This window comes from Nelumbo lutea, chromosome 4, assembly GCF_056320005.1.
Source record: "Nelumbo lutea isolate HS-2025 chromosome 4, American lotus-T2T, whole genome shotgun sequence".
Classification (NCBI taxonomy): Eukaryota; Viridiplantae; Streptophyta; class Magnoliopsida; order Proteales; family Nelumbonaceae; genus Nelumbo; species Nelumbo lutea.
In genome coordinates, this window is record NC_142687.1 from 96,605,537 (window position 1) to 96,735,791 (window position 130,255).

The window sequence follows — 130,255 nt, forward strand, 5'->3', positions numbered from 1 at the left end:
GTTGACTGCTAGCGCGAAGTACGTGGTCGTCAGGATTTTTTTGGGTTTCTCAAGCACCGAAAAGATGGGAAAACATGCCAATCTGTCCATAAATGCTGATAGACGTAACAACGCACGTTTATTTCAAAAATTCAAAAAGCACGCTGCTGGACGTGACGGCGGGCATCTTTTCAAATTCAAAAAACGCGTCGCTACCGCCTTTAATGCGAAGAGACGTACGCTGACGCCCTTTTCAGTTTCGAATGACGTGCGGCCAGTCACGTCTCGGTCTGAGGAGATGTGCGGTCAGCGTGACTACGGGCCGTTGGATTGGCCTTGATCAGAGCCGTTGATTCTTGGCTACTGTGGGTATAAATAGTGGGGGACCCCAGTCGTCGTCATTATCCCGCATTTTGCTTCTTGAGCTCGCATCCAAGTTTTAGTTCGCGTTCAAGCCTTCATCTCGCGTTCATGTTCCCGTAGTCCGTTTGCTTTTTTTTGGGTGAGTACTTTCCTGGGATCCTTCTCCTTTTGATGCCTAGTTCGGATAGCTCAGATAGTTCAAGGGGGTCAGATGCAGGTTCTACGAACCGAGTTGCATCCCCCGACAGTCCTAGTGAACCAGAGGTAGAACTCGAGGAAAAGTTTGAACCAATAGGTTGAGTCGCCTCGGGTGATTTGGCGTCCTCCTCCCGTCAAGGTCGGACGTTGGACAACTTTGGGCCTTCGACCATGACGCCTGAGGGGCTCTACTCCCTCATTACCCAGTTCAACTTGCCTGGGGAGTATACCTATTTTATACCTTCGGGCAGTTTTCCTTGGGAATACGGTCCTGATGAGATCATGATATTCCGGGAGCAGCTCACTATCAATTTGCGCCTACCTTTCCACGCCCTTATAATCGAGGTCATGAACCACTTCGGCGTTACTGTTAGCCAGCTTCACCTGAATTCTATTCGTAACTTGGTGGGGACAATCTCCTTATTTTGCGAACAGATCTTGCCCTTAGACTTAGAGATTTTTTCTTCCATTCTGATGCTTAAGAAGCAAGCGGGTCCCTTCCCCGAGCGTAGGCGAGCGTATTACCTGTCTCCTCGCCCGGGTTTTAAACTTTTACATGATCTTCCCAAAAAGGTCCCGTCGTGGAAATGAGACTACTTCGGGGTGCGAAATGCATTGGGGTGGCTGTTCCAAACCGGGTGAGGGTGGCTGCCCCTGATGCCGGTGTTATGCTTGACAAAGAGACAGAGAAGGGCCTTCGACAATGGGCACAACTTGGGCTAAAATGCCATCAGTATCCGACGGAGGTCAAGCTCATCGTGACCGGTTTGAGTTCGGGTAGGTTCCTTAGAGGCTGTCTTTTGTTTTTGCTCTATTCTTTCGTTTCCCGTGATGCCGAGCTCTTTTGCAGGTGTGATGGACTTAGAGAAGACTCGTGGTGGGAACCTGTTTCATGCCATGAAGAGGAGGAAGCGAGTCGCCAAACGAACTCGTGCCGATCTACCCTGAGATGCGAAGCCCGAGGCACCAGACTACCCGTCAGTGGATCCACCCATGGAGCCCGAGATGGCCCCTCCAATGCAAGAAGCGATAGGGGCCCCTTATGCCGAGGCTACTTACACGGGGGCTCCCACTTACTCTGGGTATGCTTATACGCGAGCTAGGCCCTCAAGATCGGGAACCCAAAGTGAGTTCAGAAGCGTGTTGTCACCGAACCACGCTCTTCAGAAGAGTAGGGAGGCCATTTATCCTAAGGAAGTAGCGGCATGGGCCGAGCTTCCTTTGAACCAGGTGGCTTGTCGTGCTACCACTCACGCCATGGTGGTAAGTCAGCGATTTCCTGTCGAGCTCTTTGTTTTTCTTTCTTGCTATCGTTCTTTTGATCATTTGTTATTTTTCCTTTTGGTAGGTGAATTCTTCTATCCACGCCTTTGCGGCCCAAGTGGAAAAGGAGCTCAAGGTAGGCGCGAGTTGCCGAGGAGGCTTCCCGTGCTGCCGAGGCGGCTACCCGAGCTGCTGAGGTAGCTTCTCGCGCTACACAGGCCAGGCTGGCAAGGTCTCGGAGAGATACCGAGGCCATGGGAGTTGTGGTGAAGCACATGGCGGACCTGAGGCTCGATGCTGACCATATGCCGATTCACCTATCAGTTCACCGTTGGCACTTTGCTTGGTGCTCATGCCGAGGTCCTTGTTAGCCCGGCATCCTAGCCCTTAGGCTCTGGTATCGACTTGGTCCACTTCGCTTGGTGATCTATAGGAAGTATCGTCTCAAGTTAACGACATTCCAAGCTCGGAGTACTTGTTTGCCCTCTAAGGTTTCGAGCTCGTATGCCCCCCTGAGCACACTCTTTACTCGGTAGGGCCCTTCCCAATTTGGTTCAAGTTTGCCCACACCGGGCTCGGGTGCCATGATCTTACGGAGGACCAGGTTGCCGACGCAGAACTTCTGCTTTTTTACTCTAGCATTGTAGTACCGAGCTACTCTTTGCTGGTAAGTTGCGGTCCGGATGTATGCGAGGTCTCTTTCCTCGTCCAATAGATCGAGGTTGGTACGCAACTCATCTCCGTTTGACTAATCGTGGTATGCTTCTAGTCGTAGTGTAGGTATTTCGATTTCCGCCGGGATTACCGCTTCGGTGTCGTAGGTGAGGTTAAAGGGGGTTTATCCCATGGTGGTTTTTTTCGTAGTTCGATGAGCCCATAGAACACTTGGTAGGTCACCCGCCCACAACCCTTTAGCTCGATCTAGTCGCGCTTTCAGTCCACGGAGGATAGCTCTGTTCATTACTTCTATCTGACCGTTTGCCTGCGTGTGTGCGACCGATGTAAAGTTCTGTCGAATTCCCATCCCTTGGCACCATTCCTAAAACTTGATATCCTCGAACTGCTTGCCATTGTCTGAGATCAGTACCCGAGGTAACCCGAAGCAACATACTATGTTCTTCCAAAAGAAATTCTGTACGTTTCGGGCTGTAGCTGTTGCTAGAGGTTCGACTTCTATCCATTTTGTAAAGTAATCTACCGCCACCACCTGTTGCTGGCGGGAATGGCCCCAGGAGGTTGATGCCCCATTGTGCAAAGGGCCATGGACTGGTGAGGTACTTGAGGTCGACGGCAGGCTGATGGTGGATATTGGCATGCTTCTGACACTTACCACATTTTCTGACGAGCTCGACGGCTTCTGCCTTCATTGTTGGCCAGTAGTACCCTTGTCTAAGTGCCTTTTGGGCAAGGGCCCTGCCTCCCAAGTGTCCGCTGCACAGACCTTCATGAGTGTCGCGGAGTACGAGCTCGGCTTCGATAGGTCGCAAGCAGCGTGTAGGACCGTCGGTACAGTCGTTTGTCTATTATGACGTATTTTGCTGCCTAGCGCTGCACGCTCCTGGCTGCATTGCGGTCCAGAGGGAGGGTTCCATCTAGCAAGAAGCCCGCAAGTGGGTCGATCCAGCTCGGCTCTGTTTCAAGGACAGGAGCGACCTCCTCTACCCCACCGAGAATGTTAGGCTGAGGCAAGTCCTCTATGTACACGATTCTCATGGTGTTGTGACTCGTGTTGGCTAACTGGGACAGGGCATCGGCCTCAGTGTTCTCTAACCTCGGGATTTGCCTGATGAAATGTGACTGGAAGTTGAGCAGAGCCTCTTTTACTTTTGCCAAATGGCGATCATAGTCAACTCGCGTGCTTCGTATTCGCCCGTGACCTGGTTGACCACAAGCTGGGAATCGCTGCAGATAACTATGTGTTTTGCTCTTACCTTTTGCGCTAGATTCAGCCCGGCTATCAATGCCTCATACTCCGCCTCGTTGTTGGATGCTGTGAATTCAAAGCGTAGTGCGTATTCCAATTTCGTACCGCCCGGGCCTCGCAGCACTATTCCAGCCCCGCTGCCCTGCTGGTTCATAGAGCCATCTACGTGAAGGATCCAGGGCTCCTCATCGTAGTTTGCGTTTGTCCTAACCAAGAGAGATGCCACACTGGCTGTTACTTCACAGGGTTCCGACTCTATTGGCTTGGGAGCTCCGGGCTCACCTGAATTGGGGATCTCGGGCTCAACTGGCCTAGGGACTTCGAGGCTGAATGTGCACTCGGCGATAAAATCTGCCAAGGCTTGGGCATTAATAGCAGTTCGTGGCTTATACTAGAGGTCGTACTCGCTAAGCTCTATGGCCCACTTCGTCAGCCGACCGGAAACGTCAGGATTGAGTAAAACTTGCCTCAGAGGTTTGTCAGTCAAGACGATGACAGTGTGAGCCTGGAAATATGGGCGGAGTTTCTGAGCTGCAATTACCAGTGCATACGCTAGCTTTTCTATCTACGGGTATCTCGTCTCTGCTCCCTGCAGAATTTTACTAACATAATAGATGGGCCGCTGGACCCGATCTACTTCTTTTATTAGTACCGAACTGATCACATCGTCACTCACCAAGAGATATAGTTCTAAGACCTCGCCCTCCTCGGGCCTGGCTAAGATCGGCACACTAGCGAGGTAGCTTTTTAGCTCGTCGAACACGAGCAGGCAATCTCGGGTCCATTCAAACCCTTTGCCTTTGATCGCCTTGAAGAAAGGTAGACAGCGGTCTGCCGATTTGGACATGAAGCGGCTCAGAGCAGCTATGCGGCCGTTTAGCCTCTGAACCTCTTTTACTTTTCGGGGTGGTCTCATATCTAGGATGGCTTTTATCTTGTCTGGGTTGGCCTCAATGCCGCGCCGGTTGACGATGTACCCTAGGAACTTACCCAAGGTGACACCGAAGACACATTTGTTTGGGTTCAGTTTCATGCTAAATCGATGCAGATTTTGGAAGACAGAATCTAAGTCTTGTATTAATTCCTATGAAAATTGTGTCTTGACGACCATGTCATCTACATAACATTCTACTTTCGTGCCAATTAACGACCGAAATAGCTTATTCACAAGCCTTTGGAAGGTTGCCCCAATTTTCTTCAGCCCGAAGGGCATGACCTTGTAGCAATACAGGCTGAACTCGGTTATGAAGCTGGTTTTTTCCTCATCAGACTGGTCCATCCTGATTTGGTTGTAGCTTGAGTAGGCATCCAAGAAGCTTAGCAACTCATGTCCCGAGGTCATGTCCACTAGGCGGTCAATTCTAGGGAGGGGGAAGCAATCTTTCGAGCAGGCTCGGTTCAGTTCAGTGTAGTCGACACACATGCGCCACTTGCCGTTTGCCTTTTTCACCAGCACTGGCTTGGCTACCCAACTCGGGTAATGAACTTCCCTTATGAAATCCATTGCGAGGAGCTTCTCGACCTCCTCGTCGACCGCCCTCCAGCGCTCCGAGGCTAGGTTGCGTTTCTTCTGTCTAATGGGTCTGACTATAGGGTCAGTATTAAGCTTGTGAGTTATAAGGCTAGGGTCAATACCGAGCATATCGGCCACGGACCATGCAAAAATGTTTAAATTTTGAAGTAAGAAACTCACCAGTTTGATTCGTAGAGGCTCTTTAACGGAAGCACTGATCTATAGTGTCCGGACCGGGTCCATAGCCGAAGTTGGGATTACGACCGTTTCCTCCATGGCCGAAGCTCGTTCCTCACCCTGCTTCGTAGGCCGCTCCAGTTCAAGGTCATTGGCCGCCTTGGTTTTTCCCTTCAGGGCGGCAACATAACACTTGCAGGACTCAAGCTGGTCGCCCTGCGCTACCCCCACACCGAAGTCTGTAGGGAACTTCATTGCCAATTAGTAGGTGGAGACCACTGCTCGTAGGACATGCGTGATTGGCCGCCCTATTATGGCATTGTATGGGGAAGGGGTTGCGACCACCAAGAAATCGTGGTTGAGTCTAACCGCACAAGGCCATGTGTCGACTTCCACAGGTACTGTTATTTTCCCAAGGGGCCTAACTTCCTCTCCGCTGAAGCCCACTAGAGGAGTGTTCACGGGCTTCAACTCGCTCCTCTACAACTGAAGCTGGTCAAATGCCGACTTGAAGAGGATGTCTGTCGAACTACCTGAATCCACAAGCACGCGCCTGACTTCAAAGTCGCTGATCTAGTTTTATGACAAGCGCGTCATCGTGGGGATAGTGGACACCTCGCGCATCGTCTTCCGTGAAGAAGATCGGTTCTTCCGCCTTCGGCCTCTTTGGAGGGTTCTGCTCTTCTCAGGCCGCTTTGTGAATTGATGTCCAGGCCACTGCCAAAGTACAACCTACTACCACCGAACCTCCCACTATTACGTGGATGGTTTCCCGAACTGGCCTCTCTTCTAGAGGTTGTCTTTGCGATGGTTCGATTGGCCTGTTGCTGGATTCGGGGGCATCTCTCCCATGCTCCCCTTGCTGACCTGTCTTATCATTATTATTATTATTATTATCATTATTATTATTATTATGTACAAAATTTCTCAAGTACCCGCGACGGATGAGTCCCTCTATCTCGTCCCGAAGATTATTACACTGTTCGGTACTATGATTGTGATCTCTATGGAAACTGCAATACAAATTTTTATTTCTCTCGTTTGGGTTCCCTTTTAGGCGAGGTGGCCATTTTACGTAGGGGCATCTTTGATCGTCATCAAGATCTTAGTCCGCCTCGTGTTTAAGGGTGTGTAGTCCGTCCAAGCTGCTAAGGGAGCTCGGGACGGCTGGATTGGCTTCGCCTCCCAGGCCGGGTTTTTTCTTCTGTCATTTGGGTTGGAGGGCTCACCTTCTCTTTTCCTTTTCTCGACCCCGCCTTCGGTCCTTTGGCCAATCTCTTCCTCTGTTCTCATGAACTTATCCGTGAGCTTGAGGAACTCAGCCACGGTCGCGGGCTAGCTGGCTACCATGTGCCATTTGAACTCCTTGTGTGTTACTCCTCTCTTGGCCACGGCGAGCTGTACCGTGGGGTCCAGTCGCGGTATCTGTAAGCACATGTCATTGAACCGCTTGATGTTGCCCCAGATGGACTCACATTCCCTCTGGACTACTTCGAAGATGCTTTCCTCGGTTCTGGGGCACCGCTTGTTGGGTCCAGCTTCTTATTGACCCGGGTGCCAGGTTCCTGTACCAGGTGGTGGTGAAGGCCACGCATATGCACGACTCATTGGCCCTTGCCAGGTGTATTTGGGATTGGAAGGCATCGACATGGTCGTTGGGGTCGAAGGACCCATCATACTTGTCTAGAGGGGGGGAGTTTGAAGTCTTTGGGCAGGGGGACTGCAAGGAGTTCTGATGAGAGGGGGGAAGGAACTGAGAGAATAGGGGCAGCTTTTACCTCATCCGAGCTTGTCTCTTCTTTGCCTCTGAGCTCGGGTAGAACACGGGTGGCAGTTCGGCGACTTCGCCGGCGCCTTCATTGCTGAGTGGTCCTGGTACTAGCGCTGCTGGCTTGTGTTGCCGAGCTCGATGGGCCCGGAGTGTTGGTAATCCGTTGCTAGGATGCTGAATCGATTCTCCGTGAGCGGGAGTTCAGGCTTGGAGCACCGAGGTGCTGACTTTGTGGGCGAGGTTCCCGACCCGCTTGCGAACTGAGAGGCAAGGGTGGTTTTTCTTTCCCTTCGGCCCGAGGAGGAGGCCTAGCTTTAGGGGAGTTCTGAAGTTGGGAGGCTTCTCCTCGGTGATGGCGTCCACCTTGAGGAAAAGCCTTAATCGGCTTTGGAGCATGGTGCCAGGGTGGAAGCTACGGTTGGTTCATAGGCAATTGGGGGAACTGCTGCTGATAGTGATATTGAGAGAGGTGGTGAAGTACTTGGTGTTGCTGGAGCTGATGTTGCTGAAACTGCTGCATTTGGGCTTGCATTGCTCGCATGCACTGCATCAGGTCGTCAAACTGGCACTGACTAGTTTCCAGGGGGACAACAGTTGGTTCAATAAAGGTTGTCTCGATAGGGAGAGGAAGGGGGGCATTCACGACGGGTAGGTTCACCGGCGCCACTGTTCGTGGCGCATTAAGGCTGGGGATCCCATCCACCGGAAGAGGGATGGTGAACTGTCCAATGCACACCACGGGGGCTTGAAGTTGTTTCCCGGGGGCATTCATCTCCGTGCTACGTCCGGCGTTGCTTGAAGAAGCTATGAGTGTTGAGGTTTCTTGGAAAAAAAAAAGAGGTTATGAGAGTTTTAGAGGGAGGCTTTTAGAAGCATTTTCCCATAGACGGTGCCAATTGATGGTGCGCAATCCGGCTGGTCCTATCTGTCAATGAGCTTGCCTCTAGCTGGAACCGAAGGTGCCTGAAACGGGGAAGAAAGCGAGTATCTCCAGGGAGGGACTCGGTGAGAATGCTCCAAAGCTCAATTTAGTATCCTCAAAGGCAAGATGATAAACCAGATGGCGCAAAGTTCACATACCTCGCTCTTGGGGGTAGAGAGCCTTTTATAACCACTTCGCGCACTCACTCCTAAGCTTCTGTCAGGTCGGGTATGATTACCTGCACCTCTACCAGTTCGGGTGTCCTCACCCCTATTGGGGCAGAACTACCACTGCTCTCTGTCGGAGCTGTCTCTGTGACTAGAGATGGCGGTGGCAGGTGGCAGTGGTAGGTGGCCGTTGGAATGCGACTGTCAAGCGTCAGGTCTCAAGTCAATCAAGTGCACCACCTCGAGATACGGACTCCTTCGATGTTAGGTACGGTGCAGTTGTCCAGTTTGACATTCCAGAGGCGAAGTGCTAGAGTGGTGTGCGAGGTGAAGTCTTGAGTTCGGGTAGAGATGTGGTCCGAACTGCCATGGGGCAGGCTAGTTCGGATTGTTGCCTGTTGTAAGGCACGGGGTCCAAGGGAGAGCTCACGCTCCTCGTGGGCAGTTCGGACCGCGCATTCCTCTTTTCGGAATTCATGCCTTGGGCATATTGTTGTGCCGAGCTGTTGCCTTTCCATGTATCGAGTGGTTACGAGGTCGAGCCCAATCTTCCTTCATCACAAACCAATAAGAACCGGGGCAATGTATCAAAAACCGGAACTGACCGATGGGTTCCATTCTTGGAGCAGGACCAACACAATCGGTTCGGGTCCATTTATTCATCGGGTCCAACCCGACCCATTGTCAACCCCGCCGATTAGTAGGGTTATTCAATTTTCACCGGTGGTAGAAACTAGAAACTAAAAAGCAGTAGAGACCCCAGGAAGCACAAGGACGTGGTGGCATAGTGTTTTTGGTTTTCTGTCTGTTTGCACATTCAAAGCAACTTCCGTGGTGGCCAAGCCTGGCCCGTCCCTCGGAGGCTGGGTGGGACACGATCCAACAACTCACGATTGTGGTTGCCGATAGCCCAAATATTCTTTGTTTTTTTTTTTTTTTTTTAAATGCGAGTAGCAGAGCACTAACCGGGTTAAGTGGGCATACTAATACAACTGCTAAGGATCCATCCACCAGAAAGATTGAAGCCACATCCCATAAAGCACAAACTGATGAAACGATGATCGCTACATCTGGACATCCTTCTGATCATCCAAAGGAAATCAAATTGTTGTAGCAATAACACCCAACACTCGTAACTGAAGAGCTGCGTCTGTCTTGCTTGCTATCTGCATTTATGATCCAGCAACAAATAGCTTTCTCAGTGTGTCGGTATCCCCATTGAATAAAGGCCACAGACTTTTACAAATAACAGAATACAAACAAATTTATACATAATTACATAGAACTAAAAAGTTTACCCACTCTCTGAAGACTGCACACTCATAAGCCATTAGGGAGCCAAGGAGACGTTACGACTTACGACATGGGCAATTAATAAGCCGTGAAGTGCTAGATGCAACAGTTACGCAAGCTGCTCTCTATTTTGTTACTCTCTACTGGTCTCTTCCGTTACACTTCACAAAATGATCCTTATCCGTAGTATACTCAATGGATCAATCAAAACTTTTTCATGACAAAATAATAGAACCCAACCTATAGTATTTATTTAGGATTTAGGAGGCGTTTGACAAGTCTTGTCACGTGATCTTTCGAGCTTTTTAAAGTTTGGAAGACGAAATTTTGGTCTCTCTGTTTGACAATAAAAGCAGAAAGTTAAAACTAAAAATCTCATAAAATACATAAAATCTTTCATTTAACAGCTTTATAGATCATGGTAGATTAAAATACTTACCAAATAATCTAAATCTTTAAAAGACAAGACCAAAGAAACTCATTACATCTTTTTGGCTATCTAGGCTGTTGAAAGATTTTCTTAAGAAGACTAACCAAGTGGCATCTTATTTATTGCATAAAATTGCTGGTTCATACTTCATACTCAAACCCGTTTATGATCTTGTTAACTTAGGTCCTAACATTGATCTATGCCTAAATTATATAGTATTTTTTTTAAGACAATTTGATCCATAATCAAGTGCATGGCATGGGACCTGCTGCGAATAAAAGTGTGTGAACCTGGACCATGAGTACAGAACACTGGCATGTTCGCTCACAATGGATTAATCACGTAGCCAGGTTTGCACACTTGTGTTCTCACCAGAACCGGGCAGTATCAAAAAAGTGGTAACCGATCAGTTTGTTTGTATTCATCAAAATTCAAAGCTCTTCCAGATACCGGCATCATAGATTTAGACATGCTTGCTCCACCGTTGACATTTAAGAACGGAAGGAGGAGCTCCGCTTATGTAAGACTGGCAACATTCTGAGTTAAGGCTGCTTGTGGTTGAGTGATTGCAATGAGTGCTAAGGCAGGATACAACTGGGAAACAAGGAGAGAGGAAGTGATTTTACATTCACCACAGAAATGAATTTTACTACAAGTTCAGAGGCATGATAAAAGTTCACCAAAAAACTTGCCGAAGTCATAATAAGAACTCCTGATAATAAGAAAAAGCTTTTGCTGTGTACTAAGAAGTGGTAGGAGTAGGAAAACAGGTGGCCTCAATATGGGTGTTAAGGTCTGATGGTGCACGATTTGGTCGCTCTTAGCTGGATGGTGACTCAGACGTCGGTTGCCTAACTAGCGGGTCGAACTGCAAGATAGGAAGGATTAGAGAACTTGGGGTGGCTAACTCGGCGTGGTCACTTCGATGCTTAAGTCAGTAACTGGCTGTATGTGAGCTGACAGCTTGTAAGTATGAGAGTTAGTGAGCAAATAATCACGCGTCTTACTTCTTTTCTTGTCAGGTTGGAGGTTAGGCCTTTCTATAGGCGTTGCTTGGCGTGGGCTTCACGCATCGCATCCGATTTCTCCGGGAGGTCGCGGCCAACCAGTTCGAAGTCCATGAAGGTAGCCATACACGTAGACCAGTCTTTGCAACTTGCTCGGTTTCCTTCAGAACATTCAGTATGGGGGCCAACTTCCGAGAGACCCAGTAGTGATGAGTCATGTATGCAGAATTGGTCAGTGAGCACGTCTCGCAAGTCGCTACTTGGACATCAATCAAGTTGGTAACCCCTTGAGGGAGGTCGCTCTTCGCGTCAAGGTCACTTTGGCTGATGATGAGATGCTACAGGTCAGCCCTGGACGAGGTGCTTCTAGCCGACCTAAGTTGTGGTCTAGGTCGCCAGGTCAGGGTGAAGACGAACCGCGATCTGAGACTCCTAATCATTGCCTAGGTGGTGTCTATGTATCATCTAACTACTCCAAAATGCCATGTGGCATGATGTCATTGGAGGACAAATCTGCCCTCATCAATTACCCCCCACTCCCGATCTGAGAGTAACTCGGCGAAGGGGGTAGATTGTTCCTTTTGGCCTGAAATGACTGATTCGATAGGCTCATAGTCGTAACTCGTAAGCATCGATCCAATTTGCTCATCAGTTCGAAAGAGTCCAAGTGTTTGCAGCCTTACGCAAGACCTCGTCGTCTTGATTTTTGGGGCATGAGAGCGAATTCATCTGCTCGAGAGGTGGAGTAGGTACCCCAAGGACAAATACCTTATTAGGGATGCAACCATCAAGGGACTCAACAATCCGACTAAGTACCTCAAGAGCGAAGCTCATCATGCCGTCCTCAAGAGGGAGTTATGTGATTGCCTCATTAGGTCGCTCCACTTAGGTAGACTTTGACACAATGTCCTTTGAGCCTATTCCTCAACAAAGTAGCCAACGAGGTTGATGCGGAGCCTGAAATCAAGGTAGAGGTTGGCAATGAAGAGATCGGCGATTCTGCAATGGTGCTAAAAGAGAACTAGTCTTCCCTTCATTTTTTTGGTGGCTAATGTCCTTTTAGATCAATTCAAATGTGCTTTCAAGCTATATAAACGGGTGGGCCCACTTTTTGAGGTCGGCCTTCCTGTTGTCATCGAGGTGGATAGTCATTCTATTGTGACTTTAAAGATGAGAACTTAGCTTTTTGTTGCAATTCCCACAAATGACACCAATTGATGATGCACGATCTGGTCACTCGTAGTTGGATGGTGGCTCGAATGTCAGTTGCCTAACTAGCAGGTCAAAACTACAAGACAAGAAGGATCAGAGAACCCGGGGTGACTAACCCTTTGTGGTCACTTCGATGCTTAATTGTATAACAAGAAAAGTAAGGAAGAAGAAGAGAGAAGGAACTGTTCAGGAGAAAGAAGAAGAAATTGGAAGAAAAGAGGAAGAGAAAAGAGTAGAAATTATCCCTTTCACTCCCTTAATCCCTTTATATATGTGCTGGAATAAATAAAAGAGAAATTACATGGGTGCCCCTGGTTAGGCAGCTGACCCAAAAAAACATAAGAAATAATGGTTTTAAGGAAACATAGAGACAGCCCATTATATCAGAAGTAAAAACAGTAAATAACAGAACCAAACTAAGGCCCATTCGGTCCAATCTCTCTACAACATCAGGCGATTCAGGCGGCAGTTCCTTAATCAAGCCAATTGAAGGTTTACCTAAAGTGAGAACCTTCTTAGAGCTGTATACTCTTTTTCACCAAAGAAGATGAATACTCTCATAATCCTCCATATTTTTCTGCAAGAAATATCTTTCATCTTTCACCACAAAGAATCAGAAAGGAAGAAAATCAGATTCCATATTGTGCTTAAACAATACACAGCCTCCAAATTTGAGGTGAGTAGGTTGCATACCCACCTTACAACCACTGACCTACAAAGAGCATTTTTTTCCACTTCTCTCCGTGACAAAAACTTCAATTTTCTATAACGTAACCACATGCCTAAGACTTCTTCAAAACAAATAAGCATGCAACTCAATAAACATAACAGAAAATGGAATAGATTTCAGGAAGAAGATTGATTTGCAAACTGTAACAAAGATTCAAACCATTCTTAATCACAAACCTCAATGCCATTCAAAACACCCCCTTTACTACTCTTCGTCACTCTCCCTCGAGTCACTGTTAAACAATCATACCATTCCCCACAATAATCATCAGTTCATAATTTTGAGATAAGGAGGGAAGGGCAGAGCATAGGAAGGGCGCAACCATCCCAAGAAAAAATACACAGGGCCAAATAGATACCATTCCCCACAATAATCATCAGTTCATAATTATGAGATAAGGAGGGAAGGGCAGAGCACAGGAATTGGGAAGGGCGCAACCATCCCAAGAAAAAATACACAGGGCCAAATAGATACCATTCCCCACAATAATCATCAGTTCATAATTATGAGATAAGGAGGGAAGGGCAAAGCACAGGAATTGGGAAGGGCGCAACCATCCCAAGAAAAAATACACAGGGCCAAATAGATACCATTCCCCACAATAATCATCAGTTCATAATTATGAGATAAGGAGGGAAGGGCAAAGCACAGGAATTGGGAAGGGCGCAACCATCCCAAGAAAAAATACACAGGGCCAAATAGATACCATTCCCCACAATAATCATCAGTTCATAATTATGAGATAAGGAGGGAAGGGCAAAGCACAGGAATTGGGAAGCGCGCAACCATCCCAAGAAAAAATACACAGGGCCAAATAGATTGATCCTTTTTCCCTCTTCAAGTTCCAGCCAAGATAAAAACAAAACTGTAGAGAGTGAATGATAAGGCATGCCATGTTCAGTGGAGACATCATTGACATCTCTAACTAAATAATCTTCGTACCACAGCATTACATGTACTGGCGGCAGAGCCAGTGTCTGACATCTAACTGACTCAGGAGTCCTGGCACCAAGAGAAGAGGTCTAGATAACAATGTCAGGAGCATGGAACAATCTGTCCCTTGCAATATAGGTTTAAAGTCATACAGTGGCTGGAATCTGTTCTTCAACATTTAAGTTGAGGTTTCCCAACCATTTTCTTGCCTTTGGAAAACCTCAACAGGATCAATACCAGTATGCGGTCTTTCTCTTTCAATTAAATTGCGGGCCATTAGAAAAGCGTATTTCCAGAACGGAAACACAAAGTTGAACACAAGCAGCACTAGGAAGAATATATAGAATAAAACTCTGACTAGCTCGCTTCCAAACCAATTGAATATAATTCAATCTAAAAATCAACTCATCTTCCATTTCTGCCTAACTGAACCTAATGGATATAAACTATGCCCGGAATGAGAAATAAGAAATTGTTAGCAGCAACTAGAAAATTCAAAACATTAAAAAGAAATCTCTTGCAACTTTAACCGTAAAAGTAAGCCAACCTACCGGAACGCAATAACTCTAGAAGCAAATTATGCTGTAAAATACGTTCTATGAATTAGCTCTAGCGAAGCTGCAAGTGCGCAAGAAATTCAACATCAATGAGTTAATTGGCGCTATACTTACAGAGAATAATGCCGGAGAGAAAGAAATAAACCATCGCAATCAAGATATTGACGTTGAACCGGTGGACGTCGGATTTGAAATGCTAACGTTAGTTCTGAAGGGAATCGAATTCGGCTTCCAAGTATTACAATGCAAGATTCTTGAGGTCCTGAACCAGATTTAAAATGCGAACGCTGCTCATATCTCGTGCGGCGGATCAAATGAAGAACTTCCGAAGTGAAGTTGTTTGAACGAAGAGAAGAAATTGGGTGGAACGTCCGACACTAGAACGCCAACTCATACCGCTGCTTGATCGTTGGATTTTAGTCTGTTACCACCGCGTTACGAAAATTCTCAGAAATAAGGAGGGAAAAAAGGGTTCTTAAAACGAAAGAAACATTGGACAGCATGGGCTGTCAACAGGGGCCTTATTACAACACGTACCAGATACTTCAGCCGTGCATCGGGAATATCTTTTCCCACGATTGACAACGGAGATGATGTTCCTTATGCATGGCTATAGATAGTGACATTTTATTTGATAAATTAGCGGGGCCCATACAATGCACGGCATTTGTGAAGAAAAAAATGAGGCAGAATCAACTGAATAAGGTTATGTTGCCATTCTTGCAGGGAAGTAAGTCATCTTCCATTCTTCCTCTCCTTCAGCAACCTATTGATCAAAAGCAGAGACAGATTTGGGTCAGGCACCACATTTTCAAAGATAAAATTGTTTCTAGATTTCCAAATCACCCAAATAATTATTCCCCAGATGCTGAGCACTGCATCTTTCCTGGATTGAGAGACAGAGCAAGTTTTCACCCAGAATTTGAACCATTTTGCAAAACTTGTTAGATTCCTCAAGATTTAAAGAGCTACAAAACCAAACAACACTCGCATGTTCACAAAACAAAAAAGCATGCATTATTGGTTCATAGAAAATTTTTTATTTTTGAGTCTATCTTAATTTTCCAGGGATCCCTCCACATTTTTTCCTTCTAATTAGGGTTATATTTTTAGCTACAAAATACGTTGACCTGACCAATAGAAAGCACCATTCTCTCTGTCTTGGTCCACACTAGTTTATCTCTCCAATTTCCTACAGCTAGGGGGATTTTTAGGATATTCTCTGCTATGGGTTCCACAAAACTGTTTCTCACTGAGGTCTCATTCCATTTTCTGGTGGGACCCACTATTTAGGTCCTTGACTTAATATTAAATCTGACTGGAGGGGTCTGGGTGCTATGATTTTGAAATCCTGGATCATTGGCAGCCAGCGGTCATCCCAAATTTTCACATCATCCCCCGTATTTACTGCTCCTTGCTTTAAAACTTCCCTTCCAGCCACAAGACCCTCTTTTTGGGAGGGCAAAGCTTAGACCTTCCCCTTAGGTATTCGCCCCTTATTACATTACCAGCTAGAAGGCATAGGCATAGCCTCCAAGGCTTGCTTTGCTAGTAAGCCTAGACTGAAGCACAAGGGGTCCCTAAAGCCTAGTCTCCCATTCCCTTTGTTTTTACTAATCTTTTACCAACTTACCCAATGTGTGCCCTTTCAGAATTTTCTTTGAATTTTAAAAGGAGTGTGGGAGTAGAGTAGGAAGCAAGACATGGTATAAGCAGGAATAGCCGAAACCACAGATTTTAGTAATACTTTTTACCTGCTTGTGAAAGTAGTTTTTGCCACCCAATTGTTCTCTTCTCTGCCCTCTCAATGAGATGGTTAAACAGACTTCTCTTGTTTCTTCCTATTTCAGGGGGCAACCCAAGATAAACCGAAGGATATTCCATTCTTTTCATTCCTATGGAGGAAGCCAGTAATTTTTGGAGTTTATGGTGCAAGTTTCTACTAAAATAAATTTCAGATTTTTCCAGATTTACCTCTTGACCTGAGGCTTTCTCCTGTTTTTTGATCGAGTCCAACAAGATTTGACCCTCGTTTGGAGCTGCCCTCGTGAATAGATAACTGACATCTAAAAAAAACAAATGTGAGACAATAAGACAAATGTGACCCCAGAGATTTGTTGAAAGAGGATCCCTTGCCTAATTCCTTTTTCTGGGTAGAGAGGTTTATTTGGGGAGCCATTTAGTAGCACTCTATAGAAAACAGTGATTACCCACTCCATTACCCAGGTCACCCATTTGTTTCTAAAACCTAATCTTGCATCACCTTTTTAAGGAATTCCCATTCAACGCTATCCTAAGCCTTATTCATATCAAGTTTTAAAGTCATTCAAGCTTTCTTCCCTTTTGTTTTTTTCATAAAGTTAATAACTTGGCAATTAGGATATTATCCTGGATTAATCTTCCCGGGGTAAATGCACTTTGGTTCTCGTTGATGATTTTGTTTAGGAGGGGCTTGAGTCTATTGATCAGTGTTGCAAAGACTAATTGGCCTATAATGACCAGGCTCCTCTGGGTTTTTAATCTTTGGGATTAGGTTGAAGCTTGTGAGGGATGCTTCACACCGTTAGTTAAGCAAATCCCATACCCTCCTCTCCTCTCCTCTCCTCTCGAGTGCCACAGAGTGACTCGTTCTCTTCTCCCTCTCTCTCCCCCATCCACCAAGCAGCGACTTAACATCCATTACCGCCATCAACAAACAACCATCATCGGCAGATGGATCAACATCAGGTATTGTCTTCTTTGCATCTCTTTTTCTTCCATGAAAACTAACCCTAATCGTTTAGGATGGCAAACATGACTGACTCAACTCCTCAACAAACGTCGATCTCTGACACCTTGTGAATGGCTTGCCAAAGGGAGCAAGCTTCACCATCATCTCAAACTCCTACCACAACGGTAGCCTCATTAACAAGAAGAAAGAGCAAAGAGGGCTTTTTTTTGCCAACGGTGCACCGCCAGCCCATCACCCCAAGGCCCATCCCTCTGGACTCTATCCTACAGCACCTGACCTCACTCACCGGCATCGACTCACTAGACATTGGCACCCACCTATGCCAAGTCTTTGGCGGCGACGCAAGCATCAAGTTCCGCCTGCAAAAGCTTCAGAGCCGTCTGGTGGGGTCTCTACACCCACATGCAACCATTCTTCTCAGCGGCTACCAGGCAAACGAGTCATCTGCGGACATGAATCCGACTAACGATGGAGACAAGGCATATGGGGCATTTAGTAACGCTGCTCAGATGGTGTTGAAGGAGCATGAGACCAGACTTAGTAATAGAGAGTTGGTGACCATGGCGAGAGCTGTTTTGAGGGAACAAGGCTTCAAGCAGCAACCTCTCCCTGAGGTTGATCCGTCCGCCGGTGATGCTTGTTTGTTAAGTTGCCGGTGGTAATGGATGTTAAGTCGCCGCCAAATAGATGGGGGGAGAGAAAAGAGAACGAGTACTCGAAAAATATGGGTTTTGCTTAACTAACGACGTGAAGCATCCCTCGTATGCTTCAACTGTTTACACAAATTGGAGGACGAATTGCGCGATCAGTGCCTGACTAAAGCCGAACTCGAAAAGATATTGGTCTCCGCCTTCATTTTCTAACTAATGTCCAATCCAAGTCTAATTCGCGTTGTCCCTCCCTTGTACCATTCTACCAACTCCACTCTGCTCATCATGCAGGGCTCCTTCTCGACGGCGAGTGATCTCCTGAGAGAGGGTCACCGGAAATTCCTCATCACTGGTGAAAATATTTCTGATTTCATGCCTTGAGTTTTCACTATCCTAGAACAGACTTCTCCTCTCTACTGCTTTAACTCCACCGCAATAGTCTCTTCGAGTAACCGGTTCAGGTGAAACCATTAACTCAACCTCCATAGTGGCATTATAGGGTTCTAGTGGGGGGAGCGTCTTCTCCTCACGATGCGCGCTTCTCTCTATATCGTTATTCTTTTCTTTTTGGATAAATTTCTTAAATACGGTTTAACTAATTGACTAAGTGTACCTACTGTTTGAAAATTGACTGTCCCATCCTAATAACTTCAAATGTGCCATCACGTGACTTTTATAATTTTGAAAAATCCCAAAGTTACCCTTTTATATTCAAAAGCGCCTTTTCAAAAATCCCACCATGTAACCCTTCAAGTTTGCCTTAAAATACCCTCATAGGGTTGAGCCACTCACTGGTGTCGGCTCGAGGGGGAGAAGGGGAGTCTCCGGCACTGGCATCGCTGTTTGAGTTTAAAGACTTCGCATGGCGACTATATGCACATCTAAATTTGTATTAGCACGAGGCAAGCACGAGAACTGCCACGTGGGAAGTACGAGAGGTAGTACTCAAATTTGAACACTCTCGTATGGCGACTGTTTCCCCTGCCTGGCTGCCTTGCTCTCTCTTTCCTTCAACTGCTCCCCCACTCGCCCTCGCCCTCTCGTCTCGTCTGTACAGAAATCGAAGACAACCCAGTCAATGGCGCCATTCTTCCATTCTTCCACTCCCCCTCTCCCTCTCGTCCCTTCTGTACAGAAATCAAAGACAACCTAGTAAATGGCGCCATTCTTACATTCTTCCACTCCCCCTCTCCCTCTCCTCTCGCCTGTACAGAATCAAAGACAACCCAGTAAATGGCGCCATTCTTCCATTCTTCCACTCCTCCTCTCTCTCTCCCTCTCGTCGCGTCTACATGGTGCCATTCTTCCACTGTTCACCTTACTGGGCTGCCTGCCGACTGTTCACCTTACTGTGCTGCTGTTGCTGGTACGGGGAAGCCATTAAATGGCGGCCATAGGGAAGTCAAATCCGTGTTAAGTACACTATACACACCATTAGACCAAAGAGAGCAAGCGACTTTAGCAGACTGTGTAGAGCTGATGGACTTGTCCATCGATTTCTTCCAAACGGCTGCTCCGACAAGTGCAGAGAGAACTTACATCCCACTTTATGGTTTGGGAAAGGGCGATGGAGGTGGAGACGAGACAGAGATCGTTGGGTTTTGATGAACCAACGTTTCTTTCCCCTTTTCCTTGTTTTATTTTAAAAGTTTGAAGAAGAATAGAGTAAAATAGTCTTTTTGTTTTTCTGTTAGCGGACGTTAACGGTGAGGAAAGTCAATAAGCTAAATTATAAGAGTAATTTAAGAAATTTACCCTTTCTTTTTTTGTTTATAACCTTAAATTCATCGCATCACTCTAAGATGGGACGCATATGATCCTCTCCGCCCCCTTCTTGTTCGACTGATTGGCTTTCCATTCTTCTTGCTAGCTCTTCCATCACCTGGCTATCCGTCATGCTTTTGCAGTTTCCTTCTTCATGTCCAATTAGACCACATCGCATGCAAAATGTTGGTAGCTTTTCATACCGGAAAGCATACCATACCTTTGTTCCGTCTTCTTCAGTGTCGTAGTTGCCGATAGCCGGAGGTTTGTTCACATCCATCCTTATTACCCTGATTCGAAAAATTCTATTCCACATCGGTTCCTTCTCATCTCCTCTGAGTCATCATCCCTTATCCTTTTCTTCTTTGATCGGGGTACCCACCACTTTCACCAAGTTTGCTTTCCGACCTTGAGGATTCTAACCTTTAAACATAAGGCTCCGAAATCCATCGTTCTAGTGCCCGCTTTCGGATACCATCGACGCAGCAGCAAGGGGAAACCCTTTACTAGCCACGGTTCCTGTGATAGAAATTCTTCCAGAAACTTTTCCTTTCTGAAAGAGATCCAGAGAGATCTTCGATAGAAATTCTTCCCGTATCTAATCTAGATTTGCTTCGCCTTTACTATATTACCGGCACTGAGAATAAGAGAGAAAAATCCTGTTTCGTTTGAGAGGTCTTCCAGCTATAAGCAGGAGCAGCTACAGGTAGCTAGCAGAGCTAAAATGGTAGTGCAAATGATATAAATGCAAATTCTGATTTATTTTTGTTTTAAATTTTGCCTTATTTCTAGTGCCATACAAATGAAGTAAAATGGAACCTGAAACCAAATGGAATAAAACATAAAACAAAATTAAATCAGAATTTGCATTCTATTCATTTTCACTCTCGTGCATTTATAACAGTGCAAATAAAATTGCACTGCAACCAAATACAGCCTAAGAAGAGATATCTTAAACTATCCCTAAATTTTAGGGAATGGACTAGAACTTCCTTACTGTTTGTAAAACCCCTTAAAACTACCTGTAAGTTCTATCATGGAGTGTGATGAATCATCAATCGTTTTGTAGCTAGCACAATGGCCTATCTGCTCTCTCTATTTGTATAAAGGTCCCTTTAAATGAAAGGGAAAATGGAAGCCTTTTCCCATCTTTTTCATGGAAAAATATGGAACTCCTCGGTCTCCTCAATTCTTCAAATGGGGTTGTCGTTCAGCTTCTTTCACTAATTTCTGTTTCTTCCATCTAGCCTTAAACGTCCCACCTGCAAACCCAATTCCAATGGCAACACCATCAACCTCGAATATCTATGGAAGATGAAACCACTAGGGTTTATTGCTCTCACAGTTGAATCAAACTAAACGTTCAAATTGGTCATTAGGAGTAGTTTTTTTTTCCTTTTTTTAATGCAATCTTATTTTAATTGCTGCAAAAGCATAAAACCACAATTTAATGATCAATTGAATATTTCTACCAAAGAAAATAAAAGAGTTGAATGAAAACTCCAATATATTTTTGCTTTGAATTTTATTTGTTTTGTTTGTTTGCAAATTGCAGTATGAAGGAGTAAAATAAAATCAAAAACAAAGCAAAGGTGAACCAGAATTTAAACTTCTTTGATTTGTACTTCCATGTATATTTGTATAGTACAAATAAAATTGACGATTATTGAACTAATATTTTGATAATGCTATTAGACAAGACTGGGTAGCACCTAGCATGCCCCCAACAGTCGGAAAAGCAGACATGAAGTTGAAGGATGGAACTTGTACAAATAGGCAATGATTCTAAAATTAGGGCCGTTTACGGGTTGGGTCAGTTTAGTAGTGTTTTTTCAACTGACCCGATCTGATCGGATTATCTATTGATCAAACCAAAACCGATCCTCTATTAAGAGTCTCAAATTCTTGCCTCTTCTATTTAAGAAAATTAGGGTTACCAGAATACCCACTCAAATATGATCCCAACTTTCTTGAATAGAAAAGGCAAAGATTTAGAAAAGTCCTCCCGTTTTATTAAAAAAGAATTGTAAAGTTTTTTTTTTTTTTTTCTCTCTACCTCTTTACCAATTTAAGTTTTGAACCTTTGACATGTCTAGAGACACTCTTCACCAAAGAGGCTAAAACAAAACTTGATAAAAGGGGAAAATCTAATCAACATTCCACTTCTTTGTTCGGTGAATACCGGTTATCTAGGATAACCGGTTTCAAAAATATTCATTTAAATTGTATTTCATAAAGGAAATTCACTTCAAGATAAGAAAGATGTTAGTCTTCACCGTTAAACGTCACCCAGAAGCTGTTCCGGCGGATGGGGGTGCACGATGGCTGGGAAAGCTCACTTCCGATGGTGAAGAACGGCTGCTTTGGAGGGCTAGTACAGGGCGCCTCTGACAATCAAAGACAGTCGGGAGGTAAGGAGCCGTATGAGATCTCTCTCTTCAATGCTTGTTCGAGTTTTCAGGAGTTTTTTTGTTTTCGCGTCGTCTAACGGTAACTAAACAGAGAATAGAAGAAGGATGCCTGGTACTGAGCAGGAGGTGCGCATTAACGACCACTCTTCCCCTTCTTTTATTGCTTTCCAAGCAAAACAAAACAGCATGACCAAGAAGCTCCCCTCTGACTCCGTTATTAACCTTGACTAGTAATTAAGCTTCCAATTTGAAGCCTGTGCGTTATTTGCTTCCATCATTTTCAATTACAGTTTGAAGTTGGTTTTTTGATATGTAGATCGTCCCAAGATACAGTAATTTCATATTCTCGGACTAACGCCTAATGGTATTTTTTATTTGACTTTTAACGGTGGTGATCCAAAAATGTTCGAGCCATATTGGCAGAAGATGGGGGACAAGTACACAGTGGTGATCTCCGTCTGGCAATCGCCAAGCTACTTCTTCGACATTACAAACTTGTGCTGGTTTCTGGAGCCGGAATTAGCGGAAGAGATCAGACGCTTGCATCACTTGGTGGCCAACACTGAAACAGAAGGTTGTTACATCGTGGTTGGTACCGGTTCAACACAACTCTTTCAGGCAGCACTCTATGCTTTATCATCTCCCGATTCAGCAGAGCCGATCAACGTCGTTTCAGCCGTTCCATACTATTCGGTGAGTTTTCTCACAATCTCACTCTATACATTAGCTGTGAATTCACGACGCGTATCATTTGTTTCTAGATAACTAGCAGACTTTGTTTGCACGAGAATGACCCATCTGATGATATTGTTGTTGAGATTTGAATTAAGCCATCAGAATTCTTCAAACTTACTTAAAATTCTTCAACTTCAGCATTGTTTATCTTGGGACCTCATTACACGTTGGTGACCGTGTCTCATTAGGAATGGCAACGGGGCGGGTTCGGGGTGGGGATTGCATTTCCCATCCCTGACCCCGACCTCCAAATCACCCTCCATCCCCGTCCCCGATCCCCGGCGGATAAAGGAATCCTTCCTCCATCCCCGACCCGGACAGGGATGAATCCCCATCAGAGACCTAAATCCCCGACGAACTGAGAGGTTACAGAGAGATTGAGACTAAGAGAGAGAGAGAGGAGAGGACCGTTGAGAGAGTTAAGGTATAGACAAAGGTTAGAAGGACTGACAACTGAAAACTCTTCTTTGAGTATTTCTTCTATATCACTCAAGAAGGCACGAACCTAGGTGAATTGGCGACGAAGAATCAAAGACATAGTTTGTTCAATGCTTCCACAATATTTTCACATCTACGTATCGTTTGGCATGAAATCTGGTAAGGGAGCTTTAATTTGGTCGACCAAGTAGCATTTGATAAAGGGCATAAGAGTGACCTATCCTCAGTCAGACAGGAAGCCTTCCCCCTCACCAATCGCCCATCATCGACATCTTCATTGACAGTGATGCCAAGTCAAAGTATAAATAAATAAATAAATAAATAAATAACAAATAGGCCTGGCTGCTTTTTGATAAGTTTCTTGTTATTCATGTTTTTTATTTTTAATATAAAATACAAATATCTCTCTTAAAGTTTCTGAAAATTATAAAAACCACCATTTTAATTTCATTTTAATAAAAATTCAACAGAAAACTCTCTTCTGTCACTGATTAAACAGAAAATATATAAAATTATAAAACTATCCCTAATTAATCGTCAGGACATCCTACCTACGAAAAGAATTCAAGAAAAAGGAATGGCGTTCTTTTGTCGATGATACACTTCTAAACCCAGAAAGGAGAAAGAAGAACAAGAGCCAATAAATATCAACAACCATAGTCCATTAAACAAGGAAAAAAGTAGGAAATTAAAGAAAACTGATGCAATATATGCCAGTATTAAACTGATGGAATCACACCTCATCCAATCTTTGTCTTCAAATGAGAAATTGTAATCAATAACCCAAAGCTTGAAGTAGATGGCGATCCCCATAAACAGCAGAAGCAACACCAAGCCAATAAAGATGGGGCCTTTCACATACACAGCCATTGGGATTTTTGGGCATTTTCACGACATAGACAGACCTAAAACCGCCCTTATCAATTTTGGATAAAAAAAAAAAACAATATTTTGTGGTATCAAAACATGAGCCACATGTTCGTGTACATTAGTCATTATATATACCAAAAAAATCTTACATATACAATAAACTGGTATTATAAAAGTCGTAACCAATTAAGGTGGTTTTCATTTCATGAGGGGTTTTAAGCAATTGGGGTGGTTTTTTCTAAATTCACGAGGTGTTTTTATAAAGATGGTAACCAACCAATTAAGGTGGTTTTCATTTCACGAGTGGTTTTAACCATGTCTTTAAAAAATGACCCAGAAATGGAACCGTTCTAGTCACCAGTTTTTGAGTCGACAGTCGAATAGATGGCCCGTTTTGATAATAAAAATTAAAAAAATAAAATAAAAATAACCAAAAAACATTGAATGGGTTGATGGCTCAACGGTTCGACCGTCTAGGTCAACGGATTATTGACTAATTCAACAGTTTTGACCAGAGATCAAATTTAGGGTAAAATGGAACCAATTGCCTAGACGGTTCCCGGGCCAAATAGTCTGATTGTTCGGGTCAAGGATGACTCAAAAACCATGGGTTTTACCCAATTAGGGTGGGTTTTTTATTTTCTAAGTTCACGAAGAATTTTGATTGATCAATGGTTTTTCTGGTATCATATCCTTCTAGCATGATAAATTTAATACTAAATTTTCCATTCAAAAATCAATGAATGTAGAATAAAAAACTGCCAAAATGTTGAAAATTCCGTTGCTAAAGCACATTATCTCTTTTGAATTAAGGTGTGCGTGTGCCTAGGGGTGTCCACGGTTCGGTTAACCGAACCATGACACTTTTTTTGTAAATCAAATCGATGCTATCGGTTTTTCCAATTCTCCAAATGAAACTGAATTGATACTACCGGTTAACTGGTTCATTGATTTCGGTTTTTAACTAACTTGGTTCTTCGGTTTTTTATATTTATAATATATTATACAAATGTATGTACAATATTATATTATAAATAAATAAATCATTATAAATATAATATAAGTATATATTTATATATATAATAAATATATATTTATATATAATGCATAAAAAATGTGACATATATTAAAAATATATATAAAATATACATAAAAATATATATTGATCGATTCAATTGACCATCGATTTTTTTGTAAAGTACCCAAAAATCAAACCTGTCCTAAGGTTTTTCAAAAATCCCAAATCGAAATCGAACCGACCGGTTGGGTTAACTACATTTTACGTTTCGTTTTTCTCGGTCTAGTTCAATCTTTTGGTTTTTCATGTACACCCCCAAACCCTCGACACAAATTCAATAAATTCTGTTTCTTCATCGGCAAGGGTTTGGAAACATAGCAGGTTATAGCAGAGCTCGGCCTAAAAAGTGAGTCATGCAGTGCTTCATGACCACCATTTTGATCATTCTGATAAGCTATTACTTTAAAGGCAAAGTGCTAAAATCCAAAAGAATGATTACTTTAACGTGGAACGTGAACAATTTGTTGGATTTTCACGTAAAATGGGCAATGACCATGAAAAAAGTATTCCGAATTCTCCCCAGACCCCAAAACTCATTTTCAGATACCAGAATTCAGAATCATTCTCAAGAGTCGAGACTTCTCCGCTTTTCAGAGAGGTCAGGATTCAAAGATTTCTGAATCCTGGATGAAATTTTTGTGCCGGAGAAGGAGAGGACAAAGAACCATTAATTCCTAATAGTTATGTCATGCCAGATGGCATACTTCAAAAGATTTTTCCATTTTATTTTCGTGAACTTTCTTTTAATAATAATAATAATTTCCAGCCCATAATAATAATAATTTCCAGCCCATGCTAGGCTGTTTCCAAATTCTGGTCCCAAGTAGAACGAATGATGAAGTAATTTGCCATTTCTGTAGACTGTATCACTTTTAGCCAACCCCGATTCCTCGTATGGAATAATGAGAAAAACCCTCGATCATCCAATACACACTACTTCGGGTCGGATCCACTGAATTTGAAATCGGACTTGGATCTAGTATAGAAAGTTTACAGTGATCTACAGATCATATTTACCAGTAGGCTAGCAGACAAAAACCGAAAAAAGAGAAGCAGAGAGCCCCACATCATCCAACCAGCTCAAACATATTCACAGAGCTCGGAAAAGGTTTACAGTTTCCACCCTTCCATGAATGAAATTGAAAGGCGAGAACCCATTAAAAATTTAGAATGAATGGAGAAGGATGATATGAGCGAGCATAAGAGGAAAAGTAGAAGCATATATAAGATCTGAACAAACATGTAGGATCAGCTAAAAACATGATATTTCCCTTTAAACCTAAAAAGTTAACCAATGGTGGAACCCATCAGTTCTTTTCTCCCCCTCCACCAAACAAAACCAGCAATAACTGTCTCTCCCATTTGAAGCAAGGAGTTTTGATTGAATCCTTCAACAAACTGCACCCTAAAACCCTAAAACAAGAAGGAGGGAGAAGGGTCCCCCTGTTCACAATGAGGAGTCAGTTTTGCAGGTGCCACTTTGAAGGACACTCTTGGGAGAAAAACCCAAGCTTGGAGAAACATTAATACCAGCATTGCTGTTGCTGATGTTATTGCTGGTGTTGCTTCCACTGACATCGTTGTTGTTGTTGGTGTTGGTGGTGGTAGTGGTGGTGGTGGTCATGAGTTCAAGATTTGCTGGGATTGAGATGGATAGATTGGTGTTTGAGTTCAGAGAATCGTTGTTTGTTTTGCTGGTTGTGGCGTTGGCAGAAGTAGCAGCAGCAGCAGTACAAGGGAGAGTAGCACCACCTTGAGAGGCTTCCACATGCTTTCTTGAACATTTACGGCCTCTGTGCATGTGCCTCTCACAGTATTTTTGATCTGGAACAACATCCTTGGTGCAACGCCATTTCTTCCCATCTGTTCTTCTGCACCTCCCTGGTTCAGGTTCCATGCTGTTTCTGTAATCAAGGCACAGACTTGTGCAACCTAAGACTGCAAAGAGAGAAACAAAACAAAACCCACATCAGATCACTAGCTAGTTTCTTTGCATCCTTGACACAGAGAAAGAAAGTGACATCAGACAAAGAGGGACCTTCAAAAGGGAAACCCCCCTCAACCTCTCAAGGTAAAAAGCTTTAAATCAACCTAAAACCCATTTATTAGAAAACAAAAGTATGGAGAAACCAGTAAGAGGATAGCTTAAAAAACCAGAAACCCAGGTCAAAGGAAACGCATATTTGGGGACTTACAGCTTGGGTAGTGTTGATAGATCCCACCATTAACACCACCGTATGAGCTTACAACGCTCTTCCAGATAGGAAGGACGAGATGAACAGGCACAGGCACGCCTGCAACCATGTATTTAAAGATAAGAGCTTGGTGTTCTAGCTCCTGCAACTGAAGAAAGGTGAACCCAGACTTTCCATGGCTAAGCCCAGGCCCGAGCCCAAGTCCGAGCCCAAGCCCAACCGAAGGTGACCCTGCTCCCATCGACCCAATTCCTTCAAAAAATAAAAGAAAAAACCAAAAGAAAAAGAAGAGAAAAACTTCAGACTTGAGAGAGAGAGAGAGAGAGAGAGAGAGAGAGAGAGGGGGGGGGGAAGAGAGGAAGAGGGAAGGAGAGAGAGAGAGAGTACCATTTTCAGCAACACGAGCAATCTTACAAGGTGGGCTTTGGGCTTCCATGCTTATACATGGGCTGGCTCCTCACTTAACCAGAGGAAAAGAAAACCAAAAGAGACCCAGTAGGAGTTAGGTATAACTATACTCTGAAACTGCAATAACAACAGATCTGCTGCAACTGAGAGAAAGGAAGGGAGGCTCTGGTGTCTGTGACTGGGTCTGGGAGGGGGAGAGAGAGAGAGAGAAAGATAAGAGCGGATGTTTTAAAAAGGAGTGTAAAAGCCAAAACCGCTTTGGAAGGCAAGAAAGCGGGGAGGAAATACCAGATACCACTCTTTTTGGGTCCAGAGTGAGAGAGAGGCGTACGGGGATGGGTCGATGGCATTAAAGTAGTGAAAGTCTTCTGACATGTCTTTCAGCTTTTTGCCGTTGCAGGGAAAAACAGGGAAATAATTGTGTGTATTTCTGCAGCCTAATACACATCTCTATTTTCCGTTGCGATGTGGGCCTCGTCACGTATGGGTCCCATCTTGACATAAGCCCAACGAGCCAACTAACGGCTTCTCTCTTCCTCTCTCTTTCTCTTCTTTCTTTATCGTCTCCGTTGTCGTGGTGATTAGTGACGATCGACCAGAGGAGTATGGAAAGTAGGATGTACGGGACACGTGTCAATCAGGTAGAGGCTTGACAACGCTAAAGGCGACCACGTAAAAATCAACGGCCGAGGGCTTGACAACGGACGCCCCATGTACGGCCCCACAAGATATTACCTTACCGCTCAGTTTGGCTTAACTCAATGCCAAGGACCAAGGAGACACAATGGTCTAAACCCCTGGACCGCCAGACTGAAAAGAAAGAAGGAAATTTACGGAATAGCCCACAACAATGTTATAGTTACGATAAAACCCTTATAAAGTATAAATTGTAAAATGAAATAGGATCATTTACTAGAACATCTTTATGGTTTCACGAGCTTATTTAAACCAATCGTATAGTTTTTTTATTTTACTAAAACACTCTTTATACTTTTCAAATTTCAATCTAATTACTCAATTGACCTTAAAATATCCTTAATAGAAAAATAAATTTAACCAAATAAAATGGTTATTTGTCTCTAATGTAATTTTTATTTTTTTTTAATTAAATTTACTCGAATGTCAGTTCTTTACTTTAATCTAATAAAAAGTCGATTAAATAAATCAATTGCAAGTTATAGAAGGTGTTTTAATAAAATGCAAACGAAAAGGTAAGTTTTAATAAATTTAAAAAATTAGAGGGGTATTCTAATAAATGACCCAATAGAATAGAGGGGACCATTTTTGAATTATAAATATTGATTTTTGAATGGCAAAGCAAAGGGGAGTTGCAGTACAGAGGTTTCACCTTTACCCACCACATGACTGGCACACTGTTTGACGTGTGAAGAGATCAACAGTTTAAAGAGTTCCAGTGTTCAACCGTTCAACCTCTCTCTCTCTCTCTCTCCCTCTCTCTCTCTCTCTCTAGGCTGTAGCACGGAGCACTGTAGACTGTTGTCTCTCTTTAGTCTTGACCTCCTGCCCATCTGACCCTGCTGTTTGACTAATAAGTAAATGACTCGTGACTGTTGTTGGGTTTGGGTTTGGGTCCAGATCCAGAGCGGGAGTCTGATCTCATGACTGATGCGAAGGACGAAACTTCAGTGAGTCCTACCTATAGTAAAGTAACTCAACTCACTATCTATCAAGATTCAAGAATCTAGGACCGAAAACATACCTATAGTAAAGTAACTCAGCATGGTTGGCAATGGCGATAAGCTTCTTTTTCTTTCTCTTTTTTGAGTTTTATTAAGAAGGGAGCACGTGCAGTGAATTGCAGTGCCCACGTCACCTCCACCAATTTCTGATTGATGAGGTATCAAAAATCTTCAAATTTTTTACTGGTTTAGTTGTGTTTGCCTGTTTGGTTTGAAGGAAAAGATCGGGGAAAAAAGGGAAGGGTAAGGATAAACCAAACGCAGCATAACTTGGAAGTAGACGTTACAATTGGATTGGGTCGGGGAAGTGATAGACCCTAACTCTAAACATTTCGGTTTGGATCAATTTTTTGGTCTAATTAGAAGTGATTGGATCTGTTCCTCACAAATGGGCACCTCACACGTACATCCACCGTGCATTGGGAACATCTCCCGTGAATAATGACTAATAACTATGGGAGTTGTTCCCAATGCATGGTAGGATGTGCGTGTAAGGAGCAGAGTTTTGGTTAGTGTTTACCCACACCCATAATCCCCCAACCTTGGTGGCAATGGGATTTGATCCCAAGTCTCTGCAATAACAAACCACAAACCCTACAAACAAAGAAACTTTAGCTTGGGCTTTCTAGGAGCTTCCTCCTATGAAAGACTATCTTCACTCAATCCTTTGCTTGTAGCCTTGTACTAAAAGAATTTTGGTTGCAAGTACTCTTTTACCCTTTGCCTATGGTAGCATGCCATGTTTAAGAAGCTCATTCCTACAAACAAATTAAGCCATGTTTGGTTTTCTTCTATGGGCCTTATTCTTCTTATTCTTATTTATTCAAGGCAAGAATAAGATAACATGAGACCATTTGGTTACACTGTTATTATCTTAGGCTTTATTCTTTTTAGAATGAAAAATGAGCTTATGGCACAAAAATCAAGGTAGCTTGCAGCATGAAAAAATAATTATGTCCCATGCATCACGGAAAAATTAGGGTAACTTGCAACATAAAATGTTTGTCAATGCCTTGACAAACATTGACTGCCTGCCATCTATTGGTAAAATTCTATGTTGGTGATTTGGAGACCTTATGATCATCCATGTAAAGCTTCTTTGAAGAATGAAAAAGCTTTTGGTTCCTAGTAACATTTTCTCATTCTACACATTTTGTTAGTTGTAGAATTTCATTATTGAAGAGAATGAATAAGAATGAGGGTTGAACCAAACATGGCCTAAGGCTCCATCTCGTTTCTTACTTTACAAGTAGTTTTTTCTATGTCAAATTAAGGTTGTTTGTTGTATAATAACACTTTATATAAACAAACAATTTATTGCAGCCAAGCTTTTAGTGTCTTGAACTCCCCACACCCATGTAATGAAAAGCCATGTCAACTCACTATTTTGAAAACTTGACTAGATTGGACAGTCAAACCATTTGGCCCAGTAATTGGTTAGGTCACTGGTCCTATTTTGGCCTTGAACCGTTATTTTGCAAAGAATTGTTGAAATGGTTAAGAGAAATGCTGACCCAAATGATTGAACCACTAAACCATTCGACCCATGCAGTGGTACACAGTTTAATAAAATACTTAATTTTTTATTTCAAAGATCATTAATAGAGAAAAAAAGTGATGTAGAGATGGGGGAGGGACTGAAATGAGATCTTAGATATGAGATCACTAAGATGAGAGAGAGAGAGAGAGAGAGCAGAAAGGGTCAAGGTAGAAATGTTGCCTCTGCTATTTGTCACAACCACTGTTGTCGTTGTCGCATTTATCATCACCAGTGAGCATCTCCTCCTCCTCCTCTTTCTTCTTCCTTCATTCCTTCCTTTCTTTCTCTTTCTTTCCTTTCTTTTTTTTCTTTCCTTTCTGAGTCGACAATAACCACCTATCTCTCTCTTTTGTCACAAAAGAATATATATATATATATATATCATCAGTTTTATCCTAATATTCCAATTTAAGGTTAAACATATCAAACCACTTGAAATGTTCAACCATTCAGGTCGAACCACTGACCCGGTAACCAGTGGTCAAAGCGATTCCACTTATGAGTCGATTTTTAAAACCTGTGTAAGCTTAAGTAAAAATATGGAGATTGATATTTAAATTTTAAGGTTGTGATTGTGTTGTAATTATATGTGTCTTTTCTGTTTTAAATCCAAAATGTTAATCTATTTGTTTTATTACTTTCTAATTTAATTTATTTTATGCTACAATTAAAAGTATGGTTGCTTATTAAAAATTTAAGTGCGTTGTTGGCTTACATTCTAATTACTTCGCTGCTCATATAGTCAGGTTTAAATATATTTTTAACTTTATTTTCCCTTAAGGCTCTGTTTGGTTTGTGGGATGGGGGATGAGAAAAAGGGAATATTCTAAAAATATTCATTTTTCTCTCATTTGTTTCAAGGGAAATAGGGGGATGGGATGAGAAAAAAGTGGGATGCGAGATTCCAAAATTGTGCAATCGGAACGGATCGTTGTTGTTAGACTTAGAAGAGCACGACCATGCTGAAGGCAGTAGTGACGACGACGTCAACATCGCTAATCGCGACCATTCAAAAGTTTAGGTAATAACTTTCAGGAAGATCATTTAAGACGAACAATGGAAGAAAACGTTCAACAACAGGAAGATCATTTGAAAGTTTAGGTGGAAAAAATGCTTCGGAGCAAGTTTGAAACTGAAACCCAAGAGTTCGAGTAGAATAGAAGGAAACATTGAGCTCTTTGGTTTCCGCATAACAGTTTTTTGGAGTAAACTATCAAAGAATAAAATCATCAACCATCGGTTCAGGAATTTAATGGAATTAAATTTAATTAAAATAATAATAAAAAAGAATATGTCTCAAAATGAAGGCCTCAAGGCCGTACAAGTTACAATGGCAATCGGGAATAAACAAAGAGGTTGAAACGAGAAGAAGAAGAAGAAGAAGAAGAAGAGAGGAGAAAGAGAGTGGGAGATGAAGGGGGTAGCCGTTGCCTCTGTTCATCTCGAATGAAGGAGGAAGATGAACAATGCTATTTCGGTCCCCCTTCTATTGACCCCATACTCGACTCACGGGAAGATCATTTTACACTTTCCCATACCATCCCATATAAAACCAAACAATGGAAAGTTAAATTTTTACACTTTCCCATCCTACCCAAATCTTCTCACAAACTAAATGAAAACAAGATCTCTCTCTCTCCCTTAGCTAATTCATTATAAGCATGTATCTTCCCCCCTTTTCTCATATTTATAATTATATCTTCATTTATCAACATCATCACCCGAACCTTATCTCAATTAAACTAGTTCAGGGGCCAGGTTGGGCTAGGTTTGGGATAGGATTTGGCTCTTTGTTAATAGAAAATATTTAGGCCTGAACCTGAGCCTAGCCTGACCATCGGGCCTAGATCTTAAGCCCAATTTTGACTCTTGTATAAAACCCAAAGCCTGACCCTGAGCTTGAAGTCCAGTCTAAACATAAAAAGTCCTATCTATAGTGTAATTTAATAAATTAATTCCTATTTCCTAAATCGTAAGTTGTTGTATGATAATCATTTAATAGGTGATTCTCATCCTCATAATCCATCCAGAAAAAAAATTGGTTCTAGGTTTTCTTGATTCTAAGAATCTATATATGTGGGTGTTTGGCATAGAATGTTGATTCTTGATTCTAAAAATTAGAATGGTGTTTGGCATAACCCTATTTCTTCAGATCAGTTCTCTAATTTAGATCTAATATCCACCTAAATTCATCATTAAATTTCCATTCTAGCTCTAAACAAATTAACAAAAACTGAGATAGCCATGTAATACCAATTCACAGAGTTCTACTGTATGGTATGAATTTTAGATAGAAGTGGGAAAGCTTGGTACAATTGTAAATTTTGAAATTGGGAAAATTGGGTTTTGGTTTATGGAGTTATACAGTATTCTCGTGTTAGCCAGATAATAATGTCCAAAACTCCAAACAATAATAATAATAATATTAAGACAAATCCACTGATAAACATACATTGATGTGGAGCAAATAACAAGTTTTGCTTATCTCCTGTGAAACTTAACCTTCCAAACATGGTGAGACCTATAAACAGACTAACTAGTAAGACAAATTGCCTTATTAGCATTTGTCTTTTCTAGCATTATCACCAAGAGATTCACATTAAAAGAAGCCAAATCCAAACTAACAAGCAATAATCACAATAGAGCTAGAGCCAAATCCAAATGAGCTTCACATTGATCCATTGGTCCTTTCGATTTCTTTAGTTTTGATTAAGAGGGATTAATATTCAACTATAACAAAGAATATTAGTTACATTACTTTTAAATTTGGGTATTGAATCACTCTCCTTTGCCCTTATATAAGTAGTATTTCAATTTTTCTTTGGTATAGTACAATACATTTTTTAACAATATTAATAACTCTTCTCAAAGTTGATGAGAATTGAAAACGGGACTCAATTTCATTTTTTTAACTAAATGTGTGTATAATTTAGTTTGAAGCTTACTATTTAGTTATCAAAAATTAAATTAAAAAAATTAATATGGGTCTTGCATCATTGTAATTGACAATCTATTCTGACCTATTTTATTTGAAACCCACTAATTTATGTTATTTTTAATTTGATTTAAGATATCAAATGAGATCTTATTGGTAAATGACAACTCACTTTATTTGGTATTTATTATTTATCTAATAAATATAATTTGAGTTATTTATTTTTAAAAGTTAAATTAGGTTGCTTCCTAAAAGTTAAATCAAGTTTCTAGTTAAAAAAGTATTTTCTTTTTGAAAAAAAAATCATTAAAAAATGAACATGGGTTTATGGTAATCTTTTAATGGGTCCCACCATTTATATTTAATAGACTATGGATAAACATGTGTTAAGTTAATAAATGTCTATTGAGAATGTTTAGAAGTGAAACTACCCACTTTTTGAATCATATTTCTTGAATTAATAGGATGTCACATGTCTGAATGGTGGTAATGGGCTATGAGCTTTAGCAGCAACTCCTCAGAAAATGCCACATGCCTATCTTTACAGAAAAATGAGAAAGCCACATGTTTGAATGGTGGGGGGTTGTAGCCTGGTAGTGAGTTGTAGGCTTTAGTAGGAATTTCTCAAAATTGCCACATGTCTATTTTTCTAGAAAATGAGAATGCCACGTCTAAATAGTGAGGGCTGAAACCTGAACTCAAATCTAATATATATATAAGGTTCAAAGTATCGATATGATACGCCCCATATCGAGCGTATCGTATCATATAGGCGTATCGAGACCCTTATTTATTTCAGTAAAAAACCAATAAAAACATCTTTAAAAAACAAATTTTAAAAACAAAAAACAAAAAAAAAAACATTGAGCAGGTATTTTTTAGTACCGTTACGCCCCTGCCGATACACAGGGGTGTATCGATACTTTGAACCTATATATATATATATATATATATATATATATATGAATGTTATTAGATAATACACATACGTATCATACTTAATTTTATAAAAGAAAAAGATAAACCTATTCATATAGAACGACTTAGACCCTCTGTGAGGTTAAGTCATTTTACCTAGAATCATAACACATTCCAACACAATCTGACACCACACATCTCATACATGGCGGGGGGAGACTGGATCTGCTCCTAACACAGGGCACCTCACACCTACCTCACACGCACATCCTACCATGCATTGTGAACATCTCCTGTACTTATTAGTTATTATTCATGGGAGATGTTCTTAATGCACGATGGATGTGCCTGTGAGGTGCCCATTTGTGAGAAGCAAATCTCGTTCCTGATAGGGGGTGTTGGAGATGAATCATGCAGGCAGTGGAACGGGATCTGCTCCTCACACATGGGCATCTCATAGGCACATCCGTCGTGCATTGGGAACATCTCCCGTGAATAATAACTTATAAGTACAAGAGATGTTTCCAATGCATGGTAGAATGTGCATGTTAGGTCAGTGTGAGGCGCCCTGTGTGAGGAGCAGATCCGGTGGCGCATGCATAGTTATGAACTAAATGGAAGCAAATATGGCATTAAAGTAAACATTGTTCATAATTTTGGACAAAGTTCTTGTTAGTTATTACATGCAATCAATGATAGCCTTGAAACCATCTTTGCTTGTGGTGTTACATTCTCCAATATTTTGCCAAAATGGGCTTACTTCTTGCAAGTTGCATAACATGGTCCCTCAAAATCCAACTGTCATCTCGGACCAACCCATCAAAGGGACAGGTAGACAGCTCTTTCATGCGTCCCAGAAATGGTGCTGAATTGCTGATTAGATTTACCGTGAACGGCCACGGTAGATGGGTCTCAGTTTTGGTTATCACTCCTCTTAAACTACTACTACGATCACATGGGTACCCCAAGTGGTGAGACTGTGAGAGAGAGGGTGAGGCACCAACCTCCAAGGATTGAATTAGTCACATAATTACATATCAGCTATTTTCACAAAGTACTTATCTGAGAAGGCAAAAACTGTAGAGTGCCCTCATGTATCAGTCTGAGTCTATCTACTATTTTCCTCTTTTGTAATTCATTACTATTTTACCTTCTATTACCAACAAGGTATAAATGTAGAAGTTCGACCATTAATAGACCTGTCTGACTGCCTTATCATCTGACATGCCAGACAGTCTGAGCAAACAATGCTTTCATGAAGCCACCAAAGTCTCCCCATCTGTTAAGTTCACAAGTATTCTGTGCTATGTCACGAGTCACTAGAGTTGGACCCGATCTCTTTCAACATTAAACCGCCAACGAGTACAACCAGATATTTCATCCTGAGAGCCCACACTAGGTAACGGTGAGCAGCACGAAGTTTCAAGCATCAGAACTCTATTGTAATACCCAAAAAAAAAAAAAAAAATCCAACCCTCTAGGTGGGACCAAGCAACTCATGACCAATTCGGCAATGCCAATGAAATGGCCCAGCTTCCTTACGTCTATGTATTGGAAAAATGCAAGACAACCTATCATCAGGAGTCGAGAGAGAGAGAGAGAGAGGGACAATTATTTATCATTTTTTTGTTCTATATGCTCGCTAGGACAAAAGTGAAAAGACAATTATTTCTCAGTTCTCACATCACGTTTGTATGTATAGTGTGGGTCATTCCCAGGGTCACTGACGAAATTCCTCAACAGTTAAACGATCAACTAATCGTTTGTTATTATTTTTATATTTACAACATCAGGGAAAAAGAATATGCGATACAGTGAAATTTTACAAGGAACTTCTAATAATCCGAGCTCCGCTGTGCAATTAAATCTTCTGAATTATCATTTAAGACGTCCAATCTGGGTCCCGGCGCAAGCCCTCAAGCTTAGAAGTCAGATGTATTTTTACATGTTATACTCGTTGCTTTAGGTGCAAGCACACACATCAGCATTACGTGGAAAATTATAGTAGTCTGTTATGTGCTTCAATCAGGTTAGCTCTCTCCTGCAAATACAGAGGGAATTCTCAGGATGTTTCAGTAACCAAAGTACAAATGGCATAATAACAGGGCTATGGAAATGGTCATCTGTGTGTGTGTGCGCATGCCTATAAAAAACAGCAGTGAGATAACAATTAAATTAAATTACTTATGATTGATTGATGGTCGATGCACATGCCACCACAGTTTATGACTATTTTGCATTGTAGGCAGGGGTAGAGTGTGGGAAGGGTGGAGCCCATGGCTCCCCACCAACAGAAGTTTTGAAAGAATGGTAAGACAGGAACCTCCCCCCACTCGTAAGATGATGGATTCATGCTCTACCTCTGCTTAAGATTGCCACAGAATGCAGTATTTGGACAGAGCTTCAACAGCAGGTAAGGATATTTTGTCAAGAAATAATGGCAACAGATGTTATTCTATGACAATGGGATGAACCATGAAACAAATTCTTGCTGTGTTCAAGACAACTGTAAAAATAATGAGGATACTGCTAGGATGTTTCAGTAACCAAACTACAAATTACATTTCTTGTTATGCCACGATTACACGATATCTTAATGATTTTTGAAATGTGGATAGCTAATTATTTGTATAAAAATATTAATTATTAGACAACAAGGGCATATTAAATTATTCAATCATCGAATTAATTGAGATTCACGTAATCAATTGGGTGAAGACAAAGCAGGAATTTTTTGTTTTCTCTATGAATGATTCATTAGAAGATGGTCAGTGGTGACTGCCACCCCAATACAAAGAAACAGATTGGATACACCTAGGATTCGCCCTCCTCAAAATAAAACTAAAATGAATTTTGGTGGTTGCAGCACCAGAAATCCAGCGGAGTTAGAAATTGGGGGTGTGTTTCATGATCATGGACTTTTGGCTATGTCAGGACCAATGGAAGTAGGTAATTCATCGAATTCGGATTAGCTGAACGCTTTAGCTGTTCAGCAGGCTGTGGAACCAATGGTGAGGTTCCATGCCAGTATTAAATTTATGGGCCCCACTGTAAAAGATGCGGGCCCCAAGTATTCAATACTGGTGTGGAACCTTATCATTGCTTAAGCTAAATCGTTCAGCTAAACCTTGCTCAATTCAATCAGGGCAGAACTACTTGTAATACTTCAAGCGTTGAAGTTAGAAAATTCATCAAACTTCACGGACCTGATTGTTAGAGATTCCAAGATCATAGTGATTGGACCATGGAGTCTCAGACGCCAGATTATGAGAAGCTAGATACCCAGTGTTGCATGGACACAGACACAAGAATTAGAATCCAACACATGCTCAACAGTCTGACTTGGCAAGGCAAAAAAAAAAAGGGACTTGTGGACCTATGGACAAGTATAACTATAAACTATTAAAATACTCCATATTTTATTGAATTTTAATTGAACAAGTTTTAAAAGCTTACCTTTGTTGCTTCACAACATTTTTGTAAGAAAAATGGCATTCAATGTGTAAATTAACCATTCATTTACATGAAATAAGCAATGAGAGATGGAAAGAATGTTAGAAGTGTTGTTCAAGAATCCATGGAGTGCTGCTGCCTAATATTTGTCCTAATGGACAATTAATCCATTTAGTAGAGACAATTCGACATATGGATAGCTGGCTCAGTGTTTATACTACATGGATCTCTTATCCTGCTAACTCCCTTGTGGACTCTTAAACCCAATCGGGGTAGGTTTTTTTACCATTGATCGGGGTTTGGGGTGGGTTTTGGGGAAATCTGAAACTCTTGGGATTGGGGACAAAGAAGGGATAGTATTTGCCCACCCCACCCTGACCTTGGCCCTAAATCCACCCCGACCATATTATATTACACAATATATGTAAAACTGTTAATATATATTATATTTAATTATAATATATTATAATATAATATAGTTCTAGGTAGGTTTCAAAAAAAATAAAAAGATAAATTTGCAAGTACTATTATTGTTTTAGTAATATTTTATTAATAGTTTATTAATAACTTATTATTTTATTATTATGTTCTTATGAGTTTATTAATTTATTATTACTTTAATGATATTTTATTATAGTACTATTATTTTATTACATTTTAACAAATATTTAATTAGTTTTTTCATTATTACAATATTATTATTATTATTACCTTATTAATATTTTATTATTGTACTAACATTTTATTAATGTTATGGTTTGGGGGTTTTTTGTCAGGAGTTCTTTACTTTTTGAGAAGCCTTGGAATGGGAATCCCATTCTCAAGGGGCGGTGGGCTAGAATTGCCATTCAAATATATGGGGGAATCTCATTCCAACCAAATAAATTGGCTGGAATCATAATGGACCTTTTTTATTGCGATTCTAGGCACCTAATCCAGGGAACCAAATGGCCCCTAAAAATAAAAGAATAATCACTATCATATGAAAACATATCCTGCACTTAACCGATGACAATGAAAATTTTAAATACAAATAAACTTTTGCCAAACGAATAAAACTCCTTTCCTTAGATGAAGTAACACAATTTTTGTGTGTAGTGAAACATCTACAAGGATAGCACATGTAAAGAAAGTGACTTACACTAGGAGAGGATGATAGGTGCATCTTAAGATTTTCCTCTTCCCCTTCCCCTTTGTCTCTCATCAAAACAATGTGCCTTCTGGATAACTTGTCCTAAAGATATTGTCGTACTCTTAAGAATCATTTCAGTTCTCCCCCCTTTTAAATACAACTAAACTTTGACCAAACGAATCAAGCTCCTTTCCTAAGATGAAGTAACACATTTTTTATGTGTAGTGAAACATCTACAATTATAGCCTCTATGTACAGCAAGTGACTATACACTAGAAAAGGATGATAGATGCAATGCTCCATAGGCTGCTGCTTCTTTCATTCAGGTCCTTCAACTTTCTACATAACCAGTAACTACAACACTCTCCTCAGACTATAACAATTGAAATTTACCATCTCAAAGAAAAAATGCAAATACTGCCAAGCTGAATTGGCAATGAATAAATAGGTGATATGCTATTTCCCATTCTTCATTACAGAAAACATATGCTGTTGATGGGATGTCCAGACTCCATACCTTTAGTGATCAGCTTGTCTCTTGTGAGACACCTGCCTAGTACAGATGTCCACACCGTGAGTTAGACTAGATCAAAGAAGGTACAGGAGCATTCCAGATGGACTTATGGGGGAAAGTCCCCCTTAGTCAAGCATTGTGAAAGTTTCAGATATGTCCCATTTTCATATACGACTATCTTCATGATTTAGTGTGGGCTGGATTGAATGTAGCAGATATAGTAGATTAGCCAGCTTCTCTACCTCCCAATACTTAAAATTTTCTGCAGGGATACCAGATTATAGTGTCTCCACTGGTTCTCTAACCACACCACAGATCAGTCCATAGATGGATTCTATTTCCTTGATACCCTTCTCAAAACATCATGTGATCTGTTCGTGATGCCTGGATCCCATTAGTGCTATAATAACCATTATCAAGTGTTCCAAACCCAGACCTCCTTCCTCTTTAGGCTTGCATACCTTATCCTAGTCTATAAGTGGTACTTCTCTTTTTTCCTTCCCCTCTTCATAGACAATTCAAACTTTTAGTCTGGATAACTATAGACGATATGTAAATGACCCTCACTAGAAGCAATATAAGAATATATAAATTTTAAAAAAATCCAGTTTTGACTTGTTTGCTCTTGCACCAGCTGGTGTCTTGTTTACTCCTTGGCATTATCAGATCTAAGATTTTTTATTCTGATGCCAAAATGGGTCAAAATTATTTGGTGGAACGCACAGGTTAGAGTAGGTTCCTCATCTCGAGAACGCATAAGGTAAACCCATGAAAATTGAAGGTAATCATCAACAATGAATAGGAAAAATCTGTACCCCCCCCATTGTAGTAATGTGATATGGCCCCCAAATATCGGTATGAATAATTTCAAAAAGAACACTGCTTCTTTTATTACTCAAAGAATAGGTAGATCTACAATACTTTGCAAGTTCACAACACTCACAACTCAAACTAGACACTTGGACTGACTCAAAAAAAGTAGGAAAAGACTCTTCAAAGACCCAAAAGATAAATGACCCAACCAGAAGACTCACAAATTGAGAAACAAAAGACCTCCCAACTTCTTTATTTCTCCCAAGTGATGCTCTAGCAAGTAGACTCCATTTGTCTCACAGCTAGTCCTAATCACCTTCTTTGTCACCAAACCGTGAAAGACACATCGATGAGGAAAAAAGGTAAACTAGGACTGAGGACAAAGACATGGCATCAGACACTCTGATATCTCCCTTGCTAGAAATAGGTACAAGGGATCCATCAGCAATAGAAACTTTATCTCTACCAGAGGATAAGGACTAAGAGGTAAACTAGTCATATGGTCTGAAGCACTTTGATCCAACAAACCAAAAAAAGACTAGTGTTACTTGTGGCTGAAGCATGATAGGCAGTAGCCCTGGTACTTGAGTGAGCAAAAGCCGAGGTGGGAGTAGCAGTGGATGTAGTGGCTGATGGATGAGATGATCATGAAGCTCCAACCTCACTCTCTAACTGAGTTAAGGCATCTAGGGATGTGGATTTCACGGTAGAAGATGCACAATCAATAGTGACAGCTGCATTAGCATTCCCCTTCTTGTTCTTGAGTCTTGCTGGAAAAAGACGAGGATACAGCTTCTAACAAGTATCCCTAGTGTGCTTTGGCTTCTTACAATGGTCACAAATTATCCCCTTCTTGTTCTTGAATCTTGCTGGAAAAAGACGAGGATACAGCTTCTAACAAGTATCCCTAGTGTGCTTTGGCTTCTTACAATGGTCACAAATTATCTCCTTCTTGTCTTCCCTTTTTTATATCCCTTTCCTTATCACCTATAGGCTTTGATTTCACTACTGCCAATGCTAATTCCATGGGTGGGTTCATAATCTAAATTCAGCCCAGCAAGAAATTCAAACACTCTATTTGTCTCAACCAACTTCCTGTATAATGTTGCACCCTTATGGCTTTCCTATTCAATGGTTTCCAAGTGATAAATTTCATGCCACAGGGATTTTAAGGTAGAGAAATAAACAGATATAGATTTCTCCCCCTGTTTAAGATTGTTCACTTCACTTTTCAGCTCATAGGCCCTAACAACATTCAAGGGTTATGAGTAAGTTTCCTTCATATTCTCCCAAATTTCCTTAGCAGTTTTCACCCACAAGTAATTTCTATTGGTATGAGGCTGCATAGAGTTGCACAGCCAAGTCATAACTAGATAATTTTCTTGAACGCATTTAGCATAAGTTGGGTCTTCCTTTGCTGGTTGCTTTGTATCTTCAGTTATATATCCAAGCTTCCCCCTTCCTCCAATAGCCATCATGGCTGATTTGGCCCATTCCAGGTAATTTGTGCCTTCAAACTTAACAGTGGTAATCTGAAAAGAATTGCCTGACATATTTCCAGGCCTCATAGATCCTTCCTCAAATGTCTTTGCTTCCTTTCCAACTGTCTCCATGATAATCACTCCACAAAACTCACGAGTATCTAAGGAAGAGGCTGAAAAAGGTTTCTGTACAGCAACCCAGTGACAGTTACAGCCCTGAAATAATCTTTCAGCAACCTAGTATCAATACCAATACCAGAAAAATAAGCATGATAGGCTTGAACCTTTAAATTGATCTGTTTTCAGAGAAAAACCCTAGAACCAGCCTTAGAGAAAACCAGAAAATCCAGCCGCTCCTACCAGAAGAATCCAATCACTTTCTACAAGCTGTAGATCTCTGAAATAATGTATTTTCTACCCAGAAAAACCTGAGCACCACTCCCAATCAAGGTTAAAACCCTTATACTTCTATCCGATCCCAAGTCTCTGATTCTTCCTGGGTGTTGGTGATCTCCAAGATTTCACAGGTCTTGGGCAGCAACAGACTTCTCCAAAAACTTCCAAGAATCACGCATACCAAGCTGAAAACTCCAGCTTTAATTTATCCTCATGTAGTCAGCTGGGAGAACCCTACATGAGAACCCTAACAGTCCCTAAACTTGGCTCTGATACAAGTTGTCTGATCTGTTCACAGTCGGCCTGTGTTCTGATGTAGTTTCAGCTAGAAAGAAAAGAAAGAAAAGAAAGAAAAAAAATGAATAGAATAAAGCAGGGGAGAAGAGAGAGAAGAAGAATAGAAGAAGAAAGGCACAGCTAATGGGCCTGCTGTCCACTCTCTCAATTAGTATTTATATGTTTCTAATATAAAAAACAGTACAAAGGCATAAATACCCCTGTCACCCAAGTAACACTAACAGCAACTAAAAACATAATAAAAACTAACAGCAACTACAGTAACTAAATTACTGCACTATTTCTCCACATCATTCTTCAGCTGCATTTCAAAGTAGGTAGATGCTTATGAAAGGCATTTCATCTGAATTTCTATTTGAAGTTACTGTTTAAGTTTCAAGATGGGAATCTTTTATTTGGGTTTCTATAAGTAGGTACTATTACATTTTAGAGAGAGAGAGAGAGAGAGAGAGAGATTTTAAGTGGACTAACCTCATTTTGTGTGCTGCTCTCTGAAGGAAACCAGTGCAAGAGAACACCCAGGTGCATCACAGCAGGCATCAATTTGAACATAACAGGAGTTGTTACCTGTAGCATGTTTTACCATGAAAAACTTCAAAACAAAAATACAAACCCATCTGTAATCCCAAATAAAAGAAACTTACCAGACTGAGAGCTGTTGTTCCTAGAAGAAGAAGATACATTTTCCCCTGAATAAGACAAGATTTGAGTTAATAGTACTCTATATAAGAATAACCATAATAATGGTAATAACAAAAATGACCAAAAGAGCGAAATAAAATAAGGCTAGGCAATTAGTGGCTATGGCTATGCTGGTACACCCAACCTGACCAAGATTTAGCACACGTGAGATAGACAATAAAACAAAAAGAAATGGATTCTTTCACCCCATTTGTGCATCCTATTGTTAGACAGTTTTGTATGCCCTTAGCTTCAATCAAAATTGATGTACTTTATGAGTTTATTGTAAATGAATAAAAGTGCATATTTGATTCATGCTCCCATGGTATGTTTCTGTGTAATACCCTTAAACTAGACACTTAATGAGACTCGTGTTAGTTTAGAATGTTCACAGCCAGTGGGTCGGTCTGGGGAGACCTATCCTGACAAGGCTGACACTGTGGTGCCACCAAGTCGGTTGGGGTGGCTTGTCTCAACTACCGGGGTGAAACAGGCACATACAGTGTGGGATTAATTGAATCTTTGAACTGGACCAGATTTCCATTATTGCCCTGGACCTTGGAGATTGATGGGCAAAACTGAAAAATTACACCCGACCCCTAAACTCGATTATGATACTGCACTAGGTGTCGGATTGGGTTGTCTTTGATATACCAATCAATGAGATCCTTAGCGGGGGTCAAAACCTGGGAATGTTGGGACAGTCTGAGAATTCATCTGAGTGGGTGATCATAATGACAGGATCAGCCCCTTTGTCGGACAAAGGTAATGATCGGGGATGCACTCTCACTGATGGAAACCAAGACTGCCGGCAACTGATTTCAATCGTTGAGATTTGTTTTGCAAAATATATTTTATATGAGATATAAAAAGTATATATATATTATGGTTTTGAAATGTTTGCAAAAGGTTTTAATTCCCGGGATCCATACTTGAGAAAGTGCAACACTATTCCTTGTATCCGAGGGAGAGGTCCTCTCTTGTCGGGCAGTGTATGATCATTATGGGCTGAGAGGTTAAGTGTAAGGCCATTGAGGATAATACTTGATGGGCTAATCTTGCATCTGCCCACAGTCCCTGGGTGTTACAAGGTGGCTTGGCCCAGGGACCACTTAGGGTAAGTGTTGGGCCCATAGAGCCCATCTGATGGGTTTCAGGGGGTGCACTGTCCATAACAGTGTATTCGGCCAGGACTTGTAACAAAGGCTGGGCTGAACCCATGTGGCTGATGTGTAGATCAATGTTTGGGTCCCACGCCATACAAGGAAGCCCAACTGGGCAGCAGTTTGGAAGGCTTAATGAATACATAACCCTTAATGAGCCTTAAGCCCATTTCGAACTGGGCTAATTTGATTAGTCTTTAAAGGGCGAATTCTGAGATAAGATCAACTGATAGGATTGGGCCCACACCCTATCCACTCAGAGAGTCCAAGATCTAAATGAGATTTAGATTTGGAAACTTCCTAATTAGATTAGGAGCTGGCTGATCTAATCTGCAGATAAGATAAGGATTATCCCTTATCTTAAAGGGACTTCTAATCCAGATATGATTTGGGTTAGCAACTCCTAATGGGATTAGGAGCTGATCCCTTTAAGTCTATAAAAGGAAGAGGGGGCGGCAGCCTTTAGACATCTAGACACACAATCACCAGCAACAATCTTGTCTTGAGAGCTAAGATCACAGAGGAAAGAATTCTGCACCCTGCAAATTCTCTCTAGCCGCCTCCTTCCTGCAGCCGCCGCCTATAGCAGTTCGATCTCCATTGCTTGGGAGAAATCAAGATCAGATCTTGATTCCAATCTTTTGGAGAAAAGATTGGTAGGAGTTGTATTCACTAGCCGCCCAGGTGATTCTTGGGAAGAATCAAGTTCTTAAGAAGGACACTGCTGATTCTGCTCCACCCTGCACTGCGCCATCTTCAGTGGGAGCAGATTTTGGTTTCTACCTTGGGCGTGAACACCTCCGTTGAGAGATATTATTTCTTTGTATCAGGTATTATCTCTCTCTCCTCCTTTTGGTTCAGATCTGGTTCAGTTTATGGTTCAAGAATGATTCTTGAAAATATGATTTTCTAAATAGGGAATTCGATTCCCAGTTGATAGGAAAGAAAAATTTTTGAAATTCGCCCCCCCTTTATTCCGCAATCTTGGGCATCCATTGGATGGTTTCCTATCCCTTCAGTGGTATCAGAGCCATGGTTCAAATCTTGAACCATTCTGTTTCAGATCTAAACCTGCGCAATTAGGGAGAAGGCGTTCTACCGAATTTGCGCAGATATGGGTTTTGGGAAATTTGTTCCCAAAACAGATGGGCAAATAATCTGAAATTAATTTTAAATAAATCTGATTATTATTTAGAATAGTTCTTTATAATTTTCTGGATTTATGGGTTGTTCGTACAAGAGGAGATCGAAATCTTGATTTGCGTAGGGAGAACTGCAAGATTTGCAGTTTTTGAATTGAATTTATTACATTTGGTCTGTAAATAATTTTTTTTTTATTTTTAGACTCAATGTATAGGCATTCGATCTGATGTAATAATTAATAGAAATAGGAGTTCTATTTATTTTTAATTTTGGATCGAAGATGGCGGCGCAGAGAAGGAGATTTCGCGGATGGGAGATTCAATATCTGCGATTTGTAGTTTGAGAAACTGCAATCTGTGATCTAACCTCTGTTTTGCAGGATGGAGTGTGTGAATAGCCCTGATTAACTACTTTTGTTTTTCTTTTATCAGTTATTTAATTTCAGATTATTTTCTTGAATTAAGGATTTAATTAAAAATCAAACCCTAGACCCATTCGAACCAAGATTGGTTCAAACTGTTTGGATAAAATTCTAGGGTTTAATCAAGCCTGAAAGTCAGCCCTAATTTTTCCACTAATGAGCCTAAGGATTGATATTTAATTAAATGGTTAATTCGGCCCAGCCTGTAAAGGCCCAGTTTTAAATAGTTAAAACTGCAAAAGCCCATTTTAAAGGATAAAGCTATATGGGCCGAATTGGGTAACCCTAATTCAGCCCATATACCTAGATAATATTAATGGTTAATATTATGGAATTTTAACGGGCTTCCAACGGGCCTTAGAGATAATTATTTATTGGATCAATTTATCCCTGCATGAGATGTATGGATGTGTGATGTGCTGCGTACATGGGCTATAAGTACTTGGCCCATGCTCATTCGACAGTGGCTCTTGCGCACACCATGGCTGAATGCACATCATTGCCATGGTGTCCCTTTTGGTCATTGGATGACTTCCCTCAGTGGTGGGCCCCACACCTCATCAAGAGGTCATGTGCGGAACCCTAGCCGATTTAAGACCCACCGAAATCTGGCTTTATGAAAGTCAATGGGAGCCACTTTGGTTTGACCTAAATCAAACTAGGGCGTAATTTTGTTCCCTCCAGCTAATATGAGTGCATGTGATAGGGAGATTCATATGATGAACTCTCTAAAGGCCTTCCATCATTAGCATGAGGATGGGTCCTTCAGTAATGAGGAAACGCACCAGAAAACGGATCTTTTGCAAAGCTTCTTGATGACAACAAGCTTAAGGGCCCAAACTACGCCGACTGGTACAGGAACCTTATGCTGGTCCTAGCTTCAGAAAAGCTGGACAAAGTGGCAAAGAATCCTGCCCCGGAGCGTCCGGGAGACAAGGCTTCTGAGGCCCGAAGGAGAGACTATCAGGAATGGGAGGAGAAAAACTCCCTAGCCCGGTGTTACATCATCGCCTCCTTGGACAACCCAATACAGAGGCAGTTCGATCAGATCAAACTTGCCAATGACATATTGGACAGCCTGAGGATGATGTATGAAGAGCATAATCGTTCTACTCGGCAAAAGGTCTTGAAGCAGTTCATGACCACTCAAATGTCCAAGGGCCAACAAGTTCACGACCATTGTCTTCGGATGATGGGTTACATCAACGAACTGGAGGCTCTTGGATCCGGGTTAGACCTCGCAACCCAGATAGACGCTATCCTTAATTCTTTGCCTCCTTCCTTTAATCCGTTCATCATGAACTATAACATGAACAAGCTGAATGTCAGCTTGCAAGAGCTCAGCAATATGTTGCAAAGAGCTGAAGAACTGATTAAAAAGGATGAGCCTGTAGCTATGCTTGTTGAAGCTAGCAAAACGGGCAAGAGAAAGAGGAAGGCAAAGAAGCCTCAGAAGAAATCCACCAAGGGCAAAAGGCAGAAGAAAGACAAAGCATTAGATGCATGTCACTTCTGCAAGAAGACCGGCCACTGGAAACGTAATTGTACTGCCTACCTGGAATCCAAGAAAGGTAATTTCGAAACTTGTGTTATAGAAACCAATTTATTGGTAGCTTCTGCGTCCTGGTGTAATGACTCCGGGGCTTCAACTCATGCGTGTAACTCACTGCAGGGGTTCAAGGTAAGTAGAAGGCTGAGTGAAGGAGAAGTCACTCTCTACTTGGGGACTACTGCAACTGTTGCAGCCGCGGCAATAGGAACCGTGGAGTTAATTTTTAGAGAAGGAAAAATTGTACTCAAAGATTGTCTTTATGTACAAAACTTAAGAAGAAATTTGATTTCTGTTTCAAAACTGTGTGCAGATGGTTATTCTGTCTTCTTTAGTAATGCGATTACTATTAAAAGAAATAACAGATTCATCGCATACGGGGAACTGGAGAACGGTCTCTATGTTCTACATCCTTCTCTAGAAACTAACATAACCGAAACTACGTCGGCTGAAATCCCCAAGAAGAGAGCCCGTGATTTAGTTAATCCCACGTGTCTGTGGCACCACCGACTTGGCCACATCGGTGTTGACCGAATCACAAGGTTGGTAAAGGATGGTCATTTGGATTTTCTAACTGTAGAAGATCTTCCCACCTGTGAGCCTTGCCTACAAGGCAAGATGACAAAACGGCCAGTTGACAGTAAGCCTGAAAGATGTACAGGCACACTTGACCTAATACATACTGATATATTTGGTCCCCTAAGTGTTAGGACACGGAATCAACACATGCATTTCATCACCTTCACAGATGATTTCTCACGATATGGTTACGTGTACCTAATGAGACACAAGTCTGAATCCTTTGAAAAGTTCAAAGAGTTTAGACAAGAGGTCGAGAAACAGTTGGGGAGAGAAATTAAAGCCCTTCGATCTGATCGAGGTGGCGAGTATCTCTCTGACGAGTTCAGGGACTACTTAAAGGACAATGGGATAGTATCACAATTAGCTCCTCCTGCTACACCACAACTTAACGGTGTTTCAGAGAGGAGGAATAGGACCTTATTGGATATGGTCCGGTCACTTCTCATACACTCAGAGTTACCCACATCCTTTTGGGGCTACGCATTAGAGACTGCGATCTACGTGCTGAATCGGGTTCCAACCAAATCGGTTCCAAACACTCCATATGAACTTTGGTCCGGAAAAAAACCAAGTGTCAGACACTTGAAGATTTTGGGTTGTCCAGCACACGTTAAAAGAACGAGTGCGGACAAGTTGGAATCCAAGACTAGCCATTGCCTATTTGTAGGCTACCCAAAAGGCTCTGTAGGTTACCTTTTCTATGACCCAAGTGAGCAGAAAGTGTTCTGCAGTCGAAATGCCCAGTTCTTGGAGACCGATTATATCCTGGACACCCATCGTCAGGAAATTGTTCTTGATGAGGAGAGCTCAGGAGCAGTGGGAGATGTCCCACAAGTACCAGGTAGTGACCAACCTAGAAGATCCACTCGGGTATCCAGGCCACCAGTCCGTTATGGTTATGACCAGGATAGTTACCTGGTAGAAACCTTGACTAGTAAGGAGGATCCCATGACTTACGCGGAAGCTATGTTGGACATAGATTCCCAGAAGTGGGTGGAGGCCATGAGAGCAGAGATGGACTCAATGGAGACCAATGGAGTCTGGACTCTAGTAGATCCGCCCTCCGGGGTAAAAGCAATTGGTTGCAAATGGATTTACAAGAGGAAGAAGGGCCCCGATGGTAGGGTTGAGACCTTCAAAGCTCGTCTGGTGGCGAAAGGGTACACTCAGAAAGAGGGCATCAATTATGAGGAAACCTTTTCGCCTGTGGCCATGCTTAAATCCATTAGGATCCTGCTAGCTGTAGCAGCAAACCATGATTATGAGATTTGGCAAATGGATGTCAAAACTGCATTCCTGAATGGAGATCTTACTGAAGATATCTATATGCAGCAGCCGCAAGGCTTCATAGCTGCGGGTCAAGAAAACATGGTATGTAAACTTAATAGATCCATTTATGGACTTAAGCAAGCTTCTAGAAGTTGGAACATCCGTTTTGACTCTGTCGTCAAATCGTTTGACTTCGAGCAAAATCCGGATGAACCCTGTGTTTACAGGAAGTACAGTGGAGATAAGGTTACCTTCTTGGTTCTGTATGTAGATGACATTCTACTCATTGGGAATGATGTAGGAATGTTGACTACGGTAAAAGTATGGCTTTCACAGCAATTCTCCATGAAAGATCTTGGAGAGGCCTCCTATATACTAGGTCTTCGACTCTATAGAGATAGATCGAAGCGAATAATAGGATTATCCCAATCTGCCTACATTGACAAAATAGTCAAAAGATACAACATGGAAAACTCCAAGAAAGGAAATGTTCCATTCAGGCACGGAGTCACTCTCTCCAAGAAGATCTCCCAAGACTTTTGAGGAGATAGATGGCATGAAGGACGTTCCCTATGCCTCTGCCGTAGGGAGCATCATGTATGTCATGCTGTGCACTCGCCCTGACATTGCTCAGGCAGTGAGTGTAGTAAGCAGAATTCAGGCCAACCCAGGGCAGGAGCACTGGACTGCTGTGAAAAACATACTTAAGTACATTCGAAAGGCAAAAGAGTTTTGTCTAGTATTCGATGGTAATTCACTACAGATCCAAGGGTATACAGATGCCGATTTCCAGTCGGATCCAGAAGATAGAAAGTCTACATCTTGATATATTTTCACGATAGGATCGTGTGTTGTTTCCTGAGTGTCAACGAACAAGGGTCCTAAGTTGCAAATTAATAGTCCACAAGCCAAGCCGAGCGCATTGCCGTAAGTGAGGCTGCCTTATGAATGAAGGTGTTCATTCCTGAATTTGGAATTCAGCACATCACCCATTCCATTGTTGTATGACAACACTGGACCTACGGGAGGATGATAGTAAGAGGTAGCATCAGCGGAGAATGTGGTAGACCCATTGACAAAGCCACTGACACAGAAAGTGTTTATGAAACACGTGGAAAGTATGGGACTCCGGCTAGTACCTGATTGGACCTAAGTGCAAGTGGGAGCTGTTAGACAGTTTTGTATGCCCTTAGCTTCAATCAAAATTGATGTACTTTATGAGTTTATTGTAAATGAATAAAAGTGCATATTTGATTCATGCTCCCTTGGTATGTTTCTGTGTAATACCCTTAAACTAGATACTTAATGAGACTCGTGTTAGTTTAGAATGTTAGCCAGTGGGTCGGTCTGGGGAGACCTATCCTGACAAGGCTGACACTGTGGTGCCACCAAGTCGGTTGGGGTGGCTTGTCTCAACTACCGGGGTGAAACAGGCACATACAGTGTGGGATTAATTGAATCTTTGAACTGGACCAGATTTCCATTATTGCCCTGGACCTTGGAGATTGATGGGCAAAACTGAAAAATTACACCCGACCCCTAAACTCGATTATGATACTGCACTAGGTGTCGGATTGGGCTGTCTTTGATATACCAATCAATGAGATCCTTAGCGGGGGTCAAAACCTGGGAATGTTGGGACAGTCTGAGAATTCATCTGAGTGGGTGATCATAATGACAGGATCAGCCCCTTTGCCGGACAAAGGTAATGATCGGTGATGCACTCTCACTGATGGAAACCAAGACTGCCGGCAACTGATTTCAATCGTTGAGATTTGTTTTGCAAAATATATTTTATATGAGATATAAAAAGTATATATATATTATGGTTTTGAAATGTTTGCAAAAGGTTTTAATTCCTGGGATCCATACTTGAGAGAGTGCAACACTGTTCCTTGTAGCCGAGGGAGAGGTCCTCTCTTGTCGGGCAGTGTATGATCATTATGGGCTGAGAGGTTAAGTGTAAGGCCATTGAGGATAATACTTGATGGGCTAATCTTGCATCTGCCCACAGTCCCTGGGTGTTACAAGGTGGCTTGGCCCAGGGACCACTTAGGGTAAGTGTTGGGCCCATAGAGCCCATCTGATGGGTTTCAGGGGGTGCACTGTCCATAACAATGTATTCGGCCAGGACTTGTAACAAAGGCTGGGCTGAACCCATGTGGCTGATGTGTAGATCAATGTTTGGGTCCCACGTCATACAAGGAAGCCCAACTGGGCAGCAGTTTGGAAGGCTTAATGAATACATAACCCTTAATGGGCCTTAAGCCCATTTCGAACTGGGCTAATTTGATTAGTCTTTAAAGGGCGAATTCTGAGATAAGATCAACTGATAGGATTGGGCCCACACCCTATCCACTCAGAGAGTCCAAGATCTAAATGAGATTTAGATTTGGAAACTTCCTAATTAGATTAGGAGCTGGCTGATCTAATCTGCAGATAAGATAAGGATTATCCCTTATCTTAAAGGGACTTCTAATCCAGATATGATTTGGGTTAGCAACTCCTAATGGGATTAGGAGCTGATCCCTTTAAGTCTATAAAAGGAAGAGGGGGCGGCAGCCTTTAGACATCTAGACACACAATCACCAGCAACAATCTTGTCTTGAGAGCTAAGATCACAGAGGAAAGAATTCTGCACCCTGCAAATTCTCTCTAGCCGCCTCCTTCCTGCAGCCGCCGCCTATAGCAGTTCGATCTCCATTGCTTGGGAGAAATCAAGATCAGATCTTGATTCCAATCTTTTGGAGAAAAGATTGGTAGGAGTTGTATTCACTAGCCGCCCAGGTGATTCTTGGGAAGAATCAAGTTCTTAGGAAGGACACTGCTGATTCTGCTCCACCCTGCACTGTGCCATCTTCAGTGGGAGCAGATTTTGGTTTCTACCTTGGGCGTGAACACCTCCGTTGAGAGATATTATTTCTTTGTATCAGGTATTATCTCTCTCTCCTCCTTTTGGTTCAGATCTGGTTCAGCTTATGGTTCAAGAATGATCCTTGAAAATATGATTTTCTAAATAGGGAATTCGATTCCCAGTTGATAGGAAAGAAAAATTTTTAAATTCGCCCCCCCCTTTATTCCGCAATCTTGGGCGTCCATATGATGGTTTCCTATCCCTTCACCTATGCAAGAGGAATTATGAGGATACTATCTCTTCTTTATCTTTTCCCTTCACTTTGTAAGTATGGAAATATTTCATCCTCTATTTCTCCCCATTCCTCACCACAAAAGAAAAGAGAGATGTTATGGGCATGCAACCGAGGAACGGCCTTGGCGCAATGGTTTGGTTGCTCCATTGTCACTTGGCTGACCACAGTTCAAATCTTGGAAACAGTCTCTCTGTATGTGCAGGGGTAAGGCAGCGTATATTGGTGGGAGCTTCATGCACTGGGCTTCCCTTTTATGGGCATGCACCAGGGAAGTATGGAAATATTCTCTTCCTCGTTTTAGGACCAACAAAACCCTATCATGTGGACGTTATCTCCCCATTGCCCACCACAATAGAAAAAAAAAAAAAAGTTGCTATGGGCATGCACCTGGGAAGCAATGCTATGGAAACTTTGGGAATTGGGAAAAGTGAAATGCAAGTTTAATCAAAATAAGTGAGATCATCAAGCAGTAATTGAAATTGTTACAATAAGCATGACACATTAGGTTAACACCTGAGAATTTGAAGGTACCACGGAATCCATCACCGTTGGCCAAGTATAGTTAGTTGGGACACAGTGTATATGATGATAAATCATAGTATCCATCAGATTCAGGGGGAGTGCTGAGAGTGTAAGGGCATTTTTATCCTTTTATATGTTTTTGGTATTAGGGTGCCTAGTTATGGGCATTTTTGTAATTTCTTCATTATGTTCAAATACCAAGTTTCTAGGTGTGAAGAAAAATAACACCTAATTCTCTCGACAAACTCTTCTTCTCTTCTCTTCTTTTCTTTTCTTTTCTTTTTCCTTCCTTTCCTTATCACACAATATTTTATAACTAGATTAGTTCTACTATACATATACATATAAATAGAGAGATCAACAATCACCTCAATAAGATGGAGATTGGAGGCACGGCTTAATAGAACAAATGCAAACTCTCCAATTTGAGCAAGTAGAACACCGACCTTTGAAAAACATTGAAAAAAATAAATAAACAACCAAAAGTTAGAGATTGGATGAAGTAAACAAATTTTTCATTAAGAACATTATGTAACTTACAAGGAATGATGTCCTGAGACTATATCCAAAGACCTTGGTCACCATGCCAACTACAGCTGTCTTAACAACAACAACTAGAATGACAGATGCAAGCAGTATATCCACATGGCTCCATAAGAATTGTACATGTATGAGCATTCCAATACTAGAAAGAAACAGAGCTGCAAAAAGGTTACGGATTGGTTCCACCTGCAACATATAAAGCAAAGTGTTGGAATCTTACAACCTTTATGGTTTACATGAAACATAATAAAAGCACACAAGAGACTCTAGAAACCACCTCCTAACTTTGGTAAATGAAGGAAGCAATCATAAAGAGTTATGTACAACATTTATAAAATAAATAAAATTATTTTTATATCATCCTTGTGGCCTCCACATTCTACTTGCTGGAAAGAACACATCTGATACCCCAATAACTACCAACAGAAGTAGCGTGTTAGCAACATGCATGAGAAGAAACAAGTGCCTTTTCATGTAAGTTCATTACTTCATTCCTCTCTTTTCCTTTTGTTTATTCTAGCATCTCCTAGGAACAAGAACAGATTTCAAATACTCTCATTCGTTAACATTTTGTCTTGTCAACCTAGACATAAGTAAAAAGAGAAGAATGAATGAGAAATGTGTCCTTGCAGATATATAGAGAAAACAGATCTGTTGGTATTAATATAGAAAGAAAAACAGTTGATAATAAAAATCATAGGTAAGTTAACTGGACCTTAATCCAAAACAAAAGTAAAGGCAATCTGATGTCCTTAGTTGTAGTCTAAGGTTGGTAAAAATGAAGTTTGATGTCTAAAAAGTCAAAAAGCTACTTTTCAGGTCTGAAGTCTAAAAAGTGGCAGATATGTTATTCTGCTTTTTAGAGACTTCAAAAATATATTTGTGTTGGGGTGTTCTTCCGATGAGATCTGCTCACTGCAGGACAGCAGAAGTCCTCTTCAAGGGACACTCTGCCTCCTGAAATCAGAAAGAGAAGAAGAGGAAATATAGAGAGAAAAAAAATGAGAGGCAAAACTCTTCAATCCACTTCATTCATCTCGAGGGTTATTTATACGTTTCCTCATTAAGATCCACCTAGTAGTGGGCTTACTTACATGGTGCTCTTGTATAAACGTATTGGCGGGCCTTAAGCACAACCTTGTCCTCAAGGTTGATGTGACTGTAACACTGCTGAAGGGATTGATAATCTTCCCAAGTAGTATCTTATGCAGGTAAACCCTTCCACACCACTAAGGCATGCTGGAAAACTCAGTGGTTATTCCCAAGTAGCAAAACCTTGTCCTCAAGGTTGCCTAATTTTTTTGTGGGAAGGGACAGGAAGGGCCAAGAAATTCCATCTGGTGAGGTGGGATAGTGTATAGACCTAAGGAAAGGAGAGGTTTGGGGAATGGGGATAATACGAATCAGGACTTTTAATAAGGCTCTATTAGGAAAATGGCTGTGGAGGTTTGGGCAGGAAAGAGAGAAGGAAGCACTGTGGAGGGTGGTGGTTGAGAAATATGGAGTGGGAGCCGAGAGACGTTTCAAGGACTTATGGGGTTAGTGTGTGGAAGGGTATTATGAGATTCAACCAGGACTTCAGGAATCTGACTGTAGAGAGACTGGGTTGAATGGGCCCTGGTGATTTATTTATTTTTAGTACTGATCTCTTATATTGTTTAGTTGTTGAAGGGCCTAATTCTGATGGGCTTGTTAACTTTTTTTTTATTTCTTTTAAGTGATGAGCTGGTCGCCCACTTAAGGGCAGATCTGTAATTAGACTTGATTAAACAAGTTTAATAAAATATTAGAGAGCTAGGACAGAGGGATCGAAGTTTCTCCTTCTCCTCCCTTTCTTCTCCATCTTCTTCTTCTTCTCTCTACTGCTTTCTTCTCTTTTATCTTTCCTTTTCTTGCTGCAAGTTGAGAATTATTTACAGATTTGTTGATCTGAATCACATCTTGGTATCAGAGCACCTCTTCCTTTCTTCGTCTTTTTTTTTCCATACACCCTTCAATTAGAAGAGTGTATGGAGAGATGAGTTGCTGAGTGTTCAGAGAACTTTTGTGCCTAGTTAGTAGAGGGTTTGGAGAGATAGAATCTGGCTGTAGACCACCAAGAAAGTGAGGTTGCTAATTTTTTTGCCCAAAATCCTAGCCGACTAGAGAGTTTACAGTTACAGGGTAAGAAGACTGTTTGGGTGCTCAGTGCTTGGGGAGTTCCTTTTGATCTCTAGAAGAGGGTGGTTAAAGTTGGAAAGAGTTTGAGAAGCTCTGGTAGGAGCAGTTGACTCTTCTCCCTGTTCTCCCACGAAGTCGGGTATAGTGAAACCCTAATTTTGGGACTTGTAGATAATGGACTGACCTCAGTTAGGTCCATATAGACTAAAATTCTTGTTTTTGGATTTTCATTTGGTCAGTGGAGCAATCTAGAAGTGAGTGGAAGCTGATTCCGATGTCCAAGGTTGGTCCAGTAGATTCCTTTTTGACTGGAATGACCACAAATAAACTAGATGGAACAAATCACTTGGCTTGGGCACAATCTATAAGGATTTATGTTTGTAGTAGAGGTAAACTGGTGCATCTCACAGGTAGAAAGAAGTAACCGAAAGAGACAGATCCCACATATGAAATATGGATGCAAAAGAACTGTACAGTAATTGGGTGGTTAGTCAACTCTATGCAGCCTCACATAAATCAGCATTACCTTTGGATGACTTCATCTAAGGAGATTTTGGATAGTGCTTTAGAGACATATTCTCAGAAATTGAATGCTGCAAAAGCTTATAAGTTAAAGAATTATGTGAACAATTTAAAATAAGGAAGAAGAGTGTAGTTGTTTACTACTCTATGTTGAAATCATTGTGGTAGGAAATTGATGTAATGGAGACATTTAGGAAGCTAATAGAAAGAAATAGGGTGATTGAGTTTCTCACAGGACTCAACCCTGAGTTTGATGTTACAGGATAGAACTTTCTGGCCAGATATGAAGTAACACTTGCTCAGGCATACTCTATGGTGAACAGTGAAGAGAGTAGGCAGCAAGTAAAGTTACATGGACCACCTCCAAAACATTATGCACATGCTGGAATAAAGCTAAAGGGGCCAACTAAAAAAAAAGAGGTGATATGCGAATATTGCAAGAAGCCGAAACATACCAAGGACACCTGTTAGAAGTTACATCTAGATCTTCTTCCAGAGAAGTTTCGAAACAACAACAATTCTAAGAAGAATGGTCAGACTAGGAAACCTAAGAATGCAAATGTTGCTACGGTACCTGAAGGTGGGAATAGGGAAAGTGAGGAGAAGTCTACTATAGAGCAGTTGGTAGTAGTGAAGGCAGAATTTGAGAGGTATGGAAGACTAATTAACCACTTGGAGACTATTGTTGCAGGCTTGCAACATCCAACTCCTCAAGCAACACCTCTTCATCTGCATTTGCTCACTCAGGTATCCATGCTTCTGCAAACCATGCTACTATTTCAGGTAATCGTAAAATCCCTCGGATTATTGATTCTAGTGCATCAAACCATATGACCAACATGTCTAATCTTTTTTGTTCATGTTAGCTCCGTTTTAGCCGAGAAAAGATATCCCTTGCTGATGAGTCTCTTGCTCCCACCTCTAGCAAAGGGGATATCAAAGCCTCTGACTCCCTTATTTTATCCTCTGCTCTTCATGTTCCCAAAATTAACACCAATCTTTTATTTGTTAGTAGTTTGATTAAATCCATAAACTGCAATATAACATTCTTTCCTACTTGTGTTTTTTAGGACCTAAAATCTCAAAGGACGATTGGGAGTGGCCTGATAGATGTCTTGGACTACCTAGTGGAGTAGCTTTGGAGTCTATTTCATCAAGTCTATTAAAAGAGTCATTTTTTGGTCATTTGCCTTTTTTCTGCTTTGAGTCATTTGTTTCTGGAAATGTTTAAAGGAATATCTTTGTCAAGTCTTCATTGTGAGTCATGTGAACTTGCAAAACATTGTAGACTTTCTTATTCAATGAGTAGTAAAAGATCAATTTCTCCTTTCCATATTATGCACTCTGATGTGTGAGGGCCATACATTTAACTTCTATGGGGGGTTACAAGTATTTTATCATTTTCATTGATGATTTCTCTCGCTATACTTGGATTTACCTTATGAGATCCCAAGATGAAGTACCAAGTATTGTACATAAGTTTCACGAACTTATTCTTACCCAATTTAACACTCGGATCAAAATATTTCGATTTGATAATGCTAAGGACTATTTTGAGAAGAATCTTTCATCCTACTTTGATTCCTTTGGGGTCATTCACTAGAGCTCTTGTTCCTACACTCCACAACAGAATGGAGTGGCAGAAAGGAAGAACTGGCATGTAGTTGAGGTGGCAAGAAGTCTCCTCTTTGCATCTCATGTTCCTATTAAGTTTGGGGGGGATGTTGTCCTTACAGCTACATATTTGATAAACCATATGCCATCTCAAGTTCTGGGTTTCAAAACACCCTTTAGCCTCTTCATTCCTGATGAGGAGCTCTTTTCTCTTCCCCTTCGAGTTTTTGAGAGCACTTGCTATGTCCATGTTCATAGTCACCAAAGACATAAATTTGAGCATAAAGCACGCAAGTGTGTTTTCTTAGGGTATGTCTCCACACAAGAGGGATATTGTTGTTTTGATCCAGTCTGTGGCACACTCTTTGTCTCTAGGGATGTCACATTTGCAGAGTCAATTCCTTTTTTTGGTGCTTCTGACCATATGACTAGTGCTTCCACTTTATTCACTACTTACTAACTTCTATACTTCATATACCTAAACTTAATACTAACCTGCTTTCAATTAGTAATTTGACTAAATCTCTGAACTACAACATAACATTATTTCCTTCTATTTGTGTTTTTCATGTCATGAAATCTAATAAGGTGATTGGGTGTGACCATGAGGCAAATGGGATATATCTATTAGACGTGCCTGAGTAGAGCTAAGTACTACCTCAAAAATCAGCTTTTGAAGTTTTTGTTTCCTACATTGTTTGAAGGAGTTAATCTATCGAGTATACATTGTGAGTCCTGCAAGTTTTCATAACATTGTAGAAACTCTTATCCAACAAGTAATAAAAAATCCATTTTTCCTTTTAATATTGTTTACTCTGATGTGTGGGGGCCTTACAATTTACATTGCATGGGAGGCTATAAATATTTTATTCTATTCATTGATGACTCTTCTTGCTACACTTCGTGGTATCTTACGCATTCACGTGCTGAAGTGCCCAAACTTGCTTAACAATTTCATGAATTTGTGCTTACCCAGTTTGACACTTGGATCAAAATATTCTAATCAGACAATGCTAAGGAATACTTTGAGAAGGATCTTATCTCTTATTTTGAGAAGTTTAGAGTTGCTAAAAGCATTCTTTTTGCTTCCCATGTCCTTGTAAGGTTTTGGGGTGATGTAGTGATGGCAACTACTTATCTTATTAACCATATGCCTTCCAGGGTTTTGGGGTTCAAGTCTCCCTTTAGTGTTCTTTTTCCAAACCTTGAAGTTTTCTCCATTCCTTTGCGAGTCTTTGGGTGCACTTTCTATGTTCATTTTCCTAGTTCCCATAGTCATAAGTTTGAACCCAAACCCAAAAGGGTCATTGTTGCTTTGATCCCAGTAGTGGCACCCGTTTTGTTTCTATGGATGTCACATTTGCAAAGTCAACCCCTTTTTATAGTCATTCTTCTAAGGGGGAGCCCTCTGGTGAGTTGTTTGCTTCTCCCCTACCTTTACCAACTCCTATTGACTCTTATGATAGTCCTCCTTCAGCTCCTTTGGCTACTGTAGTTCTGGTGAGTTGTTTGCTTCTCCCCTACCTTTACCAACTCCTATTGACTCTTATGGTAGTCCTCCTTCAGTTCCTTTGGCTCCTGTAGTTGAATCTTCTAGCTCCTTCATTCCTGCTCCTCCTCTACTTCCTCCTAGTCCTCTTGTGTTCACTACACCTCCTATTCTTCAGAGGTGGTACCAATGGCAAAAACTAAGGTGGCAGCTTGTTCCCCCATCTCCAAGTGAGCCTCTAGTACTTCCAATCACTAAAGAGAGGATAGGTCGTATAGAACAACAATCAGTACCTTCATTCCCAAACCTTAACCTACTCATTTTTGTAAGTAAAGGTAAAAGGAAATGTACTGCTCACATCATTTCCAAACACCTCTCTTACAGTTTGTTGTCCCCTTCCTATTACTCCTTCTTAGCCTCCATTTCAGCCCAACATGTCCCTAAGAATGTATCAAAATCCTTATCTAAGCCGGAATGGAGGGAAGAAGATTGTTGGTTGTGAATGGGCTTTCACCATAAAATACCATGCCAATGAGTAGATTGATAGGTATAACACCTGCCTTGTTGCCAAGGGGTATACTCAGTAGCTAAGATGGCATTTGTGAAAGTTCTCTTGTCTTTGGCAGAAAATTAAGATTGGCCTCTTTACCAGTTTGATGTCAAAAATGCCTTCTTGAATGATGACTAAGTAGAAGAGGCGTATATTCCCTTCCCCCTAGAATGTATGGTAAGGAGATGCAAGGTAAGGTATGTAAACTAAAGAAATCTCTCTACGGACTTAAACAATCTCCTCATGTTGGGTTTGATAGAATCAGGACTGCACTTATTCAGTTTGGTCAGACATATAGTTAGACCACACTATTTGTGATGAGGAAAGCTTCTCATGTCATGTTTCCTTCCTCATTGTTTATGTGGACGGCATTGTTGTCACATGTAGTGATGCATAGGAAATTCGCGATCTCAAATACTTCCTTAAATCTAAATTTGAGATTAAAGATTTGGGGGAGTTGCGGTACTTCTCGGGCATTGAGGGTGCTAGGTGTAAAGAGAGGCTTTTCATCTCCTAGAGAAAGTATGTGTTGGACCTTCTCGTTGAGACTGGGAAACTTGGTGCTAAGCCTACTTCCACTCCTATTGAAGGGGAGCTCTTGACTGATAGGGGAGTGTTTCAAAGACTGTTAGGGAAGCTTCTATATCTGTGCATGACACAACCAAACATTTCCTATGTTGTAAGTTAGATTAGCCAATTTATAAATACTCCTAGAGACACACATACAGCCACTCTAGAAAGGGTGTTATGTTATCTTAAGGGGACTCCTGGGAAAGGTTATTGTGCCATGGTGATTGGAAACATTGTCTCCTAGAGGAGTTAGAAGCAATATGTTGTTGCTCGATCTTCAACTGAGGTAAAGTATAGGGCTATGGCTCACGGGATGTTAGACTCATATCGTTCCTAGAAGACATGGGAATTCATTATGATAGGTTGTTGATGTTGTATTGTGAAAATCAATCAAGCCCAGTGTTTTAAAAGTGCAAGGGCCAATTTGCACCTGAGGCGCAAGGCGCACAGGGCGCAAGGCGAGGCGTGCACCTTTTTATGAAAAGCGCAAATTTCCAAAAAAAAAAAAAAGCTAAAAAAAAGTTTAAATTTTCCAAAAAAAAATGCCAATTTTTTTTCAAAAAACGCAAAATTTAAAAAAAATTTACAACATAATGTTAATAAAAATATACATAAATTTTAAAATAAATGATTTAAAAAACCTATTATCTAAAATTACAATACAAAAACATAACATGTAAAGTGTATTCAAATGAAAATTTAAAAATAAAAGCAAACATATAAAACATTTTCAAGCATGTAAAACCCACAATCTCTTTTTTCCTTAATTGCATTGTTTCATGTAGTTAATGTGATGTAAAACATATTGCATTCTTGATTCTATGAGTCGGCTTTGTAGCATGCCCCTCAAGGCAAGCCCGAACAAGTCTTCGGTCGCTCACCGAAGCTCCGAGAACCCCCTATTTGCTTATGTTGTTCATTCATTCATTGCACTAAAATATCTTCTTAAAAGGCAATGAAAGTTATAAAATCATTATTTTTTATGTGAGAAAATAAGAATTTCAGTCCCTAACATAGACTTGTTTGGGCTTGCCTCGAGGAGCGTGGTTGGGGGTCCGAGGATCGAGCACCCAGCCCAGCCGTTAGACTCAAAAGAAGGTGCACACCTGGGCTGAGGCACAAGGTGCATCATGTGCACGCATAGGCGTACCAAGTGCGCACCTTTTGAAAGAGTGCACCTAGGACCTGGGCGAGGCGCATACCCCAAAATGCGCCTCGCCTGTGCACCTAGGTGCACCTCAGGCACGCCTTTTAAATCACTAATCAAGCCACAATTAACGTAGCTCATAACCTTGTTCAGCACGACAAAACCAAATACATCGAGATAGACAGACACTTCATATGAAAGAGAGTGGCCTTAGGAGAAGTGTGCCTCCCTTTCATCTCTTTAGAGGAACAACGAGCAAACATCTTGACCAAGGGAGTAGTACCTTAGAAGAAGCTTCAACACTATACAACTAAATTGGGCATGATTGACATCTATGCTCAACTCGAGGGGGAGTGTAGAGAGATTGGGCCAAAAGGGCCTTAGTTTAGTTCAGTTGTCTATTGTTTTTATTTCTGCTGTGATGGGTTATGGGCCCTTAACACATTTAGTTTTTTTTTTTGGTCAGCCGCCTAACCAGGGGCACCCATGCAGTTTCTCCTTTAATTAGTCCAGCACATATCTAAAGAGATTAAGGCAGTTAAAGAGGGACAATTTTTTCTACTCTCTTCCCTTCCTCTTTTCTTCCAACTTCTTCTTTCTCTTGAATAGAACTTCCTCTCTTCTTCCTTCTTATTTCCTTTGTTATGAAAGTAGGAAATTGTTGGACTGGTTTCCTTCGTGACTTCATCCCATACTTGTTTAGGAAGAGGAATGGGCTGTAACAAACCGACCGGGGATTGAATATCAAATTTATTCCTCTAGCAAACTGTACACAGGGCCTCATAATCTCGTACTTTTTTTATACCCACTCAACAAAAATGAGAAGCCAACCTTTGATATGTACAAAATATACCTGAATGCCCCCCAAGAGCCAATGCATGGAACAGCTTCAGTGAGGCTTCTATGTGGGCAGATTTTTGTGGAATCACCATTCGACCCTTGAACATAAGAGAACCATGACTGATAGTGTAGCCTAGTTGATAGGCCAAACCGGCCATAATCTGGGATTTAAGCTGAACAAGAGTGTCATCTTGTACGGCTTCTACCCTCAGCTGCACTGTAAGAGGATAAGACGGCCTTGAAGTTGTGAGTTGGGCCAACTCATGTTGTCTTGACAAGGCATCAGCCACAATATTTGAAGGCCCACCCTTGTACTCGATAGTATAGTCAAAACCTATCAACTTACATAGACACTTTTGTTGAATTTCATTGAGCACAAGTTGCTCCACCAAGTATCTCAGATTCTTGTGATTAGAACGAATAGTTAAATGGCGGCCCTATAGAGATACTTGACGTAATGTTGTTCTATGATCCCTGTTGTAATTATTCTTTTTTATCTTTAGCCCTTCAAGGGCCTCTTTGTAAATACATATAACTAATAAGATATATAGGCTCTTTGGGAGTGGGGGTCGACCATTCAGTTTGACACCCCTGAAACTCTTGCTGTTCTATCAACCTAGAAGATTGACAGGCCCAACAAGTAACCAAGCCATTTCTAAATGGCCAGCACAATGGCCATGAGTTTTTTTCATAGGTAGAGTACTTTTGGTCCTGAGAAGGAATAGCTTTGCAGAATAGGGAGATTGAATTCATTGCAGAATGCTTAAGTTGCAATATTTCTTCTTGGCCTTTGACAGACTTAGGGCTACCCTTAGGAGCCAACCCTAAAGAAGGTAGTTTCTAGGCCTTTGACATACTTAGGGATACCCTTGGTGGCTTGGAAAAAGAATTACATTTCAATAGGGGGTAAGCTGACTTTAATTAAGGCTACACTTGCCAACCTTCCAACCTACTTCCTTTCTGTGTTCAAGATTCCTCCAAGGGAGGCTAAGAAACTGGAGAAGAGAATGAGAGACTTTCTATGGGAACCAGGAGAGGTGAAAATGGATCACTTGATCAGATGAGAGATAGTTAACAAACCAAAAGAAGAAGGGGGTTTAGGGATAGGGAACATAGTGCTAAAGAATGTAGCCCTTCTTGGGAAGTGGCTATGGAGATGGCCCCGAGAGAGAGAGAGAGAGATTATGGCATGAGGTGGTGGCAAGATTCATGGTTGTGCAGGAAATGGTTGGGATTCCGGGATATCTCGCAGAGCTACCCTTACTACACCTTAGAAGGCTATACATGGTATTCTCCCTCGCTTCCTCAGATTCATCAGGTATGATGCTTGTTCTGGTAATGTTATTCTGTTCTGGGAGGATATTTGGGTAGGTACTCAACCTCTCAAAGATTGTTTCCCCTCGCTCTAATCCATTTCCCTTCACAAACATGAGCCAATTGCAACTTTTCTCCCGAGCCCGTTAAACCCCTTATCTTTAAATTGTGACTTTGGATTTCGTAGAGGGTTAAGGGATGGTGAGTCAAATTGTGTTATTGAGCTAATTCATTTACAGAATCCATTTGCTTGGACCCTACTTCTTCTGATCAAAGGGTTTGGACTCCTCTTCCAAAAGGTACTTTTACTTGCTCTTCTTTTCTAAAATCCCTCAGTTCTAACCCCTTTTCCCAAGGATTCCCTGTCAAAGTCTGGGCGCGACCTATTCCCCCAAAAATTGTTGTATTCTGCTAGGAAGTCTTCTATGGGAAGATCAATACTTTGGAAAACTTACAGAAAAAGAGACCCTCGCTTTGTCTTTCCCCAAATTGGTGTTCCTTGTGTAAGGCCGAGAATGAGGATTGTGTCCATTTTCTTATCTCTTGTTCCTTTGCTACAGCTATATGGAGGTGGAGCTTTGTTTATTTGGAGGTAGGTGGTCTTTGCCTTCTGATTTAAGCTTGTTATTCAACCCATCTGTCTTTGTTTGGCACACTAGAAGAGGTAAGGTCATGTGGAAATGTGTCAGGGCAGCCACTCTGTGGACTCTTTGGGAGGAAAGGAATGCAAAAATTTTCTTAGAGAAGGAAAGAGGGTTAGATGAAATGAAGGATTGTATCCTAACAAGAGCAATCCATTGGCTGAAAACTGTGGATATCTTTGATGATTTGTGGAGAAATTGGCCAGTAATAGCTAACACTTCAACAAAGAATGATAGAATTCTGTCAGAATGGATTCCGCCTTTGGAAGGTGTCATCAAGCTGAACTTTGATGGAAGTAGCCAAGGCAACCCTGGGCCTTTAGGTATAGGGGGTATCCTGAGAAATAAGGACAGCAACATAATTTCCCTATTCTTAGGACCTGTGGGAGTGGGGGATTCCACAAGGGCAGAAATCCTTGTTGCAGTACAAGGAATTCAGATCGCCAACCAGCTTGGGGTGGAGCATCTCCTAATTGAAGGGGACTCTCAGGTGGTAACCAGGTGGCTCCTAAACTTGGATACCACCATTTGGGGCTACAAAGATCTCATCAAAAAAGTAAAATGGTTAACCAGTAATATGAGAGTTGAGGTAAAATGGGTTAGTAGGTCTGCTAATTCTTTGGTTGATGCTTTAGCAAAACAGGGGGTTTCTAGGGAAGATCTTTTTTGTGCTTCTATGTAAGTTGTTATTAATTTGGAAATCTATACTTAACTAGCCCGGAGAGGTTGCAACTCGTACCTTTCCTTGAGGTCTTTATACTATTGTCTATTGCTGTTTTATAAAATCATTTCAATTATCAAAAAAAAAAAAAAAAAACAGGAATAGCTTTGCTAAAATAGGCCACAGGTCTGCCTTCCTATAGCAGAACAGCCCCAAGTCTTGTACCAAAGGTTTTCCATTGGCCAACTCTGATTCTTTGGCTTGGTTTATGGAGTTCACCATAGTTGACTTTCCATTAGCCAATTGTGTTTTGGCAATTCTGTTGGCATATTTAATTATCTAGTTGTTTGACATGGTTGGTTCCTCAGTCCAGTCGTCATGTTCGGCCTTTTGATGGCTAACTTCGATTCTTTAGCATGGTGTGTGTTGGCTTTCTATTGGCCAACTTCAACATGATCATTCAGGTTTCTAACATTCAACTTTGGTTTCTAAGCGGCCCCTTCAACATCTCAATTTTCATGGTTGTTGCTTCAATAGTACACTTGTTTTCATGGAGGTTGCTTCAACATCCTTACTTGCAAATTCAAACCGGTTTCCCCACCTTGAGTTTGAGAGAGGGTGTAGAGAAATATATTGGATTTGGTTGTATTTGGGTTTTTGGAGGTTATAGGGGTATATTTGTAATGTTGATAAAATTTGGGGACTTGTATGTATTATGGGAGGAAAAGGGGCATGTGTGAAATTATGATATAATGTGGCTTGTTACTTATTTAAACCATTGGTTGTGTGGGATTAGGGTTGAGTGAGAGAGGATATTCTATTGTGAGTAGGAAGAGGGATCTGTGTGAAACTCTGATATAATATTGTTGGTTGTGTGGGATTAGGGTTGAGTGAGAGTGGATATTTTGTTGTGAGTCTGTAGAGAGGTTAGCATGCATCTCTTGTTCTCATAGTAGTACTTTTCCCTCTCTTCCTGTGGATGTAGGCTACCAAGCCGAACCACATTAAATGTTGGTGTTTTCTTTATTTCTTCTTCTTATTTTGTTCTTGATTTCCTATTCTATTTTATGTTAGTTGACAGAAGATTATTCTTAAGAACATGGGAATGTAGTTCAAAGAACCATTAAGAATTGTATTGTCTCAATTAAGTAGCAACCAATATAGCACATAATCTCATTTGGCATAATAGGACAAAATACATTGAGGTAGATCAACACTTTATTAGAAAAAAAAAAATCTTGGAAAGAGAAGTTTGTTCACCTTTTGTAAGGTTAAAGGCCCAACTAGTTGATGTATTTACAAAAGAAGATTCACAAGCCTAGCTTATAAGTCAATTGAGCAAGAAGTTAGGCATAATCAGTATACATGTTCAACTTGAGGACGAGTGATAGAATTTGTACCACACCATCATAGGGGTGTTTTTGCAATTTTACTTCTTAGTTAAATATAAAAGGACTCCTTAGGTTGGCTAATTGAGTTAGGTCAACACTAATATTTTTCTTCTCTTCTTTCTCTTCTCCCTTCCTCTCCTCTTCTTCCTAATTCTTCATTTTGATTTTAGATCTTAGTATATGCCAAGTCAATCAAAGATGCACAATTGACCTTAACTCCAATCAAAGGAGAGGCATAAAAAGGATAAGAAAGGAATTAAGGCAGTAAGGCCAAAAAGTATGAAGAGTCAAAAATGGGTCTACGGCCATCAATAGGAGAGAAAGGGGGAGAGAGGGGGGAAGGGAGGGAAAGAACTACTTTCAAGTAAAGCCATAAAAAAGAAACAACATTTATGACCACATTGACATGGACAAATTTGGAAGAAATGCATGTGTATCTCAAACTTTTAAAGTTAAATGTGTTTTTTCTAGATTTATTGTAACTGGTTAAACATTAATGACATAAATCAGATATTAGTGACACTGCTATACCTGATCTAATGTATGCTGTGCAAAGTCAGTTGTAGATATCATAACTCCAGCAACAAATGATCCCAATTCAAGACTTAGGCCAAGCTTATCACTGCACTGAAGAAAATCATATGACACAAGAGTATTAGATTACTGAAGAAAATTTCATAAAAGACCAAACGTTTATGCAGAGAATCTTCAATATGTGGCATCTATCACCTAAATATTTGGTTGATTAGGATAGACAAAGAAATATTTTTTTCATGTTATTTTTTGTGCTAGTTCCTGACCCAATAAATTAAAAGATAAAAGGAAAGTTATCTCCTGTGAACTGTGGTGCATTTCCATACAACACAAATCTACAAATTTCCATCTCCATGAGTAGATATTTAACATAAATATGATGGTGTGTAATTGGCAGGAGCCTTGTGCACTGGGCTGCCCTTTATGATGGTGTGTAATTCTTCCATTTTTTTATCAATAACATTGTAATTCCTCTGCTCCTCCTTTTGACTATATTCAATACTTTTATACATTTTTTTTGATAAGTGAATTTAGACTTTATTAATTCTGAAATATATAATCATTACAAGCATCCCTCAAAGAGGCACGAGTGCTACCTCTCTATAAACAAAACAGAAAAATTACAAGTGAGCCCAAAACAAAGATTGTCTATTCACCCCTTTCTTGGCTAGAGTAACAGCTAATCTGTTTGCCGATCTCCTCACCCATTGTATCCTCAGATTCTTATTCTTGGTGATCCATAAAAACCTTCTAATTCATCCCTGTAGCACCATATCACAGATTCTGGATCCTTTAACCACCCCACCACCAATTTTGAGTCCCCTTCAATCACCAAATTGGTTATGTTCACTTCTTTTGCAATTTGTGCTCCTTGTAAGGCTACAAGCAATTCTGCCTTGAGAGGATCCCCATATCCCAGTGGACCAGAAAACAAGGCTATTAATTTGCCTTCCATGTCTCTCACAACCCCCCCCCCAATACCAGCAAGTCCTGGATTCCCCCTGCTACTCCCATTAAAATTCAGTTTTACGTAGTCCTGAGGTGGGGGTGCCATGCAACATTTATTCTTTCCTTTCTAGAAGAGGTTCTTGCAACACCTTCCCAATTCCTCCATAAGTCGTGAGGAGAAATTTGAGAAAACAGGTCCAAAGATTTGATCCAATGGATCACTCTAACCATCACACAATCCTTTATCTCTTCCTTGCTTCTATCCTTATCAAAGAAGAGTCCAGCATTCCTCTCTTCCCAAATGGTCCAAACTAAGGCTGCTCTAACTCACCTCCACATTACTCTTCCCTTCTTTTATGGTCGAGTAAACATAGAGGGATCAAACAGCAAGTTAACCTCCTCTGGTAAGGACCACCTGCACCCAAACAAAGAAAAAAACCAATTTCATATATCTGCAACAAAAGAGCAAAAAATCAGTAAGTGATAGCAACTCTCATTATCAGATCTGCACAAAACACACCAGTTTGGAGAGAGACATAAATTGGGTCTCGTCTTTTGTAGCACTCCCAAAGTATTAATTTTCCCATTTGTTCCCAACTCTTGAAAGATATATGTTTTATTTTGCTCATTTCAGCCCATTCTTCTCAACTGTTCTCTTTTACATTCTTGACCACTATTAACAGAAGTAAAGATAATAAATAAGGAAGAAGAAAAGAGAAGAGAGAGAGAGAGAGAGAGAGAGAGAGAGAAGAGAGCAAAGAGAAGAGAAGAGAAAGGTTTGGAGGTTCTAATCCGTCTGGCGGTGCCAGCTTATGTTATTATATATAGGGCAACCATAAATAAAAGGGAAAAGACCCTTATGCCCCTGTTGTAGTTAAAGTACATAAATAAAGGAAAAAATACTATTTTAACCAGACCAAACAGGCCCTAACTAAGCAAAATCAATCATAAATATAAAGAAAAACATTCCAACACTCTCACTCAAATTGGGACATAAATGTCAATCATGCCTAACTTGTCACACAAATTACTATGTGCACATGATGAAGGCCCTTGGTTAAGATGCTCGCAAGTTGTTCTTCTGAACTGACGTATGGAGTGCACACTTCTCCACTCACAAGTTTTTCTCTAATAAAATGCTTGTCCACTTCAATATGTTTTATTCTATCATGGAGGACTAGATTAGCAGCAATGTCAATAGCAGCTTTATTGTCACAATAAAGTGACATAGGTTTGTTAACTACAAAACCCAATTCACCTAACAAGTTTTTAACCACATGATTTCAACAACTCCATGAGACATAGCTTTGTATTCCACTTCAGCACTAGATCTACCTATGACACTTGGTTTCTTACTTCTCTAGGTGACTGAGTTTCCTCCCACAAAGGTACAATACCCACTAGGGGTGCAAGTTAGGCAGGTTGGGCCGGGTTTATGGTCAACCCAGGCCCAACCCTAAAATTTGGGCATAAAGCCTGAGCCTGAGGTCAAGCCCGATTTTCCCAAACCGAGCCCAGCTCGCCCTATAATTTGATGCACTCAAGTTGGGCTCGGCCCAACTTGAACCCACTCTAAAATTATACATATATAAATGTATTTCTACAAATATATATAGATATATTTATGTATGTATGTATGTAAATGTGTATGCAAAATATCTATACAAATGTTATATATACAATATGTATGTATATAATATAATATATATATATGTAAATATGCAAGCAGCACTTACATATATACACATATATAAGTATAAATGTATATAATTGGACCAAGCTCGGACTGGGTTCAGGCTACCTAAAGGCTAGGCCCGAGCCCGGCCCAAAAAATAAAAAAAACTAACTTCTTGAGCCCGAGCCCAGCCTGAGGACCAAAAATCCAAGCCCAACCCATGTAAAATTCCGGGTTGGGCTGGTTTGGGTTCGGGTTGGGCCCACCCAAGTTGCACCCCTAATACCTACTAGTAGACTTTCTATCATCAACTGCCCCTGTCCAATCAACATCTATATACACTTCAACCTTCAAATGCCCATGTTTCTGGAATAGAAAATCAGCTCCTCGGAACTTCTTGAGGTATCTAAGGATCCTTTCTGCAGCTTCAAAGTGAGTTGTCCTAGGATTATGCATATGAACTGACTAAGGACACCCACTGCATAGGCAATATCAGGCTTGATCATAGACAAGTATAAGAGTCTCCTTACAAGTCTCTAGAACTTCTTCACATCTTTCAAAAACTCCCCTGACTGTCTCCCAACTGATGTTTAGGCTCAATGGTTGAATCAATTGGCTTCACCCCCAACTTGTTTGCATCCTCTAATAGATCTAGTACATATTTCCTTTGGGAAATAAAGATGCCCTTCTGAGAGCGGGCAACTTCAATCCCAAGGAAATAATGTAAGGGGCCTAGATCTTTCACCTCGAATTGAGTGGCTAAGAATTTCTTTAGCTTTTGTATTTTAGTCTTCCAGTTTCCTATAATCACTATGTCATCAACATACACAATTAAAGCTGCAATTTTTCCTTCACCTTTCTTCACAAACAGAGTATGATCTAATTGGCATTGTTTGAACCCCACCTACTGTACAACTAAGTGAAACTTACTAAACTAGGTCCGAGGAGATATGTTCCCAATTCACAGGGGGTAGTGTGTTGTGGGTAGACGTGGGCAGGGTTCTCGTGTGCAGGAGATCCGAACTTGATTGTTTCAACCCATGTAATGATTTTTTTAACCTGCACACCTTCTGCTCACTACATTTGGCACAAAAACCTAGAAGTTGAGTCATGTACACAGTACAACTCCTCCTCTAGGTCACCATTCAAGAATGCATTTTTAACATCCAATTGGAGAAGTTCCCAATCAACATTGGATAGTAGTGAAAGGAGGATTATGATAGAATTCACCTTGGCTACTAGAGCAAAGGTCTCTGCATAGTCTACTCCATATACTTGTGTAAACCCATTGGCCACCAATCTGGCTTTGTACCTTTCTATTGTACCATCATCCCTATGCTTCACTGTGAACACCCACTTGCATCCCATTGGTTCCTTTCCTTCAGGAAGATCCACCAATTCCCAAGTGCCATTTTTGTGTAAGGCATTAGTTTCTTCCTTCATTGCATCTGTCTATTCAGGTTTGGATAAAGCTTCTACCACATTTTTAGGAACAAAAACACTGTCAACGAAGGAAAGGAACATGTGATATGAAGGAGAAATATGATCATAGGACACAAAGTGAGAGAAAAGATGATTAGTAGTACAAGATCGAACACCCTTTCTCTCAGTGTACCTAGCTGATGAGGAGGATCTGCCTTTGGAGAGTCTGATGATATTGATTGCATAGTTTCGGGTTCCACGGCTCTTAAGCTCTATTGGCTCTTATGGTGGTGAAGGAAGACATGAAATGGAGGAGGATCAGGAAGAAGAGGTAATTGAGTCTAAGTCTGGGTGTGTTTCTCCTCCTCAACCCTACTCTCACCTTGAAGAGAAACCGAGAAAAAATGTTGACTCTCAAAGAAGGATACATCCACGAAGACAGTTCTTGCATGAGGAAGGGTCATAACAACAATAACCCTTTTGAGATAAAGGGTAACCAGGAAAAACACAAGAAATGGCACGAAGATTGAGCTTACCACAAGAAGGAGACAAGTCATGAACAAAGCAATGACACCCAAAGACACACATTGGAATAGAGAATAAAGGAGCCGTAGGAAACAAAAGTTGATGTGGAACCTTATATCCTAGTAACTGAGATGGCATACGGTTGATGAGATATGTAATATACATAACAACATCCATCCAAAAGTGTTTCGGAACATTCATATGGAATAATAAACCACGAGCTACTTCGAGAAGATGACGATTTTTCCTTTCAGTAACATCGTTTTGCTGGAGTGTCCTAGCACAAGAGCTCTAATGAAGAGATCCACATGAAGCAAAGAACTCCGTAAGATCACTATGGAAGTACTCCTTTGCGTTGTTCGGCTAGAAAATATGAATCTCAGTTTGGAATTAAGTAAAAATCATGTGTTAAAAATCTTTCACAATCTTTGGCACTTCATCTCTAGATCACATAGGATAAACCCATGCATATCTAGAGTAGTCATCAATCAAAGTAACGAAATACTTATATCCAGTCTTAGGACTTGAAACAAGAAGAATTGTTTACTGTATTACGGGTTTGAAGAAAAGAAAAGAGAGAGACAGAGAGAGAGAGACAGAGACAGAGAGAGAGGAGTGAAGAGAGGAGAAAAGAAAGAAGGGGTTCGGTGGTGAATAATCTATCGCCCCCATACACTCCTTTATTTACAGATTTTAGGATCTTTACAAGAATAGGAAATAAACAAAAATTAGAAACAATAAGGCCAGCTGGCCCAACTTAATAGAAATTAGAAACTACTAACAAAACGAATTAGAAACAACTAGGTGTAGGTATGAAACCATACACACTAGATCCTGAGTATGGGTATGGAACCCCACACTCGTGGCTAACCAACTATTTCTTCACTCCCCCTCAAGTTGGGAGTAGATATTTGTCATACCCAACTTGCGTAGATCTGTCTCCAATTTGCCTTTTTGTGACTGCTTTAGTGAAGAGATCAGCTAACTACATGTCTGAGGCAATGTAAGGAAAGCATACTTCTTGAGATCGACTCGTTCTCGAATAAAATGTCTGTCAACCTCGATATGCTCAGTCTTGTCATGCTATATTGGGTTGTGGGCAATATTAATTGCAGCTTGATTATCACAATACATTTTTGACAACCTCGATATGCTCAGTCCTCTCAACTCCATGCATTTTTGACAACCTTCTTCGCAACACCCCCCCAGTAACCGGGATAGGTAAAGGAACTCTTGGAGCTAAAACTGAAATCCCTTCCTCACTATTCTCCCCCTGAGGAGAAGCCTTATGATAGTAGGGCATATCCTCAAAGAAGGTGACATCCATGGACACAAAGCACTTCCCTGAAACTAGCTCATAACAGCAATATCCCTTTTGATTTTGTGCATACCCAACGAAAATACACTTAGAGGCTTTGGGATCAAACTTGGAGCAATGAGGTCCAAGGGTTTGAACAAAACAAGTACACCCAAAAGTTTTGAGGGGAATGGTGAATAGGTCCTTATCTGGATATAGAAAATTGAACGGGGTTTGCATGTTTAGGACCCATGAAGGAACCCTATTAATGAGGTATATGGTTGTATGGATTGCATCTCCCCAGAAGCGTATGGGAACATTGGAGTTGAGCATGATGCCTCTGGCTACCTCTAAAATATGTGTGTTTTTTCTCTCAGCAACCCCGTTTTGCAGAGGTGTGTGAGAACAGGTGCTCTGATGAATAACCCCATAATCAAAGAGATAAGATGCCAAGGGTTTTGCAAAGTATTCCTTGGCATTATCAGAACTAAAAATCTTGATCTTGGTTTCAAATTGAGTTAGGATCATCTAATGGAAAGTTTGGGTCAGAGAGGGGACCTCATCTCGAGAATGCATAAGATAGACCCATGAAAAACGGGTATAGTCATCAACAAACAATAAGAAATATTTGTAACCCCCATGGTGGAAGTATGGAAGGGCCCCCAAACATTGATATGCACAATCTCAAAAGGAAGGTTGCTTCTTTTATTACTTAAAGGATAAGATGATCTACTATGTTTTGCAAGTTCACAATTTTCATGTTTTAACCCAGACACTTCTACAAACTCAAACAAGTTTGGAAAAAGACTCTTTAAAGACCCAAAAGATAAATGACCTAAGCGGTTGTGCCAAAGCATAATCTTACTACAAGACTGAGAAACAAACAATTGCCCTACTTCACTCTGCTCCCCCTGTGAATGTTCCAGCAGATAAACTCCATTCATCTCACGATCGATCCCAATCACCTTTGCTTCCAGATCCTGAAAAACACACCGATCAGGGAAAAAAGTTACCGAACAGTTTTGGTTTTTAGTAATACTACTAATTGAACGTAAGTTAGCACTAAGCATGGGAACATGCAAAGCAGAGGATAGGGTGATGGTATCTGATAATCTAATGTCTCCCATGCCAGAATTGGTACAAGAGAGCCATCAACAATAGAAACGGTCTCTCCCAAAGAATAAACAATAGGTGCTAAATAGAGTAGATATGTTGGTCATATGATTTGAAGCACCTGAACCTATTGCCCAGGAAGGTCTAGTATTACCTGGGACAGAAGCATGACAAGCAGTAGCTCTTGTACCTATATGAGCAAGGGCTGAAGTAGGCTGAGCTGAATTACTAAATTCATTTTCTAACTAAGTCAGAGCAGCTCAGACTGTAGCTAGATTATCTAGAGGAATGTCTCTTGTGCTTGATGAAGTTGTACTATCAGTGTTGATAGCCATATTAGCATTCCCTTTCTTATTTCTGAGCTTTGTTGGAACTAGATGAGGGTGCAACTTCCAACAGGTGCCCTTAGTATGTTTAGGTTTTTAGCAGTGTTCACATACTAAGTCCTTCTTAGCTTCCTTCTTCACTATGCACTAGGGAATAGGCTTGTGATAAAGTTACACTATCTCTTGTCAACAACTATTGTCTCACAATGTCATTTCAGAGTTCAGACCAGCTAAGAACTCAAAAACACTGTTAGTTTCAACCTGCTTTCTATATGTTTGTGCATCTTTCTGACTCTACCACTCAATTGTTTCAAGATGGTCAATTTCATGCCACAAGGATTTTAAGGTTGAAAAATAAACAGAGACCTGCTTCTCTCCTTGCCTCAGATTTTTAACCTAACATTTTAGCTCATAAGCCCTAGCAACATTAAGAGGCTGAGAATAGGTTTCCTTCATAACATCCCATATTTCCTTAGCTATTTTGGCCCACAAGTAGTTTTGGCTGATGTGTGGCTGCATAGAGTTGCACAGCCATGCCATCACCAAAAAATTCTCTTGGACCCACCTAGCATAAGTAGGGTCCTCCTTGGAGGGTTCCTTCACATCCCCTAGCAAGAAGTTCAATTTTCCTCTACCCCCAATAGCCACCATGGCTTATTGGGCCCATTCCAAGTAGTTTGATCCATCAAACTTAACAGTTGTAATCTGAAAGGTGTTTTCAGTCATGTTACCTGAACCACCAGTCCCAAAAGCACCTTCCCCTTGGTTCTTGTACTCCATTCTAAGATAAGAACAGGCTTTAAACTACTGTGACAAGAAAAAACTGTATTTCAAGGCTGATAACAGCCGACCTAGGACAATGATTTTGCAATTAGATAACAGTCAACTACTGTCCTAGGATTGATATCAGTCCTGATATTTTCTATCCGTACCTCTCTAAATAAATAACAAAGTCCTTTTGAGTATCAATCTCAAGAAAAGGTACTTTATGAAGAAAAAAGCCCAAAAAACTGATTGCTACCTTCAGTATTCAAACTTGATCAATTGATTACTGTTTTTTTTTATGAATAATAATAAATTTATTGATTCAAAAGCAAATTTAGAGTGAGTTCATACATCATCCCAGCGAGAGGCGCAAGCTGCAGCCCCTCCTTGAATCTTACAAATAAACTAGGAAAGAAAAACAAGAGTCACAACTGAGCCCAAAATAATTCTTCCCTATTTACCCCTTGCTTAGCGAACATATCTGACAAAGTATTTGTTGATCTCCCCACCCACTGTACAGTGACCAACTTATTCCTTGTCAACCAACTAAATTTCTTCATTTCATTCTTGTATCGCCACATAGCCTCTTCAGAATTTTTCAACTAACCCACCACCACTTTGGAATCCCCCTCGATTATTAGGTGTTGTACCCCCAGGTGGTTTGCAAAATGCACCCCTTGTACAACAGTTAAAAGTTTTGCCCTGATGGAGTTCCCAAAACCCAAGGAACCTGAGTAAAGCAACAAAATCTCTCCCTTCGCATTTCTCAAAGCACCCCCCCATTTCGGATAAACCTGGATTACCCATGCTACTTCCATCAAAGTTCAACTTTAGTGAGCCTTCGGATGGAGGAGACCAGCTTGTAATTGATTTGTCCTTTAGAGATGAACACCTCGCTACTACTGACCAATTTCTCCAAAGGTCATTAAAGGAGAATTGATGAAAGATTTCCAAGGTCTTCAGCCAATGTATTGCCCTATTTAACACACAGTCTTTCAAATCCTGGCTGCTCCTTTCCTTTTCTTGAAAGATTCTAAGATTTCTTTCTTCCCAAAGAGTCCAAATCAAGGCAGCACGAGCACATCTCCACATAATTCTCCCTACTTTTGTAGGCCAATAAAAGGTAGAAAGGTTGAAGAGCATGTGAACTTCTACTGGTAGACTCCAACTACCCCCAAACAACGAAAGTAGCCAAGCCCAAAGGTCTGCAGAAAAGGGACAAGATATTAATAGATGGTAACAATCCTCACCGTGAGCACTACAGAGGATACACCAATTAGGAGAAATACAGAGGAAATGTCTTCTCTTTTGTAGGTTATCTAAAGTGTTTACTTTCCCATGGAATACTTCCCAACAAAATGCCATAATTTTTTGGAGAACTGACCTACTCCAAATTTCTTTTGACGGAAAGGGTTGGTGAGTAGAAAGTTGAGAGATGGACTTGAAGAAAGAAGCACAAGTGAAGGTTCCATTGGGTCTAGGAGTCCAAACCCTCTTATCTGGCTTGGAGGGATCCAAACAAATTTGATTAAGACAACCAAGCAAAAGCAAAAAGAGAATCAATTTCATCATCCTAAGTCCTCTACAAAACCCAAAATCCCAAGTAGGATCTAAGGGTGTTCCCAAAGGTGAGACAAATTTTGAGACCACCTCTTTTTTGTACAAAGAAATAGAAAATAGCAAAGGGAACAAATCCTTTAACGGTGTGTCTCCTACCCAAATATCCTCCCAAAAATGGATAGAGTTGCCAGAACAAACTTCATACCTGATAAAATTGAGGAATTGAGGAAGGGTGTTGTGAATAGCCTTCCAAGGTGCTGCTAGGTTAGCTTGCCTCGATACACTAGCATCCCATCCATTCTCTGACCACCCATGAATGCTTCCCACCACCTCATGCCACAATCTCTCTCTTTCCAAAGGCCATCGCCACAACCATTTCCCTAACAGAGTTTGATTTTTTCTAGTTACCCTCCCAAGTCCCAAGCCCCCCTCTTCTTTACTTCTGCACACAATTTCTCAATTAACCAAGTGATCTTTTTTTTTCTTGTCCCGGCTCCCATAAGAAATCTCTCATCAACTTCTCTAGTTTCCTAGTTTCCCTAACTGGTATCTTAAAAACAGACAAATAATAGGTAGGTAAGTTAGCCAAGGTAGCTTTTATTAGGGTAATTATCCCTTCCTAAAGAGATACAATTCCTCTTCCATGAGGCTAATCTCTTCTCAAACTTTTCTATCACTGGGGTCCAAAATCTACTCTCCCTAGGATTTGCCCCTGAAGGAAGCCCTAAATATGACATAGGCCAAGCAGAGGTGGAACACTCAAGACACTCCGCAATAGCCTCGACCTCCCCTACCTCCAAATTTATACCCGCTATGCATCTCTTTTCCAGATTTATTCTCAAATTAGAGATACTTTCAAAACCTTTTATTAGCTCCTATAGGTTTGCTACCTTTTCGCTAAGACCTCCTTCACAAAAGATCATTAGGTCATCTACAAACTGAAGGTGGGTGACGGGGACTTGGTGTCTCCCTATTCTCCAACCCCTAATGACATCTTCGTTGTCAGCCTTAGTAATGATCCTACTAATCACATCAGCTAGTAAGGTAAAAAGGAAGGGTGAGAGTGGATCCCCTTGCCTGACACCCCTGCAAGCTGGAAAAAAGTCCCTCACCATACCATTTACCAGAATAGAGTAGTGACAAGTACTGATACACCCAAAGATCCAATTACACCACTTGTCCCCAAACCCACAGTTTTGCATAACCTCTAATAGAAACTTCCAGTCCACCAAATCATAGGCCTTTTCAAGATCCAATTTACATATGAATCCTCTCTTACTAGACCTTTTCATTTCCTCCACACACTCATTCGCAATTAAGATCTGATATGTTATTTGTCGCCCTTGAATGAAAGCCCCCTATGTTTCACTAATGATAGAAGGGAGGACTGTTTTGATCTTCAATGAGAGCACTTTAGCCAGGGCTTAGGTATCAAGGCCAAAAAGGTGGCATTAATTCCAGGGCTTATAGTGTGATTGTTTGCAAATTCCTTAAAGACTTCAACTAAATCCTCTTTCACCACCTCCCAATAGTCTTGATAAAAGCCCATTGTAAAGCCATCTAGACCCGGAGCCTTGGATCTATCCATTAGAAAGACAGCTTTCTTAATCTCTTCTTCCTCGAAATCCCTTTCCAGCCACCTTGCCACTCCGTCATCAATTCTTGGCCAATCCACCCTTTCCATGACTGCTCTCTCATGCAAAGGTCTTCTATAAATCAATTTGAAGTGGTCCACAAATTTTCTGGCTATGTCATCCTGGTTGGTAATTACCTCCTCTCCTATCTCTAGCTTGGTCACAAGATTCTTTCTTCGTCTCCCATTTGCCAAATCATGGAAGAATCTAGTGTTCCCATCGCCTTCCTTAATCCACTTGTGTCTAGATTTTTGTCTCCAACTGATTTCTTCCCTCAATAACACCTCTTCCAAATCCTTTTTCAATTGTCTCCTTAACACTCTGTCCTCCTCGGTCAGCCCATTTTGAGATTCCTTTACTACCAAGTTCTCTATGCAAGAAATTAGGCACAGTTTTTGCTCCTCAATTCTACCAAACGAATCTCTATTCCACTCTTTTATTTTGGCTCTCAGCCTTTTTAAATTCTTATGGAACTTGATTTTTTACAAAACCTGGATGGGTAAGCCACATATTTTCAAATCTAAAAGGTTTGGGTCCTATAGAAAATGACTCAATACCTATTTGGATAGGACAGTGACTAGAGGTGACCCTGGGTAACGCTCTAGCAACCAAGTTTTCCAAACTATTCTCCCAGGCAAGGTTAAATAAGAATCTATCCAGCTTCGAACACAAAGGGGTTTCCTGAAGGTTGGACCAAGTGTAACTGGCTTGCAGCAGAGGTATTTCCTTCAATTCACATTCTTCAATAAAACCATTACATTTCCTCATGCTTGTCGAAATTACCTGTTGGGGAATACTGGTTTCATCAGAGAATCTAATGACATTAAAATCCCCGCCCAGGCACCAAGGACCATCCCATAGCCCCTTGATTGCATATAGTTCCTCCCACATTTCATTCCTCTCTCTATAGGAATTAGGGCCATAAACATTGGTTAAGACCCATACACACCCATTCTCTACATTCTTACACTTAATGGAAACTGAGAATCTACCTATCAATTCTTCCACTACTTCCACCACATCCTCCCTCTACAGTGTTAGGATCCCCCCCCCGAGGCTCCCCAAGAAGGAGACAAGCTCCAACCTAAACCTCTAGATCTCCAAAAACTCCTCACCCATCTCCCATCTAATTCCATCATTTTGGATTCTTGTAACAACACAATATCGGGTTTTTCCATTCGGAGTAGGTCTTTGATCACCCTTCTCTTTCTTGCACTCCCTAACCCTATTACATTCCAGCTAATAATTTTCATCGAGACAAAATAGCAAAACACCCATGAAAAGGCCATAGTGTCCTCATTTTAGGCCCATCCTCCTATCCCCTCTACCACTGAATTCTAAATCCCCCTCAGTGTCTGAAATTAGCCTTTCCACTTCAAATCTTTGTTTCTTATTTGTTCCTTTTTCCCCCCCTTCCTAATACAACAATCATCCTTTTTCTTTTCTCCATCCTTTCTAGCCAATGTCTAAGGAAGAAATTTACCCTACTCACACTTATTTTGGCTACAACATCTTTCTAAGAGTCCTTCCTTTTTTTTTCCTCCATCATTGTACAAATCAGCTCCCAAATTCGGTCTGCCTCCCCCTTACTACTTCCTTCCAACATCCTCTCTCCTTCTTCCACTATCACCCTCTCTCTTGCATCAGAACCTCCTGGATGGGAAGCCGGGATACCTGTTACAGGCATAGCAAACAAGTCAGTACCTATAAAAGAATTGACACCCATACCTGGTAGAACGGGGGTAGGACTAGAATCACTGGAATTGAAGTGCTGACAGGCGGCAAATGATTTTATGGCCTTTTCCCTTTTTGGACAAGGTTGTGAAGTAGACATAGTGAAAGAATCACTTCCTGACGACCTACCCACTTGGAAAACCTTTCTCTTTGTTTCGAACACTAGAATACCCACATCCATCCTCATGGCCGATTCTTGTCCCTCTCCACCAACATCCTGTAATTCATTAAACTCAGGGTTAGCTCCCTCGACGATGGGAGGAGTTTTCATAACTTTAGAACCATTTTCTTCACCATTTCTAATCTTCCTGCCACCTATCTCTTCAATCTCTTCCTCTAAAAACAACAGCTCTGTATGCAAACTTTCTATTTCAAGTAACTCATTGTTGCTTTTCGGAGACAGACTTCCAAAACTTAACGTTTCGTCTCTATCAGAATCGTCACTGTTGTTTTGTTCACACAACCAAACTTCAAACCCTATTCTGTTCAAATCACTAGGCTTCAGGTATCTCGGGTTGCGCCTATCTGGTGAAAGACGGTTCGCCAGGTTGGATGGAACCCACTGTAGAGAGCCTCGAGACTGAGAGTCTTGAGATTTTGTGCCTGATCTATTCGAACGAAAGGAGGGATTCGGGGTAGAAGAAGATAGACGCTTAGTCTCGTCTATCAGCTCATCCCTCCTCCCAGTCACGTGCTTACTTAAAGTGTCCCTCGGCCCATCTGTCTTGTAATGGGCCTTGGGCTCAAGACTATAGGAACCCAACTTTAAAACCTTTACTTGAGATGCCTTCTCCGGCCCACCACAAAAGGGATCCACTCGATTGGGCCCATTTTCTAAGTCTTTTCGTCCCACGTGACCTCTTAAAATGTCACGCCCCCTGTTTTAATGGTCGAGCCAACAACCTTCCCTGTCTGAGATTGCTGGTTCAGCCCTCTCCCTATCGCCACTGGTAAGTTTTTGCCTATTTCCCCTGACATCACCTACGCAAAGGATCTGCCATTTGCCATATCCTTATCTTTCTTTCTCCAAGTTTGACCTTCCAACTGCCCCAAAGCTTTTTGGCTTCCCAGAACTTGTTGGCCCTTTTTAGTGAAACATTCCTTCCCATTTGAATTAACCAATCTCTTAGGTCCATGTAATGCTTCTTCTTCCTCCTTCTCCCCTTGTACCATACGAGCCTCTTTCCACAGCCCTGCTTCAATGGAGAAAGCTAACCACACAGAGACAAAGCTTCCCTCTGTTCGTACCTCTATCATTCGTGGAATGTCTTCTGGCTTCACACCACTTAGCAGTATTGCTACTGAGTAAAGATCACCCCAGAGAGCTCCTTTCAAGATTCCTCCACACAATACAGCTATAGACTCTGCTATTTCTTGTTTCCATAGATGAAATGGCAAGCCTATTACACGCACCACCACACCATCTTCGACAAACGAATCCTTCGAGTTGGATGTTGGATTCCATTTAAAGACTGTGAATGATCCGAAATCAGCCTGAGCATTGATAGCTGATATTTCCAAATCATTCTCTATTGGATCTAGATGGCTTTACAGCTATTGAAGGGGGTTACTATGAAGACGCTCTTCAGCTTCAACCTGGTTGCCAGTAAGTCAGCTACCCTCCAATCATTAACCTTTTCCTTGGCTTGTATCACAAACTTACTATCCCACTCCTCTCTCTCTCTAGACCTCCCACCATTCTGCATTGGCCTTTTGTTTTTGCCATGACCATTGGCCCTTGTTCTACCCTGCTGTTGCTGAGATATGCCTTCTCCTCCCTTATGGAGGCTTTTTTATCATTTGTTACTCTTTGGACTAAGAACTCTTTGAGCAACCAATCAACTTCCCCCCAACCTTGGTTCTGTTTTCCTACTGGTAGACACACCAGTTGCCTTCGTCCCTTACGAAAAAATTCAGCCAAAGCTATGAAGAAACCTTTTCTATTCCTCTTACATTCAACAACATATCTTCTCCCTTCTAATGTACTAAAATCCTGTCAGTTTATCTGCTTACCTTTTGAACAGGCTACAGCTATGAACTCTCTTAGCCACTCGATCACTTCTAATCCTTCCAGCAATATGGTACCCTTTTTCGCTTCCCTTACCTTCAGGCTTACTTTCCCCTTGATTCTCATCTCTTCGAACATGAGATTTTTTGCTTCTATCTTCAAGGATCTCCTCCACTGACTTGCCTGCACAAACTCCATGGATCTCCCTTCTCCTAAGAATCACTACCTTTTAATGAGTTGGCTAAAATGAATCATAAAGAGATTAGTTCAGCAAACTAGCAGATCGGCACCAAATCATTGGCTAAAACGGAAATCCAAGATAACAACTTGTTTATAACAAACATAATCTTTTGAGGAGCCACATGATCGAAAATCATTAGAGACAAGATCTAATTCGACCTTCATTACTCTCATCCCAAAGGAACGGCAATGATTAATGATGTTAGATCAATCAATTACTGTTAGCACCTTGAATCTTGATCAAAGGTCCAAGAAAAAACTGATCTACACCTCCAATCTTGATCAAGAATCGATCTTGATCAGTCAATTCCTGCCTGATTCTTCCTGATTACAAGATGCTCTTTCCAATCTTAAGGCAGCTGCTAAAGCCTCCTTGCAACCTCCAAGAATCAGCCGAAATAAGGATCTTTCTGAACTTTCAGCCCTAAACAATTCTCATGTGGTCGGCTGAATCAAATCCACATGAGAAACCCTAGATCTAAGGCTTTGATACCAACTTGAAAGAAGAAGAATTGTTTATTGTATTACAAGTTTGAAGAAAAGAGAGAGAGAGAGAGAGAGAAAAGACTGGAGAGGAGAAAAGAACGAAAGGGTTCGGTGGTGAATAATCTGCTGCCCCATACACTCCATTATTTATAGCTTTTAGGATCCTCATAAAAATAGGAAATAAACAAAAATTATAAACAATAAGGCCAGCTGGCCCAACTTAACAGAAATTAGAAACTTCTAATAATAGAAATTAGAAACTCAAGAAATTAAAAACTACCAAAAAGAAATTAGAAACTACTAATAAAACAAATTAGAAGCAACTATGTGTGGGTATGAAACCACACACACTAGAGTCTGAGTGTGGGTATGGAACCCCACACTCGTGGCTAACCAACTATTTCTTTAGAAGGTAGAGTAACATAGCCCTAAACATCAGAATAGATGGTATGAAATAGAAATTCAGATATTATATTTCTTAAAGGAAATGAATTTCTACAATGTTTGCTCAACTGACATGTTTGACATTGTAACTCACTAACTGACAAAGAGTTAAATAACTCGGGAAACATAATTTTCAAATACTCAAATGAAAGATGACCAAAACGATTATGCCATAAGTATGACTCTCACTAGATGAACTTAAGGACTTTGTAGCCACAAGACCGGCTTTATTCTCCAACACGTAGAGACCATCCACCATGCTTCATCTACCAATCATCTTCCCCAAGGCCAAATCCTGAAACACACACGAAGGAAAGGTCACTGAATAATTCAAGGAGTGAGTAATACTGCTAATGGAAAGTAAATTAATAGGTAATTTAGGAACATGCAACACATTAGAGAGGGTAAGACCAAAAAGAAGGGAGATGGTTCCTTGACCGGCTATAGTGGAGAATGATCCATCAGCTAGTCTCACCTTATCTATCCCAGAGATGAGGTTATATGCATGAAATAAAGTTGACTTACCAGTCATGTGGTTTAAGGCTCCAGAGTCAATTATCCAAGGGGAATCAAATGTATGACATAACACATGGAAAGCATTGGCAATATTACCTGATGTAGACGCAAAGGAGGTAGGAGTAGGGCCAAAATCCATCTGGAGAAGTGTCCTACCATATAATTCCAAGTGGTCACGAAAGGAGTTGATAATTTCTTCCTTGGGGTCAAAACCAGAGTGTCACTCCTAGGGTACCATGGGACTAGTCTCTTGAGATGCCACATTTGTTGAGTTATATTTCTTCTGACTCTACTAGATTGGCTTCTTACTCTGACCAAATGTTGATTTCTTACTCAATTCTTGAGCCCATTTAGGCTTGCCATGTGTAGAGAAGATGGCCCAAATGGCCCGTAGACTACTTTCTTATTTCTCTTCTTTATGTTCTTTGCTGTAATGGGCCTCAACATGGGCCTTTCTTATGTCTTTTTTAATTATTCACCCAGTTAAGGGCCTCTCTGTAAATTAATGAAAAAGAATTAGGGGTGTAAGAGGAGATTAGATTCGAAAATCTCTCCCTGAACCCTTATTGCCACCACCTTCTTCTTCCTCTTCTCTCTTCTCGATTCTTTATTTTTGTTGTTCTCTATCACTTTTCTGCACCTTTTTAAATAGTTTGTTTATTTTAGAAGGTTGTTTTTCTTCTTGGTATCAGAGCAAGATCTTCTTTTCTCTCTTTTCTCCTCTTTCTTACCATACACACTGTGCATGGAGAACTGAATCGAATGAATAGTTAAAGAAAATTTTTCCAGCCCAACTGTTAGTGGTTTTTTGGAGAGGAGGCTATCCTTGTCGTCACTTTGACAGTATCAAGTGTATTGCCTGAAACCCTAATTAACTGGAGAAATCCACTTTTAGGCCTCACAGGGAGTTTGACCTTGGCGCTCAATGATTGAAAGACTTCATGTTCTTCATCTTGAAGATCGATTCAAGTTGCTCGATGTTCTTTGAAGTCTACAAGGTGCGGCTAGGTTTTTTCTGTTTCTCCTGGGTTTCGGGTGTGACGCAGTTAACAGGTACGGCTACATAGCGGTTGATTCACAACACATATTTTTTCCTATCTTCATTGATTATTATTTGAAGTTATTAGAAGTTATTTTTTGAGTGTTTTAAAAAGATGAATCCTTCGGAAGTTGAGAACAAGCATCTTGTTGAATCTGGACAAGTTCTGGGGGCTCCTGTTGACTATCTACTAGTTGTGATAACAGTTAAGCTAGATGGAACCAACTATCCGGCATGGTCACAATTAGTAAAGATTCATGTTTGCAACAGAGGCAAGTGGGGGTATATCTCCGGGAGCAAGAAAGCTCCTGCGGAAGATGATCCATCCTATGAAAAATTGATGCAAGAAAATTATATTGTCATTGGATGGTTAGTAAATTCTATGCAACCTCAAATTAGTCAACACTATTTGTGGATGAATTCAGCAAAGGAAATATGGGACAGTGTTGTTGAAACCTATTCTTAGAAACTGAATGTAGCTAGGGCATATAAGCTAAGGAGTGATGTGAAAAATTCTTTCGTTGTTTATTTCTCAATTCTGGAATCCCTTTGGCAAGAAATTGACTTGATGGAAACTATAGCCTAGGAAAGTAGTAATGATGTTGAAACCTATAGAAAACTAGCTGAGAAAAACAGGGTGTTTGAATTTTTGACGGGGTTGAATCTCAAGTATGACATCACAAAACAGAACTCACCCAAGGATAGTGTTTCATTGTCTCACGCATATGCCTTGGCAAGTAGTGAAGAAAGCAGGAGACTAGTCTAAGTTCAAGGGGCTGGTCTAAAAGACCACTTTGCTAACATGGGGCTGAAACCTAAGGGAACTATAGGAAGTCCAAGGTGGTTCAGGTAAGAAGGAAGTTATTTGTGAGTATTGTAAGAAGCCAAAGCATACAAAAGACAAGTGTTGGAAACTGCACCCGGAGCTTCTTCCCCTTCATTTCCAAAAGAAGTTTGATAATATGAAGACAAAAAGTGCCAATATTGCTGCTGGTCCAAATAATGATAGATGCCTAACCGAAGAGAAGATAGCTAGTGAACAGTTAACAGTTATGAAGGTAGAGTATGAGAAGTATGGAAGGATGATCAGTCACCTAGAAAGTGTTGCCTCTTCTTCCAACCCTTCATGAAATTCAACCTCTTCTGCATTTGCCCATTCAGGTATATGGGCTTCTGTTAATCATGCAACTATCTCAGGTAATCGTAGGATCCCTTGGATTATTGATTCTGGTGCATTTGACCATATGACCAGCCTTTCCACCTTTATTTCTTATTATTTGCTTCCTGGCCGTGATAAAATCACCCTAGCCAATGGCTCTCTTGCTCCTATCTCTGTAAAGGGAACCATCAAGGCTACAGACTCTCTATTACTTCCTTCTGCTCTTCATGTACCCAAACTAAATACAAATTTGTTATCTGTAAGCAACCTAACTAAGTCTTTGAAATGTAGTGTAACATTTTTTCCTCCCTACTCTGTTTTTTAGGATCTAGAATCTTAGAAAGTGATTGGAAGTGGCCATGAGGCGAATGGAAAATATCTACTAGATACTCTTGAACAGAGCCAAGGACAACCTGGGAAAGTTGCCTTTGGATCTACATCTTCAGAGTCTGTCAGTCGTGTCATGTTATGTCATTTTCGTTTGGGTCATCTTTCTTTTACTACATTGAGTCATTTATTCCCAAAACTATTTAAGGGAATGAATTTGCCCAGTCTTCATTGTGGGTCTTGTGAGTTGTCAAAACATTGTAGAAGCAGTTAGCCTTTGAATAATAAAAGATCTTCTTCTCCATTCCATATTATGCAATCTGATGTGTGAGGGCCTTACCACTTACCCTCTATGGGTGGCTACAAATATTTTATCTTGTTCATTGATGATTTTTCATGATATACTTGGATATTTTTTATGAAATCCCGTGATGAAGTTCCCATACTTGTGAGGCAATTCCATGAATTTGTTCTAACCCAATTTGATACTATAATCAAAATTTTCAGATCCGACAATGAAAATTAATATTTTGAGAAAAATCTAACCTAATATCTCATAGATTTGGGGGTTATTCACCAAAGTTCTTGTGTTAGGACTCCAGAACATAATGGAGTTGCTGAAAGAAAAAACCAGCATATTGTTGAAGTTGTAAGAAGTATCCTATTTGCCTTAGATGTCCTTACAAGATTTTGGGGAGATGTTGTCCTCACTGCAACCTACACACACCAAGTACCCAGAGACATAAATTTGAATCAAAGGCCCACAAGTGCATTTTCCTTGGTTATGCCTCCACACAAAAGGGTTATTGTTGTTTTGATGAGTCTTCTTCTTTCTATGATCCTTCTTCTTAGGAGAGACGTTGTCCAAAGGGGGAGAATTTGTCACAGTTGTTTGCTCTCGCCCTTCCTGTCCCAGATGAGTCTTCTTTTGAGCCTCTTTCTACTTCAAATGAGTCAAGGGAGGAACAGTCATCTTATTCTCATTCCAATATTCCTATTCCTCCTCCGTTACCTCCTCGTCCTCTTTCTAATCCCAGGCTGTACCAACGGCAGAGAACTAGAAGTGGGCAGATTGTTTCCTCTACATTATATGAGCCCCTTACGCTTTCAATCACAAAAGAGGCAACAGGTACCGATACAGTCCCTTTGGAGCCATCCTTCCTAGACCTTGATGTCCCTATTCTTATTAGGAAAGGTAAAAGGAAGTGTATTGCACATTGCATTTCCAAACACCTTTCTTATAGTTTACTCTCTCCTTCATATTTTGTCTATCTTTCTTCTGTTGCTTCTAACCCAATACCCAAGTCAGTGTCAGAAGGTCTTATTATTCCAGAATGGAGGGATGTTATGAGAACAAAAATTAATACCCTGCATAAGAATGACACTTGGGAAGTGGTTTATTTGCCTAAAGGGAAGGAACCAGTGGGTTGTAGGTGGGTTTTCACCATCAAATAGCATGTTGATAGCACCATTATTGAAAGGTAAAGCTAGGCTGGTTGCAAAAGGTTATACACAGACATATGGGATTGACTATCTAGAGACCTTTGCTCCTGTTGCAAAGATGACCTCCGTGAGGGTTCTGCAATCTCTAGTTGCTCATTCAAATTGGCCACTTTACCAGCTGGATGTGAAAAATGCATTCTTGAATGGAGAGTTACATGAGGAGGTCTATATGTCTCTTCCTCCGGGGATGTATGATACAGATATGGAGGGAAAAGTATGCAAGTTGAAGAAATCTCTTTATGGACTTAAACAGTCACCTAGGGCATGGTTTGAAAGCTTTAAGGCTGCCCTTGTTAACTTTGGCTATATACAGACTCAGTCTAATCATACCCTCTTTGTGAAAAGGAGAGGTGATAGGGATCGATGTATGCATTATAAGGCCTATTCTCGTAAGAAGAAGGCCAACAAACAGGTTCTGATTTGGCATGGAGAAGACTCTTGGGACTTGGACTGATCTGGTCAAGGGTATTTTCGTCATTTTGACCAGCTCAATTGGGCTATAGCATTTTGTTCCTATAGCTTAGTAGTACTTGTCTTTCAATTTTCAGTTTATTTTCATTAGTAGATAGAAAGTTATTGTGTTTCTTGTTGCAAGACAAATATGGCACTTTTTGTAATTATGGTGAACAGTGTTCCGGGCCACACAAGTCACTCTATAAATAGATGCATTCTCTTCCTTCTGAGGCTAATGAATGAATGAAGGTTTCTTAAGAGCTCTCTTGCTGTATGGAGTGATTCCTACAAACCCTAGAGCGATTCTAGGACTCCTTGGAGTGATTCCTTGTGTTAGTTTGTTCCAGCCCTACTGCATCAAGAGGCTCTTTGGCAGTATATCTTATTGTTTATGTTGATGATATAGTTGTGACTGATAATGATGTCACGGGGATTAATGATCTTAAATCTTTCCTTTATACAGAGTTTGAGATCAAATATCTAGGGGAATTGAGATATTTTCTTGGCATAGAAGTTGTTCGATCTAAGGATGGGATCCTTATCTCTCAACGAAGGTATGTGCTTGACTTGCTCACTGAAACAAGGAAGATGGGTGCTAGACCAGTTGCTACTCCTATTGATATGAGTCATAAACTCTCAGCCTCAGATGGAGTATTGTTGAAAGATAAGGGAGTCTTCTAGAGGTTACTTGGGAAGCTGCTCTATTTGTGCATGACTCGGCCAGACATTGCATATGCTGTCAGCTGCATTAGTCAGTTCATGCATGCTCCCAGGGACACTCGCATGGCAGTAGGAGAACGAATTCTATGTTATTTGAAGAGTTCTCCTAGAAAGGGAATTTTATTTGCTAAGCATGGTCATACGAAACTAGAGGCTTGCACAGATGCTAATTGGGCTGGAAACATTGATGATAGAAGATCAACTTCTGGGTACCGTAGCTTGGTGGCAGGTAATACTATTTCTTGGAGAAGCAAGAAACAATCAATTGTTGCCAGATCTTAAGCCGACGCTAAATATAGAGCCGTGGATCATGGAGTTTCTGAGATACTGTGGCTTCGATCCTTGATGGAGGAATTGGGTATTGAGTATGATAAGCCATTAATGTTATATTGTGATAATCAGGTTGCCATCAGCATTGCTCACAATCCAGTGCAACATGAAAGAACCAAACATATTGAATTTGACAGACATTTTATTTGAGAAATAGTGGCTTCTGGAGAAGTTTATCCACCTTTTATCTCTTCTGAAGGACAGTTAACTGATTTCCTTACCAAGGGCATCCCCAAGGTTAAACTTCAGCATGATACTAGCAAGCTTGGCATGATTGACATCTATGCTTAGCTTGAGGGGGAGTGTAGAGAAGATGGGCTAAATGGCCCATAGACTGTTTTCCTATTTCTTTTCTTTATGTTCTTTGTTGTAATGGACCTCAACTTGGGCCTTTCTTATGTTACGTCTTTTTTAATTATTTGCTCAGTTAAGGGCCTCTGTAAATTATTGAAATTAAGTTAATGAAAAGGAATTATGAGTGTAAGAGGAGATCAGATTCGAAAATCTCTCTGAACCCTTATTGTCGCCACCTTCTTCTTCCTCTTCTCTCTTCATTCTTTTTTTCTGTTTTTCTCTATCACTTTTCTGCACCTTTTTTAACAATCCGTTTATTTCAGAAGGTTGTTTTTCATCTCCCTGGAATTCCCAACATGTGTCTCTAGTGTGCTTGGACTTCTAACAGTGGATGCACCAAAGCTTGTCTTTGTCATCCACTCTCTTTTATGAATCACCCTTCTTAAAAGGGCCTTCGACAATTGAAATTGTACCTCCTCGGACTGCTAGTGCAATTGACTCCTCCTCTGTACAAATCATCACACTTCTACTCACTTCAGACTGAACTAAGGCACAAATTTCCTGAACTGAAGGTAAGTTCTTACTTCCTAAGATTTGTACCCTCATGGACTCATATGTAGGATTCAGCCCCAAAAGAAAAGCAAATACTCGTTGTTGGAGAGACAAGTGACTTGTAGGCATTTGCATCTTCATACACTTCCAATTCACATTTTGATAAAGAATCAGTTCCTTCCAGATTGATGTCAGATCTGAGTAGTACACCGAGAGACTCCTCTCCCCCTATTTGCAGGTGCCTTTGCTCTGAATAGGTAGATTTTGCTTGTTCCCATATTTCATAAGTTGTTTCAACCTACATAAATGTCTTCCTTACTTGTGACAACATGGAAACCAAGAACGATGACATCACCATACTATTTTCTTGGTCCCACCTGTCATGTTCAGCACTTCCAGACTTTGGTTCCTTCACTTTACCATTGATATACCCTATTTTCCACCTAACAGTAATGTAAAGTGTCGGCAAATTAAGAAAGACTGGATTTGCGACAAATTAAGAAAGATAAGATTTGAGATTTGAATAAATTTAGGAAAGATTAGATTTGAATAAATTTAGGAAAGTCAGATCCTAGGATTAAGGGAAAGATTTAGTCAATCCCTGATTGAGAGAAATTCTAGGAGTTTGCCTCTCCTATCTTTTCTTATTTAAGGTGTATGCTCAATATGTGTTGTATCATCAATAAAGAAAATCTTCTTTTCTCCCTCTATATTTCACAACATGGTATCAGAGCCATAGGGTTCGATCATGAATTTTAAGGCCGCCATGGTTGGCTCAAGTTCAGCATTTTTGAATGCTACTAGTGGTGTGATGGTACCTTTGCTACTGTTGCTAGGAAAGGAACTGTACCTATTTCTCCTCTAAACCTCAAAGATGTTTTGCATGTTCCTAACCTATCTTACAATCTCTTATCAGTCAGCAAACTTACCCTTGATCATAATTGTCGAGTTAATTTTTGGTCTTCTTGTTGTGAATTTCAGGATTTAACCTCGGGGAAGATAATTTGGGGTGCTAAACAGGATGGTGGTCTCTACCTCTTTAATAAAGGATCTACCTTTGGAAGGCAAGACCGACAAACTTGTTTCAGCTCTCTCTCTATTTCTAGTGACAATGAAGTTTTGTTATGGCATTATCGATTAGGTCATCCTAGCTTTCAATATTTAAAGCATCTATTTCCCAAGTTATTCATGAATAAAAATCATTCAGTTTTCAAGTGTGAATCTTCTGAATTAACAAAACATCATCGTGCTGTTTTTCAGTCTCAACCATATAAAAAATCAAAAACATTTACCATGATTCACAATGATGTTTGGGGGGGGCCTTATAGAATAACAACTCTTTCTGGAAAATGTTGGTTCATTACTTTTATTGATGATCATACTAGGGTAACTTGGGTTTTCCTTTTAAAAGAGAAATTTGATGCTGAAATTGTGTTCAAAATTTTCTATAACATGGTTCAAACACAATTTCAGACTCCGATTAAAATTTTTCGAAGTGATAATGGAAAGGAATTTTCTAACAATGTGTTAGGGAATTCTTTTGCTGAGAAAGGAATTGTACACCAAAGTTCGTATAATAATACACCTCAACAAAATGGGGAGGCTGAAAGGAAAAACAAACATCTCCTTGAAGTTGTTAGAGCCCTAAGTTTTCAAACTAAGTTTCCTAAGTATCTTTGGGGAGAAGCCGTTTTAACAACCACTTATTTGATTACCAGAATGTTTACACGAATTTTGGATTTTAAAACACCCATACAGGTTTTCATTGACTGTTTTCCAAACTCTCAGCTAGTGACAAACATTCCCCTAAAAATTTTTGGAAGTGTGGCCTTTGTTCATAACCATGATCCAAAACGTTCAAAACTTGATCCAAAAGCACATAAATGTATTTTTGTAGGTTATCCCACTAATCAGAGAGGGTACAAATGCTTGATCCAGTTTTGAAAATGATGTTTGTGACAATGGATGTCACATTCTTTGAAGGAACCTCATACTATAGCAGCTCCCATCTTCAGGGGAAGAGCAACACTAGTGAAGATGGTTTTTTAGATGGTTCTGATTTAATGTTTGAATTTGTCCAAAATGATGTTCCTCACAACCAGTCACCGAAAGAAAGCGAGGCAGAAAATACAAAATTAGTAGAAACAAATGAATTAAATATTGAAAATGAACAACCTTGGGTGATGCCATCTCAAAATGAAAAAGCTGAAACAACAGAGATGCGTACGAAACAGTATAAAGGCCTTGTATATTCAAGGGAATATCTAGCACAGAAAAGGAGAGGCACTATTGCGCAGCATCAACAAGAATCTGATCTAAGGTTGGATCATGAAACTCATGATAATTCTCCAAAAATCCCTGAAAATATTCCTCCAAGTAATTCCAATTCTTCCAGTCAGCTTGATCTTCCCATTGCTCTTAGGAAGGGTGTTAATTCTTTGTACAAAACATCATCTGTCAAATTTTGTATCTTACAAAAATATTTTACCTTCATATTGTACCTTTATTTCACAAGTGTCTAGTGTATCCATTCCTAACTGTATCCAGGAGGCTCTAAATGTTCCTGAGTGGAAAGAAGCAATTTTTTAGGAGATGAGAACTTTGGAAAAGAATGCTACTTCGGAGAAAGTGAACCTACCGGATGGAAAGATAGTTGTCGGTTGTAAATGGGTGTTCACTTTGAAGTACAACTCATATGGATCCTTCGAGAGATACAAGGCTCGCCTAGTAGCAAAAAGCTTTACTCAGACATATGGAGTAGACTACTCCGAGACCTTTTCTCCAGTGGCAAAGCTAAATACAGTTCGAGTACTCTTATCTATTGCAGCTAATATTGATTGGCCACTGAATCAACTGGATGTGAAGAATGCCTTTTTGAATGGAGACTTGGAAGAAGTATATATGGAGCCTCCACCTGGTTTCACTAAGAAGTTTGGAACTAAGGTATGCAAGCTAAAAAAGTCTCTATATGGACTTAAACAGTCTCCCAGAGCCTGGTTTGAAAAATTCACAAGGTTCATCAAAAGTCAAGGACAATTTGATCAAACTCTTTTCACAAAAAGATTTTCAGTTCTGATTGTCTATGTTGATGACATAATCTTGACTGGAGATGTTATTGAAGAGATGAGCAAACTAAAGCAGAGCCTAGCCAAGGAATTCGTGATTAAAGACTTAGGCCAGCTAAGGTACTTTGTTGGAATGGAAGTGGCAAGATCAAAGAAGGGCATTGTGGTTTCGCAACGAAAATATATTTTAGATCTCTTGAAAGAAACTATAATGAGTGGATGCAAACCTTCAGACACTCCGATAGAAGTTAATACTAAACTTGGAGAAGTTAAAGATGGGGTTCCAGTAGATACAGGAAGATACCAAAGACTGGTAGGAAGACTGATTTACTTGTCAAATACACGTCCTAATATTGCCTTCGCCATGAGCATGGTGAGTCAATTTATGCACTCCCCGTACGAAGAACATCTTGAAGTTGTGTATCGAATTCTTAAGTACCTAAAAGGCACACCAGGAAAAGGACTCTTCTTCAAGAAAAATGAGAAGAGAGGGTATGAGGTGTATACAGATGCGGACTGGGCAGGCTCGACCAGTGATAGAAGGTCAACTTCGGGGTACTGCACATTTCTTTGGGGCAATTTAGTTACTTGGAGAAGCAAGAAGCAAAGTATAGTTGCTAGGAGTAGTGTTGAGGCTGAATTCAGATCAATGGCTCAAGGAGTGTGTGAGGTTCTTTGGCTAAAGAGGGTGTTGGCAGATCTCAAGATACCAATGAGCTTTCCTATGAAACTATATTGTGATAACAAGGCAGCTATCAGCATTGCTCATAATCCGGATCTACATGACAGAACTAAACACGTTGAGATTGACAGACACTTTATAAAGGAGAAGCCTAAAAAGGGAATAATCTGCACTCCGTTTGTACCAACCACACAGCAAGTTGCAGATATTTTAACTAAGGGCTTGTTGAGACAGCCATTTGAACTTCAAGTTAGCAAGTTGGGCATGATAGATATCTTTGCACCAACTTGAGGGGGAGTGTCGACAAATTAAGAAAGACAGGATTTGCGGCAAATTAAGAAAGATATTATTTGAGATTTGAATAAATTTAGGAAAGTCATATCCTAGGAATAAGGGAAAGATTTAGTCAATCCCTGATTGAGAGAAATTCTAGGAGTTTGTCTCTCCTATCTTTTCTTATTTAAGTTGTATGCTCAATATGTTTTGTATGATCAATAAAGAAAATCTTCTTCTTTTCTCCCTCTATATTTCGCAACATAAAGTTTAATTCCCCAAGACTATTCAAGGTAGTTAAGTCCATCAAAGGGAATTACGGCCATGGGGAACTCATCCATCCCCCCCCCCTCATTCCATTTTGACCTCCTGAAATCCCAGAAGTTGCAGAATTCTCGAAGGACATGATTCAAGAACACTTTTCAATTTCAATACTGTTGGAAGATTTCGGTAATTATGTATTGTATTATGTGCTATTTTAGGTAGTTGAGAGATATGTGAGCGGTACAAATATTTTTAGAAATCAGTTTTATTTTTTCCTTTACTTAGGGAGATTTGTTACCTAGTTTGTATCCTAAAGAGAGCTATAAATTTTGATGTACAGAAGCATAAAAAATCATCCCATTCTTATTATCTTTCTGTCTCTTCATTATGGTATCAGAGCAGAAAAGACCTAGGGTTTGTTTCTATGTTTCTGTCCCTAAAAAATGTCCGAAGTCACGTCCAGTTCTTAGCCGCCTCAGCCTTCTCAGCCTGAGCCCCAAATTGTCCGAAATCTACCTGAAAATCACCCTATTCAGATCACTACAATCCGACTAATTGGTGACAACTTTCTCCGGTGGTCACAATCTGTTAGCATGTATCTCAGAGGGAGAGGGAAATTTGGCTATATCACAGGAGACACGAAGAAGCCTGATGTGAAGGATCCAGCCTATGCTGTTTGGGATGCTGAAAATTCCATGGTGATGACGTGGTTGGTTAAGGGCAAATTATCTCTGCTATTCTATAGCCAAGGAATTATGGGACAATGTCTCACAGATGTACTCTGATTTAGGGAATCAATCCCAAGTGTACGAGTTAACTCTACAACTCGGAGATATTCGCCAAGGTGAGAACTCTGTGACTAAGTATTTTAATTCTCTTAAGAGAATTTGGCAGGACCTGGACTTATTCAACGATTACGAGTGGAAGTCACCCAATGACTGCAATTATTAAAAGAACATGGTGAACGTTGGCCGAGTCTTCAAGTTTCTTGCAAGTTTAAACGTTGAATTCGTTGAGATTCATGACCGAATTATTGGAAGAAACCCTCTACCCCCAATCGGTGAGGTATTTGCAAAAGTACATAGAGAAGAAAGTCAGAGACAAGTGATGTTTGGAAAGAAGGTTGCAGGTACAACCGGACCTGTGGAAGGGTCGGCCCTGATTATTTCTGAGGCCCAAGTCAGTCGAAGGTCATCCCAAAATCAGCGGGTTGGAGACAACAATAACCTACGCTGTGATTACTGTGGGAAACCTCGCCATACCCGAGAGAATTGCTACAAACTGCACGGCAGACCATCCAATGGTAGGGCGAACAAACCTGGTAAACAGAATATACCTACAGCAAACGAGGTTGAATCATCTCCATTCAGTAAAGAGCAAATAGATCACCTTCTTAAACTACTAAAATCCTATTCGTCACCTAATACTCCTGTCGGGTCTATGGCACAAACAGGTAGCAATTCTTTGGCACTCTCAATTCTAGGAAAATTTGGTCCTTGGATCATAGATTCAGGGGCCTCCGATCATATGACAAGCTGCTCTAATTTATTTAGTTCCTATTATTCTTGTTCTGGTATTGAAAAAGTGAGAATAGCTTATGGTAGTCTTTCATCTATTGTAGGCAAAGGAAACATTAAAATTTCAGAAAAAATTACTCTGAAATTTGTTTTACATGTTCCAAAACTTGCCTACAATCTTCTTTCTGTCAGCAGATTGTCTAAAGATACTAACTGCTCCATTCTTTTTCTTCCTTCCACTTGTGTTTTTCAGGACCAGAACTCGGGGAAGACGATTGGAACTGCTAGAGAGATAAATGGACTCTACTACTTTGATGAAACCGCTATTGGTAATAAAAAAGTTCATGGTTTAAGTAGTACGAGTTCAATCTCTGTCTGTGATCAAGTTATATTATGACATAGAAGATTAGGGCATCCTAGTTTTCCATATCTCAAACATTTGTTTCCTAAATTATTTAAAGGAATTGATTGGTCAAAACTTCATTGTGAGGCTTGTCATTTGGCTAAAGATCATCGTGCTTTATTTCCAATAAAACCTTATTTTGCTTCAAAACCATTTTATTTGTTACATAGTGATGTTTGGGGCCCATCTAAGGTTAATACACTTTCTGAAAAAAAAAATGGTTTGTGACTTTTATTGATGACCATACAAGGGTATGTTGGGTTTACTTGTTGGAAAGGAAATCAAAGGTTGAACAAAGATTTAAAGAATTTTTCCTAATGATTGAAAATCAATTTCAAACCAAAATTTGTATTCTAAGATCAGATAATGAGATTGAATACTTTAACAAATACTTAGGAGCATTTCTGACCGAAAAAGGTATTATCCATCAATCAACTTGTCATGACACACCACAACAGAATGGGATTGCTGAAAGAAAAAATAGGCAGCTTCTTGAGGTAGCTAGAGCCATCATGTTTTCTATGAATGTACCTAAATATCTCTAGGGAAATGCTCTCCTAATTACATGTTACCTGATAAATAGGATGCCATCTTGAGTTTTAAAATATGAAACTCCTTTACAAAATCTGAAAAATTGTTTTCCCACATCTCGAATAACCACGGATCTTCCTTTAAAAGTGTTTGGTTGTGTCTGTTATGTGCATATACCAAATGTTTTTCGATCAAAACTGGATCCAAAAGCTGAAAAATGTGTGTTTCTTGGTTATGCATCTAATAAAAAAGGGTACAAATGCTTTAATCCAGTTACAAAGAAATTTTTTGAGAGTATGGATGTACACTTTGTTGAGGACCAACTTTTCTTTCAAAAAAATTCTCTTCAGGGGGAGAACATAAGGAAGATAATTTTTGGGAAACTTTACCTATTCTAGAAGAATTTATACCTTTGATTAATTCTGATAAGCAAGTTTCGGAAACAATTGTTGAAAGAATGGAACCTAGTGATAATACTCTTAATCTAAATTTGTCAGATACTACGTTATCAGAGACAGGGAAGAAGTACTTCAAACGGATCACAATCTTCATCCTGAGCTTCAGTTTTATACCAGGAAAAGGTTTCACAAAAGTACTACTGTTCCAGTTGTTCCTACAACAGAAGTCCAATCCAATTTACCGAGTGAAGGTCCTACAACTCAGAGTAATCCTTCTTCTACTCCTATTCCGTCTTTGCCTAATCTATCCTCTTCAAATCTTGACATTCCAATTGCATTAAGAAAAGGTACCCGAGCTTGCACAAAACATCCTATTGCAAAATACTTGTCATATGAGAAATTATCACATACTCATAAAGCATTTGTGTCTAGGATTTCTAATTTGTATGTGCCAAGAACTGTTCAGGAAGCATTAGATGATCTGATGTGGAGGTTAGTTGTGATGGAAGAGATGAATGCTCTTAGGAAAAGTAATATGTGGAGTATTACTGATCTACCCCATGACAAGAAGACAGTCGGGTGCAAATGGGTGTTTACAGTGAAGTGCAAGGCTGACGGAAGTGTGGAGAGATACAAAGCAAGACTCGTAGAAAAAGGATTTACCCAAACTCATGGTATAGACTACCGAGAGACTTTTGCTCAAATTGCTAAAATTAACTCTATCAGAATACTTCTTTCTCTTGCAGTTAATTTTAATTGGCCACTTTGTCAGTTCGATGTCAAGAATGCCTTCTTAATTGGAGACCTAAAGGAAGAAGTATATATGGACCTACCACCAGGATTTGAAGAAAGTCTTGGAAGAGGCAAAGTTTGCAGGTTAGAAAATCCCTATATGGGCTAAAGCAATCACCAAGAGCTTGGTTTGAACGATTTAGGGATGTAGTAAGGCGGCACGGCTTCTCACAAAGTCAAGCTGATCATACTTTATTTTTCAAGCACTCCACTCCACCGAAGGTAAAATAGCTATTTTGATAGTGTATGTAGACGATAATATCATGACTGGAGATGATTTATTTGAAATCAACAAGTTGAAGAATAAGCTTGAGGCTGAATTTGACATTAAAGACCTGGGAAAACTTAAATATTTTCTCGGAATGGAGTTTTCAAGGTCCAAGGAGGGAATCTTTATCAACCAACGCAAATACATTCTTGATTTGCTCAAGGAGACAGAGATGACAGGTTGTAAAGCCGCAAAAACTCCAATGGACCCAAATATGAAGTTAAAAGCAGCAACAGCAAATGAGGTGGTTGATCGAGAACGTTATCAAAGATTAGTTGGAAGACTAATCTATTTATTGCACACAAGACCTGACATAGCCTCTGAAGTAAGTGTAGTAAGTCAGTTTATGCATTCACATGGACCTACTCACTTTGAAGTTGTGTTCAGGATTTTGAGATACCTTAAAGGAACTCCGGGGAAAGGACTCTTGTTCAAAAATAGGGGTCATCTCCAAGTCGAAGCCTACACAGATGCAGAATGGGCAGGTAATATAAATGATAGAAGATCTACTTCAGGTTACTGCACTTTGGTATGAGGGAATTTGGTCACCTGGAGGAGCAAAAAACAGAGTGTTGTAGCAAGGAGTAGTGCAGAGGCAGAATTCCGCTCTGTTGCACATGGTTTTTGTGAAGTGTTATGGATCAAAAGGCTCCTAGATGAGTTGAAGGTTCCTACACCAACACCTATTAAAGTCTATTGTGATAACAAGGCAGCTATTTCCATAGCTCATAATCCAGTTCTACATGACAGAACAAAGGATGTAGAAGTGGATAAACATTTCATCAAGGAGAAGATAGACAGTGATGTGATATGCATGTCATACATACCCACCGCGAGCCAAATAGCAGACATTCTCACCAAATGGATAATTAATCCATTTGTTACCTAGTTTGTATCCTAGAGAGAGCTATAAATTTTGATGTACAGAAGCATAAAAAATCATCCCATTCTTATTATCTTTCTGTCTCTTCTTTAAATACACACCTTAAGATCTCTCCTATTACCCATAAAGGTCCAAAAAACACACTAGAGATGCAGTCCACATGCACACACTCTGGTCTGGATACAATCTGAACACAGACCAGCTCCAATTCTCTTTAAAAAAATATCAGGTTGATTTCAGCACTGCACAAGTTTAACAGTCCCAATCCACCAAGTTTCCAAATCACCTAAACACAACAACTACTAGGAGAGATCACAAAGCAATGAAGTCACACCAAAATTTGGTAAAAACAGGTCATTCATGACCTACAAGTAACCCATCACACGATCCACAGAAAAGAGGTCTGAACCTCACAATTCCTCTTACTGCATTCAGCAGCCTTGTTTCATAGGGTTTTTCTTGGTACACGACCAAGTGAAAGGAAAAAAAAAGGTAAAGCAAACTTGTACCAGTCATAGGTCAACTTCTCTGATCTCAGTTGAAGAAGACAGCAAGGTAAAGAAGAAAGAAATAGTTCGATCTGCTCTCAGACCCAGTAGAACCGCTCTGGTACCATATTAGCAGAAGAAAAGAGAAGAAATAAGGAAGAAGAGAAGTGAGAGAGAAGATAAAGGTTTGGAGAGTTTTAATCTGTCTGGCAGCACCAGCTTATGTTATTATACATAGGGCGACCATAAATAAAAGGGAAAAGACCCTTATGCCCCTGCTGTAGTCAAAGTACATAAACAAAAGAAAAAAGGCTATTTTAACCAGACCAAACAGGCCCAAACTAAGCAGAATACGTTCATAAATATAAAGAAAAACATTCCAACAACCACAAAACAAGAATAAAATCCTGTACCCCTGCAATTTGTTTTTGCAAAATTAAAATAAGTGATTCTTACTCAACTAATCCATTGCTTTCTCTAAGGTTTTCACTCACTCAAACACTAGTTCATTATCTTTCAAGCAATTAATATTTCGGGAATTGCTTTCAAGTTGTGAAAAGTGGCACAACAGAGCTGCAATGGAGTTTGAACCAGAAAAGAAAGAAAGGAGGAGAGAAGAGAGGATAAGAGAGAAAAGTGTCGATCTGTTTTAGAGAAGGATTAGACTTCATAATCCTCTCTTAGCAGTCGGCCCACCTTTTATATTAATAATAAGAGATGCCAAATTACAAATATGCCCCTGTTTATGAAAAATAGTGGAAAGGAGTGTCCAAAACATAAAATAAAAAAGACATCTCTGTCCTGCCGCACAATACACCCAGAAAGAATATTCTTTTAACACAAGTATTCAGACAATTAATACATAATATTAAGATGCAACCTCTATGTTACTTAGATCAGTGTTTTAAAAGGCGTGAGAGGCATACTCCTGGAGGCGCAACTATAGGCGAGGCGCTCCCAAAACACCCTGAGGCGTATGCCAGAGGCGCTGGCACCTCTGAGGCGTACACCTCATACACCTCATGCACCTCATGCACATCATATATAAAAAGATAGAAAAAAAAAAAGAAAGGAAAGGAAAGGAACAGAAAGGGAAGGGAAAGAAAAAGAAAGAGAAAAAAAAAGGAAAGGAAAGGGAAGGGAAGAAAAGATAAGGGAAAGAAAGTGGTTTGCCCCCCTTTCAACTAATGTTATGCATCTTTATTCTTCTTAGTATAAAAGATTTTTATTAAAAATAAAGAAAAAATGAGATCCCCCCTTCCTCTTCATCCTCCTCCCTCCCCTTCCTCCTTCCTCCTAACCCCCCTCCTCTTAAGGAGGCGCCTTCTTGTGTTCGGGAGGCTTATGCCTCTTGTGTTCTGAACTACGCCTCACACCTCTAGGTAGTGGAACGCCTCACGTCAATCCTCCGCATTTTAAAACATTGACTTAGATATGGCAAGGATGTAGCTAGACATGGTATCAGATCAGTAAATTAAACTAAAAGGTGAAGTATTCAACATGATATAGCACCCTTGTACAGTGTTTTAAAAACTGACTTGGAGGCTGACCTGTTTTTTTCCTCTGGGTGGTGGGTCAGTAGTTCAACCATCCAGGTCAAATAGGTCAACCTTTGACGTCATAAATAAATAATAAAAAATAGTAAAATATAAGATATATATAAATTATACATGCAGAAAATACTACATTCATGGATGTCCCATAAACATGGACATAGGTGTTATTAAAATTTATTAAACTCATATATTGTAACCTGCCACTTGCAACCCGGGTCATCCATGTCGATAGTTCAACCGTCTAGGTCACCAGGCCTCTGAGCAAGTCTATGGGTTTTTTACTAAAGGTGGTTAGAGGATAACCCGATCCAATATCATGACCGGGTAGAGGGTCAAAGGTTATAGCTGGCCAGGTCAATGACAAGTTGAAAACAGTGCCCTTGTATAAGCATCCAAGTATAGGGATGGCAACTTTCCCCATCCCCGACAGGTACCCAACTTCCCTGACCTGATGGGGTCGGGGATGGGGATTGCTTTGGCGGGGCGAGGACGGGGACGGGGACGGGGATTAATAGGGATCCCCGATCGAGGTTGGGGTTGGGGATGGAGAATGAGGTCCCTACCCCGCCCCGATCCTGATTATATATTAAATATTCATATTAAATATATTATATATGATATTATTTATATTATTTATATATCAAAAAATATTTAAAATATTATTTATATGTTAAAATTTTTATTTATTAAGTAAATTTATTTTTCAAAAAATATTGTGAACTACAAAATTTTGGGGATTCAAGTCCCTGTGGGGAACCCGTCCCCATCAAGGATTGGTGATGGAGGACAACTTTTATACCCGACAGGGATCGGGGCCGGGAACAAGGATTTATTCCAAAATCAAGGTCGAGGACGGGGAATATGATACCCACCCCGTTGCCATTCTTATCCAGGTATCATATGTAGTTTTTCAACATCTCAATGTTAGCATGATCTTCCCAAGATTGTTGCATAAGACCTTGATTAGTTGGTATGCTAGAGGTATATAGAAAAGATTTGCCTAGAAGTTCATCCCTTTATCGGTTATTTCATTGGCGTGGAAGGAACTAAGATGATTCTTTATAAAATAATTGCTCAAGATCATGAAACCCAAAGGAGGGCAATTGCTAGGGTGTATTCTTGTCTATCAGCGCAGAATCTCTTCACGGATGTTCCTCGGTCCTCTTTCTGTTCTGTGTATATATTTGTACTCAAATATGATCTTTTATTTATGGTTGATACTTTTATACAGTCACTCACTATATATGTGTTGATCAATTACCTTTTGTATACCTCTTTAGTGCACTTGATGTTTTATTTGAATGAAATACCTTACCTTTCTTCAAAAAAAGAAGACTAGTTTTTCAGCAGCATTTTAACATTTTATAATGAAAATGAAAAGAAAATACAAGCTATGGTAACCAAGCATATATAAAGTGAACCATGTATTAAGCGGTACTCAATTTTTGTGATCGTTAACTGATTAAAGTTTTACTGATAATAAAAACCATACAGTATATATTTGCAGATGGTACAATCTTTCTTATGCTTCACAGACAAAAATGGAGCTATCTCACTCTTGCTCCCACACAGTTCCTAATAGAGCCCCAAGGCAGTAGCTGATTCAGATTTGAGAATGACTACAAAACTGGCCCCAAATAAACGATTGTCTACTAACTCCCTCACAGGCTACAGAATTGGCAAACAGCAATAGAATTAGCAGACTGAGCATTCCATGAGAGTTCTGCTTCTAGAATGAGCCAAGTGCCTTGCTCTGGTCTGATGTCTTAGTTGCCAAGGTCCTACCATTTCTCCTTTCAGCCAGGAGATGATGATTTATGAGTCCCCCTCAATAAGCAAATTATGAAAATCCGATATCACTACCAGTCGCAGCTCCTCAAGCATAGCTCTTAATCAAATACACTAATAGCATTTCCCCTGCAAGATTTCTAAAAACATCACTAATACATGAATCACTTGGATTCCAAGGTTGCATCAATCAACATTCATCTTTACTCTGTCTTGTGGGGCAGGAGTCCCAAGGTATATTGCTTCTATTTCTACCAGTAGAAGTCATTGGCTCATTGACACCACTGCCCACCCTCCAAGGATGTCATCTGTAGAAAAACATGAGAACTCTTCCTTTGTCTGCACCCAGTGAGTAACTCTGGTTTTAATCAAGCCTATTATAGATTCTCAAGACTGATATATGTTTTAAATGAACTTTTGAATTCAGTTATTCCCAGGTTGTCCATAATTATGGCAGCTCATGAACAAATTCTTAACATTTTGCCTCTTTTCCTTCTTATTAAGTAGTATTCAATTCAAAACTATGGTTGCAGTAAGGGACCAAGTGGCCAACCTTCAGCAGCATATTAACATTTTATGATCAAAATGAAAATAAAACACAAGCTATAGTAATGCAAGCATATATTGAGCAAATGATGTATTAAGTAGCATTAAAACTAAATTTGCTGTAAGATTTCAAGTTTTCAACCTTCTTGACCTCAATAAATAGAACAAAGTAGTTTGGTACTTACCCAAGCAGATAATAAACAGAATGCCACAGCAGCAAGCTGATAAAGTTCATTTGTCTGCAGTTCACATAAGAATATCAACTTAAAGAAATACTTGCAGAACTAGTCATGGCTTGCAAAATCCAGAAATAGGAAACTACTTGTACATAAAATTGAGCAACATTTGTACTTGTATGTTACTTTTCAGAGCTTTTATTATCCTATTAAATAAAACCAACTTTGTGAAAGATAACAGGGAAGGAATATGGCAACACCGACATATATTGAGGGGCAAAATACCTAGCAAGGAAACTGCTTATCAATTACAGATGGGTGCATAGATCAGCAAACAGCTTTGCTGACTCCTTAGCAAAGAATGGTAAACGGGGAAGAATTGTTTTGGGGGACAACCATATAATGGTACTGTAAAAGCATGCAAAGGGGTTAAGGTGGTAGCTACCAGCCTAACTCAAAGGATTGTCTTTATTGTACATAACATTCTTTATTTCCACCATTAATAAAGGTTACAAGTTACCTACCTGTCTATCTATCTATCTATCTATCTATGTATCCACTCTCTCTCTCTCTCTCTCTCTCTCTCTCTCTCTCTCTCTCTCTCTCTATATATATATATATATACAGCTTCATGGAAAGGATCCTACTTTTATTACTTTCTTGAATATATCATAAAAGAAACCAAAGAAGTCCACACTCAATCACCGTTGAGAACTCACTTGAGAAGACAAGCGTATCATCAGTTTCAAGAAGCGTGGAACAAATGACCAAGACAAAACAGTTGCAGCAGTAAGGAATATTGACAGAACCAGCAATCTGCATATTGTGATCATGAAAATAAAAACAAAGAATTAACAATTCCAGGAAAGAGAATCAACAAGAACATCCATATAAGGTCATTTGCTAACAAAAACACAAAACCCATGGTATCACCACAGAAAAAGAAAGTATTTTGCATGATAATTTGTCATAATTTATAGAAATTTTAAATTTAGTGTCAATTTATATAGGCATAAAAATTACTGATCATGAAAAAATGTCAACAGGCATATAAAATAAATGGCATTAACACATTGAAGAAGCATAATTATTAGGGCAGTAATACATCCAATACGTAATGCCAAGCATGTAATACATGTAAATGAACTCACAGTTTTGACATTGAAATTATTCCTTGTAGAAGACCACCATTTCCACCCAAAACTGGCAGCAGAGCAAATAATAAGCCAACAGCACAGTCCTGGAACAACCCACAGTTAAACAAATGTAGATATAACTTGATCAAATACAAATATATAGAGTGCAAAACCTTGTATTTTGTATTATCTTGTATGTATTTGTAATTTACATATTTGTATTTGTACTCTTTCCAAACTGAGCCTAAAGTAAGCTTCTTATGGGTTTCACATAATTTAGCTCTACAAAGGCTGTAGGGAGAAGCAGAAATAGGCTGGCTTTTATGCAAAGAAGTGAATACAAAGTATAGTTACCATACAGGAATATACTTTGTAAATTCTCTCAGGATATCAATAAAGCCATTGTTAATCACTCATCACAGAAATACAGTAAAAGAAATTACTCTCTGGAGGAAAAATTCAAGGTACTACCTGAAAAATAAGTGTCCCAATTGTGACTTGACCATGAAGAGCACTACTACTATTTCTTTCCACTAAAAACTTTACAACCTAGTCACAAGAAAAGATGTAGCATTAAATTGATAAAAGTCCAAAAAAGTGAGAAAAAGAGTTTTAATAAACAGGTAGAGAAGAATTACCACTGCAGTTGATGACATTGATAAAAAGGAACCAACAAATATGCCTTCTGACCACTTTGCACCACATAACTTCACCAGATTTAGAGATAAATGTCAAATTAAGCATATACTGAAATACATCAAGAAATCAGACAAACAATGCATCCTATTAAAATAAAATATGCATTCTAAGAATCATACCACAGCAGTTATGCCACATAAACACATAAGGATAATAATTTGAAGCACCCCTCCAAGAATAGCAACAGGCCCAACAACTTTTAACTGAAATGCAAACTTGAGTAAGATAACTTCTTTGGAGAAAGAAGATAGGTAGGAAGTATAATGAATATAAAAGGAAAAAAAAAAGAACAAACTTCAGTCATTCATTACATTTCTTTAGCTAGACATAGCATACCTTTGCCAAAGAAAACTCAAGGCCCAAAGCAAAAAGAAGAAAGACAACACCAAACTGTGCAAAAGTCTCAACCTGAAAAAAGAATCATATTAAGATATTGAAAAATAACCGCACATCAAATAACAAATCATTTCTTAATAGCCATCTAATAACAAACTAGCAGCAGTACCAATTAGGAATGATCAATGTTCTACATACAACAAAATAAAGAACATGCCTACAAAACTAGCAACACAAAGAGGTTCCAGAGGTATCAAAGGCTTTGAAGTATAGATAAATAAGGCACAAATAAATGGCCCCAACTTTCTCAAATCACATCAGATTTACAAGATCTTGGTCTAGGTTACTCAAGACCCATTAGAACAACACTAAAATAGCCTAAAATCAAACAAAATGGACAAGTTTTGACTTCTAAAATAGCCTAATGTCACTGCACATTCAACTTTTCCAATTTTAAAAAACTCTACAAAAAAAGGTCTTTAACTATTACAGCTCTTTATGATGACTAAGCCTAATAAATTAAAAAACATTTTGAAAAAAACAAAAAGAAAAAAAAAATACAAAATACAAAGCACCCAAAAGTGCAACATTACCATTTGTGCAAGAATATGAAGAAACCTGATTTCTTCTTTAATGATTTCTTACCTTACCTTCAAGTCATGAAACCATGTACTGATCTCTTAATTAAAGAATGGTGTATATCTTTACATCCCTCATAGGACTAGAATCTGCTACCTCACCCCTAAATGTTGTTTTTGATTTTCTATTAACTTCCCCTTGGGAAATCACCCCCAATAAAATTGATTTCTGATCATTCCTTGCCTTGCCAACATACCATATTGTTGGCTCGTCTCTATATCCGTTAAAAAGCCATTCCTACTTCCCTACTATTTGTGATGTAATTGGGGCTACACTAGTAATATATATACAGCTGTACCAGGATTGTTGGGAAATTTTAAAAGAAGACTTAATGGCTGTCTTTGAGCAATTCCATCAAAAGGGGAAATTTTCACTAGAGGCAAATGCCACCTTCATGGTCCTAGTTCCAAAGAAGAAAGAGCCTAAAACTCCTAGGGACTATAAACCTATAAGCCTTGTGGGAAGCCTTTACAATATCATTGAAAAAGTCCTGGCAAATAGGCTAAAGTCAATTCTACCCTTGGTGATATCCCAAATTCAAGGAGCTTTTGCAGAAGGGAGGAAAATAGTAGACCACATCTTTGTGGCAAATGAGTGTGTAGCAGTAAAGAAAAGGCAAGGAGGGAAAGGTCTAACCTGCAAGTTGGATTTGGAAAAGCCTAAGATATGGTTGATTGGTCCTTCCTCTTATGCTTATTGGAGAAAATTGGGCTCAGAGCGAGGTGGAGGAAGTGGATTTTTGGTTGTGTGAAATCAGCACACTTCTCAATTCTGCTAAACGGAGTGGCTAAAGACTTCTTTCTCCCGCTAAAAGAGGATCAAGGCAAGGAGGCCCTCTCTCCCCTTTCTTGTTTACCTTGGTGGCAAAGGTCCTGAGTCGACAAATCTTTAAGGCTGATAAAGAATGTCTGTTTAGAGGTTGGAGAATTGGTCAGGATAACGTTGTAGTGACTCACTTGCAGTTTGCAGATGACATAATTATCTTTTAAGAAGATTGTGAAGAACCCACATTGAGGAACTTGAAAACTTTAGTAGATGAATTCCAACAGGTCTCAATTGGAGTAAGAGTTGTGTGGTAGGAATCAACTTGGAAAAGTAGGTTGTCCAGTCCTCAATAGATATTTTGGGTTGTGAGGTGAACTCTTGGCCCCTAGAATATCTTGGTATGCCATTGGGAGGAAATCCGAAGTCTGAGAACTTTTGGAAACCAATTGTAGAAAGATTCACCAAGAAACTAATCATGTGGAAGAGAAGTTGCATTTCAATGAGGGGTAGAATCACTTTGATTAGGTCCGCCCTAGTAAACTTGCCAACCTACTTACTATCCACCTTTAGGATCCCAACAAAAGTAGCTAGGAAGCCGGAGAAGTTAATGAGTGCTTTTTGTGGGAACCAAAAAAGGGAAAAAAAAAGGACCATATGGTAAAATGGGAACAGGTTTGTAAACCCAAGGAGCAAAGTGGGTTAGGCTTTGGAAATGTGTTGAAAAGAAATACAGCTCTTCTAGGCCAATGGTTGTGCAGGTTTCCTCAAGAGGAAGAAAGACTTTGGCACAGGGTCATTGTAAGCATTCATGGTGTAGCAAATAATGGTTGGGATGCAAACTAGCTTCAAATACCAATTCAAGCTCCCCCTAGAACAATCATTGAGGTATTGCCCACGTTCCTTAATTTCATTCGTCTAGATGTTGGGAATGGGAATAAAGTAGACCTGGCAAAAAGTTGACCCAAGCCGCAAACCCGACCCAACCCAACCCAAAAAAAATAGGGTTAATGTCTCTTATTTAGCTACCTGAATTTGAGAGTGACCGGACCCGACCCAACCTCGAAAAAACTGGGTTGGGTCATGTGTCAACCCGATGACCCGATTGCCAGGTCTAATTGGGACAATTTATGCATTGTTAGAAGTGTCCACTCTTTAATTTTTACTATTTAGTCTTTACTCTTTATTGTTTACTCTTTGAATTGTTAAAATGTTCAAGTTTTTTATTTTATATTTGGAATTTTAAGGTTAATTCCTTTAATTTTGGCATTTTTCATGTATTTTTTCTTTTTTTTTTTCAATTATTTTTGGGATGACCCCAATTGACCCATGGGTCAACCCTAACCCGAACATTTAGGGTTAGGGTCTAGCATTTGACAACCTAACCCGAAATTCAACCCGACCTAAAATCGACCAGAAGTGTCTTGACCCAACCCAAACCTAACCCACCCAACCCAATTACTAGGTCTAGAATAAAGTGTTATTTTGGGAAGAACTTTGGCTTGGGGATCAGCCCCTTTGCTTTTCTCGAACCTCTACGCCATGTCAAACCTTAAGGTTGAACTTGTTGCCACGTTTGACTTGTCCTTAGAAAGTGGGGAAAATTGGGATCTTGGATTCAGGAGAGGTGTGAGAGACTCTGAGTACAATTCCATCCTTCATCTACTTTCATTTTTCGAAAAGATCTACTTGGATCAACTTGCCCCAAATAAAAGAAACTAGTTTCCAACCCTTGATGGTCTGTTTACTTGTGCTTCATTTTTTAACCAACTTACCTGTTCTGACTCCGAGGGAGTGACTTTTCATGTGAAAGAAATTGGGTGCAAACCAATCCCTCCTAAAGTTCAAGCTCTTTGTTGGGAAGTGTTTTTGGGGAACACCTGTGATGTGCTATAGAAAAGAAGGCTAAATAAGTGCCTCTCTCCTCATGTGTGCATCCTATGTAAGGCTTGTGGTGAAACCCTTCCTCACTTACTCGTATCCTGCTCCTTTGTTTATTATATTTGGGAATACTTCTGCTCTCTCTTTGGTTGCAAATAGGCTCCACCATAGGACGTAGTGAACTTGTTCAGCTCAAATTTCCTAAGGCAGCAAAAAAAGAGGGGAAGATGTATGTGGAAGGTGGTCAGGGGAGCTGTGGTATGGTCCATATGCAAAGAAAGAAACCAAAGGATATTCAATGAGAAATTCAAGTCAAGGGAGGAAGTGATTGATATCATAAAGACCAAAACAGCACATTGGGTTAAAACATTAGACCTCTTCAGAAATATATCTATAGACAATATACTAAGGAATTGGAGGGAAGTGGCACAATCAGAAATGCATAGAGAAAGGGTAAGAATGAGTTGGAAACCACCGGGACCAAACAAGCTAAAACTAAACTTTGATGGCAGCTCCTTTGGCAATCCAGCGAGGGTTGGGATAGGGGGAGCTATTCGGAATCATCAAGGAGAAGTTGTGGCAGTCTTCTATGGACCAATTGGCTTTGAAGACTCAATTCAGACTGAAACTCAGGCTCTCCTACAAGGTCTGAAACTGGCTGAGCAACTGGGAGTAAAAGAGCTGGACATTGAAGGGGATTCACTATTAGTTATTTAGTTATAAACTGGGCTAAACAAATTAACTTAGCACCTTGGAATCTTAGGTTCATCTTCAGAAAAATTGGCTCATTATTAAGAAAATTCAATTCCAGTTTCGAGTGGGTCAAAAGGGAAGCAAATAGTATGGCAGATGCTTTATCAAAACAGGGAGATGATAGACCCAATTTAGTTTGGGAGTGTTTGTAATATGTTGTAACTGGATCACGAAAAGCTAACTTGCATTGTATTCTAAAAGTCACTTTAATTAATAAAAGGTTTCTGTTTTACTACAGCAGGGGTAGTATGGTTATTTTATTCTATATCCTCAGTTTTTTCCTCTTCTCTCTAATCTTTAACTGTTAAACTCTAATCACCACTCCTACCAATCTTTTCATCTCCCATATCACACTCCTATAAACCCAATTACCCATATTATTTTCCTTGAACCAGACTACTACAATCCTCAAGTCTCCTTCAGCTCTTATATTACTGATCAGCAACTTTCAGTTTTATGTTTTTGTAGTTTAGATATTTCTCAAATCTTAGACCATGGCAATACACAGAAGGAAAATGAGTTGCGGGTAGAAAAACTTGAAATTGAGGGAGAATCGAAGACTGTAGTTAGTTGGTTGTTGAAGCATGAGAAGGCTCTATGGACTTACAAAAATTAGATCAAAAAAAAGTTCAAGTGTAGTACAAAAGAAATGCAGTTGAAGATTAATTGGGTTCAAAGGTCAGCTAACAGTTTGGTGGATAACTAGCAAAGCAAGGAGTAGAAAAATCTTCTCTGTGCTTGGCTACATTGTAAAATGGGGGATATTGTGAACCATGTACTGTGCTGTATAGCTTCTGTTCCTGTTATATATTCCTAATTCTTGATCTTTAATGAAATCATTATGTTATCAACAAAAAAAAAAAAAATCTGCCTTAACGGAGCTGGCATGCATTCTTTAGATGGAGTTCCATTCCCAAAATCTTGGGATAAAGGAACTCAGCTAAGATGTTTCTGATTAGTTTGTATTTCTTTTTCTGTAAATATGAATGCAATATCTTTCTTTCTTAGATAAATGACTTTAAATTTTATTAAGGCTTCAAAGTATAAACATTACAAGCATCCCTTAGAGTGGCACGAGATGCTACCTCTCTGTAAAAAACAAAAACATTACAAATGAGCCCAAAACAAACAAGACCTAACCACCCCTTTCTTGGCCAGAGTATCCACTAAGCCATTTTCTGATCTCCTCACCTATTGTATCCTCAAGTTCATGTTCTTGGTGATCCATTTGAATTTTTTCATCTCACCCCTGTAGCACCATAAAAGACCCTGGATCTTTTAGCCAACGCACCACCAATTTTGAGTCCCCTTCAATCATCACATTAGCTATATTCAATTCATTAGCAATCTGTACTCCTTGTAAAGCCGCAAGCAGTTCTGCTTTAAGAGAATCCCCCAACCCCACAGGGGAAGAAAACAAGGCTATAAGTTTACCTTCCATATCTCGCAAAACCCCTCCTATACCATCAAGTCTTGGATTACCCCTCCTCCCATCAAAACTCAACTTCACATAGCCTTCAGGTGGAGGTACCCATTCAACACTTGCTCTTTCCTTTCTTGAAGAACTTCTTGCAACTACTCCCCAGTTCCTCCAAATATGAATGCAATCTCTATTAATAGGAGAAACCATAGTTTGTATTAATAAGAGAAACTCCTGTAGAAAGATAATTTTAGCACCACAATACTTCCCCCATCCCCTTTTGGTTGCATTGCATCAAGAAACTTTGAATGTCTGATCATATGTAAGAAAATCCTGTGGCACCAAATTCATAAGTTTGGATTCTAATATAATCTTCAAGAGCTCAATAAAAGCTTGCAGTAGGGGTGGTTTCTATTGATTTTCCTCTTGTTTCAATGTATTTATTCCTTGGTCATTCTTAAAATTGCATTGAGGTGCAAACAGAAAGAAAGATAAACCACCAAAGCTTTTTCTTTCCATTATTGTAGAATTTGAAAGGGAAATACCATGCAGTTGTCAGTATGCTTTATAAGCCTATACAACTTCTCCCCTCCCTATTTATTCTAGGAAAATTTTGTACACTTACAATTCAATAACTCTATTTAAATTAAGTCTCTGTGATTATTGTCAACATACTATCATCAAAATGAATAAAAGTCTGTTGTAGTTGCTCCTACATCTATAGCATAGTTCTTGACAAAGAAACTCTTACAAAAGTAAATAACCAACATGCTCACTAAATGACAAACAACTGTTATCTGCCAAGGTATGTTTGCATTACTGACAACCAAAACGGCATATACAAAGAGGATTCTGGTTGGCCAGACTCTGGTTTTCATTTTCCCCTTCTAGCCTAGGTGGCATGTCATGCTTCATGGTGCATGCTTTGTTCCCCTCCGTGCTTATGTTTTATTAAACAGATTCTCCTGTAATGAAAATCTGATCTTTACAAAAATAACAAGGACCATGAAAAATTTGACTCTATTTTTAGGCTACTGATTTTACAAAATAAAAATTGGAAAAAAGCTTTTCTGTTCAGTAACTGATCAATTTATTAATTAATAAATGAAAGAATGAAATGCACACATAAGTAGTGCCTAACACCCCTGCAAATGAGCTAGACAATCAGAAATAACTTCTAAATAATACATATAGAAAAAAACCTTCTAAACAGCTATAACTAACAGAAAAATAGCAGCATACCTGTACCATTTCACTGATGAAACGCAAACCACCTGGTCCAATAATAGAACCAGCAAGAAGATAGCCAACAATAACCTATCATTCATAGTCACAAAGAAATACAGAACCCCGCAATCAGAAGATTTAATAAGGGTGTGACCCAAGCTGAAATGACCTTTCAGAACAGGTTAAAAATTAGGAGGATTTTATCCATTAATCAGTCTTAGGTATACACACCGGTTGGCCCAAACAGGAAAAGGTAATCCCACCAATTGTAGAAGAAACAATTACAACCACCAAATCCGATATTAATCTGCAGTAAACCAGTGCAATAAAACAGAAGCATGGATCACAATTGAAAGAATAATGAAAAGTAAGTTCACAAATTGTGGCAGAAATAGTCATAACCAGCATTCAAATAAAAATCAAAGTATGATTCACAAGAAAAAGATTAAATCAAAAGATCAACAAACTTATTACTGAAAAAAAAAAATAAGATCAACAACCTCGCTAACAAATCTCAAAAAAAAAACTACTATTTAGTGCATAAAGCTACACAGAAAGATACTAAAATGATAAGCAGTGGCTAAGGCAGTGGCTAAGGTAGTCAATTGAAACATTGACCTGGATATTTTCCAAAAACCTGGAAAACATCTTGAACATGCAAACCCAATGGACTAGGATCTAGGTCAAACACATTGGTTCTAATGCATTTTTCTTACCCCACCTATCTCACTCTAGGCCCTCTTTCCCAGGACGGTTTTCACTTCAGGCTTAATAGATAAACTAGTATTACAAACTTGTAATATGATGAGACACCAGAGTCCAAGATTACTCATGATTTTCAGAAGAGCAAAAGCAGATAAAAGCAATTGACCTTAGATCTACTTGAAGAACCGGATACTTCGATTTCCTGTTGGACATAACAAATACATTATCCTGCAATGAACAAAGTGAAAGAAGTTATGTGAAGCAATCATATTCTAGTCACTATGTCAAAGATGTTTTAACATCAGCACACCTTTCTGTCTATCAAGGTTGTCATATCATCAGATCCTTCGTTTTCCAGAGAAAAGACATCTTGAAGCTGGAATGATCTAGTGCCACTGCAAGAAAAGCATTAACACACTAAGCAAATAGAAATGTTTTTAAATTCTGGATATTGGCATGATGAAGATGATAAGTTTTGGAAGACACTAAAGATTCAATTCTTAATTTAATGTATTTTATATTGTAAATCATTGCTCCTTTATCTTATTAATTCTTTGGCCTTCAGAATCAGGAAAACTTAAACTCAGATGTCATTCCCCCACCAATAGGAAAAGTTTTATTTTGAATTATGGAACTTTTTTTGGTTAGAGATTTATGGCACTTAAAAGAAATGAAGATTATGGTCTCTGCAAAAAGGAGAAACAAGGCTCTTCTCTATTTCTCCAAAAGAGGTGCAAGGCTCTTTGCCCACATTGCATGATATTCATAAGGGAAATGAGTTGATAGATAACCTCTTCGTTCATTATAAGATAATGAGGAAAATTTGAAATCTCATTCTCAATCTAAGCAGATACTTGTGGAACTATCTCTTAACATCAATGAACTTATCAACCAATGAGTTGGAGAGCCACTTGGCAAACTGAACATGCTTGGATTTCATCTCCACTTGCTGTCCTTGGTGCATGTGAGAAAGAAGAGTGTTTTGAGGATCAAATAAAAGCCTAAAATTTGCATCCTTTTGATGGGTTATGAAAGGAAAGATTGAATATTGAGTTTGCACATCTGAAGAAACTCAGGGGTAGGCCATCAGCAATGAGATTTGAGAAAGTGACAGTTCCAGTGTCCTCGCCAATCTCTTGAGTTGTTGAACATAGCTGAAGTGCACCACTAGTTATTTTTATAAAAAAAATTATATGAATAGTTAGGTATTCAGGGATAGTGATGAAAATAGCTTTCAGTTTCATATAGACAATCTGCAAAACAGAGATAAAATGCTAGCTATTACTACCAAAGAAGCAAAAAAGTGTCCTCAACCCTTACTGTTAAAGGATACCTATAAGGAATTGAACAGGAAATATCATGCAAGGGCATACTGCTATATGCAATTACTTGTGATTAAATAAAAGGAAAGGGCCATAGAGGCTTTCATGCATTACTTGAAAGTTTATTCTCCCAATTCCTATGCTGGCCAAAAAGAAAGATGATTTGCTTGCAAAGGGAGCAGTAACCGGATCTAGGTTATGATCCACATGGCCATCCCTTTGCAGTTTGCCTTTTCTCTGATGTATTCCAGATTGCTTAGGCTGCTAAGATATTGCATTGAGCTCTCTTTCTTTCTGTAATTCTATCTCCCTTATCAATAAAAATTTCCTAGGTGTTCATTGAAAATAATGGAAAAGAAAAAGGAAAAAAAAAAACATGGTAAAGTCATTTTCTTCTTACAAACCCAAGTTTATAGTTTTTCATACTTTGCCTCTTGTGTATCATTTTTCCTGGACTTTTCATGAGTAATTTTTGCCACAGTTTCCAATACAGCCTGAAAAAAAATAAGCATACCATTTCAGCTGATAACATCAGTCATAGATAAAATGAATGGTACTAACTTTGAAAGACGAAAAACATACTTGAAATGAACCTTAAAGATGCCACTATACAGGTTTAATGACTTTTACCTGCACATAGTTTTCAACTAGATCTAAAGGCTAAGTGCTGCATGAGACAAATAACAATGCAGGATAGATTACTGGTCAGAAACTCTTTCCTAATACCATCTAAGGATTCCATGGATGGATTATTAATAGAATCTGAAATATGCAAATAATTGGAATACTTTAAAAGGTCTGCCAAGACTTTAATTTTAAAGATCGATATCTCCAGCTTTATGTTCTTTTTAACAAGGCAAAATCATTTTAAAGTTGGTAAATCTGCGGTGTGAGCATGAGAATGTGAAATCCATCACTGAAGCAGCATACAAATGGTTCCAAAAGGCAAGTGAGACATACTTGTTGATCTGCTACCGTGCTGTTGAAGCTGCTGGTATTGGGTCCTGACAACAATAGGAAGCATTATCATTTAAACGGTACCAACAAGAACAAGCTACCTGATTCAAATTAAAACTACTAAGAAGAAAATAACGTAAATGGAAGAATCACATATGATGAGAAAATCACTTGTTTGATGTGGGACAAGACAAAATAATGTATTTGGTGAGGTTCAATTTTTTTTCCTAAGTTTAAGAGTTTATTTGCTTACAAACTTTAGTCAATGGAAGCTTTCACCCAATCTCTTTTTCCTATTTAGTCAACACAAGTTAGAAACTTTTTTTCATCGAATAGGTTTACGTGTTTAAACCCAAGTAGAAAGAAGCACCAAAGGAATCCTAAAGAGTGTTGTCTGCAACCCTAAGTCTCCAGCTAATAGAAAAAATACATAAAAACAGGAAAAAAAAAAAAAGCGGGGAAAATCGGTGGTTTGGTTTCTCTACTTAGGATTCCTAGCAATCGAAACAGAAAATAAAAAAGCATCTGCATTTCTTTTCACGATGGTATTTAGTACATACTGAATGTTCCCATAAATACAAACAATTTATATTTCTCTAGTTTCCATTTGTTTGTGCGGTCAATATTCTCAATTCTACGAGCATTCCCATAACATTTTTCTTATTTTATCAATTGAACCAAATTTATTGTCAATCTCACTTAGACTCAATACTGCAATCCAATCCACGAGCTCGCATTTCAGAAGTTTACGCAATTCAGAATTTCAGATACAAAGAAAACAAAATGCAAGCCAAGCCTAAAATAGAATAGCAAACAAGGAAATTTTTCTAGATAGACAGAAAAATAAATGGAAGAAGATTGAAGCTGATGAATAAAATCCTAACCTTCAGGTTGATCATTCTCCGAGAATTCCTTCTCCAGCACACGATCGAATATCTTCGCAATACTCCCATCATCAGAATCAGGAGGCGATGCATCCATGGAAAAATTACCATAAAACCTTTCTCTGATTTCCTTGTCTGGTCTCGCCGAAACAAAAGTCCTCGAAAGAAACGTGACAATTACAAGCCAAGCCAAGAATCCAGATCTTTCTCGGCTTAAATTCGCCATTGAAGACAAAACAAAGATCTGAGGCTTACAGCAGACGGAAATACAGAAAGAGAAGACACTATCTGTAAAGAACGAAATAGAGATCGATGGCGAAACTGGTTCTTAGATCTCTGGAATCCATTTCTAGATGACTAGATCTACTGATAAAATCTCTTCTTTCGTTTCTTTATATTTCAATTTAACGTTTTTGGGGGATTTCCGCAACCGAGGAGGAAGAAGAAGAGTTCTGAAGGACTCGTCAATTGATTACTGTTTTAAGTTTTAAGCGGGATATTATTTATTATTTCTTTTATATCACAACTTCACAAGGTTGAAACCTGAAGAGAAGGATCTCTTTTTTTTTTCATTTATTTGTATTTATTTATTAATTTATTAACGTAAGTAGTTTCACACTTTCACGTTGCATTGTTTCAGTTGAGTTGAGCTGGTTTGTTAGGTAGTAAGCCATTCTCACTGAGTTCCGATCTGCTGACCACAAAACGCAGGACCAAATCCTGTGCCCAGTACTCCACAGCCGCACATCGGGAGCATCTTCCCACGAATGCAACAGTGTTTGTGAAAGGCTTTTGGGCCGGCCGAACAGCGTCTCATGGTCAGTAGATGTCCGTGAATTTGGCATCAATAGACGGTCAGGATTCATTCCGCCCCTATAGTGGAGCTAAGATTTATAAGGGTAAACTGAACAGTTAAACCCCCGCCCCCTAGCTGAACGCTTTATTGTTCACTTGTTCAGCCACATCTTATCATCTTAAATGAGTAATTAGAAATTTTTTTTGACACATACCCTTTTAGCAGCTGTGAGTACATCTGTTCATGGGCCGGGTAGCCCGATAGGCCGGCCCAGCTCCCGAATAGGCTTGAACACAGATTTAAGCCCACGGGCTTGACCTTGGGCCTAAAAGCTTGATCTTGACTATTTTACAGGCCGGGCTCGGGAGTAAAAAAGCTTGGTCTGGCCCAACTTTTAAGTTAAACCAAAAAACCAAAAATAGTTATCTCTTCTCATTCAAATCTCTCTCTTCTCAGTAGTCGAATACTCACCGACGCAACCAATGAACTTTGGCGGACTGGCGGTGAGTCCTTTCTCTTTGCCATCTTTCTATTAGGTCGGGCTCGGGCCTAACAAAATCCTGTTTATGAAGAGTAAAAGCCCAACCCGAGCCCGCCCCAACCCGGCCCATGAACAGGTCTAGCTATGAGTCCCTTATATTTTAAGACTGATGTGGAGTTTTGTCATTGGTTCCACAGCCTACTGAACAGTTAAAACGTTCAGTTAATCCAAATTCGAAAAAGAGTTACTCAGTAAACTCGAACATACTGGTTATTGCGAGTTTGAATCCTCTACAATTCTACTTGTAATAATTATTAAGCCTATCACGACACCCCACATCACTTCCATACACTTGAACACAATTGGCGAGGTGCCAAAATCGGAACGGGATCTGCTCTTCACATAGGGGCGCCTCACAAGCACATCCACCGTGCATTGGGAACATCTCCCATGAATAATAATTTATAAGTACGGGAGATGTTCCCAGTGCATGATAGGATGTGCGTGTGAGGTTGTGAGGAGTAGATCCGGTTTAGTCAAAATCCTACATCTAAGTCCTCGTTTGGTTTTAGCCACATTGCTACCTCGTGTTATTGCCACACCATTCTAAAAATAATAATAAACTATTAGCTTATCCTTTTTTATTTATTTGGTAGGAAAGCTATTAGTTTGTCCATAACACAATAATTAGAATGTGTTGTGGTATTAAGAAGGGTGGACCAGCTTTTGCATTTTTTTTTCCTAGACATCTCGTTGGCTTTCCAAGTGGGTTTTTCTCAAAATGCACAAAGGTCATGGTTGAAAGTATATGAGTTGCGGATGACAACATAATCGTTTCTGTTCTTGAAAACAAAAACAAAAATTATATTGTCTTTTGCTTCTAAAAATAAATCAGGTTATCAAACACCCCTTAGATGATCGTTTGGCTTCCCTTAAAAAATGTAGGCGCAGGACGTGATCAAGCCTGTTGTATGTTCTTTCTAACAAGATCAATGAACTTGTTCTCCGGTCTCCATCCCTTAATCTCCTGCAATGTGTGTTATTTTTTAAGTGTATGTAATGTGCATATTATTTTTAAGTGTATGTAATGTGTATTATTTACAAGTGCATACTATACAATACCAAGAAAAGAGCACTAGTTTGATTCCTTAGCTATGATTTTAACCAACTTTAAATTCCACAATTCAAGTATGGTGAAAAAATAAATAAAAGGAAAAATGGACTTTGTTTAAAATATTTTGTTTTTGCCATTGTTGTACCGAGCTATCCACTCAAATGGTAAGATTTGAATCCCTAAAGACTGGGTTTTCATAATTGGAGTCTGATTTAGGTTTATAGATTAAAGTTGTGTTTGGTAGTGTTGATATGGTCAATTTATAGCTATTAAGTAAACCTAGAAGTAGCATTATGATATGGATTAATATAATAGGCAACCATGTTTTGTGATGAAAATGCATGAAGTTAGTTGTTATCAAGCAGCCCTTGTAATTTGGTTCAACCTTTATAACATTGTTAATTGTTATCCAAGCCTAACTTCAACCGTTCAAGATAACCTAATCAAAATTAGACTGTTTTAGGTTTAAGTAAATTTTAGGTTAGGCACATTATATCAAAGTTTTGGTTCTCTTTCTGTTTGCACTACGGATATATGCAAATCATGTATTGCTGTATACGACCTAATATCATACACCTTCAAATTTAACATTGCATATGTAACATATAGATATTGCAGGAAATGTCACTATGTTTTCACCTAGAGAACGCCTTGTCAACTATGTTTTCAGTTGTTATTATTGACTCCTAACTTAGTTGTACCTGCATGATCACATATCCCCTTCAATTTAATGAAAGCAAGTCACATGAACATTAACATGGGGAATGCCAACAGTTTTGTTGTACCAACTAGATCTTGGAAGTACTTGTTCTCAATGTAGCCAGACTGTCCATATTTTTCAACAAACCACAATCACATCAAATATTCATCTATGGTGATCTAGACCACCACAATGTATGATTCTTTAAGTGTGGTTCAGTGTCTCAGTCAACCTGTCTAGTGAATCCCTTATATATGGATTGGTTAATTCTTAAATTGGGATGTCTATGGTGTTTGTCTTCTTGCTTTGTGTTTGTTAGCTTTCCATTTTCAAGAGGTAGAAAATGGTATGGGAATAGCAGAAATACTGTTGGATGATTGCATCTGCTAACTCAATGTGGTTGTGGCCTGGTGTTGTATTGGATGTTTACAAAAGAAAAGCCCCATGTTGAATGCATAAATACCAAATAGCACCAGTAAGACATACCTTTTAACAAATGAGTTCTCAGTTAAGTCTAAGAACATTTCTTCACAAAACCAGTACCAATATTACTCTGGCTTTCAAACAACGATTAAGAGAAATCTTCACCTTGGCAAGGGAGATTGGGGTACAGTTTAAATGGGTAAGAAGATCAACAAATGGAATGGCTAAAGAGTTAGCTTAAGTAAGGAGTCAATAGACAATAATTGCTTTGGGCTTCTTTGTAAGATTGATTCTATCAAAAGGCTCTCCATCTAGCCTTTGGATGGTGATAGTTGTACCCCATATCTTTTATTATTATTATTAATGAAAGTTATCGTTTCCCATAAAGAAATTATTACCATGGGTTTCTTGTAGTTGGGCTAAGTCAATTGGTAAGCTATTCATCAATTCAAGCTTCTCAGATATATGATCATTCTGTTGGGTTCCACAAATTATATTATCAACCTATTCAAGAGGTTGGGTCCTATTGTTTGCCTTAGAATATCCAACTTTACCATTCAAACTTCTCGTGAACAGTAACTATTGTATCCTAGAGTGATCTTCGGCAACTGGCAGTTACATAGTTTACAGTTCCCCGTTTACCATCGGTTTCTCACCTAATGGAAGTCCCATATCATAGCAGGATTCTCATTCCTACCCAACAAATCCACATTATTCTCATTCTCTTGACTAAACTTATTCCACATGCCTGAGTGGTTTCAAAAGCATGGAATATGATTGTACAGGGAAGCGTGTCTTATGTTTGGCTTGGCAACATGTATATTATCATCATGTATACAAATGCCATCGGAAAAAACTACCAGGCATTTGCAATGAAAGTTGCCACATATGTTGCTACAGCATACTAGAAAATATGTATTTAGGATTGATTAACTAAAACTTTTGTAATTTGATTATATGTTTCCATTTTTTGAGCATTGAGGATTTTTTTTTTTAAGTTTTGTAAAGTTCATTTTTGTAACTTGATCAACCAACGAGTAAATCGAACATCTTATTCTGTTTTCTTCTTGATGAGCAATTGGAACAATTGTTAGGACTTTGGTATTCAACCTTATTGTTAAAACAAGAGAATTGGCATTTAGCTTTAAAGATCAAAGCATCTAAAACACACATTCATATGAACATTGAAAAAGAATCTGGTATTTATATATCCAATGAAATTGAGAGGATACAAATAAAACAAACATAGTAGAGAGAGATAGAGAGAAAATTCCTTTTGTTAAGAAGTGATATAAATTATCAAAAGGAATATGGGGCATGACAAATAAAATATGAACCCACCACACATGATTCTATATTTCTATGAATGTAAAAGCATAACCCATAACTCATCCTTGATGTTCTACACAACTTGCTCTGAAAACTATTATCAGAGCCCTTTAATGACAACCTTTTTGTGATTTATTTTTGCTTTGTTCATCATTTAATACAAAGCCTCATTGGAAGAGTTAGTGCAACACGGAACAAATAACAATCAATAATAATAATAATGGTAAAAGTGGAAAATGCTTAACCCTCCAATCCAACTAAAAACATTTTAGGCCCTTTCAAGCACAACTCTATAGCTATAGGGAAAAGAGGCAAAGACTATAGTTACTTGCTAAAAGAGGATTATAAATAGAAATATTTTATAAGTGGAGTTATTTATACCATTAACACAAAGATAATTAAACTAAGCAATTGCATATTAGCCCTTAACGTGTAAATATAAAAGTAGGGCTGTTCATTAAATGGTTCAGACCGACGAAACGGACCAAATCAGCCCGACCCAACCTGTTATGGTCGGTTTTTAAAAAACTCGGATTGGTTAGTTATGAAACCCAATTGGTTGGTTCGGTTTTGGTTTAGTTAATTATAAACCAATCTGAACTAACTATTTATACTATCCCAGAAAAATCATAGCTTTTGCATTATTCTATTTTGGGATAATACCAATATAAGGTAACTTTTGGGCCCTAATATCAGTAAAAGTAATATTTAAAAAAAAAAGTCAAAAATAGAGTAACTTTTGAAAAATAATATCAATAAAGGCCAGAGTCATTGTTCATCTTCTTCCTCTTGTAGTCTATTCACCGGTAACGCCTCCGCCTCCGACAGCATTGCCAGAGGTGGGCGGAGGCGTTGCCAGACGTGGTGGCGGCGCTGGTGAATAGACTGCAAGAGGAAGAAGATGAACAATGATTCTGCCCTTTATTGATATTATTTTTCAAAAGTTACCATATTTTTTATTTTTTATTTTAAATATTACTTGTACTTATATTAGGGCCCAAAATTTGCCCTTATATGCTATTATCCCTTATATTTTTCATTATGAGTTTTTTTTATTTGACTTTTTCAGCCACTTGGCGCTATCCTTTGTCTCTCTCCTAGGGGCTAGACCTATAGATTCAGGTACGATGACCTCACTCTAGCTTTCAGTTTGTATTTCATTACTCATATTGGGAGTCATTTACACTTAGAATATTTGTTGTACAAGGAATTACTCAGAAAAGTTTGTATTTCATTAATGAAAAGTGTAAGTACAGAGGTTTCATTGTAACTCGAGCTCGGTGGCCTCGGGGCGTACATCCAAAACACAGAAAGAAGAAAAAGCCAGAATCACTCATGAGGATTGTCAGTCGAGTCGATCTCCATATGCTCTTCCACATCTTCGACTTCGTCGTTGCTTTCCTCCTCTAATGAGTTGGGCTCTTTGTTCGCCGCCTTCGCCACCTCGGGGGTAAGGCCCAACATAGAGATGATTCCGAGATCAAGATCGGGGAACTTCTACCGCACCAAGTACCTGCACAGATTGAAACCAAAACGATAGGAGATCAATCCATATTCGACTTGGAGATTGTCGAACTCCGAGGATTCCTTGAAGCGTTCGATGGCGTGGCTTCTCTCTTCAGCCCGCGCCTCTTAGATGGTGGTCTCGAAGATCTTAGTCCGCTCCTGGATCGTCGCTTCGAGATTCTCGATCTCTTGTTGAAGCTTTGCCTTCTCCTCGGTCAACGTTGAGATTTGCTCATGTTGCTTCATTTTTTCCTCGGTCAATGTGAAGATTAGTCTCCGTTGCTTCTCCTTCTCCTCAGTCATGGCCAAGATCAGCTCCTGCTGGCTTCGAGTTCCATTTTTGGCTCGAAGTATCTCACCTCGAGCAAGGTCCAGTTCGCGATAAAGCTACCGTGCCTTTTCCTCAACATCTCGAGCCTGCTTCAGATGGATCTCAGACTGACACATTAACGAATGAATGGCAGAGTTCACCTAGAAAATAAAACCAAGGTAAGTACATTTGAAAGTAACAAAGAAAAAAAATGTAAAGTAAGATACTTACCACTATGCAATAACCGACAATTTGGCTTCCGAGCATGGCTGTAGACATGTCAACCCACTCCGCGACCGCGTCAGGAAAGATGACATCCCTGCTCTTGTGCATTCCGACCTGAAGAGTCATTATGCTCTCCTTGGAGGACTTGGGCCTCGGTGCAGAAGCGCTCTCCAGCCTGTGAGGTTGGACGTTTTCCTGCTCGGGTACAGAAGTGCTCCCCGGTTCATGAGGCTGAGCATCCTCTTCCTGGTCGTCATCCAGGTCCACCACGGGGGTTGAGGATGGACCTCTTCCTTAGGGAGCTCAGTAGAGATCGGCTCCACGGCAAGGACTTCGGATGGGGCAAGGGCTAAAGGACCGACCTCTTCCTCTTCTTCCCTCTTTGAACACTTTTGAGAAGGTCCTTAGCATTGACCTCCGGCATGGTAACTATAAAAGCAAAAGGTTAGCCACAAATTAAAGAAAACCTTAAAGTAAAAAACAAAGGTGGAAACCTACCAGGAGGGCTCAGACCAGCTCGCACAAGCTTCTCCTCGGCCAAGAAATCTTTCATCTCGAGGCCGAGGTCCCTCCACGAGTTGATAACTGCCCTAGTTTCTGCATCTAAGCTCACCCTAGGATCCTTGATAGCCACCCTCTAGTGAGTTGGAAAAGACCACCCTTCAGGATTTCAGACATTAAAGTACCTCCTCTTCCAGGCTAGAACCTTATTCGGGCAACCGAATTGGATTTTGAACCCAGGCTGAGGTGAGATTTTTTAGCTTTGTCTGATGTCCCTGCGCAGACAAGCAGAATTTGGTTGATCGCACAGATCAAGCTGAAGGTATCTAGGGACAGAGGTCGATTATATGTGTGGAACAAGGAGATAATACCAACTATATTCCTAATAGAGTTTAGGTGTAGTTGGTCAATGGTAATGTTAAAAAACTTGACTACCTCTATGATGAAAGGGTGAAGCGGGATGCGCTGCCCAACCACGAGGTGCTCCTCAAAGATCACGAGCTCATGGTGATCATGAGCCCAAGGATACTGACCTAGAGGAAGACTCAAGACTAAGCTATCGGGAAGACGATAGCGAGCTACTAGGTACATTAGCCTATCCGATGTCAGAGCAGAAGGACCGAAGTCGTCTGGATCCCAACCACGGGAAGAAGACGGGGCTTTCGTTCTAGAGGATGGATACTCCTCTCGAACCTCAGTCTCCCCGAGCCGAGATGGCTCAACTTCGGGAACAAAAGTTTCCTCTAAAGACTGAAGAGGGGAGTCAACCAGTGGCGAGCTAACCTTCCCAACAGAGGTCGCGGATTGCACCATGACACCCTCAACCTCACTAGAGCTACCTAAAAGCATGTCTATGCTAAAACTAGACATGATTAAAAAGCAAATGAGAAACAAATGAAGGAAAACAAAAACTCACCAAAAAGAAGGACGACCTCAGAATACAAAGAGAAAGCGAGCTAAAAGACTTTGACCCGACCTCGGGAAAGCTCAACCATAGAATTTGTGGCGAGAAAAATGAGTCACGGATCCCCTATTTATAGCCGCTATGTCCGAGAACTAACAATCGAGATCAAAGCAATCCAATGGCTCCTAGGAAAACCGGTTGTGCGACCCCCCGAGGATAAAATCGGTTTAACGCGTTTTTTGACGTCCGCGAAGATTATAGATCATGTGACGTCCACGCGTAGGCCAGACGCGACCTAGGTTTTCTTGGTTGAGTCAGGTAGCCGAACAAGTTTGACCCGTGATTCATCTAGCTAGTTGCTTGGACTTCGGACCAAATCCACTTGGTTCGTCATGAACTCCCCGCACCGTGCTGGGACCCCTGGCTCAGGGAGTGGGGGCAATTGATGTAGGGTGATTTGGCCCAACCTAATCATAGGGGGACACATGGACACGACCTAACTAGCAGGGTGACAGCTCAGTCCGACACACCAAGCCTGTAATGAATCGAGCTCGGATAACTAAACCACCTCGGGACAAGTTTGCCTCGGGGCACGATCGCATTAGGACCACCTCGGTCCCAAGGCACTTCGGCATTTGTACCAGGTCGGATCCAAAGGGCACTAGCTCAGGTAATATTGACTGACCAAAGCATGGCAACCCCGAAGATCTCTCCACCATATTTCACGCCTTACGATATCATGCCTCATAACAGCTAGCATTATCTCCCCCGTCCGATTTGGGCGGAAGTGATGAATCTTATCAGTTGATAGCGGTATCCCCAATTAACGCGGAAAACGGACCTCATCGTAACGAGGATCCTGGAACCACTCCGTGAAACCCACGAAGGCTCCACCCCCCGGGGGTGAAAGGTACGCGTAATCTCTGCTCACTAACTCTCTTGCATTCTAAGCTATTATCAGCTCACAACCAAGTACTAACTTAAGCATCGGAGCGACCTCACCGGGTAAGCAACCCCGGGTTCTCTTATTCGCTTTTTGCAGATCAACTGAGTTCGTCGTCTACTGGAAGCCATATCACCTCCAGGTGGGAGCAGTCGGATTGCGCAACATCAATATGTATCTTGATTTTTCGTCTGTATCCATGCATATCCAAAACGTATCCCCATACATCTTTTAAAATTGACTTTCTTTAAGCCGTGCATCTAATGCATTTTAAATGCATTATTGGTAGGGATGCCAACGAGTCGGGTTTGGCACAAGTTTACCTCAACCCTAACCTAACCCTCCAGCACCCCAACCCGAGCCTGACCCAAACTGGCTTAAAAACACATCATTCCCGAACCCGACCCAACCATATAGGGTTTAACTCAATTCCGACCTGACTTGACTTGTATAATTTCAAATGTATTTTTAACACATTTTGAAGAAGTAAAGTACATTAATTTAAGTAAGGCAATTGTTTTATAAATTCTAAGGTGTTATTTTTTCCACTTAAAAAATAAAAAAAAAAATCAAAAGCAACATATAAATAAATTATAAACTTTAATCCTATAAAGTTAGAATTGAAAATTTTGTAAGAATGCCTGGTATATATGCGGATATCATGACCTAATGGGATGAATTAGCCAAAACCCAAACCTAATTCGAGTAAAAATTTCAAAACCCTAACTCGACCCTAAACCAAATATAGTTGAACCTAATCCAACCGGGTTTACCATTTAACCCGACCTATTGACATCCCTAAATATTCGTGCGACAGTCCTGGAGTATTCGGATTGGTTAGCGTGTCATTTCTTGGTCCACCCAGATTTATCCCCTCAGGCCTCAACCATGAGAGCGTGCTCTCCACAAGTTTGCCTCAGTCTCCCAGCAAAAAAGTGTTCACACACTCGAACGCACCTACCCACCCATCCACCAACCTTCTCTCTCGTTGCAAACAACAGTTCAGAAGAACACAGATCTGATCTCGGGATTAGAAACATAGAGGTAGAATGGCGTTCATCTTAAACATGGCCGGCGCTCGATTCTCGTACAGTCCATCGCCGGTGGATGGATTGGCAACGCATTATTGTCGGCACGGTGATGGAATTGGACGCGGAGGAAGCGTTAAGCCGATTTTCTCTCCGGCGCCTTTGTACACGAGTTCCAGGCGTAGTATGGTTGTTAGAGCAGAAGCAATAAATCCAGAAATCAGAAAAAGCGAAGAGAAGGTGGTCGACTCCGTCATCGTCTCCGAGCTATCCAAGCCCCTCACCGCCTACTGCAGGTAATATCTACAAGAATATTCTGCTAATTAAGTGTAAGAATTGTGAACATGTGCGATTGATAGTCGTTATATCGGCAGGTGTTGGAGATCGGGAACTTTCCCTCTGTGCGACGGGAGTCATGTGAAACATAATAAAGCCACTGGGGACAATGTTGGCCCTCTGCTCTTGAAGAAGCAATAGGTACAATAGTACTGATGGTGAATTAATAATGGAAAATTCTGCTTCTGAAACTGTGAACTGTCTTCGTCTTTTACCTTTCTCTCTCAATTAAGGAATTTCCATGTGGCTTCTGTTTGAGATTGGGATTAGTTGATGAATTGTTCAGGCTTTGCTAAATTGGATCAATTGATTTAGTAATCTATTAGCTATTGAGCAAAACTACTTGTTTCCATGTAAAAGGGGTGAAAATATAATTGAAATTTTAACAGATTGAAAAACTTTTACAGGAGCAACAATTGTTAATTTTAATTTCAAAGGGTTACCAAACCAAAATACGAGTAAGAGGAAAACAAGGTAGAAGAATCCTCCATGATGAGTCCGAATCCTTAGCCTTGGGTTTCATTTGCACTTGCATCCAGGAAACGGGAGGGAAAAACCTTGTTTTATTTGCAGAGATTCAAATCAAATACGGGATATCAATGGAATTAAAATTGCAATCGATTTAATAAATTAATTAAAAATGATCAGGATATCTTATAATATTAATAAAATGAATTTGATATTGAGTATCGTGAATAAAATAATGAACTTTATGAAACTTGAACCAGTGACTCTTTGATCAAAATACATCATTCAAAATACTAAGTGTATATATCGAACTAAAAGGGGTGAATCCATACTCAATCCAATTACGAAGGAATTGCATTCCGATCAATTTAACTGGATCAAATTTGAATTTAGATATTCCCTGAAACTAAATACATGTTCTTGAATTCCTTGGTTTTAAAACATGTTTTTATCTGATTATTTCCATAAAACATGTAATTTCTATACTATAAAACTTGTTTTTGTTTTATAAACCATTATTTTGATGATTCCAAAATTATTATTATTTTTTTAAATAAAACCAACTTATTTTTTCCTTTGAAAACAAAAATAAAATTGAAGAGCATATTTTTATTTTTTTGCTGTTGTGGCAATTCCAAAAGCAAATGAAAACAAAAAGATTCATGTTCTAGAATGCCCCCTATATGTTGTTAAGGCTGCATTTGTTTGCAATACAAAACATTGAACCCAGGTGTAAATACTCCAGTTTAGATTTGTGAGTGTTTATTTGTCATACAAAAGTAAAATGATAAGAGGGGGAAATTTTTTTTTTCCTGACATTCTCTCATCTTGAGGAGAGTGCATTACTGTATCCATTCAATGAATACAAACTTATACTCTTTGGATCTCAACATAAGTAGGCTGAGAGAGAGAGACCACCATACAACTCTTTACATTGATTTTAAACAAACAAAAAGAGAACAAAATGGGTTTACAACAGTGAACCATTTTGCATTCATTAACCGAAGAAAATGTATTAATGTAAAGTGCATATTTGCGTTTGTATCACAAACAAACACAGCCTAAACTTCTGTTTCATTGTATCAGGGACTTAAAGGCAATACAATCCAGCATTTTTTTTTTTTTGTTTATTTTATGTTATTTGGAATCCAAAATAAATAAGTTTCAATTTGTTCTTTCCCTGCTACTTCTTATTTTTGTCTCACTCCTCCCTCCCAACAAACACATACACATACATACCTTTCTCCCTCTCATTGTGAAGTTGAGGAATTTGGTTCCTCGACTTCCTTCAATTCAGTCAAGTTTGAATTCGATATCATGAAGGTCCCAACAACTGGTCCAACAGCCTTTGCAATGATGCATTGGGAACATCTCCCTCCTCTATGAGAGTTATTCCCAATGCACAGCTGCAATGGTTGTTGGGACCCTTGTTGGCATCACATCCCGTCTCACCTGATTGCTTTTGGTGAACTTAAATTTGATTTAAAGTACAAGAAAGAAGATTATAACTTCAATATTAAATCAAATTGAATTATTTTTAAAATAGCATTCTAGTTCAAAATATGACCCGATTCAATTCAAATTCACATGTTTTACATCCCTAACTCTTGGAATAGTTTATAAGGCCAAAGCTTACTATTACATATCTTATCTTGATGTAACTTTGGTGAATCCGGATCTATTATACATGGTGTCTTGCACCGGTGGAACACCAGAGGAGAACTGCATACCTGAAACACACAATACAAGTACTAACATTGACCTTTTTCTCAAATTTGTTAATTAAATTAGCAACTAGAATCTCAGAATAAAGGGGATCACAGATTTCTACATTTGATGTATAAAATATACCAAGTCAAACAAATTCTGATTTAATTTATTTTATTTGGAAAAATTTAAACTCTATGGCACCAAAGTATAACCATTATGAAAAATCGCCTTCGGCGTTTAGTTCAACTTTACCATTGTTGCATCACGATTTTATATTCTAGTCTAGAGGAGACAATACATACCTCGCATCCACATCCAAAATCCAGCCCAAACTCTCATATGCCTCACTTTGATACATTCAAGACAAAAGGTCAAGCATATTACCTGTATTGTTCCTCTCAAGTGGTGCTTTTGTCGCTGGTCTGACAGTGCTCAGGCATACTTAGGATAGGTCTGATTAGCAGCCAGAATTGGGATGGTCTATTCACATTGTCTGTTTGATCTAGATAGAAATTGAAATGGAAATTGGAATCAGATAGAATGAGATTTTATTCACAAGGGAGGGGGAGGTAATGACCATTCTCTCAAATGGGGGAATGTCATTCCACCAAGAATGGGTATGATATGGAGTTCTGATTTCGTCCAACCAAACAGTTGGAATCGGAATTGATCATTCCAATTCCAAATCCAGACCCCTATTCCTGCAA

The 130,255-nt window shown here is 40.0% G+C and overlaps 3 protein-coding genes, 2 long non-coding RNA genes and 1 pseudogene across 7 annotated transcripts; 3 read left to right on the forward strand and 3 right to left on the reverse strand.

Moving 5' to 3' along the window:
• Window positions 1-12,458: 12,458 nt before the first annotated feature.
• On the reverse strand, window positions 12,459-15,155 carry LOC148862028 (uncharacterized). The gene is made up of 2 exons (XR_016113191.1): window positions 14,977-15,155; window positions 12,459-14,860 (listed from the first exon to the last, which is right to left on the reverse strand). It is a non-coding gene; the product is annotated as an uncharacterized LOC148862028 (long non-coding RNA).
• Window positions 15,156-16,681: 1,526 nt separating this feature from the next.
• Window positions 16,682-22,862, forward strand: LOC148862029 (uncharacterized). Its single transcript, XR_016112537.1, has 2 exons — window positions 16,682-17,166; window positions 22,419-22,862. It is a non-coding gene; the product is annotated as an uncharacterized LOC148862029 (long non-coding RNA).
• Window positions 17,256-20,359, forward strand: LOC148862030 (metacaspase-9 pseudogene; annotated as a pseudogene). Its single transcript, XR_016112610.1, has one exon. The product of XR_016112610.1 is annotated as a metacaspase-9 pseudogene (transcript).
• A 3,444-nt stretch (window positions 22,863-26,306) lies between the features above and the next one.
• Window positions 26,307-28,046, reverse strand: GRF9 (growth-regulating factor 9). Its single transcript, XM_088982800.1, has 3 exons — window positions 27,699-28,046; window positions 27,312-27,563; window positions 26,307-27,054 (listed from the first exon to the last, which is right to left on the reverse strand). The coding sequence occupies exons 1-3, from the start codon at window positions 27,745-27,747 to the stop codon at window positions 26,564-26,566; spliced, it is 792 nt and encodes a 263-aa protein (XP_088838926.1). The 5' UTR covers window positions 27,748-28,046; the 3' UTR covers window positions 26,307-26,563.
• Window positions 28,047-36,423: 8,377 nt separating this feature from the next.
• Window positions 36,424-117,267, reverse strand: KEA5 (K+ efflux antiporter 5). Of its 2 annotated transcripts, XM_088985958.1 has the most exons (21): window positions 116,775-117,267; window positions 115,894-115,937; window positions 115,360-115,427; window positions 113,922-114,006; window positions 113,778-113,839; window positions 113,138-113,213; window positions 112,922-112,996; window positions 106,225-106,296; window positions 106,008-106,091; window positions 105,828-105,896; window positions 105,661-105,738; window positions 105,205-105,293; window positions 104,773-104,869; window positions 104,063-104,116; window positions 74,117-74,200; window positions 67,351-67,446; window positions 53,918-54,106; window positions 53,746-53,823; window positions 43,543-43,587; window positions 43,370-43,465; window positions 36,424-36,853 (listed from the first exon to the last, which is right to left on the reverse strand). In XM_088985958.1, exons 1-21 carry the CDS (start codon window positions 116,998-117,000, stop codon window positions 36,812-36,814), a joined length of 1,809 nt encoding a protein of 602 aa, XP_088842084.1. In that variant the 5' UTR covers window positions 117,001-117,267; the 3' UTR covers window positions 36,424-36,811. The 2 variants fall into 2 exon arrangements, with proteins under 2 accessions (XP_088842084.1, XP_088842085.1); XM_088985959.1 differs by lacking the exon at window positions 74,117-74,200.
• Window positions 117,268-126,965: 9,698 nt separating this feature from the next.
• Window positions 126,966-127,709, forward strand: NEET (2 iron, 2 sulfur cluster binding protein). Its single transcript, XM_088984330.1, has 2 exons — window positions 126,966-127,330; window positions 127,409-127,709. Exons 1-2 carry the CDS (start codon window positions 127,056-127,058, stop codon window positions 127,509-127,511), a joined length of 378 nt encoding a protein of 125 aa, XP_088840456.1. The 5' UTR covers window positions 126,966-127,055; the 3' UTR covers window positions 127,512-127,709.
• The last annotated feature ends 2,546 nt before the right edge of the window (window positions 127,710-130,255 follow it).

What these genes read in the sequence shown, in the direction of transcription:
- KEA5 (XM_088985958.1), bottom strand. Translation starts at nt 117,000, where the DNA reads ATGGCGAATTTAAGCCGAGAAAGATCTGGATTCTTGGCTTGGCTTGTA. An exon ending in AATGATACACAAGAGGCAAA is followed by an intron (nt 114,007 to 115,359) that starts GTATGAAAAACT and finishes CTTTTCTTGCAG; the next exon opens with TGGCACTAGATCATTCCAGC. An exon ending in TCTGTTTATTATCTGCTTGG is followed by an intron (nt 74,201 to 104,062) that starts GTAAGTACCAAA and finishes TGTGTTTTTCAG; the next exon opens with GATCTGGAAGCAAAGGTGAT.
- GRF9 (XM_088982800.1), bottom strand. Translation starts at nt 27,747, where the DNA reads ATGGAAGCCCAAAGCCCACCTTGTAAGATTGCTCGTGTTGCTGAAAAT. An exon ending in TGCTCGTGTTGCTGAAAATG is followed by an intron (nt 27,564 to 27,698) that starts GTACTCTCTCTC and finishes TATTTTTTGAAG; the next exon opens with GAATTGGGTCGATGGGAGCA. An exon ending in CTATCAACACTACCCAAGCT is followed by an intron (nt 27,055 to 27,311) that starts GTAAGTCCCCAA and finishes CTCTCTTTGCAG; the next exon opens with TCTTAGGTTGCACAAGTCTG.
- NEET (XM_088984330.1), top strand. Translation starts at nt 127,056, where the DNA reads ATGGCGTTCATCTTAAACATGGCCGGCGCTCGATTCTCGTACAGTCCA. An exon ending in CCCCTCACCGCCTACTGCAG is followed by an intron (nt 127,331 to 127,408) that starts GTAATATCTACA and finishes TTATATCGGCAG; the next exon opens with GTGTTGGAGATCGGGAACTT.